The 144,179-nt window shown below is 40.4% G+C and overlaps 4 protein-coding genes, 1 long non-coding RNA gene and 14 other non-coding genes across 19 annotated transcripts in view; 8 read left to right on the forward strand and 11 right to left on the reverse strand.

The window, feature by feature from the left end:
• Positions 1 to 18,306: 18,306 nt before the first annotated feature.
• Positions 18,307 to 19,689, reverse strand: LOC115186637 (zinc finger protein 135-like; the record flags this gene model as incomplete). Its single annotated transcript, XM_029746206.1, has 2 exons — positions 18,307 to 19,436; positions 19,521 to 19,689. Coding segments are annotated over 2 exons (1,299 nt in total), but the record flags the coding sequence as incomplete, so codon positions are not given.
• A 7,799-nt stretch (positions 19,690 to 27,488) lies between these two features.
• On the forward strand, positions 27,489 to 29,634 carry LOC115186646 (uncharacterized). The gene is made up of 2 exons (XR_003875816.1): positions 27,489 to 28,470; positions 28,530 to 29,634. It is a non-coding gene; the product is annotated as an uncharacterized LOC115186646 (long non-coding RNA).
• Positions 29,635 to 36,904: 7,270 nt separating this feature from the next.
• On the reverse strand, positions 36,905 to 36,977 carry trnav-uac (transfer RNA valine (anticodon UAC)). The gene has a single exon. It is a non-coding gene; the product is annotated as a tRNA-Val (tRNA).
• A 3,308-nt stretch (positions 36,978 to 40,285) lies between these two features.
• On the reverse strand, positions 40,286 to 40,358 carry trnai-aau (transfer RNA isoleucine (anticodon AAU)). The gene has a single exon. It is a non-coding gene; the product is annotated as a tRNA-Ile (tRNA).
• A 2,239-nt stretch (positions 40,359 to 42,597) lies between these two features.
• On the reverse strand, positions 42,598 to 42,670 carry trnav-aac (transfer RNA valine (anticodon AAC)). The gene has a single exon. It is a non-coding gene; the product is annotated as a tRNA-Val (tRNA).
• A 544-nt stretch (positions 42,671 to 43,214) lies between these two features.
• Positions 43,215 to 43,287, reverse strand: trnai-uau (transfer RNA isoleucine (anticodon UAU)). Its single transcript has one exon. It is a non-coding gene; the product is annotated as a tRNA-Ile (tRNA).
• An 8,415-nt stretch (positions 43,288 to 51,702) lies between these two features.
• Positions 51,703 to 51,775, reverse strand: trnav-aac (transfer RNA valine (anticodon AAC)). Its single transcript has one exon. It is a non-coding gene; the product is annotated as a tRNA-Val (tRNA).
• A 2,842-nt stretch (positions 51,776 to 54,617) lies between these two features.
• Positions 54,618 to 54,690, reverse strand: trnav-uac (transfer RNA valine (anticodon UAC)). Its single transcript has one exon. It is a non-coding gene; the product is annotated as a tRNA-Val (tRNA).
• Positions 54,691 to 56,044: 1,354 nt separating this feature from the next.
• Positions 56,045 to 56,117, reverse strand: trnav-cac (transfer RNA valine (anticodon CAC)). The gene has a single exon. It is a non-coding gene; the product is annotated as a tRNA-Val (tRNA).
• A 2,397-nt stretch (positions 56,118 to 58,514) lies between these two features.
• Positions 58,515 to 58,587, reverse strand: trnav-aac (transfer RNA valine (anticodon AAC)). Its single transcript has one exon. It is a non-coding gene; the product is annotated as a tRNA-Val (tRNA).
• Positions 58,588 to 64,845: 6,258 nt separating this feature from the next.
• On the forward strand, positions 64,846 to 64,918 carry trnav-uac (transfer RNA valine (anticodon UAC)). Its single transcript has one exon. It is a non-coding gene; the product is annotated as a tRNA-Val (tRNA).
• Positions 64,919 to 65,886: 968 nt separating this feature from the next.
• On the forward strand, positions 65,887 to 65,959 carry trnav-uac (transfer RNA valine (anticodon UAC)). The gene has a single exon. It is a non-coding gene; the product is annotated as a tRNA-Val (tRNA).
• A 2,013-nt stretch (positions 65,960 to 67,972) lies between these two features.
• trnav-uac (transfer RNA valine (anticodon UAC)) lies at positions 67,973 to 68,045 on the forward strand. Its single transcript has one exon. It is a non-coding gene; the product is annotated as a tRNA-Val (tRNA).
• Positions 68,046 to 68,788: 743 nt separating this feature from the next.
• On the forward strand, positions 68,789 to 68,860 carry trnav-aac (transfer RNA valine (anticodon AAC)). The gene has a single exon. It is a non-coding gene; the product is annotated as a tRNA-Val (tRNA).
• Positions 68,861 to 69,001: 141 nt separating this feature from the next.
• trnal-uag (transfer RNA leucine (anticodon UAG)) lies at positions 69,002 to 69,074 on the forward strand. Its single transcript has one exon. It is a non-coding gene; the product is annotated as a tRNA-Leu (tRNA).
• Positions 69,075 to 70,657: 1,583 nt separating this feature from the next.
• trnav-uac (transfer RNA valine (anticodon UAC)) lies at positions 70,658 to 70,730 on the forward strand. The gene has a single exon. It is a non-coding gene; the product is annotated as a tRNA-Val (tRNA).
• Positions 70,731 to 77,657: 6,927 nt separating this feature from the next.
• LOC115186496 (zinc finger protein 2-like) lies at positions 77,658 to 81,022 on the reverse strand (the record flags this gene model as incomplete). The annotated part of the gene is made up of 2 exons (XM_029746118.1): positions 81,011 to 81,022; positions 77,658 to 78,149 (listed from the first exon to the last, which is right to left on the reverse strand). Coding segments are annotated over exons 1-2 (504 nt in total), but the record flags the coding sequence as incomplete, so codon positions are not given.
• Positions 81,023 to 84,350: 3,328 nt separating this feature from the next.
• On the forward strand, positions 84,351 to 97,641 carry LOC115186497 (zinc finger protein 2 homolog). The gene is made up of 3 exons (XM_029746119.1): positions 84,351 to 84,362; positions 96,275 to 96,923; positions 97,634 to 97,641. Exons 1-3 carry the CDS (start codon positions 84,351 to 84,353, stop codon positions 97,639 to 97,641), a joined length of 669 nt encoding a protein of 222 aa, XP_029601979.1.
• A 6,621-nt stretch (positions 97,642 to 104,262) lies between these two features.
• The window catches only part of LOC115186498 (zinc finger protein 431-like), a gene marked incomplete at its 5' end in the record, with an annotated part of 134,846 nt that continues 94,929 nt past the window's right edge, over positions 104,263 to 144,179 (reverse strand). Inside the window, 2 exons of the mRNA XM_029746120.1 lie at positions 104,263 to 104,306; positions 108,308 to 109,407. Of these exons, the coding sequence (XP_029601980.1) occupies positions 104,263 to 104,306; positions 108,308 to 109,407 (1,144 nt within the window). The remainder of the gene's footprint in view (positions 104,307 to 108,307; positions 109,408 to 144,179) is intronic.

Raw genomic sequence — 144,179 nt, forward strand, 5'->3', positions numbered from 1 at the left:
CAAGATGACATTGAATGTTCCTGAGTGGCCTAGTTACAGTTTGGACTTAAATCATCTTGAAAGTCAATAACAAGACTTGAAAATGGCTTTCTAGCAATGATCAACAACCAACTTGACAGAACATGAATGATTTTAAATAGAATAATGAATATTCACATGAAGATCAGTCTCCTATTGGATGACATCACGACTTCCCATCAAGCCAACTCCTTGGAGGCCTTACTATGACATCACTCACTCCTTCTAGTTTGCAGTTGTTAAAAAAACACTATTTTGCTCAAAATATTTATTTGTTTCCCTTCAGTGTGTTTATACTTTACTGTATTTATATATCACTTTTCAACAGGAAAAGTTTTTTTTTAAATCCCTGGAGGACGTCATGAACAATTCCGACAGTACAAAAACATATTCAAGTGTAGAATGTCCTTTTAAAAATCACACATTAGTTCAACAACTGCAGAGATTGTGTCCCTGTTTTATAAGATAGTACTCACTGTATTTACTGGTGTTAATCAGATCAATGTCCCTGTTTTATTAGATAGTACTCACTGTATTTACTGGTGTTAATCAGATCAATGTCCCTGTTTTATTAGATAGTACTCACTGTATTTACTGGTGTTAATCAGATCAATGTCCCTGTTTTATAAGATAGTACTCACTATATTTACTGGTGTTAATCAGATCTCCAGTCTTCTCTTCTTCGTCCTCCTCTAATGTGACAGTAATCTCCCCCTCTTCATCCTTCATTCCAAAAACGTCCTCCTCTTCTTTAACTGTAACGTCTTTCTCTTCTTCATTCACTGTAACAGCCTCACCCTCTACTTGTTTTTGTATTGTAACATCTTTCTCTTCCTCCTCCTCTTTCACCAGAGCTTCTTTCTCTGTCCAGCAGGCCTCCTCTTTAACAGGAGGAGAGTAGTTTAGTGAACTCATGGTCGGGGATAATAGCTAGCTAGCATTAGCGACTAGACTAGTGCTAACTTAACCAGCCAGCTAGTTGACTTACAACGTAAATATTAAATTTAATGGGGTAGCTAGTTGTTTCCACATAACTATGTTTAAAGCAAAGTGGTAAATAAACCACAAAATTGTCTAAAGAGCTTGAATGTTCCGACTTTGTTGCCTAGCGAGCTACCGAGGTGGCTGCAGTTGTTGAAGAAGCGTTCCGTCCACTAGATTATACGTCACACTAGAAACATCGCCTGAAAGACACATCTCGCCATCTGCTGTCTGGAGGGAGGAAACGCAGTTGAGGAGGGAAAACTATTTTTATTCTTCATTGAATTATAATATTATAAAGCAGTTTAGGGAAACGTTTTTTCCTCTCCATTAAATATGAATATTATATCAACACGTATAAAGAGCAACAAGTGTTGTTTGATTAGTTCAGATTTTTTATGAGAATTTAAAACAAACTCTACATCTACTCCACATCTGTATTTCTGATTCAGTCAAATGACTATATATCAAAATAGGCACCTAGTTATTGATACCCTTGATAAAGATGAGAAAAAATGACTGTATAAAATAATTAAATAAACTTTACCCACTACCAGGATATTTTAGCCCAAAACCTGGTTACCTCTCTGCTAGGAGGCTGAAACTTGGCCATAAGTGGATCTTCCAGCAAGACACATCAACATCCACAAAGAAATGGTTAATTGGGTACAAAATCAACATTTTCAATGGCCATCTCAGTCTTCAGACTTGAACTCCATTGAAAACCTGTGGTTTGAATTGAACAGGGCAGTCCATAAGAACAGACTAAATGAAATAAGGACCTGGAGAGATTCTGTATGGAGGAATGGTCTAAGATCCCACCCAATGTGTTCTCTAATCTCATTAAACATTTCAGTGTCGTTATCCTCCCAAGGGGAGGGTGCTGGAGTATTGAAAACATTGGTGGCAATAATTCAGACCCCTACCTTTTGAGAATTACATGTTAAACTAAATATTTCTCTCTGAGCAATTGTATTAGTATAAAATAATATAATTTCCCTTTATTTTGGTGTAACAATACATCATATAGATGTATTTAATGAACAGACTAGGTCTATACTGCTCCTACATGGTGTAACAATACATCATGTAGATGTATATAATGAACAGACTAGGTCTATACTGCTCCTACATGGTTTAACAATACATAATGTAGATGTATATAATGAACAGACTAGGTTCTATCCTATTCTACTGTATCTTAGTCTATGCATTACTCATCTCATATGTATATACTGTATTCTATCCTATTCTACTGTATCTATCTATGTATTACTCATCTCATATGTATATACTGTATTCTATTCTACTGTATCTGTCTATGTATTACTCATCTCATATGTATATACTGTATTCTATACTATTCTACTGTATCTGTCTATGTATTACTCATCTCATATATATATACTGTATTCTATCCTACTGTATCTTAGTCTATGTATTACTCATCTCATATGTATATACTGTATTATATCCTATTCTACTGTATCTGTCTATGTATTACTCATCTCATATGTATATCCTGTATTCTATCCTATTCTACTGTATCTTAGTCTATGTATTACTCATCTCATATGTATATACTGTATTCTATACTATTCTACTGTATCTGTCTATGTATTACTCATCTCATATGTATATGCTGTATTCTATACTATTCTACTGTATCTGTCTATGTATTACTCATCTCATATGTATATACTGTATTCTATACTACTGTATCTGTCTATGTATTACTCATCTCATATGTATATACTGTATTCTATACTATTCTACTGTATCTTAGTCTATGTATTACTCATCTCATATGTATATACTGTATTCTATCCTATTCTACTGTATCTGTCTATGTATTACTCATCTCATATGTATATACTGTATTCTATCCTATTCTACTGTATCTGTCTATGTATTACTCATCTCATATGTATATACTGTATTCTATACTATTCTACTGTATCTGTCTATGCATTACTCATCTCATATGTATATACTGTATTCTATACTATTCTACTGTATCTGTCTATGTATTACTCATCTCATATGTATATACTGTATTCTATCCTATTCTACTGTATCTTAGTCTATGTATTACTCATCTCATATGTATATACTGTATTATATTCTACTGTATCTGTCTATGTATTACTCATCTCATATGTATATACTGTATTCTATCCTATTCTACTGTATCTTAGTCTATGTATTACTCATCTCATATGTATATACTGTATTATATTCTACTGTATCTGTCTATGTATTACTCATCTCATATGTATATTCTGTATTCTATTCTACTGTATCTTAGTCTATGCCGCTCTGAAATCACTCATCCAAATATTTATATATTCTTAATTTCATTCCTTTAGATTGTGTGTATTGTTAGATATTACTTGTTAGATATTACTGGACTGTTGGAGCTAGAAACACAAGCATTTTGCTACACCCGCAATAACATCTGCTAAACAAGTGTATGTGACAAATAAAATGTGATTTGATTTATATAGGTCTGGTGTTGGAGATCATTCCACACTCTGTGTTCTACTACCCAGGTCTGGTGTTCGACATCATTCTACACTCTGTGTTCTACTACCCAGGTCTGGTGTTGGAGGTCATTCTACACTCTGTGTTCTACTACCCAGGTCTGGTGTCGGAGGTCATTCTACACTCTGTGTTCTACTACCCAGGTCTGGTGTCGGAGGTCATTCTACACTCTGTGTTCTACTACCCAGGTCTGGTGTTGGAGATCATTCTACACTCTGTGTTCTACTACCCAGGTCTGGTGTTGGAGATCATTCTACACTCTGTGTTCTACTACCCAGGTCTGGTGTTGGAGATCATTCTACACTCTGTGTTCTACTACCCAGGTCTGGTGTTGGAGATCATTCTACACTCTGTGTTCTACTACCCAGGTCTGGTGTTGGAGATCATTCTACACTCTGCGTTCTACTACCCAGGTCTGGTGTTGGAGATCATTCTACACTCTGTGTTCTACTACCCAGGTCTGGTGTTGGAAATCATTCTACACTCTGTGGATCTCCTGCATGTATTTTATGATGTTTAATCAGACCATTTGAATGAGAGTATCTCTTGTCACATTGATCACAGCTATAAGGTTTCTCTCCTGTGTGTGTTCTCTGGTGTGATTTCAGGCTGTTTGACTGAGTAAAACTCTTCCCACACTGATTACAGCTATAAGGTTTCTCTCCTGTGTGTACTCGCTGGTGTACTACCAGCTGGCTTGATGTAGTAAAACTATCCGCACATACATCACAGCTATATGGCTGATGTCCTGTGTGTGTTCTCTGGTGTGATACCAGGTTGGTTGACAGAGTAAAACCCTTGCCACACTGATCACAGCTATATGGCTGCTCTCCTGTGTGTGTTCTCTGGTGTGATACCAGGCTACTTGACTGAGTAAAACTCTTGCCACACTGATCACAGCTATAAGGCTTCTCTCCTGTGTGTGTTCTCTGGTGTGATACCAGGTGGCTTGACTGAGTAAAACTCTTCCCACATTGATTACAGCTATAAGGTTTCTCTCCTGTGTGTACTCGCTGGTGTTTTTTCAATTCTGATGAAGACTTGAAACGTTTCCCACAGTCAGAGCAGCAGTGAGGTTTCTTTCCTGTGGGTCTCTGGTGTTTCTTGAGGTGTTCTGATCTGGAGAGACTCTTCTCTGACTTGTCAGCTTCATGATGTTGTTGAGGCTCCCCAGAGGATCCTTGATAGTCCCGTCTCTCTCCTGTATGAACGTCAATGTCAGATAGTCAATGTAGTGAATATTTAAATGTTTTTACAAACTTTGACAAATGTCTTGTTTTAGTTTGATTTTGGTCCACCAGCCACTGTAACAGGCAGATGATAGAATATACCAGCCACTGTAGCAGGCAGATGATAGAATATACCAGCCACTGTAGCAGGCAGATGATAGAATATACCAGCCACTGTAACAGGCAGACGATAGAATATACCAGCCACTGTAGCAGGCAGACGATAGAATATACCAGCCACTGTAACAGGCAGATGATAGAATATACCAGCCACTGTAGCAGGCAGATGATAGAATATACCAGCCACTGTAGCAGGCAGATGATAGAATATACCAGCCACTGTAGCAGGCAGATGATAGAATATACCAGCCACTGTAGCAGGCAGATGATAGAATATACCAGCCACTGTAGCAGGCAGATGATAGAATATACCAGCCACTGTAACAGGCAGATGATAGAATATACCAGCCAATGTAGCAGGCAGATGATAGAATATACCAGCCACTGTAGCAGGCAGATGATAGAATATACCAGCCACTGTAACAGGCAGACGATAGAATATACCAGCCACTGTAGCAGGCAGACGATAGAATATACCAGCCACTGTAACAGGCAGGTGATAGAATATACCAGCCACTGTAGCAGGCAGATGACAGAATATACCAGCCACTGTAGCAGGCAGATGATAGAATATACCAGCCACTGATTTTTTACCAGCCCAAATATTTTTTGCCATGACTGATCACACCAAAAATCCCAACAACAAGAAACGAATGAGCAGCTTGGCAATGTTTGTTAAACAAGAAATGTAAGTAAGAAGTAATGTGGTATATTGCTCCATGTAATTACATTTTTGTGACAAGAGTCTTTTAACCAATGTGTTAAAATAATTCATTTAGATACAATAGTAATGATGAACATGAAGAATCACCAAAGTGCCTCCATAACACATCACTACACACCACACTGTCCTGCCAGATAAACTGCTGATCACTACACACCACACTGTCCTGCCAGATAAACTGCTGATCACTACACACCACACTGTCCTGCCAGATAAACTGCTGATCACTACACACCACACTGTCCTGCCAGATGAACTGCTGATCACTACACACCACACTGTCCTGCCAGATAAACTGCTGATCACTACACACCACACTGTCCTGACAGATAAACTGCTGATCACTACACACCACACTGTCCTGCCAGATAAACTGCTGATCACTACACACCACACTGTCCTGACAGATAAACTGCTGATCACTACACACCACACTGTCCTGCCAGATAAACTGCTGATCACTACACACCACACTGTCCTGCCAGATAAACTGCTGATCACTACACACCACACTGTCCTGCCAGACAAACTGCTGATCACTACACACCACACTGTCCTGCCAGACAAACTGCTGATCACTACACACCACACTGTCCTGCCAGACAAACTGCTGATCACTACACACCACACTGTCCTGCCAGAAACTGCTGATCACTACACACCACACTGTCCTGCCAGAAACTGCTGATCACTACACACCACACTGTCCTGAGAGATAAACTGCTGCCTTATTATTATAGTTCAGCGCTCTACGCTGACATGTGTTCCTCAGTTTATATACTGAACAAAAATATAAACGCAACATGGAAAGTGTTGGTCCCATGTTTCATGCGGGATCGTCTGAGGGAAGGGGGGGGGGGGGTGCGGAGGAGTATTTCTGTCTGTAATGAAGCCCTTTGGTGTGGAAAACTCATTCTGTTTGGCTGGGTCTTGTGCCCCAATTGACTTTTATGAACTGTAACTCAGTAAAATCTTTGAAATTGTTGAATGTTAAAATGTATGCAAAACAAAAACCACATGTGTGTTCATCAGTTCAACAGGATTTGTGACCCGTTATTAAATGTTAGTATTTACTGGTGTTAATCTGACCTTTTGTCTCCTCCTCCTCTTTCACTCCATAAACTGCATCCTCCTCTTCCTCCTCCTCTTCTTTTACTGTAACATCCTCCTCCTCTTTCACTCTGAACACGTCTTCCTCCTCTTTCACTCTGAACGCGTCTTTCTCTTCTACTTTCACTGTAACATCCTCACCATCTACTTCTTGTTTTACTGTAACATCCTCCTCTTCCTTCTCCTCTTTCACGACAATGTTCAGCCCCAGAGCTTCTTTCTCCGTCCAGCAGACCTCCTCTTCTTTAACAGGAGGGGAGTAGTTTAGGGAGCTCATGTTCGGGGATGTTAGCTAGCTAGCTATCATTAGCGACTAGGCTAATGCTAACTTAACCAGCCAGCTACTATAGCTGACTAATAAAAAATAACGTAATATTAAATTAAATAGGTTAACAAGTAGATACGACAGAAGTGTGTCTAAAACACAGTAGCTAATACAGACCGAAAGCGTATAAATAGCTTGAATCTTTCGGCTATGTTGGCTAGCAAGCTACCGAGGTGGTTGACGAGCTGTTTATGAAGAACCGTCCACTAGATTATACGTCACGCTGCAGCATCGCCTGAAAGACGCACATCGCCGTCTGCTGACTGGAGGGAAACGCAGTTGAGGATCAGATTTTATTTTCAGACAAAGATTATTTTACATGGATTTAATTAAATAATACTATTACATTGAGACATACAAAGACAGGAATGTGTTGATTGATTAGTGAGAATAAAACATGTTTACTACAGCACATTTAAGGCAGTTTCATTCAGTCAAACAACATCTAAATAAGTAGCCAGCTACTGTAGGTCTATACTGCTCCTACATGGTGTAACAATACATCATGTAGATGTATATAATGAACAGACTAGGTCTATACTGCTCCTACATGGTGTAACAATACATCATGTGGGACTTTAAGGTAATGCTGTTGGTGTGACGTATAATCTAGTGGACGGAACGCTTCTTTCAACAGCAGCAACAATTATTCAGCCACCTCGGTAGCTTGCTAGACAAAATAGCCGAACCAATAAAGCTCTTTAGATGCTTTAGTGTATATTAGCCACTGTGTTTTAAACCCACTTCTGTCGTCTAGTTAGTTATCCGATTTAATTTCATATTTACGGTGTTGTTGTTATTATTCAGCTAGCGGGCTGGTTAAGTTAGCATTAGCCTAGCTAGCTAACATCTCCGACCATGAGGTCACTAAGCTACTCTCCTCCTGCTTAAGAAGAGATCTGCTGGACAGAGAAAGAGGGTATAATATTCATATGTGTAAACATACTGAATTATAATTGGATGCATTTTACCATCTATCATACTGTGCTATGATTGGTTAAGACCACACAGATGGTTAGGTCATGGTCAGTTTATCATGGTTGGAGATAGGTGAACATGCCATTTGTAGCTAGCTAACAAAGAGCTACGTTAAGAAATATCCTGTAGTTCTGCATTTTATTATTTTGTACAAAGCATCCAAAACAAGACACTACCCACAATGCACTATGTGCTACCGAGTTTGTATACTAGCTCGGTATCTAGCTCAAACTTGCAAAAGTTAGCCACACCTCATGCTTTCATATACTGTGTGGTTGTGTTATCTAGTGGGAACGCATTAGCACGGTAGGCTCTGCTGCCTTGTTGTCAGTAGGGATGTTACTTTTGATACCGGAGCAACGAGGCCTGCTTCCAAATCGCTAAGCAGTAAACTTCAAAGCAGTGTATCGATGCCTTTATCACTTTATCAGCAGCACGTCATCAATGGCGTCTGAAGCTTCATTTAATCGAACAACCACCTGATTGGTTTGGTATTGGGCTTGTTCGACACTGCAGGCGACTGCAGACTGACTGATCTACAAATCACCTTACATCATAAAATACTACTCATTATTATTCATAAATCAGTCACCATTTACCCACAATGCAGCATGGATTTGATTCTCTTGAACACGACCAGTGGTTTAGTAGATGACATAAAGGCTATGCTGCTACGGTGTGGGATGTCATCTATAATAATGACATAAAGGCTATGCTGCTACGGTGTGTGGGATGTCATCTATAATAATGACATAAAGGCTATGCTGCTACGGTGTGGGATGTCATCTATAATAATGACATAAAGGCTACGCTGCTACGGTGTGGGACGTCATCTATAATAATGACATAAAGGCTATGCTGCTACGGTGTGGGACGTCATCTATAATAATGACATAAAGGCTATGCTGCAACGGTGTGGGATGTCATCTATAATAATGACATAAAGGCTATGCTGCTACGGTGTGGGATGTCATCTATAATAATGACATAAAGGCTATGCTGCTACGGTGTGGGATGTCATCTATAATAATAACATAAAGGCTATGCTGCTACGGTGTGGGATGTCATCTATAATAATGACATAAAGGCTATGCTGCTACGGTGTGGGATGTCATCTATAATAATGACATAAAGGCTATGCTGCTACGGTGTGGGATGTCATCTATAATAATGACATAAAGGCTATGCTGCTACGGTGTGGGACGTCATCTATAATAATGACATAAAGGCTATGCTGCTACGGTGTGGGATGTCATCTATAATAATGACATAAAGGCTATGCTGCTACGGTTGTGGGACGTCATCTATAATAATGACATAAAGGCTATGCTGCTACTGTGTGGGACGTCATCTATAATAATGACATAAAGGCTATGCTGCTACGGTGTGGGATGTCATCTATAATAATGACATAAAGGCTATGCTGCTACGGTGTGGGGTGTCATCTATAATAATGACAAAAAGGCTATGCTGCTACGGTGTGGGATGTCATCTATAATAATGACATAAAGGCTATGCTGCTACGGTGTGGGACGTCATCTATAATAATGACATAAAGGCTATGCTGCTACGGTGTGGGATGTCATCTATAATAATGACATAAAGGCTATGCTGCTACGCTGTGGGACGTCATCTATAATAATGACATAAAGGCTACGCTGCTACGGTGTGGGATGTCATCTATAATAATGACATAAAGGCTATGCTGCTACGGTGTGGGACGTCATCTATAATAATGACATAAAGGCTATGCTGCTACGGTGTGGGACGTCATGTATAATAATGACATGAAGGCTATGCTGCTACGGTGTGGGACGTCATCTATAATAATGACATAAAGGCTATGCTGCTACGGTGTGGGATGTCATCTACAATAATGACATAAAGGCTATGCTGCTACGGTGTGGGACGTCATCTATAATAATGACATAAAGGCTATGCTGCTACGGTGTGGGACGTCATCTATAATAATGACATAAAGGCTATGCTGCTACGGTGTGGGACGTCATCTATAATAATGACATAAAGGCTATGCTGCTACGGTGTTGGACGTCATCTATAATAATGACATAAAGGCTATGCTGCTACGGTGTGGGATGTATTCTATAATAATGACATAAAGGCTATGCTGCTACGGTGTGGGACGTCATCTATAATAATGACATAAAGGCTATGCTGCTACGGTGTGGGATGTCATCTACAATAATGACATAAAGGCTATGCTGCTACGGTGTGGGACGTCATCTACAATAATGACATAAAGGCTATGCTGCTACGGTGTGGGACGTCATCTATAATAATGACATAAAGGCTACGCTGCTACGGTGTGGGACGTCATCTATAATAATGACATAAAGGCTATGCTGCTACGGTGTGGGATGTCATCTATAATAATGACATAAAGGCTATGCTGCTACGGTGTGGGATGTCATCTATAATAATGACATAAAGGCTGTGCTGCTACGGTGTGGGATGTCATCTATAATAATGACATAAAGGCTATGCTGCTACGGTGTGGGATGTCATCTACAATAATGACATAAAGGCTATGCTGCTATGGTGTGGGATGTCATCTATAATAATGACATAAAGGCTATGCAGCTACGGTGTGGGATGTCATCTATAATAATGACATAAAGGCTATGCTGCTACGGTGTGGGACGTCATCTATAATAATGACATAAAGGCTATGCTGCTACGGTGTGGGGTGTCATCTATAATAATGACATAAAGGCTATGCTGCTACGGTGTGGGACGTCATCTATAATAATGACATAAAGGCTATGCTGCTACAGTGTGGGATGTCATCTATAATAATGACATAAAGGCTATGCTGCTACGGTGTGGGACGTCATCTATAATAATGACATAAAGGCTATGCTGCTACTTTGTGGGATGTCATCTGTAATAATGACATAAAGGCTATGCTGCTACGGTGTGGGATGTCATCTATAATAATGACATAAAGGCTATGCTGCTACGGTGTCAGACGTCATCTATAATAATGACATAAAAGCTATGCTGCTACGGTGTGTGATGTCATCTATAATAATGACATAAAGGCTATGCTGCTACGGTGTGGGACGTCATCTATAATAATGACATAAAGGCTATGCTGCTACGGTGTGGGATACCATCTATAATAATGACATAAAGGCTATGCTGCTACGGTGTGGGACGTCATCTATAATAATGACATAAAGGCTATGCTGCTACGGTGTGGGACGTCATCTATAATAATGACATAAAGGCTATGCTGCTACGGTGTGGGACGTCATCTATAATAATGACATAAAGGCTATGCTGCTACGGTGTGGGAGTCATCTATAATAATGACATAAAGGCTATGCTGCTACGGTGTGGGATGTCATCTATAATAATGACATAAAGGCTGTGCTGCTACGGTGTGGGACGTCATCTATAATAATGACATAAAGGCTATGCTGCTACGGTGTGGGACGTCATCTATAATAATGACATAAAGGCTATGCTGCTACGGTGTGGGACGTCATCTATAATAATGACATAAAGGCTACGCTGCTACGGTGTGGGACGTCATCTATAATAATGACATAAAGGCTACGCTGCTACGGTGTGGGACGTCATCTATAATAATGACATAAAGGCTACGCTGCTACGGTGTGGGACGTCATCTATAATAATGACATAAAGGCTATGCTGCTACGGTGTGGGATGTCATCTTCAATAATGACATAAAGGCTATGCTGCTACGGTGTGGGACGTCATCTACAATAATGACATAAAGGCTATGCTGCTACGGTGTGGGACGTCATCTATAATAATGACATAAAGGCTACGCTGCTACGGTGTGGGACGTCATCTATAATAATGACATAAAGGCTATGCTGCTACGGTGTGGGATGTCATCTATAATAATGACATAAAGGCTATGCTGCTACGGTGTGGGATGTCATCTATAATAATGACATAAAGGCTATGCTGCTACGGTGTGGGATGTCATCTATAATAATGACATAAAGGCTATGCTGCTACGGTGTGGGATGTCATCTACAATAATGACATAAAGGCTATGCTGCTATCGTGTGGGATGTCATCTATAATAATGACATAAAGGCTATGCAGCTACGGTGTGGGATGTCATCTATAATAATAACATAAAGGCTATGCTGCTACGGTGTGGGACGTCATCTATAATAATGACATAAAGGCTATGCTGCTACGGTGTGGGGTGTCATCTATAATAATGACATAAAGGCTATGCTGCTACGGTGTGGGACGTCATCTATAATAATGACATAAAGGCTATGCTGCTACAGTGTGGGATGTCATCTATAATAATGACATAAAGGCTATGCTGCTACTGTGTGGGACGTCATCTATAATAATGACATAAAGGCTATGCTGCTACTTTGTGGGATGTCATCTATAATAATGACATAAAGGCTATGCTGCTACGGTGTGGGATGTCATCTATAATAATGACATAAAGGCTATGCTGCTACGGTGTCAGACGTCATCTATAATAATGACATAAAAGCTATGCTGCTACGGTGTGTGATGTCATCTATAATAATGACATAAAGGCTATGCTGCTACGGTGTGGGACGTCATCTATAATAATGACATAAAGGCTATGCTGCTACGGTGTGGGATACCATCTATAATAATGACATAAAGGCTATGCTGCTAAGGGTGTGGGACGTCATCTATAATAATGACATAAAGGCTATGCTGCTACGGTGTGGGACGTCATCTATAATAATGACATAAAGGCTATGCTGCTACGGTGTGGGACGTCATCTATAATAATGACATAAAGGCTATGCTGCTACGGTGTGGGACGTCATCTATAATAATGACATAAAGGCTATGCTGCTACGGTGTGGGACGTCATCTATAATAATGACATAAAGGCTATGCTGCTACGGTGTGGGATGTCATCTATAATAATGACATAAAGGCTATGCTGCTACGGTGTCAGACGTCATCTATAATAATGACATAAAAGCTATGCTGCTACGGTGTGTGATGTCATCTATAATAATGACATAAAGGCTATGCTGCTACGGTGTGGGACGTCATCTATAATAATGACATAAAGGCTATGCTGCTACGGTGTGGGATACCATCTATAATAATGACATAAAGGCTATGCTGCTACGGTGTGGGACGTCATCTATAATAATGACATAAAGGCTATGCTGCTACGGTGTGGGACGTCATCTATAATAATGACATAAAGGCTATGCTGCTACGGTGTGGGATGTCATCTATAATAATGACATAAAGGCTATGCTGCTACGGTGTGGGACGTCATCTATAATAATGACATAAAGGCTATGCTGCTACGGTGTGGGATGTCATCTATAATAATGACATAAAGGCTATGCTGCTACGGTGTGGGACGTCATCTATAATAATGACATAAAGGCTATGCTGCTACGGTGTGGGACGTCATCTATAATAATGACATAAAGACTATGCCGCTACGGTGTGGGACGTCATCTATAATAATGACATAAAGGCTATGCTGCTACGGTGTGGATGTCATCTATAATAATGACATAAAGGCTATGCTGCTACGGTGTGGGACGTCATCTATAATAATTTGGCTGTTCTAAATTCTGTGTTGCTCAAAGCCTTGAGTAATGAACCTATTTTTGAGACAATCAGCTGGAAAGCGTCGATGCTTCAGGAAGCTTTGTTTCCCCATCATGGAATCTATCTATTTTTGATGCTGTGATTTTCCCTGCCATCATTCTGTATGTCTCTTCTGATCTGCATTCATGTTTTAGTTGGGTTTTAGTTTGGTTCTAACTGGTCTCCATTAGTTAGGCTCCAGCTCGCTGACCATAGCTCGTTGGCCAAATAGGTAATGTTAGCTGGCTGGCTAAGATAACTGCATATAGCTAACATTCTTTGATTAGATGGCGTTATGTATTTCCAAAACGTTGGTTTACTTTAGTCACTCAAGTCATGAGTGGAAACGATTGGTTTAATTTGAAGTTCTACATTTGAAGTTCTTTCTGTTGTTGTTTACATCACAGGGAATAGACCGGTCTTGCATATTACATAACACCTGCCTTTATCATTCTTCTGAATTCTTATTGGTTTTATGTAATAACTCCAAAAATAGAACAGTGAGGTGTAACTTTGCATTGGGACTTAAAACAATTTTTTGGGAAAAATATTTTATTTGATCTTTTATAAACTTTACCATAACCTAACCATTTTATTTATCTTCGTCACCCACTTTACATGTGTAGATAATAAAGCATTTGACCTTTCCACTGCGTTAACAATGGAGGATTGGTTGATTTCCAGTTTAAGTATTTAAGATGATTAACGAGAAAAGTATTGTGCAACCATCGGGTAACTTGTTTCATGCTCATCAAAGGTGAGGGTGAATTTAAGATGTTCACTGCTTGTATTGATGAAGGAGTGGAATCGATGAAGTTCCTCTGCTGTCCCCTGGAATAGATGGAACACGTCATCAATGAAGACATTTACAGAGCCTGATGAGGTGCTAGAATGGATTGTTAGGGCTGACAATCACATTCTTCTCTAACAACCCCACGTACAGATTGGCATAATTAGATGCTATTTTAAACTACAATGACCATAATGCACTGCGTGCCTACTTGTCTTGTCTGTGTTTATTTTACACCTGCTATGTAAAAGAGACAGAATAATACACGATGGTCAATGCAATCTGGAATCCTTGGGACATCCCTACCCTAAACCCTAACCTTAACCCCTAACCTTAACCATTTTAAATGTCAACTTCAACGGGCTAGGGACGTCCCAAGGATGTATCTCTACCTGAAAATACATGATCTAAGTGATTGATAGTTGGTATTCAGCAGTCATAAAGCCTTATTTACTCTAATGAACTACTAAAATAGTGAATTTGTCAGAAAGCATAGACAGCAGCTCTACACTTTATTGACTGACTGATTCTTTCATCCTTCCATCCCTCCTCAGCCTTCCTCTCCTCTGAAGACCCAGTGAGGGTGGAGCTCAGTCAGAGAGCTGTTGAGGGACTGGTTAGGAAGAACACTTATACAGCCAGAGAGGTGAGAGGTCACACATGGTTTAGATGGTAAATATTTATGTCCCCTTAGTGGTTCATCATGTCAGCAAAAGGGAATATGTTCCATCATCTATGTTTATTTACATTAGTGCAAATTGTCCACTGATATTGGTGTAATTTCTCACCCCTTTTGGCTGTATGAAAGTTAATTTCCCCTCAGACACACACATTTGTTCTTTGATATAATGAAGGTAATTTGTGTCAAATGTACTTGTCCCCACTCATTCACCCCATCTCTTTACATTGCTTATGCATATTCAGTGGCCTGACTGCATCCAGAATATGTCCAAGGCCCATCCTGGTAGAGCTGAACCTTATGCAGCTTGGAGTGATCATATGACAGAAGTCACATTTAGGTGCCAGGTGTAACTGAGGCCATAGATGCTCCATATCCATTACTTTGAGTGTTTTATATAATAAGACTAAATGTGTTTCTGTGTTGCAGGGACAGTCAAGAAATGGAACAGCAAGGCCACAGAACATGACATAAGCAGAGCTGTGGGAGACCACCTCAAGCCCCTGGTAGAGCCGGGGGTGGTGTTTACCACTCCACCACGCCTTCAGCAGGCTGGAAAAGTGATACCGTTTTTCATACTAGGGAATTGATCTGTTTGATCCATTTGTTAGTTTCAGTTTTCAGTAGTTGAATCCTTTGACATATTGTTGATTTCAACAAATGAACTGGGTTGGTTGAAAAGTGATACTAAACTTAAATATCATTTGCACTATTTTGACAGTGGAAGATATACTGAATTTATACTCTATTTCATACTAAGATTGACATAAGATAAGTTGATTTTGCACATATTTGTTCATTGGTTTAGCAAGAGTGTAGATTGGTCAGTCATTGGGTTCATTTGTTTTACAATATGTTCAAATCAAGCTTTATTTATACAGCACATTTCAGACATGGATGCAACGCAATGGCTTCACAGGAAAAAACAAATATTTACCCCAACAAACATAAGATTAACAACTGAATGACTAGTGATCATTCTAAGAAAATTCCATTGATTAAAATATTAACAATTGGATACAATATCCAAACCAAAATATAAGCTTGTTTTACCACATTGTTTGTTGTTATGTTCCCCAGCAAAAAAAAACCCAGTAATGTCACTTAAATAGAAGAGGGAACTAACAAAGAGTCACTGACAACAACCACAACTAAACAGGTGGGGTTTTAGGAGGGGTTCTGATAGACACTATGGGGGTGTTTACTGAAAGTTGACTAGTAACAACAACTGGGACCTAAAAGACACCCACCATGAGACCCACTAAATCTGCCCAAGAAGAGGAAAACAAAAGAAAAACCCACACCAAACTTAAAGACAGGAAGCAAACAAAAAAGGTGGAGCAACTAAAGGTGTTGACTCTCCACATGTATCAAGAAAACTGGAGCACTGGGCCAGACACTCTTAAATAGAACCTGGACCAGCTCAGGAGAAACACCTTCCCACTAACGAGATGGACAAGCCAGCACAGGTGTAACACATACTGACTAACGAGCTAGACGTGCTAACGAGCTAGACGTGCTAACGAGCTAGACGTGCTAACGAGCTAGACGTGCTAACGAGCTAGACGTGCTAACGAGCTAGACGTGCTAACGAGTATAACGAATATAAACATGGTGTCTACTGGCGATCTACTGGCTATCAACAATTAAAAACAAGAAAAACACATTTCTAAACAATAATATACAATCGTTTTATTTTCTCTCATTTTTCTTTCTATAGAATCATAAAACTCACTAGCTTCTAGAACTCTCGTCTTCCTAAAACTCACTAGCTTCTAGAACTCTCATCTTCCTAAAACTCACTAGCTTCTAGAACTCTCATCTTCCTAAAACTCACTAGCTTCTAGAACTCTCATCTTCCTAAAACTCACTAGCATCTAGAACTCTCATCCCCTTGGAACGAGCCCAAACAAAACTCATCTCCAATAGGTAAAAACATGTAGTCAAAATAAATTGTGATCCATGGCAACGCACTGGCTAAACGCAAAACAGAAATCTTTTTGACTGCCCACCCTTGAGACAATCAGCAACCATGTTGTCCTTACCACAAACATGTCTGATTTCAAGAGGAAACTCCTGCAATATCCGTAGTAACTTTCCACCTCACTGCAGAGCTTCTCTCTCTTTTCAGGGTTCACTAGATAGGCATGTTGTTGGATCGGGGCCCAGTCCCCAATGTCATGCTCTAGTACATTTAGGTTGGCACATGTGAGAATAAACCCTGATATTCATAAAAACACGGCAACAATGTGAATACAATTGTACCAAAAAAATTGTCAGTTGGTTGCATAAATAATTATCATTACCAAATGTTACATGAATTGTAAATATTAAATATTTGATTGCATAGTCTTATTTTCGACGTCTTTTCAATGACATTTTGCTTGGTGGGATATCCCCAATGTCAAAGCACAGTTTTAACATGTACAAATCAATAACCAATATGCAGAAACAGTTTGTGATAAATTGAAAACCTAAACATAACATGTGCTATGTACACAAACATCAGCCAGTCAGGTTGTACATGCTGTTGAAACTAACACAACTAAAAAACACATGGAAATGGGAGATATATTTTACCTCACAGGTTAGAGGACAACCTGCAGAAGACAGTCAGCTACATTTTGGAGTGATGCATTTAAATGTAGGGGTCGCTAAACAAAGGAACACAACACTTATTCATCGATATCATGCTAAAATCATTTGTGTGACAGGAGGGAGATGAAGTTGCACGTCCTGTTAAAACGAACAGCTCAAAAAACACATGGAATCTGGGAATAATGTGTACATCCCTGGTTAGAGGACAATTTGTAGAAAGCAGCTAGATACATTTTGAAGTGTTGCATTTTGATTCCAGTGGGTCACCAACGTGGTAAGTGTAACACAACTCTTTTTTTGTTAGTCACTTTTTGTTAAATCTCATGAATAGTACTCTTTCAATTCAGAGCCTGGATTTTCCCGCTGAGGCTAATATTCATATCATGTTGAAATCAATAGAACAGGGGACAAATGTTTATGGTTGTACATTGTGACATCATTAAAATACTCCAACTACAATGTTAAAACATTCTACATTGTGACATTATTTCATTGATATCATGAAACAACTCCATGTATTTTCTGATGTTTAATCAGAGATCTTTTATCAGAGTATCTCTTCCCACATTGATCACAGCTAGGAGGTTTCTCTCCTGTGTGTGTTCTCTGATGTGATACTAGGCTGGTTAGCCAAGCAAATCTTGTCCCACATTGACTACAGCTATATTGTTTCTCTCCAGTGTGTGTTCTCTGGTGTATAGTGAGATAGCTAGACGTAGAAAAACTCTTCCCACATTGAGTACAGCTATATGGTTTCTCTCCTGTATGAGTTCTCTGGTGTTTAGTGAGAACTCTAGATGTAGAAAAACTATTCCCACATTGGTTACAGCTATAAGATTTCTCTCCTGTGTGTGTTCTCTGGTGTAATTTTAGGCTGTCTGGCCGAGTAAAACTCTTCCCACATTGAGCACAGTTAAAAGATTTCTCTCCTGTGTGTGTTCTCTGGTGTATAGTCAGCTGGCTAGATGTAGTAAAACTCTTCCCACATTGATCACAGTTATAAGGTTTCTCTCCTGTGTGTGTTCTCTGGTGTAGAGCCAGAGAGCCAGATGCAGCAAAACTCTTCCCACATTGATCACAGCTATAAGGTTTCTCTCCTGTGTGTGTTCTTTGGTGTACAGTCAGATTGCTAGATGCAGTAAAACTCTTCCCACATTCATCACAGCTATAAGGTTTCTCTCCTGTGTGTCTTCTCTGGTGTACAGTCAGAGAGCCAGATGCAGTAAAACTCTTCCCACATTGATCACAGCTATAAGATTTCTCTCCTGTGTGTGTTCTCTGGTGTAGAGCCAGAGAGCCAGATGCAGCAAAACTCTTCCCACATTGACCACAGCTATAAGGTTTCTCACCTGTGTGTATTCTCTGGTGTAGAGTCAGAGAGCCAGATGCAGCAAAACTCTTCCCACATTGACCACAGCTATAAGGTTTCTCACCTGTGTGTATTCTCTGGTGTAGAGTCAGAGAGCCAGATGCAGCAAAACTCTTCCCACATTGACCACAGCTATAAGGTTTCTCTCCTGTGTGTCTTCTCTGGTGTAGAGTCAGAGAGCCAGATGTAGTAAAACTCATCCCACATTGACCACAGTTATAAGGTTTCTCTCCTGTGTGTGTTCTCTGGTGTAGAGCCAGAGAGCCAGATGTAGTAAAACTCTTCCCACATTGATCACAGCTATAAGATTTCTCTCCTGTGTGTGTTCTTTGGTGTAATATCAGGCTGCCTGACTGAGTAAAACTCTTCCCACATTTATCACAGCTATAAGATTTCTCTCCTGTGTGTGTTCTTTGGTGTGATATCAGGCCGCCTGACTGAGTAAAACTCTTCCCACATTGACCACAGCTATAAGGTTTCTCTCCTGTGTGTATTCTCTGGTGTAGAGTCAGAGAGCCAGATGCAGCAAAACTCTTCCCACATTGACCACAGCTATAAGGTTTCTCTCCTGTGTGTATTCTCTGGTGTAGAGTCAGAGAGCCAGATGTAGTAAAACTCTTCCCACATTGATCACAGCTATAAGATTTCTCTCCAGTGTGTGTTCTCTGGTGTAGTGTCAGCTGTCCAGATCGACAAAAACGCTTCCCACATTGATCACAGCTATAAGATTTCTCTCCTGTCTTGATTCTCTGATGAATTTTAATGCCTGATGAGGTGAATCTCTTCCCACAGTCAGAGCAGCAGTGAGTTCTCTTCCCTGTGGGTCTCTGCAGGTGTTTCTTGAGGTGTTCTAATGTGGAGGGACTCTTCTCTGCCTCTTCAGCATCATGAGGTTGTTGAGGCTCCTCAGAGGATCCACGATAGTCCCGTATCTCTCCTGTGTGAACAACAAAGTCAGACAGATGATTAAAATCCCACAACAGCGGTAATCCACTGTAAAGGGTGATGCCAACAGCGTAGCCATGATGTTGTACAACAATTGACGTCTGTAATGAATGTTAAAATTATTTGACATTTGCCTTAAAATGAGCAAGAATAGTCATATTTTGTCTTGTTTTCACATTAGTAGTAACATCGATGATTGTAGGCTAGAAATAAGTTATTCATGTTGTTGAAACTCTAAGCAGTGTGCCAGACGACTTTTGGTCTCCAATATAGGCCCCTTTCTGTGTTTGCTAAAATTGTGGCACGAGGGCAATTTCATTGCAGAAACTCCTCCCTGCTAATGAGGAAACCACTAGTTATGGATGTAGTATATCTGGTAATGAGGAAACCACTAGTTATGGATGTAGTATATCTGGTAATGAGGAAACCACTAGTTATGGATGTAGTATATCTGGTAATGAGGAAACCACTAGTTATGGATGTAGTATATCTGCTAATGAGGAAACCACTAATTATGGATGTAGCATATCTGGTAATGAGGAAACCACTAGTTATGGATGTAGTATATCTGGTAATGAGGAAACCACTAGTTATGGATGTAATATATCTGGTAATGAGGAAACCACTAGTTATGGATGTAGTATATCTGGTAATGAGGAAACCACTAGTTATGGATGTAGTATATCTGGTAATGAGGAAACCACTAGTTATGGATGTAGTATATCTGGTAATGAGGAAACCACTAGTTATGGATGTAGTATATCTGCTAATGAGGAAACCACTAGTTATGGATGTAGTATATCTGGTAATGAGGAAACCGATAGTTATGGATGTAGTATATCTGCCTGGAGCAAAAATGGTGAGGAAAGATTTTAGATTTTCACAATGTATTCTGAAAGTGAATGGGGGAAAACTCAGGGGAGTAACCTCCATTTCCAGGTTGATGATGAGTTCATTTCACACTACTTTGGATTATAATTGTAAGACTCATTTGAATGTCCTGTTTATTATAATGTTTGCTACAGCATTAACCTCTCTAGGGTAGGGGGCAGTATTTTCACGGCCGGATAAAAAACGTACCCGATTTAAACTGGTTACTACTCTTTTCCAGAAACTAAAATATGCATATAATTATTTGATTTGGATGGAAAACACCCTAAAGTTTCTAAAACTGTTTGAATGGTGTCTGTGAGTATAACAGAACTCATATGGCAGGCAAAAACCTGAGAAGATTCCATACATGAAGTGCCCTCTCTGACTATTTCTTGGCCTTCTATAGCCTCTTTATGGAAAATAGAGGATCTCTGCTGTAACGTGATAATTTCTTAGGCTCCCATAGGCTCTCTGAAGGCGCCAGAAAATGGAATGAGATCTCTGCTGTCTCTGGGCTAGGTACAGGAGCGCTGTTTGTGTGAGGGGTCAGGCTGGTGGCTCAGAGACAGGAGATGCGCAGCCACGAGAGTACTCCATGTTTTTCTTCACCAGTTTGAATGAATACAATATCGAGAAGTGGCCATGTTTTTCTTTCAGCCTTTGAATGAAAACAACTTTGCCCGGTTGGAATATTATCGCTATTTTACGAGAAAAATAGCATAATAATTGATTTTAAACAGCGTTTGACATGCTTCGAAGTACGGTAATGGAATATTTCAAAAAAAAATTGTCACGACATGCGTCCTCGCGTCACCGTTTGGATAGGGACCTGAACGCACTGACAAAACAGAGGATATTTAAACATAACTATGGATTATTTTGAACCAAAACAACATTTGGTGTTGTAGTAGAAGTCCTGGGAGTGCATTCTGACGAAGAACAGCAAAGGTAATCCAATTTTTCTTATAGTAATTCTGAGTTTAGTGAACGCCAAACTTGGTGGGTGTCAAATTAGCTAGACCGTGAGGGCGAGCTATCTACTCAGAATATTGCAAAATGTGCTTTTGCCGAAAAGCTATTTTAAAATCGGACACCGCGATTGCATAAAGGAGTTCTGTATCTATAATTCTTAAAATAATTGTTATGTTTTTTGTGAACGTTTATCGTGAGTAATTTAGTAAATTCACCGGAAGTTTTCGGTATGTTTGCTAGTTCTGAACGTCTCATGCTAATGAAAAAAACTGTTTTTTGATATAAATATGAACTTGATTGAACAAAACATGCATGTATTGTATAACAATATGTCCTAGGAGTGTCATCTGATGAAGATCATCAAAGGTTAGTGCTGCATTTAGCTGTGGTTTTGGTTTTTGTGACATTATATGCTAGCTTGAAAAATGGGTGTCTGATTATTTCTGGCTGGGTACTCTGCTGACATAATCTAATGTTTTGCTTTCGTTGTAAAGCCTTTTTGAAATCGGACAATGTGGTTGGATTAACGAGAGTCTTATCTTTAAAATGGTGTAAAATAGTCATATGTTTGAGAAATTGAAGTTATAGCATTTTTAAGGTTTTTGAATATCGTCAGGTCACCGCATGTGTGGGAGGTGGGACAAAAGAGCTGTCTGAGCCATGTTGAGTAGGACTAGGGGCTCTGCAGTAAAATAAAACAATGATAACTACCCTAAACAACAGTATACAAGGCATATTGACATTAGAGAGACATAAAGCGAGGCATAAAGCAATCACAGGTGTTGATTGGGAGAGCTAGCTAAGACAACAACAGGTAAGACAACAGTTAATCAGCTAAGACAACAACAACAGGTAAAATGGTGATGAATGGGCAGAGAGGGTCAGTTAAATACATACAGGGCCTGAATTCTAGGCTGGGGCCGACAGATAAACAAAACAAACAAAATGGAGTACCGTGATTAATGAACAGTCCAGCAGGCATCAGCTATGTAGCCAAGTGATCATAGGGTCCAGTGAACAGCAATATATGAAACAGGGAAGCCGTTAGGTAGTCGTTACTACGCTAGCCGGGAGATGCGCCTGGCTCGGGGCTAACTGGTGCTAGCTTAGAGACAAGTGCGTCACCGACGTCCGGCAAAGGCCGGTTGAGTGCACACCGGACGGAATTACGTCGGCAGACCAGTCGTGATGGATCAGCGGGGCTCCGTGTCGGCAAAGGGTCCAGGCCAATTGGCAAAAGAGGTATTGTAGCTGGAGTAATTTTGTTTGCTAGCCGGGAGATGCACCTGGCTCGAGGCTAACTGGTGCTACCCAAACGTTTTGGGTAGCCTCCCACAAGCATCCCACAATAAGTTGGGTGAATTTTGGCCCATTCCTCCTGACAGAGTTGGTGTAACTGAGTCAGGTTTGTAGGTCTCCTTGCTCGTACACGCTTTTTCAGATCTGCCCACAAATGTTCTATAGGATTGAGGTCAGGGCTTTGTGATGGCCATTCCAATACATTGTTGTCCTTCAGCCATTTTGCCACAACTTTGGAAGTATGCTTGGGGTCATTGTCCATATGGAAGACTCACTTGCAACCAAGCTTTAACTTCCTGACGGATGTCTTGAGATATTGCTTCAATATATCGACATACTTTTCCTTCCTCATGATGCCATCTATTTTGTGAACTGCACTAGTCCCTATTGCAGCAAAGCACCCCCACAATATGATGCTGCCACCCCTGTGCTTCACAGTTGGGATGGTGTTCTTCGGCTTGCAAGCCTCCCCTTTTTCCCTCCAAACATAACGATGGTCATTATGGCCAAACAGTTCTATTTTTGTGTAATCAGACCAGATGAAATTATTTCAAAATGTACGATCTTTGTCCCCATGTGCAGTTGCAAACCATTGTCTGGCTTTTTTTATGGCAGTTTTGGAGCAGTGGCTTCTTCCTTGGTGAGCGGCCTTTCAGATATATGACTCGTTTTACTTTGGATATAGATACTTTTGTACCTGTTTCCTCCAGTATCTTCACAAGGTCCTTTGCTGTTGAACGTGGTACCTTCAGGCGTTTGGAAATTGCTCCCAAGGATGAACCAGACTGAGGTCTTGGCTGATTTCTTTTTGATATTCCCATGATGTCAAGCAAAGAGGCACTGAGTTTGAAGGTAGGCCTTGAAACACATCCACAGGTACACCTCCAATTGACTCAAACGTTGTCAATTAGCCTATCAGAAGCTTCTAAAGCCATGGCATAATTCTCTGGAATTCTCCAAGCTGTTTAAAGGCACAGTCAACTTAGTGTATGTAAACTTCAAACCCACTGGAATTGTGATTCAGTGAATTATAAGTGAAATAATCTGTCTGTAAACAACTGTTGAAAAAATTACTTGTGTCATGCACAAAGTAGATGTCCTAACCGACTTGCCAAAATTACAGTTAGTTAACAAGAAATGTGTGGAGTGGTTGAAAAACGAGTTTTAATGACGCCAACATAAGTGTATGTAAACTTCCAATTTGACAACAATTTGACCCCCACAGCAAATCTTAACTGCCAATTATAGAATATACTATATAGCCTTGAAATCAGGTTAAAACTATAATTTTGACCTCATGGGTGGCCAGTCCTTGTATTTATAGTGTAGTCAATTCAGGCGGTAGCCCTGAGCTGGACTCAAACCTGGGTCCAGCAACTGTCAAGCCAACACCTGTTACACCAAGATGTCTGAACTTCTTGAAGAGGTCGCTAGGTTTTGGATTAAGGTTGATACAATAGCTTCCTCTATGAATGTGAGAGTGGTTACATTTCTCCAGCCCCCATCCCTCAGATGTTTACCAAACCAAGGCTCTGGACAACCATTTTGTTTCTGTTTAAAACCTAGGTTACCCCTTTAAACAAGCCACACAACAATCAATCAATCTGCAATTGAAACAATAACAAAGTTGTAATTCCATCACTGTCTTGGTAATAAGATGATGATGGGGTTGGAGAAATGTAACTACTCTCAAATTCATAGACAGACCTATGGATGCAAGGACTGACCATCCATGATATCAACATTATAGTTTTAACCATGTTGAGGCTATACAGTGTTGATTTACATTGTTTCTAAACATTGGAGTAAAAAAAGCTTATTTGGGGTTCTGATGGGGTACAACAGCTGAACTAAGCTCACGAAGCATGTGTTATATTCTTCAAGAATCAATGGCTATAAATAAATAATTTAAAGTCCAAATATGGATGTAGCTATTGCATATTTCCCCTTTAACACCACACATCAGTTCAACAACTGCAGAGTTTGTGCCTCTGTTTTTAAGACAGTACTTACTAGTGTTAATCAGGGAACGGTTTCTCAAAACCATCTTATGGCTGAGTTCACCGTTAGAACCATTGGACGCCTTAAGATGCGTTTGGGAAACCGGGCCCAGATGTCCAGTTACCTCCTCTTCTTCCTCCTCCTTTATCAATGTAACAGTCATCTCCCCCTCTTCCTCTTTCACTCCATAAACTGCATCCTCCTCCTCTTTTACTGTAACATCCTCCTCCTCTTTTACTGTAACATCCTCATCCTCTTTCACTCTGAACGCGTCTTTTTCTTCTTTCACAGTAACGGCCTCACCCTCTACTTCTTGTTTTACTGTGATGTTCTCTTCTTTAGCAGGAGAGTAGCTCAGTAACCGCATGGTCGGGGATGTTAGCTAGCTAGGCTAATGCTAACTTAACCAGCCCGCTAGCTGACCAATAACAACAACACCGTAAATATGAAATTAAATCTGATAACTAACTGGACGACAGAAGTGGGTTTAAAACACTGTGGTTAATATACACTAACGCGTCTAAAGAGCTTTATTGGTTCGGCTGTTTTGTCTAGCAAGCTACCGAGGTGGCTGACGAACTGTTGCTACTGTTGAAAGAAGAGTTCCGTCCACTAGATTATACGTCACACCAACAGCATCGCCTTAAATTCCCAGACCGCCATCTGCTGACTGGAGTGGGTAACGCAGTTGAGTAAAAATGTTTATTTTTTTATTTTCAGACAAAAAGTTAAAGGGTAGGAATCATTGACGCCGCTAAGCCTAAAATATTCATTAGCCCCCCCTAAATAAATCAATATCAGTCAATATATTTTTTCTGTGATTTATTTCTTTCGTCAACCGTTCCATCGCATCTTAAACTTCTTACCGGGCAGCACCAGGACCAGGGGAGGCTGCTGCTGCACTAGTGACTGTGAGACTTTCTTCAGAAATACTAGGAGAGAGGGGTACCCCTACACAGAACTGAACTGGATCAAAGATGGCAGACAGAAATACTAGGAGAGAGGGGTACCCCTACACAGAACTGAACTAGATCAAAGATGGCAGACAGAAATACTAGGAGAGAGGGGTACCCCTACACAGAACTGAACTGGATCAAAGATGGCGGACAGAAATATTAGGAAAGAGGGGTACCCCTACACAGAACTGAACTGGATCAAAGATGGAGGACAGAAATACTAGGAGAGAGGGGTACCCCTACACAGAACTGAACTGGATCAAAGATGGCGGACAGAAATACTAGGAGAGAGGGGTACCCCTACACAGAACTGAACTGGGTCAAAGATGGTGGACAGAAATACTAGGAGAGAGGGGTACCCCTACACAGAACTGAACTAGATCAAAGATGGAGGACAGAAACACTAGGAGAGAGGGGTACCCCTACACAGAACTGAACTGGAGCAAAGACGGCGGACAGAAATACTAGGAGAGAGGGGTACCCCTACACAGAACTGATCTGGATCAAAGATGGCGGACAGAAATACTAGGAGAGAGGGGTACCCCTACACAGAACTGAACTGGAGCAAAGATGGCGGACAGAAATACAAGGAGAGAGGGGTACCCCTACACAGAACTGAACTGGATCAAAGATGGCGGACAGAAACACTAGGAGAGAGGGGTACCCCTACACAGAACTGAACTGGAGCAAAGATGGCGGACAGAAACACTAGGAGAGAGGGGTACCCCTACACAGAACTGAACTGGATCAAAGATGGCGGACAGAAATACTAGGAGAGAGGGGTACCCCTACACAGAACTGAACTGGATCAAAGATGGAGGACAGAAATACTAGGAGAGAGGGGTACCCCTACACAGAACTGAACTGGGTCAAAGATGGCAGACAGAAATACTAGGAGAGAGGGGTACCCCTACACAGAACTGAACTGGATCAAAGATGGAGGACAGAAACACTAGGAGAGAGGGGTACCCCTACACAGAACTGAACTGGATCAAAGATGGCGGACAAAAATACTAGGAGAGAGGGGTACCCCTACACAGAACTGAACTGGATCAAAGATGGAGGACAGAAATACTAGGAGAGAGGGGTACCCCTACACAGAACTGAACTGGATCAAAGATGGCGGACAGAAATACTAGGAGAGAGGGGTACCCCTACACAGAACTGAACTGGATCAAAGATGGCGGACAGAAATACTAGGAGAGAGGGGTACCCCTACACAGAACTGAACTGGATCAAAGATGGAGGACAGAAATACTAGGAGAGAGGGGTACCCCTACACAGAACTGAACTGGATCAAAGATGGCGGACAGAAATACTAGGATGGAAGCAAATGTAAGGGATTATAACGAATCATGCAAAAACATGTACAGTTGACAGGAATGTTAGTTAATGTAGAGACAAACGATTATGCATTTTTTATCATGAAGTTGATTTACGAAAATTGCGATTTAGCAAGCTAGCTGACAGGCTAACATTAGCCAACTAGCTGACTAGTGTTAGGGTTGAACTGGCTATTTGTATGCATAACCTTTATAATATACTGGGGAAGCTATGTTACAATGCTAAGGACATAAACTACTGGTAAATCAACTGTTGAAGACAAGAACTACAACCGGCAACAGGAAGTGCGTCACGACGCTGGGATTAGCCTACACGCCGACGACAGGAGGAGCAAGTTTAAACCACGCTCCTCCTCCCTCGGACAGGCCAGCATTGAGCAGGAACTAACTCTGTTAGAGTATAAAAGAGAGAACAATCGGATGAGTCGTTCTCTTCTTCTGTTTTGACCTGCGAGGTGTCACAGAGAGACCGTATACGATCGACACATATACCACACACGTGTTTGCATTAATTAAAGTACAGCTAAATCAGAAGTTACCATGTACTGACTATTTTGTTCTGTTACCAGAAACGAACTGTTGCAACATTAACATGGTGACCCCCGACGGTCTGGTATATAGGACGTCTTCGCTGAGCATTTAATCAGCCAATTGGACTTCGCTTTCGGGAAACGGTCTGCTTTACAAATTGTCCGGGCTACTAAAAACAGGTAAGCAGACACCTATTGTTATAATAACTAAAGATCTGCATATTGGCTTTAACCAAATTAATTTTGTGAAGCACCTGTTCGATGTAAGTGAACAAATGTATGAATTATTATGAGTAGATAAGAAATTTGATAAAGTCACTGTTGTGACATGCAAACCTGTGGTAAATGTGTGGTTATTAAAAAGGTACCCTGGAGTATTGTTCATCTGGCGAGATCCGTAAAATAGGAAATATACGGTTAGGTTCAGGGAAAATACTGAAATATCGGCGAGATTCGTAAGGGAGGTTACGATTAGGTTCGATGATATAGAAGTTTAATGGTATCGGCGAGATTCGTAAGGGAGGTTACGATTAGGTTCGATAAAATAGGGAATAATTTGGTTTGTAATTGGTATCGGCAATGATTCGTTAAATATAGCACTGCGGTTAGGTTCGAGGAATTACCACGACAGAGATCGTGAAATTTTAGATAAGAATACTGGATGACCGGCAAGATCCGTTCATATACAGGTGCGGTTGGGTTCGGTAGAGTAATTCTTGGGAAAGAAGGTGAGGTTATAAGGCGAAGTAACAGGAATACTGAATTGAGGATTTAAAGATAAGAGAATGATGGTATAATGAAAGGATTGGAAATAAAATAATATGTTACATTTAGGCGTGGAATAATAGGGAATAGTTTACTGTTTGAAATTATTAACGAAAAGGCAATAAAAGGACTGGAGGAATGTCTTAGATAGGACGATAATTGTGGCAATTTGCAAGGAATGTACTGCGGGCGTGCCGAGGAATGCAACGTATATGTTTTGAATGGTGTGGTAATGTTGATGCTAACGGAGAGATAATACTGATTTTGAGATGCTAAGGGTGTGGTTATGGTTGTAGAGTATATGTTTTCATTGATGGGTAAGCGTGGGCACTCCTAGGGATTTATCAATTTATTTGGTGTTTTAAATGTTCTATGGGTGACGGTGCATGAGCACCACGTTTGAATAAGGGGGGCTAGAACGGGTTGGTTTATCAATTCATTTGCTGTTTTAATGTTTAAATGTTAAACGGTGAAGAACGGCTTGATTTTTCAATTTATTTGATATTTGTTGTTTGTCTAGTGTACGAACACCAAGTTTAGATAGGTGGGCTAGTAGCGGGTTGATTTATCAATTAATTTTGTGTTTAGTGATTGACACGGTATAACACCGAGATTAATTAATAGGGATGTAATAACTTGGATTGTTGATTGAATTTGATGTTTTATTGATGGACACTGTATAACACTGAGTTTAAATAATTTGATGTTTATTGAGGAACGCTATAAGATGTGAGTTTAAATAATTAGGTTGAAATAAGCATCGATTTTAACGGAATAAAGTGGAGCGAGTGGGTTTAAATAAATAGGTTAACATACTTCACATAACGGACTGATTATTCAATTGGTCGTAAAATAAATACGGGGAAAATACAGTAAAACTACAATATGACTATCAGTGAAGAAGCGGAGAGACTATTACAGGCTCTAAAATCCACGCTCGAAATCAATGGAGGGAAGGAATAGAAGAGACGAGGAGAGAAACTCTATATGGATAGAGGATGGATGGGTACTGTCTCCTGATGGAGTTCCCACAGAAGGTGAGCCAGGTAGAATACTGGGAGCGATGAAGCGGTAAATTCAGAAAGCAGAGGGGAAATGGAAGAAAGCGGGAGAACCCAGAGAAGGTAAATTTATGGAAGCAATGGAGAAAGCCAGACAGAAGGAGAGAATAGGACTGATAATGATAGAGAAGCTTAAGAAAATGGGGAAAGAAAAACAAAGTAACGAGGAGGAACAGGGAAAGACAGAGAGGAATCCCACGGCTCACACAGAGACAACATCTAAACCCATATTATACCCCTCCCTGGCTCACCAGGGGTGGTGGGAGGAGGAACAGGGAAAGACAGAGAGGAATCCCACGGCTCACACAGAGACAACATCTAAACCCATATTATACCCCTCCCTGGCTCACCAGGGGTGGTGGGAGGAGGAACAGGAAAAGACAGAGAGGAATCCCACGGCTCACACAGAGACAACATCTAAACCCATATTATACCCCTCCCTGGCTGACCAGGGGTGGTGGGAGGAGGAACAGGGAAAGACAGAGAGGACTCCCACGGCTCACACAGAGACAACATCTAAACCCATATTATACCCCTCCCTGGCTGACCAGGGGTGGTGGGAGGAGGAACAGGGAAAGACAGAGAGGACTCCCACGGCTCACACAGAGACAACATCTAAACCCATATTATACCCCTCCCTGGCTGACCAGGGGTGGTGGGAGGAGGAACAGGGAAAGACAGAGAGGACTCCCACGGCTCACACAGAGACAACATCTAAACCCATATTATACCCCTCCCTGGCTGACCAGGGGTGGTGGGAGGAGGAACAGGGAAAGACAGAGAGGAATCCCACGGCTCACACAGAGACAACATCTAAACCCATATTATACCCCTCCCTGGCTGACCAGGGGTGGTGGGAGGAGGAACAGGAAAAGACAGAGAGGAATCCCACGGCTCACACAGAGACAACATCTAAACCCATATTATACCCCTCCCTGGCTGACCAGGGGTGGTGGGAGGAGGAACAGGGAAAGACAGAGAGGACTCCCACGGCTCACACAGAGACAACATCTAAACCCATATTATACCCCTCCCTGGCTGACCAGGGGTGGTGGGAGGAGGAACAGGGAAAGACAGAGAGGACTCCCACGGCTCACACAGAGACAACATCTAAACCCATATTATACCCCTCCCTGGCTCACCAGGGGTGGTGGGAGGAGGAACAGGGAAAGACAGAGAGGAATCCCACGGCTCACACAGAGACAACATCTAAACCCATATTATACCCCTCCCTGGCTCACCAGGGGTGGTGGGAGGAGGAACAGGGAAAGACAGAGAGGAATCCCACGGCTCACACAGAGATAACATCTAAACCCATATTATACCCCTCCCTGGCTCACCAGGGGTGGTGGGAGGAGGAACAGGGAAAGACAGAGAGGACTCCCACGGCTCACACAGAGACAACATCTAAACCCATATTATACCCCTCCCTGGCTGACCAGGGGTGGTGGGAGGAGGAACAGGGAAAGACAGAGAGGACTCCCACGGCTCACACAGAGACAACATCTAAACCCATATTATACCCCTCCCTGGCTGACCAGGGGTGGTGGGAGGAGGAACAGGGAAAGACAGAGAGGACTCCCACGGCTCACACAGAGACAACATCTAAACCCATATTATACCCCTCCCTGGCTGACCAGGGGTGGCGGGAGGAGGAACAGGGAAAGACAGAGAGGAATCCCACGGCTCACACAGAGACAACATCTAAACCCATATTATACCCCTCCCTGGCTGACCAGGGGTGGTGGGAGGAGGAACAGGGAAAGACAGAGAGGACTCCCACGGCTCACACAGAGACAACATCTAAACCCATATTATACCCCTCCCTGGCTGACCAGGGGTGGTGGGAGGAGGAACAGGGAAAGACAGAGAGGACTCCCACGGCTCACACAGAGACAACATCTAAACCCATATTATACCCCTCCCTGGCTCACCAGGGGTGGCGGGAGAACCCAGATAACGAGGTGGTGGTAGTGGGACCGAGGCAACAATATCAAGTGCCGCCTGTAACGTTACCCCCTCCCCGATATGCTGGTCCTCAGGGAGCCGAGGGAGGTAGAGAGGAAGAGATACAGGGAGGAAGACAGGATGTAGCCACTTTATTAAAAGAGTGGATAGAAACAAAGGGAGATATAATGATGAGAACGTGGGGTCGAGAGTGTGTTACACCACCCAGAGCCCCCAGTAGACTCGTTTACCATAACCAAAGTCCGGATAGGAATAGACAAAAGAAAGGGGGAGATGGATGCTTTAACTGTAACAAACCGGGTCATTTTGCTAGAGAATGTGAGGTTCTGTGTAAACACTGCAATAAAATAGGTCGAAACTGCAAAAAGAGTGAATCGGTTGAGAGAGAGCAACTAACAGTGACTGTCAGGGCAACAGAGTACCTGATAACAAACCTAGGTGAAATAGCGGGGAGAAGCGGAGACTCCGTAGACAGAAAGGGAAAAACAAGGAGATACGCTGACAAAGACGGAGTGAAGCGGTGTTTTAACTGCGATAGGACGGGACATCTCGCCAGAAACTGTAATACACCATGTAAACATTGTGACGGAGTTGGACATAACCACCGAAATTGCAGCTCTAAGCAAGATTCAGTGGTAGAATTCTCGCCTGCCACGCGGGAGGCCCGGGTTCGGATCCCAGCCTATGAACTAATGGACTAAAATGTAAGAAGATATGTTTTGCCTGGAGAGATACGGTTGCTAGCGTTTGTTTAAGATATAAATGTAACGTTTTGATAGCTTGATTAGTTTAAATTGAAAGGCTAACTAATTAGAAAATAATAGCGAGGGAATTTTGATATAATACGTTGTCTGTTGCTGGATCTGACATACAGAGAAAGAGTTGAATGAAGTTATTTTTATAAGTATGGCGTTTTACAAGTTATTTTTAAAGTTTGGATATTTCATAAATGTGAAGCTGAAAGGGAAGAGGAAGTTGTGAAGTTTGGTTTTAATCTTACTATAGAGGTAAGGCAGAATGTTGGTTGAGTAGTGGGTTATATTTTTGCTTACGGGTAAAACAAAATATGAGAAGAGAATTGGTTGTGTGCGCTGAAGCTATGCTTGGGCTATGTTTGGCTGGAAGGAAACATTTGGTGATGTGAAGCTGGTTATTGATTCGTGGTATTGATTGTTTAGTAACACCAGTGAATTGAACATTGCATGGAAATATATCAAGTCATTAAAGTGAATTACAGGTGGAGTTAATTTTATATTTACAGGGATGGTGCACATTAAACACAGTTGTGTATAATGGCAGGGTATTCTTAGCAAACAGAATGGGCCGGTTTGCAGACAAACTGAAAGGGTTTTAAGGTTTTAAGCAATCTTGGGTCAAATTAGTCAAATAGTACGTTAAAATATGGGGTTTCATAGATTGAAGTACAGTATTGTATCCAAGGGTAGCGCATGTTCAATTAAGTTTAAAACTAATGATTGGGGGGAGTACAATGGAACTATAAGCATTTTTAGGTTTTGTTTGTAGTTAACTTTTGGGTTTCTGAATCGGTGTAGTAGGATGAAATGCTGACCAAGTGGTTATTTTATGGAAAAAGGAGCTCTTTGGGGAAAAGTTCCTAGGATATCTTAAAGGGCTATACACACATGGCATTTTGACGTTTTGTTTTCTGAGTTTTAATTAAACACGTGGAATTCTTTTGATAGGGAATGTTCTGGGAACTTGAGATACAGAATGTAGATAAGGTTATTAGCTTTCATTTGTCTAATGTAGTAAGAAGAAAAAAAACAGTTCTGAAAAGGGGGTATGACTTTTTGACCCCACTGATGACTTTTCCTTTTGTGGTCTGATCAGCCGCAATGAAAAGCCATTTGGATGGTGATTTTAAGGTCATTTGGGATACTGACTTTAAGGAAATTTGGAGAACTGATAATTATGATGGAGTTAAAGTTCTTAGACACAATTGATCATTTGAACCAATGAGAAGACAAAATGACGAAAAGGGTACAATAATTTTTCTCTGGGGAGTAGTTCCGATTAGTCATTTTGATCTGATTATGTTACGTGAATATCGTTTGATAAGTAGGAGTACTTTTTACATTATCTAGATAAGTTTATTTTCCCTTAGGAAGTCAGCTGTGGTTGTATTTAGTGGAAGAGATTTAACACAACAAGACTGGAATTAATATAATAGTAATATTATATTTTGTTGTTAAATAAGTTTTAAATGGTAGACTTATGTCAACAGGACAGGAATATATGACATCTGTAGGTGATCCAGGATCATTGAGGGTATCGAGATAAATTTAAGTAGCTATGGAATAAGACAATGAGACCTCTAGTACTCCCCTGCACTGCTGAGACCTTGATGGGTTGGAAGTAGGAGGAGAGCATAAGCAAGGAAGAGAAGATAAAAGGGACACAGAAGAATTAGATAACAGTTAGTGAGTGGAGACCAGCATAGTTAAATTATAAACAGGTGAGGACAGAAATAACACTGGGAGAGACAGAAAAGACATAAGAATAGAAGATTACAGGATCATTTAGTTAGGATATTAATACATGGAGAGACTATCGGCTCCATAGGCATGTATTATAGTTTTGATTTTAAGGTTATGTTTGGTAAAATTCGCTAGGAAAAGATATGATAATTTAGTTGAAAGTAGTTGTTAAATCTTAAAGAAGATAAGACACTTGATAGAGAAATGCACAGGGTAGCTAAGGATGAATGCCCCAGGGAGAATTGGACATGTGGTAAATGGAAGGGGGCAATCCTAAAAGAGAAGGGCTGACATAAGGATAATTTACTGATCTTACCAAAGACATTGTTAAGAAATGCAGCAGAATTGATACATGGCTTGAGCCATGTATAAAAAGGGGGAGTATAGTAGAGCAGGCGATAGAACAGGATAGGATGCTACTAGAACAAAAACATTTTTTGTAGAATGTCCATTCCAACATTTGGAAATGGACTTATTGAACTATTCCGAATTGAGGGGAAGAAGGGGTGTTTAACAAGAATAGATAAGTATAGCAAATGGGTAGAAGCGTTCACAACTTACTTGGTGGACATGATTATGGTAGCTAGAATATTAGGACAAGAGATCCCAGTATCAACACTAGGGATTATATCTCTTTAAATGATGGATGACAGTTTAGCTAATCAGGTAGAGCCTATAGAATGCCAGAGTTAGAGAGACCAGAACAGGTAGACATATAAGTTAAAGATATACTAGCAGAGCACATGAGAAGACTGTTAACCAAACCCGTATGTCCAAGATTTTGTGTCCAACAGGTGAATTACAGGAGAAGGTGATTCACTCAATCCAACTAGGAGACTGGGTGTGGATCCAGTCCCTGAGGAAACTGGAAGCAGTCCCGTTGGGAAGGCCCATACCAGGTTCTGTTAAACCACTGCCTTTGCCATTAGAAAAGCTGAGAGAGTCACATGGGTCCACGTTACCCACTGCAAGAAGGTATGTACACATATGAGCACTGATGATCACACACAGAGTTAGGAGAAGAACCGAGAACCAATAAGGTCCGGGGGTTACCTCCTTAACGAAGATTTCCTATCCCGACCGTTCATCACTGTGTGTGCTCCTAGAGGTGTGAGTATGGGGTGGTACCTAGCAGATCGACTAAGGGCAGGAGAGGGTTGACGGTTTTTGGGAAGAGTAGAGGCTCTGAGCTGCATCATAATCTAATCTTTCTGATACATTCAGATCCAACACATTCGGGTACTAATCATACGATACCGTTGTCATTGAGAAGAAGTAGAAGATAAACTATATAATACACTGATGAGTGACGTACAGAATAAGGAATCAAAGAAGATCAAGATGTAGAATTTTAGGTGAGCATTAAACAATTCCTTGGGGAAGCAGACAACTGTACAGGAATTGGGGTTGGCCAGATTGAAGTACTCAGCCAACCCACCTCGGTTCACCTGGATTCCTGATGAGCACCAGTGTTATAGATACAAGAATGGCACCGAGAATTGAGATGATTTTAACGGCTGGAAAGGTGATCGTTAATGTGACTGACTTAGATTTGAAAGCACAGGAGAAAATGTGTAACCTCATAGCACCTATGGCTGATGAAGGGTGGGCTAGTACCAGCAAAGGACGCATACGACAAGAATTACCACAAAGGGTGGTTAGGAACTTGCGCCCTGGGGTTATTGGTCCAACCAGTTTGAATTAGTGATAAGAGACCAGTTATAGGAGGCTAAAGTAGGTACAGGAGGAGTTTTGATAAGGATGGGAATGGCTTTGTCTAGATGGATGCTATTGGCATCCTCAGGGAGGTTCCAGATGAATACAAAGTTATGAATCAAATATGTGAAGGCTTTAACACTACATTATGTTGGTAGTTGACAATAAATAATAATGTGGATTGAATTAATGACATCATTTAATCAACAGAGATTCATGAATGAAACAGGGGATGCAGTAAAGAGGTTCTCTGACCAATTATCCGCCACCTCCCTCATGACCTGGTAAAATAGACTAACTCTCGATAGGCATTTGCACAACATGCTTCACAACAGCACACAACAAAATTCCAGAGACATATAGAGCAACCAACTAACACCAATCACGACCACACCCAGAGACAGATGGCTGACTTAAGCACTCACACAAAAATGTCAAGACATGAAAGCGCCCTAGCCACACGAACTGACCACTGGTGTAAAAAACAACATTCCATGAATATCGTAACCAACCAGACACGAATTAGCAGAAAAACACACTTAGGGGTGTTGGACTCCGAGGACAAAGGACACTGCCCAGGGCCAATGGGAAGTCGACACCACCTGGAGAATGGACCGTCCCTCCACTCATCGACCAGTCAGGAGAGCGGACCTACTAGACTCAACCTACGTCAACACACTGTTATTTCATTGTGTAAATTGGATGCACACCATGTTTCGGCGCTCTCTTCCGCTAGTTCCCTATGAGCTAAACGAAGGAGTCCGTGCACGCTTTGCCAAATATCTTTGTCTCATAATAAAATGCCTTACTATAATTGAATCCACCCTGTCCAGCGTCCTGACTTGGTCTACTTCTCAAGTAACTGATCATCAACACGTGTCAAAGAGCACTGTTTCCACCCGGTTTCGAACCGAGGACCTTTCGCGTGTAAAGCTAACGTGATAACCACTACACTACAGAAACCGCTGCTCGATCTTTCTGCAAGTGGTAAACCGAATTTTACCGATATTCATGGCACGTATTCGAATTTCCAAAATAAGGCATTAATGAATTTCTCTGTTACCACTATGATACTTCTTGAATGTGTAAATGAGCGTTGTCCCCGCCCGGCTTCGAACCGTGGACTTTTCGCGTGTGAAGCAAACGTGATAACCACTACACTACAGAAACTGCTGCTACATTTAGCTACAAGGAGTAAACCGAATTTTACAGATATTCATGGCACGTATTCGAATTTCCAAAATTAGGGATTTATGAAAATAATTATTCTCTGTTAAAAGTACAGTACCTACTGCACATGTCAAAGAGCACTGTTTCCGCCCGGTTTTGAAACAAAGACCTTTCGCGTGTAAAGCGAACGTGATAACCACTACACTACAGAAACCGCTGCTCGATCGTTTTGCAAGGAGTAAACCGAATTTTACCGATATTCATGGCACGTATTCGAATTTCCAAAATAAGTGATTAATGCATTTCTCTGTTATCACTATGATACTTCTTGAACGTGTCAATGAGCGTTGTTTCCACTGGTTTCGAACCAGGGACCTTTCGTGTGTGAAGCGAACGTGATAAATACTACACCACAGAAACTACTGCTACAATTAGCTGCAAGGAGTAAACCAAATTTTAAAGATTGTCATGGAACGTATTCGAATTTCCAAAAGAAGGCATTTATGAAAATAATTATTCTCTGTTTAAAGTACAGTACCTAATGCATGTGTCAAAGAGCACTGTTTCTGCCCGGTTTCAAACCAAGGACCCTTCGCGTGTTAAGCAAACGTGATAACCACTACACTACAGAAACTGCTGCTACATTTTGCTACAAGGAGTAAACCGAATTTTACCGAAACTCATGGCACGTATTCTAATTTCCAAAATTAGGCATTAACGAATTTCTCTGTTACCACTATGATACTTCTTGAATGTGTCATTGAGCGTTGTTTCCGACCAGTTTCGAACCGAGGACCTTTCGTGTGTTAAGCGAACGTCATAACCACTACACTACAGAAACTGCTGCTACAGTTAGCTACGAGGAGGAAACCGAATTTTACTGATATTCATGACACGTATTGGAATTTCCAAAATACAGAATTTATGAAAATAACTTTTTTCTGTTAAAAGTATAGTGCCTACTGCACGTGTCAAAGAGCACAGCTTCCGCCCGGTTTCGAACCAAGGACTTTTCGCGTGTTAAGCGAACGTGATAACCACTACACTACAGAAACTGCTGCTACATTTAGCTACGAGGAGGAAACCGAATTTTACTGATATTCATGGCACGTATTGGAATTTCCAAAATACAGAATTTATGAAAATAACTTTTCTCTGTTAAGAGTATAGTGCCTACTGCATGTGTCAAAGAGCACAGTTTCCGCCCGATTTCGAACCAAGGACTTTTCGCGTGTTAAGCCAACGTGATAACCACTACACTACAGAAACTGCTGCTACATTTAGCTACGAGGAGGAAACCGAATTTTACAGATATTCATGGCACGTATGCAAATTTCCAAATAAGGCATTAATGAAAATCTCTGTTACCGCTATAGTAATTCTGGAATGTGTCAATGAGCATCGTTTCCGCCCGGTTTCGAACCATGGTCCTTTCGCATGTGAAGCAAACGTGATAACCACTACACTACAGAAACTGCTGCTACAATTATCTGCAAGGAGTAAACCGAATTTTACAGATATTCATGGCATGTATTCGAATTTCCAAAATACAGAATTTATGAAAATAACTATTCTCTGTCAAAAGTACAGTACCTACTGCACGTGTCAAAGAGCACTATTTCCACCCGTTTTGATTCGAGGACCTTTCGCGTGTAAAGCGAACGTGATAACCACTACACTACAGAAACTGCTGCTACAATTAGCTGCAAGGAGTAAAGCGAATTTTACAGATAGTCATGGCACGTATTTGAATTTCCAAAATATAGAATTTATGAAAATAACTTTTCTCTGTTAAAAGTACAGTACCTACTGCACGTGACAAAGAGCACTGTTTCTTCCCGGTTTCAAACCAAGGACCTTTCGCGTGTTGAGCAAACGTGATTACCTCTACACTACAGAAACTGCTGCTACAATTATCTTGCAAGGAGTAAACCGAATTTTACTGATATACATGGCACGTGATCAAATTTCCAAAATTAGGTATTTATGAAAATAACTATTCTCTGTTAAAAGTAAAGCACCTACTGCACGTGTTAAAGATCCCTGTTTCCACCCGGTTTCGAACCGAGGACATTTCGCGTGTAAAGCAAACGTGATAACCACTAGACTACAGAAACTGCTGCTTGATTTTTCTGCAAAAAGTAAACCGAATTTTACAGATATTCATGGCACGTATTCGAATTTCCAAAATAAGGCATTTATGAAAATAATTATTCTCTGTGTAAAGTACAGTACCTACTGTATATGTCAAAGAGCACTGTTTCTGCCCGGTTTCAATCCGAGGACCTTTTCGCGTGTAAAGCGAATGTGATAACCACTACAGTACAGAAACTGCTGGTACAATTAGCTGCAAGGAGTAAACCAAATTTTAAAGATATTCATGGCAGGTATTCGAATTTCCAAAATAAGGAACTAATGAAATTCTCTGTTACCACTACGGTACTTCTTGAATTTGTCAATGAGCGTTGTTTCCGCCTGGTTTCGAACCAGGGACCTTTCGCGTGTTAAGCTAACTTGATAACCACTACACTACAAAAACTGCTGCTACAGTTTGCTTCAAGGAGTAAACCGAATTTTACAGATATTCATGGCACGTATTCGAATTTCCAAAATACAGAATTTATGAAAATAACTATTCTCTGTTAAAAGTACAGTGCCTACTGCACGTGACAAAGAGCACTGTTTCCACCCGGTTTCGAACCGAGGACCTTTCGCGTGTTAAGCAAACGTGATTACCACTACACTACAGAAACTGCTGCTACATTTTGCTACAAGGAGTAAACCGAATTTTACAGATATTCATGGCACATATTCGAATTTCCAAAATAAGGCATTAATGAAATTCTCTGTTACCGCTATAGTACTTCTTGAATGTGTCAATGAGCATTGTTTCCGCCCGGTTTCGAACCAGGGACCTTTCGCGTGTGAATCAAACGTGATAACCACTACACTACAGAAACTGCTGCTACAATTATCTGCAAGGAGTAAGCCGAATTTTACAGATATTCATGGCACGTATTCGAATTTCCAAAATACAGAATTTCTGAAAATAACTTTTCTCTGTTAAAAGTACAGTACCGACTGCACGTGTCAAATAGCACTGTTTCCACCCGGTTTCGAACCGAGGACTTTTCGCGTATTAAGCGAACATGATAACCACGACACTACAGAAACTGCTGCTACTTTTAGCTACGAGGAGGAAACCGAATTTTACTGATATTCATGGCACGTATTGGAATTTCCAAAATACAGAATTTATGAAAATAACTTTTCTCTGTTAAAATAACAGTAACTACTGAACGTGTCAAAGAGCACTGTTTCCACCCGGTTTCGAAACGAGGACCTTTCGCGTGTTAAGCAAACGTGATAACCACTACACTACAGAAACTGCTGCTACAGTTTGCTACAAGGAGTAAACCGAATTTTACTGATATTCATGGCATGTGTTCAAATTTCCAAAATTAGGTATTTATGAAAATAATTATTCTCTGTTAAAAGTATAGTACCTACTGTACGTGTTAAAGAGCACTGTTTCCACCCGTTTTTCGAACCGAGGACGTTTCGCGTGTAAAGCGATTGTGATAACCACTAGACTACAGTAACTGCTGCTTGATTTTTCTGCAAGAAGTAAACCGAATTTTACAGATATTCATGGCACGTATTCGAATTTCCAAAATAAGGCATTTATGAAAATAATTATTCTCTGTTTAAAGTACAGTACCTACTGCATGTGTCAAAGAGCACTGTTTCTGCACGGTTTCAAACCAAGGACCTTTCGCGTGTTAAGCGAACGTGATAACCACTACACTACAGAAACTGCTTCTGCAATTAGCTGCAAGGAGTAAACCGAATTTTACCGATATTCATGGCACGTATTCGAATTTCCAAAATAAGGCATGAACGAATTTCTCTGTTACCACTATGATACTTCTTGAATGTGTCATTGAGCGTTGTTTCCGACCGGTTTCGAACCAAAGACTTTTCGCTTGTGAAGCAAACGTGATAACCACTACACTACAGAAACTGCTGCTACATTTATCTACAAGGAGTAAACCGAATTTTACTGATATTCATGGCACGTGTTCAAATTTCCAAAATTAGGTATTTATGAAAATAACTATTCTCTGTTAAAAGTATAGTACCTACTGCACGTGTTAAAGATCCCTGTTTCCACCCGGTTTCGAACCGAGGACATTTCGCGTGTAAAGCGAGCGTGATAACCACTAGACTACAGAAACTGCTGCTTGATTTTTCTGCAAAAAGTAAACCGAATTTTACAGATATTCATGGCACGTATTCGAATTTCCAAAATAAGGCATTAACGAATTTCTCTGTTAACACTATGATACTTCTTGAATGTGTCATTGAGCGTTGTTTCCGACCGGTTTCGAACCAAGGACTTTTCGCATGTGAAGCAAACGTAATAACCACTACACTACAGAAACTGCTGCTACATTTATATACAAGGAGAAAAAACGAATTTTACAGATATTCATGGCACGTATTCGAATTTCCAAAAATACAGAATTTATGAAAATAACTTTTCTCTGTTAAAAGTACAGTACCTACTGCACGTGTCAAATAGCACTGTTTACACCCGGTTTCGAACCGAGGACCTTTCGCTTGTACAGCGAATGTGATAACCGCTACACTACAGAAACTGCTGCTACAATTATCTTGCAAGGAGTAAACCGAATTTTACTGATATTCATGGCACGTATTCGAATTTCCAAAATAAGGCATTAACGAATTTCTCTGTTACCGCTATAGTACTTCTTGAATGTGTCAATTAGCATTGTTTCCGCTGGTTTCGAACCAGGGACCTTTCGTGTGAAGCGAACGTGATAAACACTAAACCACAGAAACTGTTGCTACAATTATCTGCAAGGAGTAAACCGAATTTTAAAGATATTCGTGGAACGTATTCGAATTTCCAAAATAAGGGATTCATCAAATTCTATGTGGTACTAATTGAATGTGTCAATGAGCGTTGTTTCCGCCCGGTTTCGAACCAGGGACCTTTCGCGTGTGAAGCAAACGTGATAACCACTACACTACAGAAATTGCTGCTTGATTTTTCTTCAAGGAGTAAACCGAATTTTACAGATATTCATGGCACGTATTCGAATTTCCAAAATAAGTCATTAAAAAAATTCTCTGTTACCGCTATAGTACTTCTTGAATATGTCAATGAGCGTTGTTTGAGCCCGGTTTCGAACCAGGGACCTTTCACGTGTGAAGCAAACATGCTAACCACTACACTACAGAAACTGCTGCTACAATTATTTTGCAAGGAGTAAACCGAATTTTACTGATATACATGGCACGTGTTCAAATTTCCAAAATTAGGTATTTATGAAAATAACTATTCTCTGTTAAAAGTAAAGTATCTACGGCAAGGGATAAAGAGCACCGTTTCCGCCCGGTTTCGATCCAAGGACCTTTCGCGTGTTAAGCGAACGTGATAACCACTACACTACAGAAACTGCTTCTACAATTAGCTGCAAGGAGTAAACCGAATTTTACCGATATTCATGGGACGTATTCGAATTTCCAAAATAAGGCATTAACAAATTTCTCTGTTACTTCTTGAATGTGTCATTGAGCGTTGTTTCCGACCGGTTTCGAACCAAAGACTTTTCGCATGTGACGCAAACGTGATAACCACTACACTACAGAAACTGCTTCTACATTTATCTACAAGGAGTAAACCGAATTTTACAGATATTCATGGCACGTATTCGAATTTCCAAAATAAGGCATTAACGAAATTCTCTGTTACCGCTATAGTACTTCTTGAATGTGTCAATGAGCATTGTTGCCGCCCGGTTTCGAACCAGGGACCTTTCGCGTGTTAAGCGAACATTATAACCACTACACTACAGAAACTGCTGCTACAATTATCTGCAAGGAGTAAACCGAATTTTACAGATATTCATGGTACGTATTCGAATTTCAAAAATACAGAATTTATGAAAATAACTTTTCTCTGTTAAAAGTACAGTACCTACCGCACGTGTCAAATAGCGCTGTTTCCACTTAGTTTCGAACCAAGGACCTTTCGCGTATAAAGCGAACGTGATAACCACTACACTACAGAAACTGCTGCTTGATTTTTCTGCAAGGAGTAAACCGAATTTTACAGATATTCATGGCACGTATTCGAATTTCCAAAATACAGAATTTATGAAAATAACTTTTCTCTGTTAAAAGTGCAATACATACTGCACGTGTCAAAGAGCACTGTTTCCACCCGGTTTCGAACCGAGGACCTTTCACGCGTTAAGTGAACGTGATAACCACTACACTACAGAAACTGCTGCCACAATTAGCTGCAAGGAGTAAACTGAATTTTACTGATATTCATGGCACGTATTCGAATTTCCAAAATAAGTCATTAATGAAATTCTCTGTTATCACTATGATACTTCTTGAATGTGTCAATTAGCATTGTTTCCGCCTGGTTTCGAACCAGGGACCTTTCGCGTGTGAAGCAAACATGATAACCCCTACACTACAGAAACTGCTGCTACAATTATCTGCAATGAGTAAACCGAATTTTACAGATATTCATGGCACGTATTCAAATTTCCAAAATACAGAATTTATGAAAATAACTTTTCTCTGTTAAAAGTGCAGTACCTACTGCACGTGTCAAAGAGCACTGTTTCCACCCGGTTTCGAACCGAGGACCTTTCACGTGTTAAGCGAACGTGATAACCACTACACTACAGAAACTGCTTCTGCAATTAGCTGCAAGGAGTAAACCGAATTTTACCGATATATATGGCACGTATTCGAATTTCCAAAATACAGAATTTATGAAAATAACTATTCTCTGTTAAAAGTACAGTACCTACTGCACGTGACAAAGAGCACTGTTTCCGCCCGGTTTCGAACCGAGGACCTTTCGCTTGTTAAGCGAATGTGATTTTATTTTTTTTATTTTATTTTTTATTTTTTATTTTTATTATTATTATCAAAAATGTTTGTTTACAATATTTACAGTACAATCTACTGTTTACAGTACAATCCACAGAGAACAATACAGAAGACACTAGACTAACAGAAGCTGGTGAACAATTCACCCCCTATCAAATTCAAGGGACCCAATGAAAAACAAAGTAAATATCAAAACAGTGCTTTCAAAAATTATAAGTGATACCTCCACTCTCCTCTCGTGAAATTAACCCACTCCCTTCAACAAAAGATTCATCAAAATGTTCCATCCCATAATTAAACAACATATCTATGTGTTTACTGAACAGTGCTATAAAGATACTCCACACCTGAACCCTCTTTCTGTCAAAAGAAACATGATTCCTCCTACAAAAAATAGCATACCTCACAAAACTCAAAACCATATTCAACAAACACACATTAACACCCTCACATTTACCAGACACTCCAAATAACAAAAGTTCCTCCCACGCATACTTTTTCACGAAATCTCCCCCCCAGTTTCTACATAACATTTCCTTAACTTTACAAAAAAAATATTTTAAATCCTCACATTCTATAAACAAATGCATTAGAGTTTCCGGGAAACGTCCACATACATCGCATTCCCTTTCTATCTCACCATTAATTTGCTTTAACACCACCTTTGTAAATATTCTATTATGTCTTAATTTGAAATCATTATTTTCACACTCCTTACTATTATATTTTACATTTAAATTTTCCCATATCTTTTTTTCATCTAATTCCGGAAAAACTACTTTCCAAAATTTCTCAGCAGCCGGCCTTCTACACACTTTTCCTACCATTATTCTATACAATCTTTTCACTGGTATACTAGATAAATGTACTTTCTTCTTACTGCTGCCAATGAACAAATTAGGAAATACAAATAAATCTTCTCTTTCAACTTCACTATTTATTAAATCAACCCATTCTCTTGGTATACTATTCTTTATCTTGTTATACATATTATTCACTGTTCCCCTTCCCACCTCTTCATCCCATTCATTGATTATGTCAAAAATAGCTTCCCCAGGTAAAAACCCTGGAATTACCTCATATGTTTAATCTTTTATTTGCCGTAGACCTGCACTCATAAATACTTTATTATACAAAACTTTTTCTTTGTTCTTGATTTTCTCATTCAGAAATATAGGTTGATTCATAATCAGGTCAATATGTCCACATTCATAATATACATTAGGCAACAACTCTGCCCATGCATTTAGCACCTCTTTATAAAAATCTGGTACCTTTTCAAACATTGCCCTTTTAAGCCCCATCAATAAACCATTATCCTCACAACCACCACTCTCCTCTAAGTAGACTTTAAAGAAGTGTTTCCAGCCATAATCTTCACTGTCATACAAATATTTCTTTACTGTTTTTATCCTAATAGCTTTTCTTTTGACATCTAAATCTACAAGTTTTAAACCTCCATCCACATAGTCAGCAATCAATGTTTTCTGAGCTATTCTCACTCCTTTACCATCCCATATAACATTTGACACCACATTATTCAATTCATTTAGGACCCACTCCGGCATGTCCAGGACTCCCAAAACATACACAAATTTGGATAATACCAAAGCATTTGCAACAATTACTTTCCCTTGTAACTTAAGTTTTCTATTTTTCCAGAAATTCAACGTTAGCTTGACTTTATTAAGGATCCCAGTCCAAGTTATATCTTTTGCCTCTTTCTCCTTTACACCAATGTTTACTCCCAGCACTTTAATAAAATCCTTTGCGCTCTTGAATGGAATCTCACACCCTTTTACATTGATATCCCCAACAAACATTATTTCAGTCTTCTCTATATTAACTTTAGCACCCGATGCCTTGCCATATATATCTATGATTTCCATAATGCTTCCAATACTTTCTATGTCCTTCACAGTACAAGTAGTGTCATCAGCGTACTGATGTACAACACTGACACCACCACCTGGGATTCCAACACCCCTTACTTCTTTATTACTATTTATCAATGTAGCTAACGGTTCTGTAGAAACACTGTACAGCAGAGCTGACAAAGGACAGCCCTGCCTTACTGACCTCTCCACAGGGAAAGTATCTGTTAACACTCCGTTACATTTCACACAACTTTTAGCCCCACTATACAACAGGTTGATCCAAGATACAAACTTTGGCCCAAACCCAAACCTCTCCATAGTTTGTAATAAAAAGCTGTGCTCCACTCTATCAAAAGCTTTGTTAAAATCCAAACTTAAAACTATACCACCTTCATTTTTCATTTGATTAACAACATCCCTAATTGTACAAATTACATCTGCAATATCTCTTCCAGGTATGCCGTAGGCTTGTGTTGATTCAATAATACTCCCAATCACCTTTTTCATCCTATTCGCTAACACTTTAGTCAGTATCTTATAGTCCGAATTTAGAAGGCTAATAGGCCTATAATTTTCTAACTTTAATCTACTGCCCCTATTTTTGAATAAGATCGTTAACATTCCAGTTGACATAGACTCAGGGATTTCCTTATTCTCTTCCATATAATGAAACACCCTCACTAAAATGGGTGCCAAAATATCTACAAAGACTTTATAGAACTCATTTGTTAAACCGTCCAAACCCGGACTTTTATTACCTTGCGTGCTAACAATCGCTTCCTTGATTTCCATAATCGAAATCTCTTCATCACACATCATTCTCTCTGCCTGCGATACTTTGGCACTAATTGTATCCAACACTTTTACAACACACACTTTATCTACATCATTCTTTTTGTAAAGATTTCTGTAAAAGTTTTCAACTGTCTCTAAGATCCCAACAAAATCGTTTACCTTTACACCTCTTTCATCTTCCAACTCTACAATGTAACTCTTAGTTTGTTTTCTTTTTTCCAGACCCCAAAAAAAGGATGTACATTTCTCTCCCTCCAAAGCGTACTGTGCCCTGCTCCTAACAATAGCACCCAAACATTTCTTTTTTTCATAACTACCCAGCTCTGCATGGATTTTCAAATAATTCACAACATCATAGTCTGGATCCGTATCAGCCTTTTCAAGTTCATGCAACATCCTATTCCTAAGCATTATTTCTTTCTGCTTATCTAACCGGTTATGATTTTTTGCGTACCTAATACTCCTATTTTTTACTTTTACTTTCACTTCCTCCCACCATAAACACACATTCTCTTTTAACAGTACATTAGACATTTCATCATTAATACATTCAACAATTTCATTTCTATATCCTTCCTCCTTTAACAGACTGGCATTTAAACACCATACACCTCCCCCTCTCCTCTCCACACCAAAACCCATTTCAAATGACATTACTGCATGATCACTATATGCTGTAAAGGTATATGACACCTTGTATATGTATATGAAACAATTCTTGTTTTGCTAGACATAAATCAATTCTGCTTTGTTTTAATTCCTTTAGAACCACCTGCCTTCTAGAGAATACTCTTCTGTTTGGATTTTCAGCCCTCCATATATCTACTAGATTCTCCTCATTCATAAGTTTCCATAATGCATTTCTAGAAGAGTCATATCTGAATTTAGCACAACTAGAGGCATCCATTCTACTACACCTCACATTAAAATCTCCTATCAGTATACAGTTTTCTGAGCACAGTGTTTTTAATTTGTGAAACATTTCTCTCCTTTCAGATTCAATATTTGAAGCATAAACATTAATTAAACGAAAAACTACATTTTGAACTTCAAATTCATTTACAATAAGTCTACCATCATTGTCAGCATATATTTGTTTTACATTCTGCACCACATAATTTTTTATCAAAATAGCCACACCACATGTTTTATCTCCTCCATGACTACAAAAAATTAAATCAGACCATTTACTCTTAATCTCCTGCATTTTGGATTCTGTCCAATTGGTCTCTTGAAAACACAACATGTCTGCCTTAACAGACACTAATACCTGCTCAAATTTTCTCATGTTTCTCAAACTGTTACCGTTTAGGGATGCGACTGTAATCATTATTAATGTTTGCAGAAGTATAATCAGAGTCAAACAAGTCCTTTCAAATCCTACTTTTTATTTTTTCCAAATCCCATCATCTCCCTGGTTTTCGACAATGACCTCTTATTTTTTACAAACAACTGAAGATCCTCACCATCTATTTCATCATCCGTCTCTTTATTTGGATTTTTTGGGGGGAGCGGCTGTGAAGCCTTTTGAAAAGTGCGCTTTAACAGTGCCCGTGACTTCAGTGGACCCAACCCACTCTTTGGTGTAATTCTCACACAGGCTTAAAGCTGGCTCAGGCACCTGAGAAGCACCTTGCACCATCTCCACCTGTGTATGTATTTCACCCATCATGTGCTGCTGTTCCACCTTGTCAGCAGCAGAGACTAAAACCCCGTCTCGTGCTTTGCCATAAGACATTACAGGCTCTTCAAGCTTATCTGCCATTGTCTCTGGAGTCACACTCTCCATGTCACTCTCATCCTCTCTCTCCATCGGCACACTCCCCTCCCCTTCCTCAGACGTGAGGTCCATTGTTTGCAAAAGTAAGTGATCTTCTCCCTTATTACAGCTACATCTAACTTTGGGTCTGTCACACATTTTGCACACATTTCCTATGTTCCGACATTCTCTGGCATAATGCCCTTGTTCACTACATTTGTGGCATGTGAATTCCGGACATTCCTTTAGTATGTGCCCCGGCTGAATACATAATCTACATACCTTCACTTGATTGTCGTGGATTACACGAAAATATTCAAATCCCTCGACAGTGTTAAATTTAGTAGAATATGACAAGGATTGCACATTGTCTGTAAACTTTACCTTGCAAAATCTCGTCCCATCTACAATGTCCGTTCCTGGCCACATCCTCCTCTTGATTGGCGTGGTCGCCTTCACATTCCAGCCTTTTAGTTTCTCTTCTATCTCCTCATCCGTAATGTATGCGGGCAAGTTCAAAAAGGACACCACCAGCTCATCGTTCCCTAATTCTTTAGCCATGATTTGACAGTTCTTTATCTTTAGCCCGTCTATTAGTCTTTCTTTTCCATTTACATGAGACATTGTTATTTCATACTTATTTCCGTCTTTCATTCGACATCCCAGTATTGCTCCGCAAACTTCCTTTATTCCTCTCAGCAATTCCATCGTTGTTATTTTCCCTTCTCCACTTATTTCCACGTTCACCGTCAGTTCCTTCTCATATGTTCTTTTTTTCAGTTCTTCGTTTAACATTCTGATTTCACTGTTGTCCTTTCTCGTCGTCGTTTGTATTCTTGATGTCGAAGCCATGTTGTCCGTCCGGTTATTTTAAGCAATATCCCCCAAACAGCTCACGCTGATGGGGGACAATAGCAAAAAAGTTTCACAGAAACTTCACTACAGTCACTCACAAACTTTCAAACTTATAAAGCAAATAGACCTCCAAAAACAACGATATTCTCTCTCAAGCACTCAGACACCTGCTTCTCTTCCACTTCTGAAACTCCAAAAAGGGGCGTGTGAAGCGAACGTGATAACCACTACACTACAGAAACTGCTGCTACAATTATCTACAAGGAGTAAACCGAATTTTACAGATATTCATGGCACGTATTCGAATTTCCAAAATAAGGCATCAATGAAATTCTCTGTTACCGCTATAGTACTTCTTGAATGTGTCAATGAGCATTGTTTCCGACCGGTTTTGAACCAAAGACTTTTCGCATGTGAAGCAAACGTGATAACCACTACACTACAGAAACTGCTGCTACATTTATTTACAAGGAGTAAACCGAATTTTACAGATATTCATGACACGTATTCAAATGTCCAAAATACAGAATTTATGAAAATAACTTTTCTCTTTTAAAAGTACAGTACCTACTGCACGTGTCAAAGAGCACTGTTTCCACCCGGTTTCGAACCAGGGACCTTTTGCGTGTGAAGGTAACGTGATAACCACTACACGACAGAAACTGCTGCAACACTTATCTGCAAAAAGTAAACCGAATTTTACAGATATTCATGGCACGCGTTCAAATTTCCAAAATTAGGTATTTATGAAAATAACTATTCTCTGTTAAAAGTATAATATCTACTGCACATGTCAAAGAGCACTGTTTCCACCCGGTTTCGAACCGAGGACCTTTCGCGTCCTCTGTTCGACGTGATAACCACTAGATTACAGAAACTGCTGCTACAATTAGCTTCAAGGAGTAAACCGAATTTTACCGATATTCATGGCACGTATTCGAATTTCCAAAATAAGTCATTAATGAATTTCTCTGTTATCACTATGATACTTCTTGAACGTGTCAATTAGCGTTGTTTCCGCCTGGTTTCGAACCAGGGACCTTTCGCGTGTGAAGCAAACTTGATAACCACTACACTACAGAAACTGCTGCTACATTTAGCTACAAGGAGTAAACCGAATTTTACTGCTATTCATGGCACGTATTCGAACTTCCAAAATATGGCATTAATGAAATTCTCTTTTACCGCGAAAGTACTTCTTGAATGTATCAATGAGCGTTGTTTTCGCCTGGCTTCAAACCAGGGACCTTTTGCGTGTGTAGCGACCGTGATAACCACTACACCACAGAAACTAGTACTACAATTATCTGCAAGGAGTAAACCGAATTTTACAGATATTCATGGCACGTATTCGAATTTCCAAAATACAGAATTTATGAAAATAACTATTCTCTGTTAAAATTACAGTACCTACTGCACGTGTCAAAGAGCACTATTTCCACCCGGTTTTGATTCGAGGACCTTTCGCGTGTAAAGCGAACGTGATAACCACTTCACTATAGAAACTGCTGCTACAATTAGCTGCAAGGAGTAAACCGAATTTTACAGATATTCATGGCACGTATTCGAATTTCCAAAATACAGAATTTATGAAAATACCTATTCTCTGTTAAAAGTACAGTACCTACTGCACGTGTCAAATAGCACTGTTTCCACCCGGTTTCGAACCGAGGACTTTTCACGTGTTAAGCGAACATGATAACCACGACACTACAGAAACTGCTGCTACTTTTAGCTACGAGGAGGAAACCGAATTTTACTGATATTCATGGCACGTATTGGAATTTCCAAAATACAGAATTTATGAAAATAACTTTTCTCTGTTAAAAGAACAGTACCTACTGCACGTGTCAAAGAGCACTGTTTCCACCCGGTTTCGAACCGAGGACCTTTCGCGTGTTAAGCAAACGTGATAACCACTACACTACAGAAACTGCTGCTGCAGGTTGCTACAAGAAGTAAACCGAATTTTACTGATATTCATGGCATGTGTTCAAATTTCCAAAATTAGGTATTTATGAAAATAATTATTCTCTGTTAAAAGTATAGTACCTACTGCACGTGTTAAAGAGCACTGTTTCCTTCCGTTTTTCGAACCGAGGACATTTCGCGTGTAAAGCGATTGTGATAACCACTAGACTACAGTAACTGCTGCTTGATTTTTCTGCAAGAAGTAAACCGAATTTTACAGATATTCATGGCACGTATTCGAATTTCCAAAATAAGGCATGTATGAAAATAATTATTCTCTGTTTAAAGTACAGTACCTACTGCATGTGTCAAAGAGCACTGTTTCTGCCCGGTTTCAAACCAAGGACCTTTCGCGTGTTAAGCGAACGTGATAACCACTACACTACAGAAACTGCTTCTGCAATTAGCTGCAAGGAGTAAACCGAATTTTACCGATATTCATGGCACGTATTCGAATTTCCAAAATAAGGCATGAAAGAATTTCTCTGTTACCACTATGATACTTCTTGACTGTGTCATTGAGCGTTGTTTCCGACCGGTTTCGAACCAAAGACTTTTCGCTTGTGAAGCAAACGTGATAACCACTACACTACAGAAACTGCTGCTACATTTATCTACAAGGAGTAAACCGAATTTTACAGATATTTATGGCACATATTCGAATTTCCAAAATAAGGCATCAATGAAATTCTCTGTTACCGTTATAGTACTTCTTGAATTTGTCAATGAGCGTTGTTTCCGCCCAGTTTCGAACCAGGGACCTTTCGCGTGTGAAGCAAACGAGATAACCACTACACTACAGAAACTGCTGGTGCAATTATCTTGCAAGGAGTAAACCGAATTTTACTGATATACATGGCACGTGTTCAAATTTCCAAAATTAGGTATTTATGAAAATAACTATTCTCTGTTAAAAGTAAAGTACCTACTGCACGTGTTAAAGAGCACTGTTTCCGCACGGTTTCGGTCCGAGGACCTTTCGCGTGTTAAGCGAACGTGATAACCACTACACTACAGAAACTGCTTCTACAATTAGCTGCAAGGAGTAAACCGAATTTTACCGATATTCATGGCATGTATTCTAATTTCCAAAATAAGGCATGAACGAATTTCTCTGTTACCACTATGATACTTCGTGAATGTGTCATTGAGCGTTGTTTCCGACCGGTTTCGAACCAAAGACATTTCGCTTGTGAAGCAAACGTGATAACCACTACACTACAGAAACTGCTGCTAAATTTATCTACAAGGAGTAAACCGAATTTTACAGATATTCATGGCACGTACTCGAATTTCCAAAATACAGAATTTATGAAAATAACTATTCTCTGTTAAAAGTATAGTGCCTACTGCACGTGTCAAAGAGCACTGTTTCCACCCGGTTTCGAACCGAGGACCTTTCGCATGTTAAGCAAACGTGATAACCACTACACTACAGAAACTGCTGCTACAGTTTGCTACAAGGAGTAAACCGAATTTTACAGATATTCATGGCACGTATTCGAATTTCCAAAATTAGGTATTTATGAAAATAACTATTCTCTGATAAAAGTAAAGTACCTACTGCACGTGTCAAAGAGCACTGTTTCCGCCTGGTTTCGATCCGAGGACCTTTTGCGTGTTAAGCAAACGTGATAACCACTACACTTCAGAAACTGCTTCTACAATTAGCTGCAAGGAGTAAACCGAATTTTACCGATATTCATGGCACGTATTCAAATTTCCAAAATAAGGCATTAACGGATTTCTCTGTTACCACAATGATACTTCTTGAATGTGTCAATGAGCGTTGTTTCCGCCCGGTTTCGAACCAAGGACTTTTCGGATGTGAAGCAAACGTGATAACAACTACACTACAGAAACTGCTGCTACATTTAGCTACAAGGAGTAATCCGAAATTTACAGATATTCACAGCACGTATTCAAATTTCCAAAATACAGAATTTATGAAAATAACTATTCTCTGTTAAAAGTAAAGTACCTTATTGGACGTGTCAAAGAGCACTGTTTCCACCCGGTTTCGAACCGAGGACCTTTCGCGTGTTAAGCAAACATGATAACCACTACACTACAGAAACTGCTGCTTGATTTTTACGCAAGGAGTAAAGCGAATTTTACAGATATTCATGGCACGTATTCGAATTTCCAAAATAAGGCATTAATGAAATTCTCTGTTACCCCTATAGTACTTCTTGAATGTGTCAATGAGCATTGTTTCCGCTGGTATCGAACCAGGGACCTTTCGTGTGTGAAGCGAACGTGATAAACACTACACCACAGAAACTACTGCTACAATTAGCTGCAAGGAGTAAACCGAATTTTAAAGATATTCATGGAACGTATTCGAATTTCCAAAGTAAGGGATTCATGAACTTCTCTGTGGTACTAATTGAATGTGTCAATGAGCATTGTTTCCACCTGGTTTCGAACCGGGGACCTTTCGCGTGTGAAGCGAACGTGATAACCACTACACTACAGAAACTGCTGCTTGATTTTTATGCAAGGAGTAAACCGAATTTTACAGATATTCATGGCACGTATTCGAATTTCCAAAATAAGGCATTAATGAATTTCTCTGTTACCACTATGATACTTCTTGAATGTGTCAATGAGCATTGTTTCCGCTGGTTTCGAACCAGGGACATTTCGTGTGTGAAGCGAACGTGATAAACACTACACCACAGAAACTACTGCTACATTTAGCTGCAAGGAGTAAACCGAATTTTAAAGATATTCATGGAACTTATTCGAATTTCCAAAATAAGGGATTCATGAAATTCTATGTGGTACTAATTGAATATGTCAATTAGCGTTGTTTCCGCCTGGTTTCGAACCAGGAACCTTTCACGTGTGAAGCAAACGTGATAACCACTACACTACAGAAACTGCTGCTTCATTTTTCTGCAAGGAGTAAACCGAATTTTACAGATATTCATGGCACGTATTCGAATTTCCAAATTAAGGCATTAATGAAATTCTCTGTTACCGCTATAGTACTTCTTGAATGTGTCAATGAGCATTGTTTCCACCCGGTTTCGAACCAGGGACCTTTCGCGTGTTAAGCGAACATGATAACCACTACACTACATAAACTGCTGCTACAGTTATCTGCAAGGAGTAAACCGAATTTTACAGATATTCATGGCACGTATTCGAATTTCAAAAATACAGAATTTATGAAAATAACTTTTCTCTGTTAAAAGTACAGTACCTAACGCACGTGTCAAATAGCGCTGTTTCCACCCGGTTTCGAACCGAGGACCTTTCGCGTGTAAAGCGAACGTGATAACCACTACACTACAGAAACTGCTGCTTGATTTTTCTGCAAGGAGTAAACCGAATTTTACAGATATTCATGGCACGTATTCGAATTTCCAAAAAAAGGCATTAATGAAATTCTCTGTTACCGCTAAAGTACTTCTTGAATGTGTCAATGAGCATTGATTCCGCTGGTTTCGAACCAGGGACCTTTCGTGTGTGAAGCGAACGTTATAAACACTACACCACAGAAACTACTGCTACAATTAGCTGCAAGGAGTAAACCGAATTTTAAAGATATTCATGGAACGTATTCGAATTTCCAAAGTAAGGGATTCATGAACTTCTCTGTGGTACTAATTGAATGTGTCAATGAGCATTGTTTCCGCCTGGTTTCGAACCGGGGACCTTTCACGTGTTAAGCGAACATGATAAACACTACACTACAGAAACTGCTGCTTGATTTATCTGCAAGGAGTAAACCGAATTTTACAGATATTCATGGCACGTGTTCGAATTTCCAAAATATGGCATTAATGAAATTCTCTTTTACCGCAAAAGTACTTCTTGAATGTATCAATGAGCGTTGTTTTCGCCTGGCTTCGAGCCAGGGACCTTTTGTGTGTGTAGCGACCGTGATAACCACTACACCACAGACACTAGTACTGCAATTAGCTGCAAGGAGAAAACCGAATTTTAAAGATATTCATGGCACGTGTTCGAATTTCCGAATTAAGGGATTAATGAAATTCTCTGTTACCACTATGGTTCTTCTTCATTGTGTCAATGAGCGTTGTTTCCGCCTGTTTTCGAATCAGGGACCTATCGCGTGTGAAGCAAACGTGATAACCACTACACTACAGAAACTGCTGCTACAATTTTTGCAAGGAGTAAAACGAATTTTACTGATATTCATGGCACGTGTTCAAATTTCCAAAATTAGGTATTTATGAAAATAACTATTCTCTGTTAAAAGTAAAGTACCTACTGCACGTTTTAAAGAGCACAGTTTCCGCCCGGTTTCGATCCGAAGACCTTTTGCGTGTTAAGCAAATGTGATTACCACTACACTACAGAAACTGCTTCTACAATTAGCTGCAAGGAGTAAAACGAATTTTACAGATATTCATGGCACGTATTCGAATTTCCAAAATAAGGGATTCATGAAATTCTCTGCGGTACTAATTGAATGTGTTAATGAGCGTTGTTTCCGCCTGGTTTCGAACCGGGGACCGTTCGCGTGTGAAGCGAACGTGAAAAACACTACACCACAGAAACTACTGCTACAATTAGCTGCAAGGAGTAAACCGAATTTTAAAGATATTCATGGAACGTATTCGAATTTCCAAAATAAGGGATTCATGAAATTCTCTGTGGTACTAATTGAATGTGTTAATGAGCGTTGTTTCCGCCTGGTTTCAAACCAGGGACCTTTCGCGTGTGAAGCGAACGTGATAACCACTACACTACAGAAACTGCTGCTTGATTTTTATGCAAGGAGTAAACCGAATTTTACAGATATTCATGGCACGTATTCAAATTTCCAAAATAAGGCATTAATGAAATTCTCTGTTACCGCTACAGTACTTCTTGAACGTGTCAATGAGTGTTGTTTTCTCCAGGTTTCGAACCAGGGACCTTTCGCGTGTGAAGCAAACATGATAACCACTACACTACAGAAACTGCTGCTGCAATTATCTTGCAAGGAGTAAACCGAATTTTACTGATATACATGGCACGTGTTCAAATTTCCAAAATTAGGTATTTATGAAAATAACTATTCTCTGTTAAAAGTAAAGTACCTACTGCACGTGTTAAAGAGCACAGTTTCCGCCCAGTTTCGATCCGAAGACCTTTTGCGTGTTAAGCAAATGTGATTACCACTACACTACAGAAACTGCTTCTACAATTAGCTGCAAGGAGTAAACCGAATTTTACAGATATTCATGGCACGTATTCGAATTTCCAAATAAGGGATTCATGAAATTCTCTGTGGTACTAATTGAATGTGTTAATGAGCGTTGTTTCCGCCTGGTTTCGAACCGGGGACCTTTCGCGTGTGAAGCAAACGTGATAAACACTACACCACAGAAACTACTGCTACAATTAGCTGCAAGGAGTAAACAGAATTTTAAAGATATTCATTGAACGTATTAGAATTTCCAAAATAAGGGATTGATGAAATTCTCTGTGGTACTAATTGAATGTGTTAATGAGCGTTGTTTCCACCTGGTTTCGAACCAGGGACCTTTCGCGTGTGAAGCAAACGTGATAACCACTACACTACAGAAACTGCTGCTTGATTTTTATGCAAGGAGTAAACCGAATTTTAAAGATATTCATGGAACGTATTCGAATTTCCAAAATAAGGGATTCATGAAATTCTCTGTGGTACTAATTGAATGTGTTAATGAGCATTGTTTCCGCCTGGTTTCGAACCAGGGACCTTTCGCGTGTGAAGCAAACGTGATAACTACTACACTACAGAAACTGCTGCTTGATTTTTATGCAAGGAGTAAACCGAATTTTACAGATATTCATGGCACGTATTCAAATTTCCAAAATAAGGCATTAATGAAATTCTCTGTTACCGCTACAGTACTTCTTGAACGTGTCAATGAGTGTTGTTTACGCCAGGTTTCGAACCAGGGACCTTTCACGTGTGAAGCAAACATGATAACCACTACACCACAGAAACTAGTACTACAATTAGCTGCAAGGAGTAAACCGAATTTTAAAGATATTCATGGCACGTATTCGAATTTCCAAAATAAGGGATTAATGAAATTCTCTGTTACCACTGTGGTACTTCTTCAATGTGTCAATGAGCGTTGTTTCAGCCTGGTTTCGAACCAGGGACCTTTCGCGTGTGAAGCAAACATGATAACCACTACACTACAGAAACTGCTGCTACAATTATCTTGCAAGGAGTAAACCGAATTTTACTGATATACATGGCACGTGTTCAAATTTCCAAAATTAGGTATTTATGAAAATAACTATTCTCTGTTAAAAGTAAAGTACCTACTGCACGTGTTAAAGAGCACAGTTTCCGCCCAGTTTCGATCCGAAGACCTTTTGCGTGTTAAGCAAATGTGATTACCACTACACTACAGAAACTGCTTCTACAATTAGCTGCAAGGAGTAAACCGAATTTTACAGATATTCATGGCACGTATTCGAATTTCCAAAATAAGGGATTCATGAAATTCTCTGTGGTACTAATTGAATGTGTTAATGAGCGTTGTTTCCGCCTGGTTTCGAACCGGGGACCTTTCGCGTGTGAAGCGAACGTGATAAACACTACACCACAGAAACTACTGCTACAATTAGCTGCAAGGAGTAAACCGAATTTTAAAGATATTCATTGAACGTATTCGAATTTCCAAAATAAGGGATTCATGAAATTCTCTGTTACCGCTACAGTACTTCTTGAACGTGTCAATGAGTGTTGTTTTCGCCAGGTTTCGAACCAGGGACCTTTCACGTGTGAAGCAAACATGATAACCACTACACCACAGAAACTAGTACTACAATTAGCTGCAAGGAGTAAACCGAATTTTAAAGATATTCATGGCACGTATTCGAATTTCCAAAATAAGGGATTAATGAAATTCTCTGTTACCACTGTGGTACTTCTTCAATGTGTCAATGAGCGTTGTTTCCGCCTGGTTTCGAACCAGGGACTTTCGCGTGTGAAGCAAACATGATAACCACTACACTACAGAAACTGCTGCTACAATTATCTTGCAAGGAGTAAACCGAATTTTACTGATATACATGGCACGTGTTCAAATTTCCAAAATTAGGTATTTATGAAAATAACTATTCTCTGTTAAAAGTAAAGTACCTACTGCACGTGTTAAAGAGCACTGTTTCCGCCCGGTTTCGATCCGAGGACCTTTCGCGTGTTAAGCGAACGTGATAACCACTACACTACAGAAACTGCTTCTACAATTAGCTGCAAGGAGTAAACCGAATTTTACCGATATTCATGGCATATATTCGAATTTCCAAAATAAGGCATGAACGAATTTCTCTGTTACCACTATGATACTTCTTGAATGTGTCATTGAGCGTTGTTTCCGCCCGGTTTCGAACCAAAGACTTTTCGCATGTGAATCAAACGTGATAACCACTACACTACAGAAACTGCTGCTACATTTATCTACAAGGAGTAAACCGAATTTTACAGATATTCATGGCACGTATTCGAATTTCCAAAATACAGAATTTATGAAAATAACTATTCTCTGTTAAAAGTATAGTGCCTACTGCACGTGTCAAAGGGCACCGTTTCTGCCCGGTTTCGAACCGAGGACCTTTCGCGAGGTAAAGTTTACAGACAATGTGCAATCCTTGCCATATTCTACTAAATTTAACACTGTCGAGGGATTTGAATATTTTCGTGTAATCCACGACAATCAAGTGAAGGTATGTAGATTATGTATTCAGCCGGGGCACATACTAAAGGAATGTCCGGAATTCACATGCCACAAATGTAGTGAACAAGGGCATTATGCCAGAGAATGTCGGAACATAGGAAATGTGTGCAAAATGTGTGACAGACCCAAAGATAGATGTAGCTGTAATAAGGGAGAAGATCACTTACTTTTGCAAACAATGGACCTCACGTCTGAGGAAGGGGAGGGGAGTGTGCCGATGGAGAGAGAGGATGAGAGTGACATGGAGAGTGTGACTCCAGAGACAATGGCAGATAAGCTTGAAGAGCCTGTAATGTCTTATGGCAAAGCACGAGACGGGGTTTTAGTCTCTGCTGCTGACAAGGTAGAACAGCAGCACATGATGGGTGAAATACATACACAGGTGGAGATGGTGCAAGGTGCTTCTCAGGTGCCTGAGCCAGCTTTAAGCCTGTGTGAGAATTACACCAAAGAGTGGGTTGGGTCCACTGAAGTCACGGGCACTGTTAAAGCGCACTTTTCAAAAGGCTTCACAGCCGCTCCCCCCAAAAAATCCAAATAAAGAGACGGATGATGAAATAGATGGTGAGGATCTTCAGTTGTTTGTAAAAAATAAGAGGTCATTGTCGAAAACCAGGGAGATGATGGGATTTGGAAAAAAGAAAAAGTAGGATTTGAAAGGACTTGTTTGACTCTGATTATACTTCTGCAAACATTAATAATGATTACAGTCGCATCCCTAAACGGTAACAGTTTGAGAAACATGAGAAAATTTGAGCAGGTATTAGTGTCTGTTAAGGCAGACATGTTGTGTTTTCAAGAGACCAATTGGACAGAATCCAAAATGCAGGAGATTAAGAGTAAATGGTCTGATTTAATTTTTTGTAGTCATGGAGGAGATAAAACATGTGGTGTGGCTATTTTGATAAAAAATGATGTGGTGCAGAATGTAAAACAAATATATGCTGACAATGATGGTAGACTTATTGTAATTGAATTTGAAGTTCAAAATGTAGTTTTTCGTTTAATTAATGTTTATGCTTCAAATATTGAATCTGAAAGGAGAGAAATGTTTCACAAATTAAAAACACTGTGCTCAGAAAACTGTATACTGATAGGAGATTTTAATGTGAGGTGTAGTAGAATGGATGCCTCTAGTTGTGCTAAATTCAGATATGACTCTTCTAGAAATGCATTATGGAAACTTATGAATGAGGAGAATCTAGTAGATATATGGAGGGCTGAAAATCCAAACAGAAGAGTATTCTCTAGAAGGCAGGTGGTTCTAAAGGAATTAAAACAAAGCAGAATTGATTTATGTCTAGCAAAACAAGAATTGGTGCAGAATGTTAAGAAGGTGTCATATACCTTTACAGCATATAGTGATCATGCAGTAATGTCATTTGAAATGGGTTTTGGTGTGGAGAGGAGAGGGGGAGGTGTATGGTGTTTAAATGCCAGTCTGTTAAAGGAGGAAGGATATAGAAATGAAATTGTTGAATGTATTAATGATGAAATGTCTAATGTACTGTTAAAAGAGAATGTGTGTTTATGGTGGGAGGAAGTGAAAATAAAAGTAAAAAATAGGAGTATTAGGTACGCAAAAAATCCTAACCGGTTAGATAAGCAGAAAGAAATAATGCTTAGGAATAGGATGTTGCATGAACTTGAAAAGGCTGATACGGATCCAGACTATGATGTTGTGAATTATTTGAAAATCCATGCAGAGCTGGGTAGTTATGAAAAAAAGAAATGTTTGGGTGCTATTGTTAGGAGCAGGGCACAGTACGCTTTGGAGGGAGAGAAATGTACATCCTTTTTTTTGGGTCTGGAAAAAAGAAAACAAACTAAGAGTTACATTGTAGAGTTGGAAGATGAAAGAGGTGTAAAGGTAAACGATTTTGTTGGGATCTTAGAGACAGTTGAAAACTTTTACAGAAATCTTTACAAAAAGAATGATGTAGATAAAGTGTGTGTTGTAAAAGTGTTGGATACAATTAGTGCCAAAGTATCGCAGGCAGAGAGAATGATGTGTGATGAAGAGATTTCGATTATGGAAATCAAGGAAGCAATTGTTAGCACGCAAGGTAATAAAAGTCCGGGTTTGGACGGTTTAACAAATGAGTTCTATAAAGTCTTTGTAGATATTTTGGCACCCATTTTAGTGAGGGTGTTTCATTATATGGAAGAGAATAAGGAAATCCCTGAGTCTATGTCAACTGGAATGTTAACGATCTTATTCAAAAATAGGGGCAGTAGATTAAAGTTAGAAAATTATAGGCCTATTAGCCTTCTAAATTCGGACTATAAGATACTGACTAAAGTGTTAGCGAATAGGATGAAAAAGGTGATTGGGAGTATTATTGAATCAACACAAGCCTACGGCATACCTGGAAGAGATATTGCAGATGTAATTTGTACAATTAGGGATGTTGTTAATCAAATGAAAAATGAAGGTGGTATAGTTTTAAGTTTGGATTTTAACAAAGCTTTTGATAGAGTGGAGCACAGCTTTTTATTACAAACTATGGAGAGGTTTGGGTTTGGGCCAAAGTTTGTATCTTGGATCAACATGTTGTATAGTGGGGCTAAAAGTTGTGTGAAATGTAACGGAGTGTTAACAGATACTTTCCCTGTGGAGAGGTCAGTAAGGCAGGGCTGTCCTTTGTCAGCTCTGCTGTACAGTGTTTCTACAGAACCGTTAGCTACATTGATAAATAGTAATAAAGAAGTAAGGGGTGTTGGAATCCCAGGTGGTGGTGTCAGTGTTGTACATCAGTACGCTGATGACACTACTTGTACTGTGAAGGATATAGAAAGTATTGGAAGCATTATGGAAATCATAGATATATATGGCAAGGCATTGGGTGCTAAAGTTAATATAGAGAAGACTGAAATAATGTTTGTTGGGGATATCAATGTAAAAGGGTGTGAGATTCCATTCAAGAGCGCAAAGGATTTTATTAAAGTGCTGGGAGTAAACATTGGTGTAAAGGAGAAAGAGGCAAAAGATATAACTTGGACTGGGATCCTTAATAAAGTCAAGCTAACGTTGAATTTCTGGAAAAATAGAAAACTTAAGTTACAAGGGAAAGTAATTGTTGCAAATGCTTTGGTATTATCCAAATTTGTGTATGTTTTGGGAGTCCTGGACATGCCGGAGTGGGTCCTAAATGAATTGAATAATGTGGTGTCAAATTTTATATGGGATGGTAAAGGAGTGAGAATAGCTCAGAAAACATTGATTGCTGACTATGTGGATGGAGGTTTAAAACTTGTAGATTTAGATGTCAAAAGAAAAGCTATTAGGATAAAAACAGTAAAGAAATATTTGTATGACAGTGAAGATTATGGCTGGAAACACTTCTTTAAAGTCTACTTAGAGGAGAGTGGTGGTTGTGAGGATAATGGTTTATTGATGGGGCTTAAAAGGGCAATGTTTGAAAAGGTACCAGATTTTTATAAAGAGGTGCTAAATGCATGGGCAGAGTTGTTGCCTAATGTATATTATGAATGTGGACATATTGACCTGATTATGAATCAACCTATATTTCTGAATGAGAAAATCAAGAACAAAGAAAAAGTTTTGTTTAATAAAGTATTTATGAGTGCAGGTCTACGGCAAATAAAAGATTATACATATGAGGTAATTCCAGGGTTTTTACCTGGGGAAGCTATTTTTGACATAATCAATGAATGGGATGAAGAGGTGGGAAGGGGAACAGTGAATAATATGTATAACAAGATAAAGAATAGTATACAAAGGCCGGCTGCTGAGAAATTTTGGAATGTAGTTTTTCCGGAATTAGATGAAAAAAAGATATGGGAAAATTTAAATGTAAAATAGTAAGGAGTGTGAAAATAATGATTTCAAATTAAGACATAATAGAATATTTACAAAGGTGGTGTTAAAGCAAATTAATGGTGAGATAGAAAGGGAATGCGATGTATGTGGACGTTTCCCAGAAACTCTTATGCATTTGTTTATAGAATGTGAGGATTTAAAATATTTTTTTTGTAAAGTTAAGGAAATTTTATGTAGAAACTGGGGGGTAGATTTCGTGAAAAAGTATGCGTGGGAGGAACTTTTGTTATTTGGAGTGTCTGGCAAATGTGAGGGTGTTAATGTGTGTTTGTTGAATATGGTTTTGAGTTTTGTGAGGTATGCTATTTTTTGTAGGAGGAATTATGTTTCTTTTGACAGAAAGAGGGTTCAGGTGTGGAGTATCTTTATAGCACTGTTCAGTAAACACATAGATATGTTGTTTAATTATGGGATGGAACATTTTGATGAATCTTTTGGTGAATGGGAGTGGGTTAATTTCACGAGAGGAGAGTGGAGGTATCACTTATAATTTTTGAAAGCACTGTTTTGATATTTACTTTGTTTTTCATTGGGTCCCTTGAATTTGATAGGGGGTGAATTGTTCACCAGCTTCTGTTAGTCTAGTGTCTTCTGTATTGTTCTCTGTGGATTGTACTGTAAACAGTAGATTGTACTGTAAATATTGTAAACAAACATTTTTGATAATAAAAAAATAAAAAAATAAAAAAATAAAAAATCACGTTTGCTTAACACGCAAAAGGTACTCGGATCGAAACCGGGCGGAAACAGTGCTCTTTGACACGTGCAGTAGTTACTTTACTTATAACAGAGAATAGTTATTTTCATAAATACCTAATTTTGGAAATTTGAACACGTGCCATGAATATCAGTAAAATTCAGTTTACTCCTTGCAGCTAATTGTAGCAGCAGTTTCTGTAGTGTAGTGGTTATCACGTTAGCTTCACACGCGAAAGGTCCCCGGTTCGAAACCAGGCGGAAACAATGCTCATTGACACATTCAATTAGTACCACAGAGAAGTTCATGAATCCCTTACTTTGGAAATTCGAATACGTGCCATGAATATCTGTAAAATTCGGTTTACTCCTTGCAGATAATTGTAGCAGCAGTTTCTGTAGTGTAGTGGTTATCACGTTTGCTTCACACGTGAAAAGTCCCTGGTTCGAAACCCGGCGGAAACAACGCTAATTGACACATTCAAGAAGTATCATAGTGATAACAGAGAAATTCATTAATTACTTATTTTGGAAATTCGAATACGTGCTATGAATATCGGTAAAATTCGGTTTACTCCTTGCAGCTAATTGTAGCAGCAGTTTCTGTAGTCTAGTGGTTATCACGTTTGCTTAACACGAAAAGGTCCTCGGTTCGAAACCGGGTGGAAACAACGCTCATTGACACATTTAAGAAGTACTATAACGGTAACAGAGAATTTCATTAATGCCTTATTTTGGAAATTCGAATACCTGCCATGAATATCTGTAAAATTCGGTTTACTCCTTGCAGATAATTGTAGCAGCAGTTTCTGTAGTGTAGTGGTTATCATGTTTGCTTCACACGCGAAAGGTCCCTGGTTCGAAACCGTGCGGAAACAACGCTCATTGACACATTCAAGAAGTACTATAACGGTAACAGAGAATTTCATTAATGCCTTATTTTGGAAATTCGAATACGTGCCATGAATATCTGTAAAATTCGGTTTACTCCTTGTAGCAAAATGTAAAAGCAGTTTCTGTAGTGTAGTAATTATCAAGTTTGCTTCACACGCGAAAGGTCCCTGGTTCGAAACCAGGCGGAAACAACGCTCATTGACAAATTCAAGAAGTACCGTAGTGGTAACAGAGAATTTCATTACTGCTGTATTTTGGAAATTCGAATTCGTGCCATGAATATCTGTAAAATTCGGTTTACTCCTTGCAGAAAAATCAAGCAGCAGTTTCTGTAGTGTAGTGGTTATCACGTTCGCTTTACATGCGAAAGGTCCTCGGTTCGAAACCGGGTGGAAACAGTGCTATTTGACACGTGCAGTAGGTACTGTACTTTTAACAGAGAATAGTTATTTTCATAAATGCCTAATTTTGGAAATTTGAACGCGTGCCATGAATATCTGTAAAATTCGGTTTACTCCTTGTAGATAAATGTAGCAGCAGTTTCTGTAGTGTAGTGGTTATCACGTTTGCTTCACACGTGAAAAGTCCCTGGTTCGAAACCCGGCGGAAACAACGCTAATTGACACATTCAAGAAGTATCATAGTGATAACAGAGAAATTCATTAATTACTTATTTTGGAAATTCGAATACGTGCTATGAATATCGGTAAAATTCGGTTTACTCCTTGCAGCTAATTGTAGCAGCAGTTTCTGTAGTCTAGTGGTTATCACGTTTGCTTAACACGAAAAGGTCCTCGGTTCGAAACCGGGTGGAAACAACGCTCATTGACACATTTAAGAAGTACTATAACGGTAACAGAGAATTTCATTAATGCCTAATTTTGGAAATTGGAATACGTGCCATGAATATCTGTAAAATTCGGTTTACTTCTTGCAGTTTATTGCAGCAGCAGTTTCTGTAGTGTAGTGGTTATCATGTTTGCTTCACACGCGAAAGGTCCATGGTTCGAAACCGGGCGGAAACAACGCTCATTGACACATTCAAGAAGTACTATAGCGGTAACAGAGAATTTCATTAATGCCTTATTTTGGAAATTCGAATACGTGCCATGAATATCTGTAAAATTCGGTTTACTCCTTGTAGCAAAATGTAAAAGCAGTTTCTGTAGTGTAGTAATTATCAAGTTTGCTTCACACGCGAAAGGTCCCTGGTTCGAAACCAGGCGGAAACAACGCTCATTGACAAATTCAAGAAGTACCGTAGTGGTAACAGAGAATTTCATTACTGCTGTATTTTGGAAATTCGAATTCGTGCCATGAATATCTGTAAAATTCGGTTTACTCCTTGCAGAAAAATCAAGCAGCAGTTTCTGTAGTGTAGTGGTTATCACGTTCGCTTTACATGCGAAAGGTCCTCGGTTCGAAACCGGGTGGAAACAGTGCTATTTGACACGTGCAGTAGGTACTGTACTTTTAACAGAGAATAGTTATTTTCATAAATGCCTAATTTTGGAAATTTGAACGCGTGCCATGAATATCTGTAAAATTCGGTTTACTCCTTGTAGATAAATGTAGCAGCAGTTTCTGTAGTGTAGTGGTTATCACGTTTGCTTCACACGTGAAAAGTCCCTGGTTCGAAACCCGGCGGAAACAACGCTAATTGACACATTCAAGAAGTATCATAGTGATAACAGAGAAATTCATTAATTACTTATTTTGGAAATTCGAATACGTGCTATGAATATCGGTAAAATTCGGTTTACTCCTTGCAGCTAATTGTAGCAGCAGTTTCTGTAGTCTAGTGGTTATCACGTTTGCTTAACACGAAAAGGTCCTCGGTTCGAAACCGGGTGGAAACAACGCTCATTGACACATTCAAGAAGTACTATAACGGTAACAGAGAATTTCATTAATGCCTTATTTTGGAAATTCGAATACCTGCCATGAATATCTGTAAAATTCGGTTTACTCATTGCAGATAATTGTAGCAGCAGTTTCTGTAGTGTAGTGGTTATCATGTTTGCTTCACACGCGAAAGGTCCCTGGTTCGAAACCGTGCGGAAACAACGCTCATTGACACATTCAAGAAGTACTATAACGGTAACAGAGAATTTCATTAATGCCTTATTTTGGAAATTCGAATACGTGCCATGAATATCTGTAAAATTCGGGTTACTCCTTGTAGCAAAATGCAACAGCAGTTTCTGTACTGTAGTAATTATCACGTTTGCTTCACACGCGAAAGGTCCCTGGTTCGAAACCAGGCGGAAACAACGCTCATTGACAAATTCAAGAAGTATCATAGTGGAAACAGAGAATTTCATTAGTGCTGTATTTTGGAAATTCGAATACCTGCCATGAATATCTTTAAAATTCGGTTTACTCCTTGTAGCTAAATGTAGCAGAGGTTTCTGTAGTCTAGTGTTTATCACGTCGAACCGAGGACCTTTCGAAACCGGGTGGAAACAGTGCTCTTTGACATGTGCAGTAGGTACTATACTTTTAACAGAGAATAGTTATTTTCATAAATACCTAATTTTGGAAATTTGAACGCGTGCCATGAATATCTGTAAAATTCGGTTTACTCCTTGTAGCAAAATGTAACAGCAGTTTCTGTAGTGTAGAAATTATCACGTTTGCTTCACACGCGAAAGGTCCCTGGTTCGAAACCAGGCGGAAACAACGCTCATTGACAAATTCAAGAAGTACCTTAGTGGAAACAGAGAATTTCATTAGTGCCTTATTTTGGAAATTCGAATACCTGCCATGAATATCTTTAAAATTCGGTTTACTCCTTGTAGCTAAATGTAGCAGAGGTTTCTGTAGTCTAGTGTTTATCACGTCGAACCGAGGACGCGAAAGGTCCTCGGTTCGAAACCTGGTGGAAACAGTGCTCTTTGTCATGTGCAGTAGGTACTGTACTTTTAACAGAGAAAAGTTATTTTCATAAATTCTCTATTTTGGAAATTTGAACACGTGCCATGAATATCAGTAAAATTCGGTTTACTCCTTGCAGAAAAATCAAGCAGCAGTTTCTGTAGTGTAGTGGTTATCACGTTTGCTTAACCCGCTAAAGGTCCTCGGTTCGAAACCGGGTGGAAACAGTGCTCTTTGACACGTGCAGTAGGTACTGTACTTTTAACAGAGAAAAGTTATTTTCATAAATTCTGTATTTTGGAAATTTGAACACGTGCCATGAATATCAGTAAATTTCTTTTAACTACTTGCAGATAAGTGTTGCAGCAGTTTCTGTCGTGTAGTGGTTATCACGTTAGCTTCACACGCGAAAGGTCCCTGGTTCGAAACCGGGTAGAAAAAACGCTCATTGACAAATTCAAGAAGTACAGTAGCGGTAACAGAGAATTTCATTACTGCCTTATTTTTGAAATTCGAATACGTGCCATGAATGTCTGTAAAATTCGGTTTACTCCTTGCAAAAAAATCAAGCAGCAGTTTCTGTAGTGTAGTGGTTATCACGTTCGCTTTACACGCGAAAGGTCCTCGGTTCGAAACCGGGTGGAAACAGTGCTATTTGACACGTGCAGTAGGTACTGTACTTTTAACAGAGAATAGTTATTTTCATAAATGCCTAATTTTGGAAATTTGAACGCGTGCCATGAATATCTGTAAAATTCGGTTTACTCCTTGTAGATAAATGTAGCAGCAGTTTCTGTAGTGTAGTGGTTATCACGTTTGCTTCACACGTGAAAAGTCCCTGGTTTGAAACCTGGCGGAAACAACGCTCATTAACACATTCAGTTAGTACCACAGAGAATTTCATGAATCCCTTATTTTGGAAATTCGAATACGTTCCATGAATATCTGTAAAATTCGGTTTACTCCTTGCAGAAAAATCAAGCAGCAGTTTCAGTATTGTAGTGGTTATCACATTCGCTTCACACGCGAAAGGTCCCTGGTTCGAAACCAGGCGGAAACAACGCTCATTAACACATTCAGTTAGTACCACAGAGAATTTCATGAATCCCTTATTTTGGAAATTCGAATACGTTCCATGAATATCTTTAAAATTCGGTTTACTCCTTGCAGCTAATTGTAGCAGTAGTTTCTGTGGTGTAGTGTTTATCACGTTCGCTTCACACACGAAAGGTCCCTGGTTCGAAACCAGCGGAAACAATGCTCATTGACACATTCAAAAAGTATCATAGTGGTAACAGAGAAATTCATTAATGCCTTATTTTGGAAATTTGAATACGTGCCATGAATATCTGTAAAATTCGGTTTACTCCTTGCAGAAAAACCAAGCAGCAGTTTCTGTAGTGTAGTGGTATCACGTTCGCTTAACACGCAAAAGGTCCTCGGTTCGAAACCGGGCGGAAACAGTGCTCTTTGACACGTGCAGTAGGTACTGTTCTTTTAATAGAGAATAGTTATTTTCAAAAATGCCTAATTTTGGAAATTTGAACACGTGCCATGAATATCAGTAAAATTCGGTTTACTTCCTCCAGATAAGTGTTGCAGCAGTTTCTGTAGTGTAGTGGTTATCACGTTTGCTTTAGAAGGATAAGGTCCTCGGTTCGAAACCGGGTGGAAACAGTGCTATTTGACATGTGCAGTAGGTACTATACTTTTAACAGAGAATAGTTATTTTCATAAATGCCTAAGTTTGGAAATTTGAACGCGTGCCATGAATATCTGTAAAATTCGGTTTACTCCTTGTAGCAAAATGTAACAGCAGTTTCTGTACTGTAGTAATTATCACGTTTGCTTCACACGCGAAAGGTCCCTGGTTCGAAACCAGGCGGAAACAACGCTCATTGACAAATTCAAGAAGTACCGTAGTGGTAACAGAGAATTTCATTAGTGCCTTATTTTGGAAATATGAATATCTTTAAAATTCGGTTTACTCCTTGCAGCTAATTGTACCAGCAGTTTCTGTACTGTAGTGGTTATCACATTCGCTTTACACACGAAAGGTCCTTGGTTTGAAACCGGGCAGAAACAGTGCTCTTTGACACATGCAGTAGGTACTGTACTTTAAACAGAGAATAATTATTTTCATAAATGCCTTATTTTGGAAATTCGAATACGTGCCATGAATATCTGTAAAATTCGGTTTACTTCTTGCAGAAAAATCAAGCAGCAGGTTCTGTAGTCTAGTGGTTATCACGTTCGCTTTACACGCGAAATGTCCTTGGTTCGAAAAACGGGTGGAAACAGTGCTCTTTAACACGTGCAGTAGGTACTATATTTTTAACAGAGAATAATTATTTTCATAAATACCTTATTTTGGAAATTCGAATACGTGCCATGAATATCTGTAAAATTCGGTTTACTCCTTGCAGATAATTGTAGCAGCAGTTTCTGTAGTGTAGTGGTTATCACGTTTGCTTCACACGCGAAAGGTCCCTGTTTCGAAACGGGCGGAAACAAACCTCATTGACACATTCAAGAAGTACTTTAGTGCTAACAGAGAATTTCATTAATGCCTTATTTTGGAAATTCGAATACGTGCCATGTATATCTGTAAAATTCGGTTTACTCCTTGTAGCAAAATGTAGCAGTAGTTTCTGTAGTGTAGTGGTAATCAAGTTTGCTTAACAAGCGAAAGGTCCTCGGTTCGAAACCGGGTGGAAACAGTGCTCTTTGACACGTGCAGTAGGCACTATACATTTAACAGAGAATAGTTATTTTCATAAATTCTGTATTTTGGAAATTCGAATACGTGCCATGAATATCTGTAAAATTCGGTTTACTCCTTGTAGCTAAATGTAGAAGCAGTTTCTGTAGTGTAGTTGTTATCGCGTTTGCTTCACATCCGAAAAGTCCTTGGTTCGAAACCGGGCGGAAACAACGCTCATTGACACATTCAAGAAGTATCTTAATGCCTTATTTTGGAAATTCGAATACGTGCCATGAATATCGGTAAAATTCGGTTTACTCCTTGTAGCTAATTGTAGAAGCAGTTTCTGTAGTGTAGTGGTTATCACGTTTGCTTAACACGCGAAAGGTCCTCGGATCAAAACTGGGTGGAAACAGTGCTCTTTGACACGTGCAGTAGGTTCTGTGCTTTTTACAGAGAATAGTTATTTTCATAAATTCTGTATTTTGGAAATTCAAATACGTGCCATGAATATCTGTTAATTTCAGTTTACTCCTTGTAGCAAACTGTAGCAGCAGTTTCTGTAGTGTAGTGGTTATCACGTTCGCTTTACACGCGAAAGGTCCTTGGTTTGAAACCGGGCAGAAACAGTGCTCTTTGACACATGCAGTAGGTACTGTACTTTAAACAGAGAATAATTATTTTCATAAATGCCTTATTTTGGTAATTCGAATACGTGCCATGAATATCTGTAAAATTTGGTTTACTTCTTGCAGAAAAATCAAGCAGCAGTTTCTGTAGTCTAGTGGTTATCACGTTCGATTTACACGCGAAATGTCCTCAGTTCGAAAAACGGGTGGAAACAGTGCTCTTTAACACGTGCAGTAGGTACTATACTTTTAACAGAGAATAGTTATTTTCATAAATTCTGTATTTTGGAAATTCGAATATGTGCCATGAATATCTGTAAAATTCGGTTTACTCCTTGTAGATAAATGTAGCAGCAGTTTCTGTAGTGTAGTGGTTATAACGTTTGCTTCACATGCGAAAAGTATTTGGTTCTAAACCGGTCGGAAACAACGCTCAATGACACATTCAAGAAGTATCAAAGTGGTAACAGAGAAATTTGTTAATTCCTTATTTTGGAAATTCGAATACGTGCCATGAATATCGGTAAAATTCGGTTTACTCCTTGCAGCTAATTGCAGAAGCAGTTTCTGTAGTGTAGTGGTTATCACGGTCGCTTTACACGCGAAAGGTCCTCTGTTCGAAACCGGGTGGAAACAGTGCTCTTTGACACGTGTTGATGATCAGTTACTTGAGAAGGAGACCAAGTCAGGACGCTGGACCGGGTGGATTCAATTATAGTAAGGCATTTTATTATGAGACAAAGATATTTGGCAAAGCGTGCACGGACTCCTTCGTTTAGCTCATAGGGAACTAGCGGAAGAGAGCGCCGAAACATGGTGTGCATCCAATTTATACAATGAAATAACAGTGTGTTGACGTAGGTTAAGTCTAGTAGGTCCGCTCTCCTGACTGGTCGATGAGTGGAGGGACGGTCCATTCTCCAGGTGGTGTCGACTTCCCATTGGCCCTGGGCAGTGTCCTTTGTCCTCGGAGTCCAACACCCCTAAGTGTGTTTTTCTGCTAATTCGTGTCTGGTTGGTTATGATATTCATGGAATGTTGTTTTTTACACCAGTGGTCAGTTCGTGTGGCTAGGGCGCTTTCATGTCTTGACATTTTTGTGTGAGTGCTTAAGTCAGCCATCTGTCTCTGGGTGTGGTCGTGATTGGTATCAGTTGGTTGCTCAATATGTCTCTGGAATTTTGTTGTGTGCTGTTGTGAAGCATGTTGTGCAAATGCCCTCCTTATATATCATTAGGTAAAATGTTAGATTATCTTTATTACAAATCCCCCTCTTCACGTCTGCAAGACGTGACAAAGAAAAAGGGGAACAGGCTTGCTCGGCGGTAGGTACTTGTCGTCTCATTGATCTGAACTTTCACTCGGTCCGTAGCTCACCATCTGCTCCGTTATCATCTCTCTAAAGTTCTGGTTATTAAACCTCTTGCACACGGGACCAAACAACAACCACACAACCCAAACACACTCATACAGGTTAAAGCAGCCCATAATACAGTTCTTGCAACACTTTTCCATTTCCCAAACATGAGCTGTGTTATCAAAAATGTACGTACAGCAATGAACCTAATCATTCTACCTACACCATCCTCTTTGCCCGTAACCTATCGAGAGTCAGTCTATTTTACCAGGTCATGAGGGAGGTGGCGGATAATTGGTCAGAGAACCTCTTTACTGCATCCCCTGTTTCATTCATGAATCTCTGTTGATTAAATGATGTCATTAATTCAATCCACATTATTATTTATTGTCAACTACCAACATAATGTAGTGTTAAAGCCTTCACATATTTGATTCATAACTTTGTATTCATCTGGAACCTCCCTGAGGATGCCAATAGCATCCATCTAGACAAAGCCATTCCCATCCTTATCAAAACTCCTCCTGTACCTACTTTAGCCTCCTATAACTGGTCTCTTATCACTAATTCAAACTGGTTGGACCAATAACCCCAGGGCGCAAGTTCCTAACCACCCTTTGTGGTAATTCTTGTCGTATGCGTCCTTTGCTGGTACTAGCCCACCCTTCATCAGTTATAGGTGCTATGAGGTTACACATTTTCTCCTGTGCTTTCAAACCTAAGTCAGTCACATTAACGATTACCTTTCCAGCCGTTAAAATCATCTCAATTCTCGGTGCCATTCTTGTATCTATAACACTGGTGCTCATCAGGAATCCAGGTGAACCGAGGTGGGTTGGCTGAGTACTTCAATCTGGCCAACCCCAATTCCTGTACAGTTGTCTGCTTCCCCAGGAAATTGTTTAATGTTTACCTAAAAATCTACATCTTGATCTTCTTTGATTCCTTATTCTGTAAGTCACTCATCAGTGTATTATATAGTTTATCTTTTCATTCTTATAAATGACAACGGTATCGTATGATTAGTGCCAGAAGGTGGTGGATCAATGTATCAGTCAGATTAGACTATGATGCAGCTCAGAGTCTCTACTCTTCTTAAAAACCGCCAACCCTCTCCTGCCCTTAGTCTCTCTGCTAGGTACCACCCCATACTCACACCTCTAGGAGCACACACAGTGATGAACGGTCGGGATAGGAAATCTTCGTTAAGGAGGTAACCCCCGCACCCTATTGGTACTCGGTTCTTCTCCTAACTCTGTGTGTGATCATCAGTGCTCATATGTGTACATACCTCCTTGCAGTGGGTAACGTGGACCCAAGTGACTCTCTCAGCTTTTCTAATGGCAAAGGCAGTGGTTTAACAGAACCTGGTATGGGCCTTCCCAACGGGACTGCTTCCAGTTTCCTCAGGGACTGGATCCACACCCAGTCTCCTAGTTGGATTGAGTGAATCACCTTCTCCTGTAATTCACCTGTTGGACACAAAATCTTGGACATATGGGTTTGGTTAACAAACAGTCTTCTCATGTGCTCTGCTAGTATTTCTTCAACTTCTATGTCTACCAGTTCTGGTATTTTGAACTCTGTCATTCTATAGGCTCTACCTGATTAGCTAAACTGTCATCCATCATTTAAAGAGATGGCTCCTAGTAAACCAACTCTAGGGATAATATCTTGACTTAATATTTTCTCTACCATAATCATGTCCACCAAGTAAGTTGGGAACGCTTCTACCCATTTGCTATACTTATCTATTCTTGTTAAACACCCCTTCTTCCCCTCCTTTCGGAATATTTCAATAAGTCCAATTCCAAATGTTGGAATGGAGCTTCTTACAAAAAATGTTTGTTTAAGTAATTATCCTCTAGGCCAACACTCTTTCCTAACTACTCTACTATACTCCCTTCCCCTTGATACATTGCTTAGCCTATGTATCAATATTGCTGCGTATCCATACAATTTCTTTGGTAGGATAAGTAAATTATCCTTATGTCAGATCTTCTCTTGTAGGATGCCCCCTTTCATTTTCTACATGTCCAATTCTCCCTGGGGCCTTCATCCTCGGCTATTCTGTAAAAATTCTCTGTCTAGTTTCTTATCGTCTTTAAGATTTATCTATGCTGCTTTGTATGGTTTTAAATGTCTATGTGCTTGTCTGTGTAAATAGTAACTATAGACCTGCTGCTTTCTAAAATATCATCCCTCTTATTATCCACATTTCAATCATCTGATTAAGCATATTTGTATGTGTTACTATCCAAACGACAGATTAAGACTCATTTCCACAGTCAAACAACTCTCATATCACAGTCACACAACTCTCATATCACAGTCACACAACTCTCATATCACAGTCACACAACTCTCATATCACAGTCACACAACTCTCATATCACAGTCACACAACTCTCATATCACAGTCACAACTCTCATATCAGTCAGACAACTCTCATATCACAGTCACAACTCTCATATCACAGTCACACAACTCTCATTTCACAGTCACACAACTCTCATACCACAGTCACACAACTCTCATATCACAGTCACAACTCTCATATCACAGTCACAACTCTCATATCACAGTCACACAACTCTCATATCACAGTCACACAACTCTCATATCACAGTCACACAACTCTCATATCACAGTCACACAACTCTCATATCACAGTCACACAATGCTATTCTCAAACATACCTAATCAATTAGTTGTTTTCAACAATATTTTAACCTGCAGAAATATTTTCACATTTCTATGTCATGGTTAGTTCCTAGGATAATGTAACTCATACATTTACATCTTTCAATACTTCTAAAATGGGGTCCAGGTTTAAAACAATTACAGGGGCACCTTACTATCTTATACTATATCATAAATGGTCTTAACTAGTAAACACAGATTCTAGTTTTCATCCAGTTCATAGATAGCTGACTCAGCCTCAGAGCCTCCTGACTGGGCCCTGTTTACACCTCCACACAGGAATACACACTCAGAGCCTACTGACTGGGCCCTGTTTACACCTCCACACAGGAATACACACTCAGAGCCTTTATAAAAACTCTTCGTCAGGAGCGGTCACCAAGTGAAGATTCACATCCCCATCGCCAAATGTGGTGGTTAATTTCTTTAATATCAATTGAGGAGAGACAAACTTATCACAAGTCAGAGTTATTCTTAAACTAAATCTTTATTCACTTATAAGGGAGCAGGTCAATACAACGTACACATATAAAGTGAATCAACTGAGTGGACAAAAGTACCAAGGTCTTTTATAGCCCATTCAACCTACATGACAAACAGATTTATAGAATGGGTCACAAGGTTAAGATTTGTATGAAAGATAGTTATAATTCTCAGCAGACAGTATCTGCTGTAAAAACAGTACTCTTTGTGTAGAGACCAGGGTCTGGCCCTGGGGTCATCTCTCCCTGGTACCATATAGAACAGAAACATTAACTCATGCTCTGGAATGCAGTCTCTTTAGGTTTTATCACCCAAAAGACATTGTAAATCTCCTGTCAGTGTTGTTTTATACCAGAGGCCCATCCTCAGTAGAACACAGACACTATAGTTATAAGAACCCTCTATTCTGTTGCATAAAACAACCATTTGATGCAATAAAAGTATTATAACATAATCATGCAGTTTTGTTCTCAGTGTCCACTGAAAGTTGACTAGTAACAACAACTGGGACCTAAAAGACACCCACCATGAGACCCACTATATCTGCCCAAGAAGAGGCAAAAAAAGAAAACCCCACACCAAACTTAAAGACAGGAAGTAAACCAAAATGGTGGAGCAACTAAAGGTGTTGACTCTCCACATCTATCAAGACAACTGGAGCACTGGGCCAGACACTCTTAAATAGAACCTGGACCGGCTCAGGTGAAACACCTTCCCACTAACGAGATGGACAAGCCAGCACAGGTGTAACACATACTGACTAACGAGGTGACACCAATCAGTGCGTCCTACGTGCTAACGAGCTAGACGTGCTAACGAGCTAGACGTGCTAACAAGCTAGACGGGCTAACGAGCTAGACGTGCTAACGGGCTAGACGTGCTAACGAGCTAGACGTGCTAACGGGCTAGACGTGCTAACGAGCTAGACGTGCTAACGGGCTAGACGTGCTAACGAGCTAGACGGGCTAGACGGGCTAGACGTGCTAACGAGCTAGACGTGCTAACCTCAAAACATAAATGGAAAAACCAAAGACTGTAACACCTTAAGAGAATGCTTACCACTAACAGAAAACAACTTCCAACTTCCATTTCACATTATAATCAACTACAATACTTCACCTTCACCAATATAAACATGGTGTCCACTGGCTGTCAACAATTCAAGACAATATATATATTCTAGAACTCTAGTCTTCCTAAAACTCACTAGTTTCTAGAACTCTCGTCTCCTTGGAACGAGCCCAAACAAAACTCATCTCCAATACGGAAAAACGTGCAGTCAAAATAAGATCCATGGCAACTCACTGGCTAAACACAAAACACAAATATTTTTGACTGCCCACCCTTGAGACAATCAGAAACTAAATTGTCCTCACCATGGACACAAGCACCAGAAACGCTGTTGTTTTGACAAGTAGCAATAAATCACTGATATCGATTAGGGGGAAATCAGGATGTTGAAACTAACACAACTAAAAAAAACATATGGAAATGGGAGATATATTTTACCTCACTGATTAGAGGACAACCTGCAGAAGACAGTCAGCTACATTTTGGACTGATGCATTTAAATTTAGGGGTCGCTAAACAAAGGAACACAACACTTATTTGTCATCACTCATCGATATCATGTTGAAATCAATTGTGTGGCAGAAGGGAGATGAGGTTGCACGTCCTGTTAAAACGAACAGCTAAAAACCACACGGAATCTGGAATAATGTGTACATCCCTGGTTAGAAGACAATTTGTAGAAAACAGCTAGCTACATTTTGAAGTGTTGCATTTTGATTCCAGTGGGTCACCAACATGGTAAGTGTAACAGCTCTTTTTGTGTTAGTCACTTTTTTGTTAAATCACATAAATAGTAACTCTTCCATTTCAGAGCCTGGATTTTCCCCCTGAGGCTAATATCCATATCATGTTGAAATCAATAGAACAGGGGACAAACGTTTAGGTTTCTACATTGTGACATCATTAAAATACTCCTACTACAATGTTAAAACATTCTACATTTTATTTAATTCAGAGCCTGGATCCTCTGAGGCTAATAATCCTTCTACAATGTTAAAACATTCTACATTGTGACATTATTTCATTGATATCATGAAACAACTCCTTCATGTATTTTCTGATGTTTAATCAGAGATCTTTTATCAAAGTATCTCTTCCCACATTGAGCACAGCTATAAGGTTTCTCTCCTTTGTGTGTTCTCTGGTGTAAAGTCAGATATCTAGATGTAGTAAAACTCTTCCCACATTAATCACAGCTATAAGGCTTCTCTCCTGTGTGTCTCCGCTGGTGTACAGTCAGACATCTAGATGTAGTAAAACTCTTCCTACATTGATCACAGCTATAAGGTTTCTCTCCTGTGTGTGTTCTCTGGTGTATAGTCAGAGAGCCAGATGTAGTAAAACTCTTCCCACATTGATCACAGCTATAAGGTTTCTCTCCTGTGTGTGTTCTCTGGTGTAGAGTCAGCGAGCCAGATGTAGTAAAACTCTTCCCACATTGATCACAGCTCTCTCCTGTGTGTGTTCTCTGGTGTAGAGTAAGCGAGCCAGATGTAGTAAAACTCTTCCCACATTGATCACAGCTATAAGGTTTCTCTCCTGTGTGTGTTCTCTGGTGTTGAGTCAGATTTCTAGATGAAGCAAAACTCTTCCCACATTGACCACAGCTATAAGATTTCTCTCCTGTGTGTGTTCTCTGGTGTGATACTAGATGGCCAGATTGACCAAAACTCTTCCCACATTGATCACAGCTATAAGGTTTCTCTCCTGTGTGTGTTCTCTGGTGTAGAGTCAGCGAGCCAGATGTAGTAAAACTCTTCCCACATTGATCACAGCTATAACATTTATCTCCTGTGTGTGTTCTCTGGTGTGATAGGAGATGGCCAGATTGACCAAAACTCTTCCCACATTGAACACAGCCATAAGGTTTCTCTCCTGTGTGTGTTCTCTGATGAATTTTAATGCCTGATGAGTTGAATCTCTTCCCACAGTCAGAGCAGCAGTGAGTTCTCTTCCCTGTGGGTCTCTGCTGGTGTTTCTTGAGGAGTTCTGATCTGGAGAGACTCTTCTCTGCCTCGTCAGCATCATGAGGTTGTTGAGGCTCCCCAGAGGATCCACGATAGTCACGTCTCTCTCCTGTGTGAACAACAAGGTCAGACAGATGGTTAAAGGCCCACAACAGCGGAAATCCACTGTAAAAGGTGATGCAAACAGCGTAGCCATGATGTTGTAAACAATTTAAGTCAGTAATGAATGTTACAATTATTTGACAATTGTCCTAAAATGAGCAAGAATAGTCATATTTTTTTGTCTTGTTTTCACATTAGTAGTAACATCGATGTTTGTAGGCTAGAAATAAGTTATTAAAGTTGTTGAAATCCTAAGCAGTGTGCCAGACGACTTTTGGTCTCAAATTTTGGCCCCTTTCTGTGTTTGCTAAAATTGCGGCACGAGGGCGATGCACATGCAAAAACACTTGCAGAAACACCTCCCTGGTAATGAGGAAACCGATAGTTATGGATGTAGTATATCTGGTAATGAGGAAACCACTAGTTATGGATGTAGTATATCTGGTAATGAGGAAACCACTAGTTATGGATGTAGTATATCTGGTAATGAGGAACCCACTAGTTATGGATGTAGTATATCTGGTAATGAGGAACCCACTAGTTATGGATGTAGTATATCTGGTAATGAGGAAACCACTAGTTATGGATGTAGTATATCTGGTAATGAGGAAACCACTAGTTATGGATGTAGTATATCTGGTAATGAGGAAACCACTAGTTATGGATGTAGTATATCTGGTAATGAGGAAACCACTAGTTATGGATGTAGTATATCTGCTAATGAGGAAACCACTAGTTATGGATGTAGTATATCTGGTAATGAGGAAACCACTAGTTATGGATGTAGTATATCTGGTCATGAGGAAACCACTAGTTATGGATGTAGTATATCTGCTAATGAGGAAACCACTAGTTATGGATGTAGTATATCTGGTAATGAGGAAACCACTAGTTATGGATGTAGTATATCTGGTAATGAGGAAACCACTAGTTATGGATGTAGTATATCTGGTAATGAGGAAAACACTAGTTATGGATGTAGTATATCTGGTAATGAGGAAACCACTAGTTATGGATGTAGTATATCTGGTAATGAGGAAACCACTAGTTATGGATGTAGTATATCTGGTAATGAGGAAACCACTAGTTATGGATGTAGTATATCTGGTAATGAGGAAACCACTAGTTATGGATGTAGTATATCTGGTAATGAGGAAACCACTAGTTATGGATGTAGTTTTTTCTCTCTGCCTGGAGAAAAAATGGTGAGCGACGATTTTAGTTTTTCACAAGGCATTCTGAATATTACAGCACTATCAGGAGTGCTACTGAAGGAAACTCACATTAAGCTCTGTGTCTACTCACTAATTCACCAACGTGGGGGAAAACTCAGGGGAGTTCTCATAGGATGACTGCAAAAATAGCCTCCATTTACAGGTTGTTTATGAGTGCATTTCACATTACTTTGGATTATAACTGTAATGCTTGTTTGAATCTCCTGCTTAATATATTTGTGTTATTGTCGCAAATCAACTGCTTTATACATAAACACTTAAACCTGTAAAATGCTCTTTGGCTAGCTTTGCCATCAGCCTGACAGAGGGTTTTACACTAAGTATTTGCCAAATTTGCCCATAACATCACCTAACAATAACATAGACCTACTGTAGGACCCATAACTTCACCTAACAACAACATAGACCTACTGTAGGACCCATAAGTTCACCTAACAATAACATACACCTACTGTAGGACCCATAACTTCACCTAACAATAACATAGACCTAGGACTATATATTTAATATTTCAGGTGAAACATGGAAACAAAATGTCTTTGTCATGACATTTCATAACCTGATCACCAGATAATTTTGTGAATAATCCCACTAGGCTACTCTGTAATGTGTTGTCATTCTAAATGTCCTGAATAAAGGAAAATAGCTCTGTGTGTTGTACAATAGCCTATCCATCAAGGAACAGTTCTCTACACATTATGAGCAAAGTATCTCTGTGTCCAAACAGACTAACGAGACCCTACTGTAAATCAAGCAGACAATAACACATTATAAACATCAATTTGTTAGGGATGATGGATTCAACGTGGAGCACGGCATAACTGTCTTTACCAGAGTAATGAATGAAGAAGCACTTTGGTTGTTGTTGCATGTTGTGATGTTTGTCATGTGACTGTCATTCAGAAAATGATTTCCTGGATCAGCTGATGATAGTTGAACATGTGACTGTAACTAAACAGCTACAGTATTAAGTATTATGCGTAATTATTTAAGAACCGCATTAATGACAGTATCCATTTGGGTGTTGTCAATAAAGTTAAGGTGACTCTCGGTTAGAACCACTGGATTTAGCAAACTCTGAAATGATTTAAGATTTCTGTGCCCATGAAAACTGTTTTCCCAGCGTAACATAAGGAGACACTAAATGTTACGTAGGTAGAGAGCATTTCAGAGATCTGAATACAAAAAAACTGTCCTAACAGGACAATAACCTAAACCACAAGGCCAAATCTACACTGGAGGAGCTTACCAAGATGACATTGAATGTTCCTGAGTGACCTAGTTACAGTTTGGACTTAAATCGTCTTGAAAGTCTATGGCAAGACTTGAAAATGGCTTTCTAGCAATAATCAAAAACCAACTTGACGGAACATGAATGATTTTAAAAAGAATAATGAATATTCACATGAAGATCAGTCTCCTATTGGATGACATCACGACTTCCTATCAAGCCAACTCCTTGAAGGCCTTACTATGACATCACTCACTCCTTCTAGTTTGCAGTTGTCTAAAAAAAACACTATTTTGCTCAAAACATTTATTTGTTTCCTTTTAGTGTGTTTATACTTTACGATATTTATATCACTTTTCAACAGGAAAAGGTTTTTTTTTAGGACTTCATGGACAATTCCGACAGTACAAAAACATATTCAAGTGTAGTAGGCCTTCCCTTTTAAAAATCACACATTAGTTCAACAACTGCAGAGTTTGTGCCCCTGTTATTACTCACTGTATTTACTGGTGTTAATCAGCTCTCCAGTCTTCTCTTCTTCGTCCTCTAATGTGACAGTAATCTCCCCCTCTTTATCCTTCACTCCAAAAACTGCATCCTCCTCTTCCTCTTCTTCTTTTACAGTAACATCCTCCTCCTCTTTCACTCTGAACGCGTCTTCCTCTTCTTTCACTGTAACATCCTCCTCCTCCTTCACTCTGAACACGTCTTCCTCTTGTTTAACTGAAACGTCTTTCTCTTCTTCTTTCACTGTAACATCATCCTCGTCTTTCACTCTGAACGAGTCTTCCTCTTCTTTCACTGAAACGTCGTCCTCTTCTTCTTTCACTGTAACAGCCTCACCCTCTACTTCTTGTTTAACTGTAACATCCTCCTCTTCCTTCTCCTCTTTCACGACAATGTTCAGCCCCAGATCCTCTTTCTCCGTCCAACAGACCTCTTCTTTAGCAGGAGGAGAGTAGCTTAGTGAACTCATGGTCGGGGATGTTAGCTAGCTAGGCTAGTGCTAACTTAACCAGCCAGATAGTTGACTTACAACGTAAATATTATATTTAATGGGGTAGCTAGTTGTTTACACATAAGTATGTTTAAATCACAGTTACAATTAAACCAGGACAGTGTCTAAAGAACTTGAATGTTCCGACTTTGTCGGCTAACGAGCTACCGAGGTGGCTGCAGCTGTTGAAGAAGCGTTCCGTCCACTAGATTATACGTCACACTAGAAACATCGCCTGAAAGACACATATCGCCATCTGCTGTCTGGAGGGAGGAAACGCAGTTGAGGAGGGAAAACTATTTTTATTCTTCATTGAATTATAATATTATAAAGCAGTTTAGGGAAACGTTTTTTTCCTCTCCATTAAATATTAATATTATATCAACACGTACAAAGAGCAACAAGTGTTGTTTGATTAGTTCAGATTTTTTTATGAGAATTTAAAACAAACTCTACATCTACTCCACATCTGTATTTCTGATTCAGTCAAATAACTAGATATCAAAATAAGCACCTAGTTATTGATACCCTTGATAAATATGAGCAAAAATGACTGTATAAAATAAATAAATAAATAAACTTTACCCATTACCAGGATATTTTAGCCCAAAACCTGGTTACATCTCTGCTAGGAGGCTGAAACTTGGCCATAAGTGGATCTTCCAGCAAGACACATCAATATCCACAAAGAAATGGTTAATTAGGCACAAAATCAACATTTTCAATGGCCATCTCTGTCTTCGGACTCATAAAACATTTCAGTGTCATTATCCTCCCAAGGGGAGGGTGCTGGAGTATTGAAAACATGGGTGGCAATAATTCAGACCCCTACCTTTTGAGAATTACATGTTAAATTAAATCTCTTTTTCTGAGCAATTGTATTAGTATAAAATAATATAGGACTAGGTATAGGACTAGGTCTATACTGCTCCTACATGGTGTAACAATACATCATGTAGATGTATATAATGAACAGACTAGGTCTATACTGCTCCTACATGGTGTAACAATACATCATGTAGATGTATATAATGAACAGACTAGGTCTATACTGCTCCTACATGGTGTAACAATACATCATGTAGATGTATATAATGAACAGACTAGGTCTATACTGCTCCTACATGGTGTAACAATACATCATTCAAAAGTTTGGGGTCACTTAGAAATGTCCTTGTTTTTGAAAGAAAAACATTTTTTTTGTAAACAGTGTGCTGGCTTTCTTGTTCTTTAATAACAAAGCTTTTGTAAACAGTGTTTTTTGCATGCAGCAATTCAACCATGAAGGCCTTATTCATGCAGTCTCTGAACAGTTGATGTTGAGATGTGTCTGTTACTTGAACTCTATGAAGTATTTATTTGGGCTGCAATCTGAGGTGCAGTTAACGCTAATGAACGTATCTTCTGCAGCAGAGGTAACTCTGGGTCTTCCTTTCCTGTGGCAATCCTCATGAGAGCCACCCATACCTTGTCACAACACAACTGATTGGCTCAAATGCATTAAGAAGGAAAGAAATTCCACAAATTAACATTTAATTGAAATTAATTCCAGGTGACTACCTCATGAAGCTGGTTGAGAGCATGCCAAGAGTGTGCAAAGCTGTCATCAAAGCAAAGGGTGACTGCTTTAAAATATCTCAAATATAAAATACATTTTGATTTGTTTAACCCTTTTTTGCTTACTACATGATTCCATATGTGTTATTTCATAGTTTTGATGTCTTCATTATTATTCTACAATGTAGAAAATAGTAAAAATAAAACCCTTGAATGAGGAGGTGTGTCCAAACCCTTGAATGGTACTGTGATATTTCAGTTGTTGTTTTTGTTACATTTGAAACATTTATAAAAACCTGTTTTTGCTTTGTCATTATGGGGTATTGTGATGTCATTCTGGGGTATTGTGATGTAATTCTGGGGTATTGTGATGTCATTATGGGCTATTGTGATGTCATTATGGGGTATTGTGATGTCATTATGGGATATTGTGTGTAGATTGAGGGTAAAATATTGATTTAATTCATTTTTGAATAACAGAGCAAAATGTGGAAAAAGTGAAGGGGTCTGAAAACTTTCCAAATGCACTGTATATATAGGGGCAGTACTTAGTGACATCACTTCCTGAAACAGGAGGTACAAATATATAACATAGGTTCACAATATCAACATTCAATGTATCAAAATATATGACCAAGCTGGAAGTGTAAACGCCAGCCCAGCCACAATCCTAGAGGTTCACGGATGATCAACCTCCTCCTTCACATCTGACTCCTGATGATCAACCTCCTCCTTCACATCTGACTCCTGATGATCAACCTCCTCCTTCACATCTGACTACAGTGATCAATCCAGAGCATCTTCTTTTTTGGGGGAATCCTGATCGATGGAGGACGTCATCCAATAGGCCGTCATCACCACCACCGCCTACAAGTTAATTGTCATTCAGGTTATCAATGGGAAGAGCATTAGCAATATGTCCTGTCTGGTAACTTGTCTCGTTCAATGGATTTACATTGGCAGGTGCACAGGGAGAAACCCCATTAAAACACTTCTGGAAGTCTGTGGCCTGTGATGTTGGGACAGATGATAGTCCCTTATTATACAAGAGACAAAATCCCCTAATTCTACAGCACAACGGCAGAGTCATGTCTTCAGTGTAAAACTAACAATGACTCAATAATCCTTCTGGGAATGTTATGACGTCATAAAGTTATGGGAGGAGTTAGAAAGTTGGCTGTCAGAAGTACAGTATTATAATGTAAATGTACTTTTAATCCGTCTGTCTGCATATTTCAAGACATGGCATTTGAGGGTGCAGTGAGATACCCCCAGAGTTGGACGATACTTTTCTCGTCAATCATCTTAAATATTATACTTAATTAAAACCTGGAAATCAACCAATCCTCTGTTGTTAATTCATTAGAAAGGTGAAATGCTTTATTATCTAAAAGTTGAAAGTGACGGAGAGAAACAAAATGGTGCTGATGCGGGCGCTGGAGATGGGGGTGTGTTCTAGTGGACAGGTGTGATGTAGTTAATGGAGATGGAGGTGTGTTCTAGTGGGTCTGGACAGGTGTGATGTAGTTAATGGAGATGGAGGTGTGTTCTAGTGGATCTGGACAGGTGTGATGTAGTTAATGGAGATGGAGGTGTGTTCTAGAGGGTCTGGACAGGTGTGATGTAGTTAATGGAGATGGAGGTGTGTTCTAGTGGGTCTGGACAGGTGTGATGTAGTTAATGGAGATGGAGGTGTGTTCTAGTGGACAGGTGTGATGTAGTTAATGGAGATGGAGGTGTGTTCTAATGGGTCTGGGCAGGTGTGATTTAGTTAATGGAGATGGAGGTGTGTTCTAGTGGGTCTGGGCAGGTGTGATGTAGTTAATGGAGATGGAGGTGTGTTCTAGTGGGTTTGGGCAGGTGTGATGTAGTTAATGGAGATGGAGGTGTGTTCTAGTGGGTCTGGACAGGTGTGATGTAGTTAATGGAGATGGTGGTGTGTTCTAGTGGGTCTGGGCAGGTGTGATGTAGTTAATGGAGATGGAGGTGTGTTCTAGTGAGTCTGGACAGGTGTGATGTAGTTAATGGAGATGGAGGTGTGTTCTAGTGGGTCTGGGCAGGTGTGATGTAGTTAATGGAGATGGAGGTGTGTTCTAGTGGACAGGTGTGATGTAGTTAATGGAGATGGAGGTGTGTTCTAGTGGGTCTGGGCAGGTGTGATGTAGTTAATGGAGATGGGGGTGTGTTCTAGTGGGTCTGGGCAGGTGTGATGAAGTTAATGGAGATGGAGGTGTGTTCTAGTGGACAGGTGTGATGTAGTTAATGGAGATGGAGGTGTGTTCTAGTGGGTCTGGACAGGTGTGATGTAGTTAATGGAGATGGAGGTGTGTTCTAGTGGGTCTGGGCAGGTGTGATGTAGTTAATGGAGATGGAGGTGTGTTCTAGAGGGTCTGGACAGGTGTGATGTAGTTAATGGAGATGGAGGTGTGTTCTAGTGGGTCTGGACAGGTGTGATGTAGTTAATGGAGATGGAGGTGTGTTCTAGTGGACAGGTGTGATGTAGTTAATGGAGATGGAGGTGTGTTCTAATGGGTCTGGGCAGGTGTGATTTAGTTAATGGAGATGGAGGTGTGTTCTAGTGGGTCTGGGCAGGTGTGATGTAGTTAATGGAGATGGAGGTGTGTTCTAGTGGGTTTGGGCAGGTGTGATGTAGTTAATGGAGATGGAGGTGTGTTCTAGTGGGTCTGGACAGGTGTGATGTAGTTAATGGAGATGGTGGTGTGTTCTAGTGGGTCTGGGCAGGTGTGATGTAGTTAATGGAGATGGAGGTGTGTTCTAGTGAGTCTGGACAGGTGTGATGTAGTTAATGGAGATGGAGGTGTGTTCTAGTGGGTCTGGGCAGGTGTGATGTAGTTAATGGAGATGGAGGTGTGTTCTAGTGGACAGGTGTGATGTAGTTAATGGAGATGGAGGTGTGTTCTAGTGGGTCTGGGCAGGTGTGATGTAGTTAATGGAGATGGGGGTGTGTTCTAGTGGGTCTGGGCAGGTGTGATGAAGTTAATGGAGATGGAGGTGTGTTCTAGTGGACAGGTGTGATGTAGTTAATGGAGATGGAGGTGTGTTCTAGTGGGTCTGGACAGGTGTGATGTAGTTAATGGAGATGGAGGTGTGTTCTAGTGGGTCTGGGCAGGTGTGATGTAGTTAATGGAGATGGAGGTGTGTTCTAGTGGGTCTGGACAGGTGTGATGTAGTTAATGGAGATGGAGGTGTGTTCTAGTGGGTCTGGGCAGGTGTGATGTAGTTAATGGAGATGGAGGTGTGTTCTAGTGAACAGGTGTGATGTAGTTAATGGAGATGGAGGTGTGTTCTAGTGGACAGGTGTGATGTAGTTAATGGAGATGGGGGTGTGTTCTAGTGGGTCTGGACAGGTGTATTGTAGTTAATGGAGATGGAGGTGTGTTCTAGTGAACAGGTGTGATGTAGTTAATGGAGATGGAGGTGTGTTCTAGTGGACAGGTGTGATGTAGTTAATGGAGATGGAGGTGTGTTCTAGTGGGTCTGGGCAGGTGTGATGTAGTTAATGGAGATGGAGGTGTGTTCTAGTGGGTCTGGACAGGTGTGATGTAGTTAATGGAGATGGAGGTGTGTTCTAGTGGACAGGTGTGATGTAGTTAATGGAGATGGGGGTGTGTTCTAGTGGGTCTGGGCAGGTGTGATGTAGTTAATGGAGATGGAGGTGTGTTCTAGTGGGCAGGTGTGATGTAGTTAATAGAGATGGAGGTGTGTTTTAGTGGGTCTGGGCAGGTGTGATGTAGTTAATGGAGATGGAGGTGTGTTCTAGTGGACAGGTGTGATGTAGTTAATGGAGATGGAGGTGTGTTCTAGTGGGACTGGGCAGGTGTGATGTAGTTAATGGAGATGGAGGTGTGTTCTAGTGGACAGGTGTGATGTAGTTAATGGAGATGGGGGTGTGTTCTAGTGGACAGGTGTGATGTAGTTAATGGAGATGGAGGTGTGTTCTAGTGGGTCTGGACAGGTGTGATGTAGTTAATGGAGATGGAGGTGTGTTCTAGTGGGTCTGGGCAGGTGTGATGTAGTTAATGGAGATAGAGGTGTGTTCTAGTGGACAGGTGTGATGTAGTTAATGGAGATGGGGGTGTGTTCTAGTGGGCAGGTGTGATGTAGTTAATGGAGATGGAGGTGTGTTCTAGTGGGTCTGGACAGGTGTGATGTAGTTAATGGAGATGGAGGTGTGTTCTAGTGGACAGGTGTCATGTAGTTAATGGAGATGGAGGTGTGTTCTAGTGGACAGGTAAGATGTAGTTAATGGAGATGGGGGTGTGTTCTAGTGGGTCTGGACAGGTGTGATGTAGTTAATGGAGATGGAGGTGTGTTCTAGTGGACAGGTGTCATGTAGTTAATGGAGATGGAGGTGTGTTCTAGTGGACAGGTAAGATGTAGTTAATGGAGATGGAGGTGTGTTCTAGTGGACAGGTGTGATGTAGTTAATGGAGATGGAGGTGTGTTCTAGTGGGTCTGGGCAGGTGTGATGTAGTTAATGGAGATGGAGGTGTGTTCTAGTGGACAGGTGTGATGTAGTTAATGGAGATGGAGGTGTGTTCTAGTGGACAGGTGTGATGTAGTTAATGGAGATGGAGGTGTGTTCTAGTGGGTCTGGGCAGGTGTGATGTAGTTAATGGAGATGGAGGTGTGTTCTAGTGAACAGGTGTGATGTAGTTAATGGAGATGGAGGTGTGTTCTAGTGGACAGGTGTTATGTAGTTAATGGAGATGGAGGTGTGTTCTAGTGGACAGGTGTAATGTAGTTAATGGAGATGGAGGTGTGTTCTAGTGGGTCTGAGCAGGTGTGATGTAGTTAATGGAGATGGAGGTGTGTTCTAGTGGGTCTGGGCAGGTGTGATGTAGTTAATGGAGATGGAGGTGTGTTCTAGTGGGTCTGAGCAGGTGTGATGTAGTTAATGGAGATGGAGGTGTGTTCTAGTGGGTCTGGGCAGGTGTGATGTAGTTAATGGAGATGGAGGTGTGTTCTAGTGGGTCTGGACAGGTGTGATGTAGTTAATGGAGATGGAGGTGTGTTCTAGTGGACAGGTGTGATGTAGTTAATGGAGATGGGGGTGTGTTCTAGTGGGTCTGGGCAGTTGTGATGTAGTTAATGGAGATGGAGGTGTGTTCTAGTGGACAGGTGTGATGTAGTTAATAGAGATGGAGGTGTGTTTTAGTGGGTCTGGGCAGGTGTGATGTAGTTAATGGAGATGGAGGTGTGTTCAATTGGACAGGTGTGATGTAGTTAATGGAGATGGAGGTGTGTTCTAGTGGGACTGGGCAGGTGTGATGTAGTTAATGGAGATGGAGGTGTGTTCTAGTGGACAGGTGTGATGTAGTTAATGGAGATGGGGGTGTGTTCTAGTGGACAGGTGTGATGTAGTTAATGGAGATGGAGGTGTGTTCTAGTGGATCTGGACAGGTGTGATGTAGTTAATGGAGATGGAGGTGTGTTCTAGTGGGTCTGGGCAGGTGTGATGTAGTTAATGGAGATGGAGGTGTGTTCTAGTGGACAGGTGTGATGTAGTTAATGGAGATGGGGGTGTGTTCTAGTGGGCAGGTGTGATGTAGTTAATGGAGATGGAGGTGTGTTCTAGTGGGTCTGGACAGGTGTGATGTAGTTAATGGAGATGGAGGTGTGTTCTAGTGGGTCTGGGCAGGTGTGATGTAGTTAATGGAGATGGAGGTGTGTTCTAGTGGACATGTGTGATGTAGTTAATGGAGATGGAGGTGTGTTCTAGTGGGTCTGGACAGGTGTGATGTAGTTAATGGAGATGGAGGTGTGTTCTAGTGGGTCTGGACAGGTGTGATGTAGTTAATGGAGATGGAGGTGTGTTCTACTGGGTCTGGACAGGTGTGATGTAGTTAATGGAGATGGAGGTGTGTTCTAGTGGACAGGTGTGATGTAGTTGATGGAGATGGAGGTGTGTTCTAGTGGGTCTGGACAGGTGTGATGTAGTTAATGGAGATGTAGGTGTGTTCTAGTGAACAGGTGTGATGTAGTTAATGGAGATGGAGGTGTGTTCTAGTGGGTCTGGACAGGTGTGATGTAGTTAATGGAGATGGAGGTGTGTTCTACTGGGTCTGGACAGGTGTGATGTAGTTAATGGAGATGTAGGTGTGTTCTAGTGGGTCTGGAAAGGTGTGTTTAACGTTTTCAAGCTTGAGCTAGATATCAACCTAGTGTGACCTTCCTGGTCCCTCAAGTCAGTGAGTCAACACAGGAAGGAGCAATGAATGGACAGTTCATTTATTTCCAAAGCTGCAATGATGGGACACACACAGTATGGATGAATGATCAGTAGTGATGGGATATAAACAGCACTCCCATAGCAATTCTCCATAAATCTGCCCTATAATATACTAACAAAAAACAATCAAGATGTCTGTCAAAGTTATTATGATCATAAAGTGGATTTAACAGTTCCTAATAATTCCTAATTTACTATAATAAAATAAATACATAGTTTCCATGTGTAATCTCATATTCACAACATCAGAATAAACTGTCATCCATTTTAGTATCAAAATATATCAAATTAACCTGAAATATTACTCAATGTTCCCCTCTGGTGGTGAAGAAGTATAATACACCTAAACTAACAGAACCGGGCTGATAAACTGGCTGGTGTTCATGAGTTTATAAAACACATACTTTATACATGTCATAAATTACCTGCATTGATGAGACACACAGTGTGGATGAATGATCAGGATATAAATAGCACTCCTATAGAAGATGCAGTGAGGATGAATGATCAGGATATAAATAGCACTCCTATAGAAGATGCAGTGTGGATGAATGATCAGGATATAAATAGCACTCCTATAGAAGATGCAGTGTGGATGAATGATCAGGATATAAATAGCACTCCTATAGAAGATGCAGTGTGGATGAATGATCAGGATATAAATAGCACTCCTATAGAAGATGCAGTGTGGATGAATGATCAGGATATAAATCGCACTCCTATAGAAGATGCAGTGAGGATGAATGATCAGGATATAAATAGCACTCCTATAGAAGATGCAGTGTGGATGAATGATCAGGATATAAATAGCACTCCTATAGAAGATGCAGTGTGGATGAATGATCAGGATATAAATAGCACTCCTATAGAAGATGCAGTGTGGATGAATGATCAGGATATAAATAGCACTCCTATAGAAGATGCAGTGTGGATGAATGATCAGGATATAAATAGCTCTCCTAAAGAAGATGCAGTGAGGATGAATGATCAGGATATAAATAGCACTCCTAAAGAAGATGCATTTTCCAGTTTGCTACCAACTAGTGAACTTCAGCATAAAACCCACATGGAAAACTGAGATTCGGCAAATAACATATAAAGAGGGGCTTATTTGACGCCAAACCAACAACATAAGTTACTAAAACAGTAATTGCTAATGTATGATTTAAAAGGTGGATTTTATGATGTAATGTCTACTTTATACATTTCTATCCCAGGACCACTCAATTTTCAAATTCTGCTGTGGATTACCCAGAATCCCATACCTTTATCACTGAGTATAATGTAAACACACGAGCAGCAGTCTAAGGTACTGCATCTCAGTGCTAGAGGCGTCACTACAGACCCTGGTTCAAAACTAGGCTGTATCATAACAGGCCCTGATTGGGAGTCCCATAGGGCAACGCACAGTGGCCCAGCATCGTCTGGGTTAGGGTTTGGCAGGGGTTTGGCCGTCATTGTAAATAAGAATTTGTCCTTAGCTGGCTTGCCTGGTTAAATAAAGGTTAAATACATTTTTTTAAATGTAACTTCATTACACCGTTACACTGGCATACAAACTCGGTAGCATAGAGTTGATAATACATATGACGTTGGGAAATAGTGCATTGTGGGTAGTTTAGAAGATTTCCCGAAATAAGTTAATAAATATGTAATAACGCAAAAAAATAACTGTTTGTACTTATAGGTAACCATAAAGTGACTACAACTAAGTTACTAAGTCTTTAACCACACTGTGGTGTTACACTGGTGAGTAGAAACTAACGCTTCCTACACTTTAACTTGTTGTCTGAAAATAAAATAAACATTTTACTCAACTGCGTTACCCACTCCAGTCAGCAGATGGCGGTCTGGGAATTTAAGGTAATGATGTTGGTGTGACGTATAATGACGTATAATGTAGTGGACGGAACGCTTCTTTCAACAGCAACAACAGTTATTCACCCACCTCGGTAGCTTGCTAGACAAAATAGCCGAACCAATAAAGCTCTTTAGACGCGTTAGTGTATATTAACCACAGTGTTTTAAACCCACTTCTGTCATCTAGTTAGTTATCAGATTTAATTTCATATTTACGGTGTTGTTGTTATTAGTCAGCTAGCGGGCTGGTTAAGTTAGCATTAGCCTAGCTAGCTAACATCTCCGACCATGCGGTTACTGAGCTACTCTCCTCCTGCTAAAGAAGAAGAGGACATCACAGTAAAACAAGATGTAGAGGGTGAGGCCATTACTGTGAAAGAAGAAAAAGACGCGTTCAGAGTGAAAGAGGAGGAGGATGTCACAGTAAAACAAGAAGTAGAGGGTGAGGCCGTTACTGTGAAAGAAGAAAAAGATGCGTTCAGAGTGAAAGAGGAGGATGATGTTACAGTTAAAGAGGAGGAGGATGCAGTTTATGGAGTGAAAGAGGAGGAGGGGGAGATGACTGTTACATTGATAAAGGAGGAGGAAGAAGAGGAGGAAACTGGACATCTGGGCCCGGTTTCCCAAACGCATCTTAAGGCATCCAATGGTTCTAACGGTGAACTTAGCAATAAGATGGGTTTGAGAAACCGTTCCCTGATTAACACTAGTAAGTACTGTCTTAAATACAGAGGCACAAACTCTGCAGTTGTTTAACTGATGTGTGGTGTTAAAGGGGAAATCTGCAATAGCTACATCCATATTGTGACTTTTAAATTATTTATTTATAGCCATTGATTCTTGAAGAATATAACACATGCTTCATGAGCTTAGTTCAACTGTTGTACCCCATCAGAACCACAAATAAGCTTTTTTTTACTCCAATGTTTAGAAACAATGTAAATCAACACTGTATAGCCTCAACATAGTTAAAACTATAATGTTGATATCATGGATGGTCAGTCCTTGCATCCATAGGTCTGTCTATGAATTTGAAAGTAGTTACATTTCTCCAACCCCATAATCATCTTATAACCAAAACAGTGGTGGAATGACAGATTTGTTATTGTATGAACTGCAGATTGCTGGGTTGTGTGGGTTTTTTAAACAGTAACAAAATGGCTGCCCAGAGGCTTGGTTTGGTAAACAGCTGAGGGATGGGGGAAGGAGGAGTGTAACCACTCAAATGTATTCATCCAGGATGTCATAATGATAGTTTAACCAGGTTTCTAGGATATATAGTATATTCTAGAATTCATCCATGAGGTCTTAATGATAGTTTAACCAGGTTTCTAGGATATATAGTATATTCTAGAATTCATCCATGATGTCATAATGATAGTTTAACCAGGTTTCTAGGCTAAATAGTATATTGTAGAATTCATCCATGATGTCATAATGATAGTTTAACCAGGTTTCTAGGATATATAGTATATTCTAGAATTCATCCATGATGTCATAATGATAGTTTAACCAGGTTTCTAGACTATATAGTATATTCTAGAATTCATCAATGATGTCATAATGATAGTTTAACCAGGTTTCTAGGATATATAGTATATTCTAGAATTCATCCATGATGTCATAATGATAGTTTAACCAGGTTTCTAGGCTATATAGTATATTCTAGAATTCATCCCTGATGTCATAATGATAGTTTAACCAGGTTTCTAGGCTATATAGTATATTCTAGAATTCATCCATGATGTCATAATGATAGTTTAACCAGGTTTCAGGCTATATAGTATATTCTAGAATTCATCCATGATGTCATAATGATAGTTTAACCAGGTTTCTAGGCTATATAGTATATTCTAGAATTCATCCATGATGTCATAATGATAGTTTAACCAGGTTTCTAGGCTATATAGTATATTATAGAATTTCCAGTGTAGATTTCCTGTGGAGGCAAATTATTAGAGCTGTTGATAAGTCATTGTATAATATTCAGCCAATTGTTTTTCATGCCATTACATTAAAGGCAAGACATACCTAGATTCAATTACATTCATGAATTGGTTTGAAACCTTTGTTTTAAACCCTTCTCAAAATTGGTGCCTTGCCGGATTTGTAAAAAATGGATTGTCACGAAACTCAATTTTTTAAATGTATTTAAATGTAACCTTTATTTAACTAGGCAAGTCGGTTAAGAACAAATTCTTATTTACAATGACTGCCTACCCCGGACAACGCTGGGCCAATTGTGCGCCGCCCTATGGGACTCCAAATCACGGCCGGTTGTGATACAGCCTGGATTTGAACCAGGGTGTCTGTAGTGAAGCCTCAAGCACTGAGATGCAGTGACCGCTGCGCCACTCGGGAGCCCCAAAATCATGTTCTAGTGCTGTCCCCAACTAAAATACATCTTGGTCAACCAAGAGTCATCTGTTCTTTCTACCATTCGCCCCATGTGTTTTTATAAAATCTATATGTACTGAACTTGTCTGATGCTTTAAGCATGCTATTTGATTAAATAATTAAAACACACAAATGACTGGAGGGAGCCAGTCGTCAACGTGACCTGACCGGAGGGAGCCAGTCGTCAACATGACCTGACCGGAGGGAGCCAGTCGTCAACATGACCTGACCGGAGGGAGCCAGTCGTCAACATGACCTGACCGGAGGGAGCCAGTCGTCACTATAACCTGACCGGAGGGAGCCAGTCATCAATATAACCTGACTAGAGGGAGCCAGTCGTCAACGTGACCTGACCGGAGGGAGCCAGTCGTCAACTTGACCTGACCGGAGGGAGCCAGTCGTCAACGTGACCTGACCGGAGGGAGCCAGTCGTCAACATGACCTGACTAGAGGGAGCCAGTCGTCAACATAACCTGACCGGAGAGAGCCAGTCGTCAACATGACCTGACCGGAGGGAGCCAGTCGTCAACATGACCTGACCGGAGGGAGCCAGTCGTCAACATGACCTGACCGGAGGGAGGGAGCCAGTCGTCAACATAACCTGACCAGAGGGAGGGAGCCAGTCGTCAACATGACCTGACTAGAGGGAGGGAGCCAGTCGTCAACATGACCTGACCAGAGGGAGGGAGCCAGTCGTCAACATGACCTGACCAGAGGGAGGGAGCCAGTCGTCAACATGACCTGACTAGAGGGAGGGAGCCGACCAGTTCTGAAAGCCTTTAGCCGTACCCTCATCCTACTCCTCTGGTGATGTAGAGGTTATCCCAGGCCCTGTGTGTCCCCAGGCGCTGTCATTTGTTGACGTCTGTAACCGTAAAAGCCTTGGTTTCATGCATGTTAACATCAGAAGCCTCCTCCCTAAGTTTGTTTTACTCACTGCTTTAGCACACTCCGCCAACCTTGATGTCCTTGATGTGTCTGAATCAGGAGGAGCAATCTACTGCAGAGATTAAAGTTCTATCATACTTTCCAGGTCTAAGCCCAAACAGTTCGAGCTTCTAATTTTAAAAATGAATCTCTCCAGAAATAAGTCTCTCACTGTTGCCGCCTGTTACAGACCCCCCCTCAGCTCCCAGCTGCCCTGGACACCATATGTGAATTGATTTCCCCCCATCTATCTTCAGAGTTCGTTCTGTTAGGTGACCTAAACTGGGATGCCTGGTTGTTGTTTAAAAGTAATTTCCTCACCACCTTATATAAGCATGCCCCTTTCAAAAAATGTAGAACTAAGAACAGATATAGCCCTTGGTTCACTCCAGACCTGACTGCCCTCGACCAGCTCAAAAACATCCTGTGGCGTACTGCACTAACATCGAATAGTCCCCGCGATATGCAACTTTTCAGAGAAGTCAGGAACCAATACACACAGTCAGATAGGAAAGCAAAAGCTAGATTTTTCAAACAGAAATGTACATTTGCATAGCTCTAACTCCCAAACGTTTTGGGACACTGTAAGGTCCATGGAGAATAAGAGCACCTCTTCCCAGCTGCCCACTGCTCTGAGGATAGGAAACACTGTCACCACAGATAACTCCACGATAATCGAGAATTTCAATAAGCATTTCTCCACGGCTGGCCATGCTTTCCTCCTGGCTACCCCAACCCCGGCAAACAGCTCCCCACCCACCGCAGCTACTTGCCCGAGCCTCCCCAGCTTCTCCTTCATCCAGATCCAGATAGCTGATATTCTGAAAGTGTTGCAAAACCTGGACCCGTACAAATCAGCTGGGCTAGACAATCTGGACCCTCTCTTTCTCAAATTATCCGCAGCCATTGTCAAATAATTTTAACATTCATTACAGACGTCAATTGTTGTCCAACATTATGGCGCCGCTGTTGGCATCACCTTTTACAGTGGATTACTGCTGTTGTGGGCCTTTAATCATCTGTCTGACTTTGTTGTTCACACAGGAGAGAGATGGGACTATCGTGGATCCTCTGGGGAGCCTCAACAACCTCATGATGCTGACGAGGCAGAGAAGAGTCTCTGCAGATCAGAACACCTCAAGAAACACCTGCAGAGATCCACAGGGAAGAGAACTCACTGCTGCTCTGACTGTGGGAAAAGATTCACCTCATTAGAAAAAATTAAAATACATCAAAGAATTCACACTGAAGAGAAACCTTTTGGCTGTTCTCAATGTGGGAAGAGTTTTAGTCAATCTAGCTATCTGACTACACACCAACGAGAACACACAGGAGAGAAATCTTATAGCTGTAATCAATGTGGGAAGAGTTTTGTTTCATCTAGCGGTCTGACAGTACACCAGAAAACACACACAGGAGAGAAACCTTATAGCTGTGGTCAGTGTGGGAAGAGTTTTGGTCAATCTTGCTATCTGACTGTACACCAGAGAATACACACAGGAGAGAAACCTTGTAGCTGTGGTCAGTGTGGGAAGAGTTTTGGTCAATCTTGCTATCTGACTGTACACCAGAGAATACACACAGGAGAGAAACCTTATAGCTGTAATCAATGTGGGAAGAGTTTTGTTTCATCTAGCAGTCTGACAGTACACAAGAGAATACACACAGGAGAGAAATCTTATAGCTGTGGTCAGTGTGGGAAGAGTTTTGGTCAATCTCACCATCTGGTATCACACCAGAGAACACACACAGGAGAGAAACCTTATAGCTGTGGTCAATGTGGGAAGAGGTTTGCTGCATCTAGCACTCTGACTCTACACCAGAGAACACACACAGGAGAGAAACCTTATAGCTGTGGTCAATGTGGGAAGAGTTTTAGTCAATCTGGACACCTGACAGTGCACCAGAGAATACACACAGGAGAAAAACCTTATAGCTGTGGTCAATGTGGGAAGAATTTTGTTACATCTTGCTACCTGACTTCACACCAGAGAACGCACACAGGAGAGAAACCGTATAGCTGTAATCAATGTGGGAAGAGTTTTACCACATCTGGCTCTCTGACTTCACACCAGAGAACGCACACAGGAGAGAAATCTTATATCTGTGGGAAGAGTTTTAGTCAATCTAGCTATCTGACAATGCAAGAGAGAACACACACAGGAGAGAAACCTTATAGCTGTGACAAGAGATAATCTGATAAAAGACCTCTGATCAAACATCAGAAAATACATACATGAAGGAGTTGTTTCATGATATCAATGAAATAATGTCACAATGTAGAATGTTTTAACATTGTAGTAGGAGTATTTTAATGATGTCACAATGTAGAACCCTAAACGTTTGTCCCCTGTTCTATTGATTTTAGTTTCAGGGGGAAAATCCAGGCTCAGAAATGGAAGAGTTACTATTTATGAGATTTAATAAAAAGTGACTAACAAAAAAAGAGCTGTGTTACACTTACCACGTTGGTGACCCACTGGAATCAAAATGCAACACTTCAAAATGTAGCTAGCTGTTTTCTACAAATTGTCCTCTAACCAGGGATGTACACATTATTCCCAGATTCCGTGTGGTTTTTGAGCTGTTAGTTTTAACAGGATGTGCAACCTCATCTCCCTTCTGTCACACAAATGATTTTAGCATGATATCGATGAGTTATGACAAATAAGTGTTGTGTTACTTTGTTTAGCGACACCTAAATTTAAATGCATCACTCCAAAATGTAGCTGACTGTCTTCTGCAGGTTGTCCTCTAACCAGTGAGGTGAAAGATATCTCCATTTCTATGTGTTTTTTGTTTTGTTGTGTTAGTTTCAAGAGCAGATTCAACCTGATTTCCCCCCAAATGGATATAAGATTTGTGTTTTGCGTTTAGCCAGTTATTTATTTTGACTGCACGTTTTTCCGTATTGGAGATGAGTTTTGTTTGGGCTCGTTCCAAGGAGACGAGAGTTCTAGAAGCTAGTGCGATTTAGAAAGAGGAGAGTTCTAGAATCTAGTGAGTTTTAGGAAGACGAGAGTTCTAGAATCTAGTGGGATTTAGAAAGAGGAGAGTTCTAGAATCTAGTGAGTTTTAGGAAGACGAGTGTTCTAGAAGCTAGTGGGATTTAGGATTCTATAGAAAGAAAAAGGAGAAACAAATAATACTATTGTATATTATTATTTAGAAATACGTGTTTTTTTCTTGTTTTTAATTGTTGTCAGCCAGTAGACATCATGTTTATATTGGTGAAGGTGAATCATTGTAGTTGATTATAATGTGAAATGGAAGTTGTTTTCTGTTGGTGGTGAGCAAACTTGTCCAACAAAAATACAGGATATATTTGTTGTCTTAAGGTGTTACAGGCTTTGGTTTTTCCATTTATGTTTTGAGGTTGGACTTTAGCACGTCTAGCTCGTTAGCACGTCTAGCTCGTTAGCACGTAGGACGCACTGATTGGTGTCACCTCGTTAGTCAGTATGTGTTACACCTGTGCTGGCTTGTCCATCTCATTAGTGGGAAGGTGTTTCACCTGAGCTGGTCCAGGTTCTATTTAAGAGTGTCTGGCCCAGTGCTCCAGTTGTCTTGATACATGTGGAGAGTCAACACCTTTAGTTGCTCCACCTTTTTGGTTTGCTTCCTGTCTTTAAGTTCGATGTGGATATGTCTTTAGTTTACCTTTTCTTGGGCAGATTTAGTGGGGTCTCATGGTGGGTGTCTTTTATGTCCCAGTTGTTGTTACTAGTCAACTTTCAGTGGACACCCCCATAGTGTCTATCAGAACCCCTCCTAAAAAACAAGCTTATATTTTGGGTTGGATGTTGCATCCAATTAATATTTTAATCAATGGATTTTCCTTAGAATGCTAATTCGTCTTTCAGTTGTTCATCTTATGTTTGTTGTGGTAAATATTTCTGTTTATTTTCATTGTTTTATTTTTTTTCCTGTGAAGCATCCATGTCTGAAATGTGCTGTATAAATAAAGCTTGTTTTGATTTGAACATATTGCAAAAGAAATTAACCCAAAGACTGACAATCAACAGACTCTTGCAAAACCAATACGTATCTTGGTACATCTTATTATGAAAACAGTATAAATTCAGTATATCTCCCACTATGTCAAAATAGTGCTGGTATGTACGTTTAGTATCACTTTTCAACCAACCCAGTGCATTTGTTGAAGATAAATGTTTAATTCAACAATACGTCAAAGGATTCAACTACTGCAAACCGAAACAAACAAATGGATCAACCAGATCAATCCCACTTTTCCAGCCTGCTGAAGGCGTGGTGGAGTGGTAAACACCACCCCCGGCTCTACCAGGGGCTTGAGGTGGTCTCCCACAGCTCTGCTTATGTCATGTTCTGTGGCCTTGCTGTTCCATTTATTGACTGTCCCTGCAACACAGAAACACATTTAGTCATATTATATATAACACTCAAAGTAATGGATATGGAGCATCTATGGCCTCAGTTACACCTGGCACCTAAATGTGACTTCTGTCATCTGATCACTCTAAATTGCATTAGGTTCAGATCTACCAGGATGGGCCTTTGACATCGTCTGGATGCAGCCAGGCCACCAAATATGCATCAGCAATGTAAAGAGATGGGGTGAATAAGTGGGGAAAGGTACATTTGACACAAATGACCTTCATAATATCAAAGAACAAATGTGTGTGTCTGAGGGGAAATTAACTTTCATTCAGCCAAAAGGGGTGAGAAATTACACCAATATCAGTGGACAATTTGCACTAATGTAAATAAACATCGATGATGGAACATATTCCCTTTAGCTGACGTGATGAACCGCTAAGGGGACATAAATATTTACCATCTAAACCATGTGTGACCTCTCACCTCTCTGGCTGTAGAAGTGTTCTTCCTAACCAGTCCCTCAACAGCTCTCTGACTGAGCTCCACCCTCACTGGGTCTTCAGAGGAGAGGAAGGCTGAGGAGGGATGGAAGGATGAATGGATCAATCAGTCAATAAAGTGTAGAGCTGCTGTCTGACAAAAACACTATTTTAGTAGTTCATTCAAGTAAATAAGGCTTTATGACTGCTGAATACCAACTATCAATCACTTAGATCATGTATTTTCAGGTAGAGATACATCCTTGGGACGTCCCTAGCCCGTTGAAGTTGACATTTAAAATGGTTAAGGTAGGGGTTAAGGTTAGGGTTTAGGGTAGGGATGTCCCAAGGATCCCGGATAGCATTGACCATCGTGCATTATTCTGTCTCTTTTACATAGCAGGTGATGGGTTCTGACTTCTGAACTTGAAAATATGAAATATCCTTATTTATGTGAAATTGAATGAAACAATAATGTATGTTGATACTAATATGATGTACAATATTCCATGATGTTTCTATATGATAACAATAATGTAATATATTTAATATGATGTACAATATTCCATGATGTTTCTATATGATAACAATAGAGTAATATATTTAATATGATGTACAATATTCCATGATGTTTCTATATGATAACAATAGAGTAATATATTTAATATGATGTACAATATTCCATGATGTTTCTATATGATAACAATACAGTAATATATTTAATATGATGTACAATATTCCATGATGTTTCTATATGATAACAATAGAGTAATATATTTAATATGATGTACAATATTCCATGATGTTTCTATATGATAAAAATACAGTAATATATTTAATATGATGTACAATATTCCATGATGTTTCTATATGATAACAATAGAGTAATATATTTAATATGACATATACTATTTAACTATTCAACATCAACAACTGACTGCCCAGTTCAACATCAGTTCACCATCTCACCTCATACTGTATTGGAGCAGCAGCAGCTGACTGCCCAGTTCAACATCAGTTCACCATCTCACCTCATACTGTATTGGAGCAGCAGCAGCTGACTGCCCAGTTCAACATCAGTTCACCGTCTCACCTCATACTGTATTGGAGCAGCAGCAGGTGACTGCCCGGTTCAACATCAGTTCAACATCAGTTCACCGTCTCACCTCATACTGTATTGGAGCAGCAGCAGCTGACTGCCCAGTTCAACATCAGTTCACCGTCTCACCTCATACTGTATTGGAGCAGCAGCAGCTGACTGCTCAGTTCAACATCAGTTCACCGTCTCACCTCATACTGTATTGGAGCAGCAGCAGCTGACTGCCCGGTTCAACGTCAGTTCACCGTCTCACCTCATACTGTATTATAACAATATAACATACTAATAATGAATAACGAAGACAATGATGGTTTTCTGTGAATATCTTCCATAACGTTACTATAGTTAATGAACGTAAATATTAGAAAGCCGGGTTTGACCGTCGGCGTTGTATGAGCTACAGTACAGTACCGTTAGCTAGCTAGCTAACGTTATGTCCTAACTAGGCACAACTAGGTTTGGATTATTTCCTCAACTATATTCTTTCCCATATATTGTATATCGTTTCCATAAAGCCAACAACAGCTCTTATTCCTTCCCTTTCTCTAATGTATTTTGTAATGAAATTAGCAAGTGTAGTAAGATCATTGCTTTACTTTACTAGGACTGGAGACCACAGCAGCGATTCTGCTCTTGCCCTACCTCTTCAATGAGGACCCGAGTGGCCTTTATGTCCATGACAAGGTATGCCTATACACCAATCATCTGTTTCTTTATTAACATAGGTGTGCATGCTTATATAAAACTACAGCTGAACATTTGTTATGTGCTTTGTTAATTGTATGTGTATTAATCTTTTCTTCCTTTTGTTGACACAGATTTCACCGCTCTTCACTCCTTTACTGCACATCGGTGGAAATCCATTTCACCATGAGAGTGAAATCCCGCTGGCCTTTGATGGGGAGAACATCCAGGCCCCCGAGGACGTCCCCATGGGACTTGGGGCTCTGCTACGACTGGATTTTTATTTTCCCTTCAATTTCCCCAAAATGTCAGAAAAACAGTTATGTTGTTAAGTTACTGTGTTCTGGGGATCAGAGAAGTTGGGGTGAAGTTACCAGGGCCGGTCATAAAGATGGCAAACTTCCTAACATGACTAAGTGGATACGATATACACACTAAAGCTGAAAATTCTGTATTTAGCATCAAGTCTACAATATTGTTAGTTTACCTATGTGATTCATTTTTAATGTTGTTTTTATTGTTTTTATTGTACATCATTATTTGTATTTTTGTAAATGTCATGAAAAGCACTATACAAAGTAAATTTATTATTTATTATGGTCTGACATGTCTGCAGAAATGTTGCAATTTTGTAATGTGTTTTGTTTGGTAAATTGTTTTGTAAATATTAATTCACATTTGTGGTGACACAAAATAAACAATTAATTATTTAAACCAATATTGTTATTATTAGGGGTTAGGGGTTCTTCAAATAACTTATAGGGGTTCCCCCACAGTCTCAATTTGAAGAACCCATAAAGGATACTCCAGGAACCTTTACTTTTTAGAGTGTATATTGATAAAAGTCACCTTGTCCGAGAGACATTTACATAGTTACCTTGGCTTTTTCTAACTTTATGGAAAAAAGTTTATTCAATAAATCGACCTTAAGGGCAGTTTTATTTCAAATGTAGTACCCGGATGGAGAAAGTCCAATAAGCGTTTTATAGTTTCATCCAACTGCCCAGACTTTGTAGACTGTTTAATAATGCTTAAACCTCATCTTTATCAAATGATCCATTAAAGATACCAACTCAAAACCTACATTTGTCTACATATGGGTTGTTTAAATTGTATCTAATTATATTCCCAGTATTACTTCATCAAATCTCTAGTAATCGATTGTACACACATACAATTCATCATATTTTCATATATTCACAGAATCCATATAAAGCGTAAGAAATTCTCAGGTAGTCACGACAACCATTCCATTTGCTTTTTCAAGGACTCTCCACAGCTACGAAGCAGCTCTCCAAAAATACTCCCAGCAGAACAAAAAATAAACTTTTGTTTCCCGGACAATGACCATGGGATCCTCAACGGTTCTCTAACCTCCCAGAGACCACGGCAAAATCAAGCCTCCCAGGAACTATAGACCTTCCGCTGCTTTCTAAAATATCATCCCTCTTATTATCCACATTTCAATCATCTGATTAAGCATATTTCTATGTTACTATCCAGACAACAGATTAAGACTCATTTCCACAGTCACACAACTCTCATATCACAGTCGCACAACTCTCATATCACAGTCACACAACTCTCATATCACAGTGTCGTGGACGAATCAGAATTAGTTGGGTAACATAGATAATTAAGATGTTTTATTAATATAATATGCTTATTTGAGGTACTTGTCATTAGAAAGTGTCCATTGGACTCTGGTGTCTTTTCAGTTGCACGTCTACCTTAGCTGGGGCTCAGACACTTGGGGCCCAGAGAGGGGAGAGGTCAGACTTGTCGTCATGGGAATGTGTCTTTACCTATTTCTTAAACCATGTGAAGGGATGCGTGATTAATGGGGAACCAATTACTTGTCTCCACAATGTCTGTGAGTAAGTCACTCCCTCGTTTTCTTTAATAAGGGGAGGATTATGGCAGTAAATGGACCCTTGTATGTCCTCTCTTAGATCTCGCACTTATCCTGTGATAATATATGGCCTAGAGGCTCACTCCCCAGTGAGCCTGTCCAGGAGTGGGGTCAAGAGGGGGTTTGCTTGAGATGGGAGTATCTAGAGTTGACAATTGATATATGCCATTGGATGAAATTGTGTTTTTGTTCAATACCATAACAGGGAGGGACAGTTCTACGGGGACCAGATACTGGTCTATATAATGAACCCTGTTGACATAGCAGTTACTGTCTGATGTGTTTTATTGATATCTGTCATACAAAACTTAACCTTTGTGAACTGTTACTAAGTATCTGTGGTTTGTCAATGTACGTTGAAGGGGGTGTATCGTTGCTATAAAAGATCCCTGTAGCCATTCTGTAATCACCTTCCTGGTTCATTCGAGAGAGTATATTATTGAAGGTCAAGAACTTTTGCAAAAGTATCTTAAGTATTAAAGATGTAGTTTAACTCGGACTGGTGTGTTTGTAACTCCTCATTTGGTAATGCGGAAATTAGCCACCACAACAGTCACACAACTCTCATATCAGTCACACAACTCTCATATCAGTCACACAATGCTATTCCCAAACATACCTAATCAATTAGTTGTTTTTCAACAATATTTTAACCTGCAGGAATATTTTCACATTTCTATCTCATAGTTAGTTCCTAGGATAATGCAACTCATACATGTACATCTTTCAATACTTCTAAAATGGGGTACAGGTTTAAAATAATTACAGGTTTAAAACAGTACGGTGCACCTGTAATTATCTTATACTATATCATAAATGGTCTTAACTAGTAAACACAGATTCTAGTTTTCATCCAGTTCACAAAGATAGCTGACTCAGCCTCAGAGCCTCCTGTCTGGGCCCTGTTTACACCTCCACACAGGAATAGACACCCAGATTCTACTGACTGGGCCCTGTTTACACCTCCACACAGGAATAGACACCCAGATTCTGACTGGGCCCTGTTTACACCTCCACACAGGAATAGACACCCAGATTCTACTGACTGGGCCCTGTTTACACCTCCACACAGGAATACACACTCAGAGCCTACGAGGCTTTTCTAAAAACTCCACTTTGCGTGTTTCGCTCACCTCCTTCTTTTTTTTAAACTAGGTTTGAGATGTGGTATCCACTCAGCTCGCTGCCTCTCAGATCAAAGGTGGGTCCATTTGCTCCGTTTCCGACGTGCTGTCTCCCTGAGATCCCAAGTTTGAGGGATCCCTCGTGCACCATTTACCCAGGTCATCAGGAGCCAGGTAATTTACCCAGGTCGTCAGTCACCAAGTGAAGATTCACATCCCCATCGCCAAATGTGGTGGTTCATTTCTTTAACGCTTGCGTCCCACCCTAGTCAACAGCCAGTGGAATCGCATTGCGCGAAATACAAATATATGCTATAACTTCAATTTCTCAAACATATGACTATTTTACACCATTTTATAGATACACCTCTCCTGAATCGAACCACATTTCAGAAAGGCTTTACAGCAAAAGCAAAACATTAGATTATGTTAGGAGAGTACCCTGCCAAAAAAAATCACACTGCCATTTTCAAAGCAACTAGCATGCATCACAAATACCCAAAACACAGCTAAATGCAGCACTAACCTTTGACAATCTTCATCAGATGACACTCCTAGAACATCATGTTACACAATACATGCATTTTTTGTTCGATAAAGTTCATATTTATATATAAAAACAGCATTTTACATCGGTGCGTGACGTTCAGAAAATATTTTCCCTCAAATGCTTCCGGTGAATGAGAGCTACAATTTACAAAATTACTATTTGAAAACATTGTTAAAATGTAATATTGTCATTCAAAGAATTATAGATTAACATCTCGTGAATGCAACCGCATTGCCAGATTTAAAAATAATTTTACTGGGAAATCACACTGCAATAAACGACGTGGTATGCTCAGAAAAATAGGCTAGGCGATACATGTTAGCGCCATCTTGGAGCCATCTAAAATCAAATATACTATTGTAAATATTCCCTTACCTTTGATTATCTTCATCAGAAGGCACTTCCAGGAATCCCAGGTCCACAACAAATGTAGTTTTGTTCGAAAAAGTTAATCATTTATATCCCAATAGTTCCTTCTTGTTAGCGCATTCCGAAGGCTACTCATAATGTACTGAAGCGCGCGGGACTTGTCGTCATGAATGTGCAAAAAATATATATTTACGTTCGTTCAAACATGTCAAACGTTGTATAACATAAATCTTTAGGGCCTTTTTCAACCAGAGCTTCAATAATATTCAAGGCGGACGATTGCATTGTCTTACTAAACGTTTCGGAACAAAAGGGTTCCCATGGGCGCCCGCGTCATAGTAGTAATGGACCAACTTCCCAAGCCTCTCTTTGGGTCAGTTTCTACCATAGAAGACTCAAACCACTTTGTAAAGACTGTTGACATCTAGTGGAAGCCTTAGGAAGTGCAAAATGATTAATAAGTCCCTGTGTGTTTCAATGGCAAAGGCTTGAAAGTGATTCCACACATCAGATTTCCACTTCCTGTTCCACACCATTCAAACAGTTTTAGAAACTTTTGAGTGTTTTCTATCCAAATCTACTAATTATATGCATATTCTAGCTACTGTGCAGGAGTATTAACCAGATTATATCGGGTACGTTTTTTATCCGGCCGTGCAAATACTGCCCCCTATCCCCAACAGGTTTTAATATCAATTGAGGAGACAAACTTATCATCACACAAGTCAGAGTTATTCTTAAACTAAATCTTTATTCACTTATAAGGGAGCAGGTCAATACAACGTACACATATAAAGTGAATCAATTGAGTGGACAAAAGTACAAAGGTCTTTTACAGCCAAGATACACCCCTTTCAACCTACATGACCAACAACAGATGTATAGAACGGGTCACAAGGTTAAGATTTGTATGAAAGATACTTATTATTCTCAGCAGACAGTATCTGCTGTAAAAACAGTACTCTGTGTAGAGACCAGGGTCTGGCCCTGGGGTCATCTCTCCCTGGTGCCATATAGAACAAAAACATTAACTCATGCCCTGGAATGCGGTCTCTTTAGGTTTTATCACCCAAAATACATTGTAAATCTCCTGTCAGTGTTTTCTCCCAGAGGCCCTTCCTCAGTAGAACACAAAGACACAATAGTTCTAAGAACCCTCTATTCTGTTGCATAAAACAACCATTTGATGCAATAAAAGTATTATAACATAATCTTGCAGTTTTGCTCTCAGTGTCCACTGAAAGCCAGTGGAATCTAACAACAACTGGGACCTAAAAGACACCCACCATGAGACCCACTAAATCTGCCCAAGAAGAGGAAAACAAAAGAAAAACCCACACCAAACTTAAAGACAGGAAGCAAACCAAAAAGGTGGAGCAACTAAAGGTGTTGACTCTCCACATGTATCAAGACAACTGGAGCACTGGGCCAGACACTCTTAAATAGAACCTGGACCAGCTCAGGTGAAACACCTTCCCACTAACGAGATGGACAAGCCAGCACAGGTGTAACACATACTGACTAACGAGGTGACACCAATCAGTGCGTCCTAACGGAGCTAGACGGGCTAACGAGCTAGACGGGCTAACGAGCTAGACGGGCTAACGAGCTAGACGGGCTAACGAGCTAGATGCGCTAAAGTCCAACCTTAAAACATAAATGGAAACACCAAAGCCTGTAACACCTTCCCACTTAAGACAACAAATATATCCTATATTTTTGTTGGACAAGTTTGCTTACCACCAACAGAAAACAACTTCCATTTCACATTATAATCAACTACAATGCTTCACCTTCACCAATATAAACATGGTGTCTACTGGCTAACAACAATTAAAAAATAGAAAAAAATATAAATTTATAAAATGACCTTCTGACTGTCGTCCTAAAACTCACTAGCTTCTAGAACTCTGGTCCCCTTGGAACGAGCCCAAACAAAACTCATCTCCAAATCGGAAAAACATGCAGTCAAAATAAGATCCATAGCAACTCACTGGCTAAATGCAAAACACAATTTTCTTTGACTGCCCACCTTGAGACAATCAGAAACCAAGTTGTCCTCACCATGGACACAAGCACCAAAAACGCTGTTGTTTTTACAAGTAGCAATAAACTACTGATATCGATTAGGGTGGAAATCAGGTTGTACGTGCTGTTGAAACTTCACAACAACAAAAAAAACACATGGAAATGGGAGATATATTTTACCTCACTGGTTAGAGGACAACCTGCAGAATACAGTCAGCTACATTTTGGAGTGATGCATTTAAATTTAGGGGTCGCTGAACAAAGGAACACAACACTTATTTGTCATAACTCATCGATATAATGCTAAAATCATTTGTGTGAGAGGAGGGAGAGAGGAGGGAGATGAGGTTGCACGTCCTGTTAAAACAAACACCTCAAAAACCACATGGAATCTGGGAATAATGTGTACATCAGTGGTTAGAAGACAATTTGTAGAAAACAGCTAGCTACATTTTGAAGTGTTGCATTTTGATTCAAGAGGGTCACCAACGTGGTAAGTGTAACACAGCTATTTTTTTGTTAGTCACTTTTTGTTAAATCACATAAATAGTAACTCTTTCAATTGAGAGCCTGGATTTTCCCCCATGAGGCTAATATCCATATCATGTTGAAATCAATAGAACAGGGGACAAACGTTTATTGTACATTGTGACATCATTAAAATACTCCTACAATGTTAAAACATTCTACATTGTGACATTAATTCATTGATATCATGAAATAACTCCTTCATGTATTTTCTAATATTTGATCAGCGATCTTTTATCAGATTATCTCTGGTCACAGCTATAAGGTTTCTCTCCTCTGTGTGTTCTCTGGTGCACTGTCAGACCGCTAGATGAAACATAACTCTTCCCACATTGATCACAGCTATAAGGTTTCTCTCCTGTGTGTGTTCTCCGGTGTAATGTCAGATGGCCAGATTGAACAAAACTCTTCCCACATTGATCACAGATATAGGGTTTCTCTCCTGTGTGTGTTCTCTGGTGTACTCTCAGATCTCTAGATTTTACAAAACTCTTCCCACACTGACCACAGCGAAAAGGTTTCTCTCCTGTGTGTGTTCTCCGGTGAATCTTCAAATTCTGTGAAGTTGAGAATCTTTTCCCACAATCTGAACAGTGGAATGGTTTCTCTCCTGTGTGAACTCGCTGGTGTCTAGTTAGATCGACAGATGCAGCAAAACTCTTTCCACATTGATCACAGCTACAAGATTTCTCTCCTGTGTGTATTCTCTGGTGTCGAGTCAGATTGCCAGATTCAGCAAAACTCTTTCCACATTGACAACAGCTATAAGATTTCTCTCCTGTGTGTGTTCTCTGGTGTCGAGTCAGATGTGTATATTTAACATAACTCTTCCCACATTGACCACAGCTATAAGATTTTTCTCCTGTGTGTATTCTCTGGTGTTTAGTCAGACTGCTAGAGTTAGTAAAACTCTTCCCACATTGATCACAGTTATACGGTTTCTCTCGTGTGTGTATTCTCTGGTGTCGAGTCAGCTGGCCAGATTGAACAAAACTCTTCCCACATTGACCACAGCTATAAGGTTTTTCTCCTGTGTGTATTCTCTGGTGTAGAGTCAGACTGCTAGAGTTAGTAAAACTCTTCCCACATTGAGTACAGCTATAAGGTTTCTCTCCTGTGTGTCTTTTCTGGTGCACTGTCAGATGGCTAGATTGACCAAAACTTTTCTCACATTGACTACAGCTATAAGGTTTCTCTCCTGTGTGTATTCTCTGGTGTTTAGTCAGACTGCTCGAGTCAGTAAAACTCTTCCCACATTGATCACAGCTATACCGTTTCTCTCCTGTGTGTATTCTCTGGTGTGATAAGAGGCTGGTTGACTGAGTAAAACTCACCCCACATTGAGTACAGCTAAAAGATTTCTCTCCTGTGTGGATTCTCTGATGAATTTTAATGCCTGATGAGGTGAATCTTTTCCCACAGTCAGAGCAGCAGTGAGTTCTCTTCTCTGTGGATCTCTGCTGGTGTTTCTTGAGGTGTTCTGATCTGGAGAGACTCTTCTCTGCCTCGTCAGCATCATGATGTTCTTGAGGCTCCCCAGAGGATCCACGACTGTCCCGTCTCTCTCCTGTGTGAACAACAAAGTCAGACAGACGGTTAAAGGCCCACAACAGCAGAAATCCATTGTTTATTTGAGGTAAAAGGTGATGCCCAGCTCATACCCATGAACTTGTACAACAATTGACTTGTGTTAAATTATTTGACCATTAAGACAGTCAACATAGACAGAAAACTCAGGGGAGTTCTCATAGGCTGACAGGAAAAATAGCCTCCATTTCCAGGTTGCTTATGAGTGCATTTCACATTACTTTTGGATTATAATTGTAAGGCTCATTTGAATGTCCAGGTTAATAAAATGTTTGTTTTATTGTTGCAAATCAACTGCTTTATACTTAAAAAATACTTCAACCAGTAATATGCTATTTAGCTAGCTTTATCATCAGCCTGAAACTGAGGGTTTGTACATTAAGTGTTTAACAAAATTGGCCCATAACTTCACCTAACAACAACATAGACCTACTGTAGGACCCATAACTTCACCTAACAATAACATAGACCTACTATATGACCCATAACTTCACCTAAAAATAACATAGACCTACTGTAGGACCCATAACTTCACCGAACCTGTAACAGCTGTCGTCTGAAGAAGTGGACCAAGGTGCAGCGGAGTTAGTGTTCATTATTAGAATTTAATATAAACAACGTGAACACTATACAAAACAAGAAAAGAGTAAACCGACAGCAAACAGTCCTGTCTGGTACAAAACACTGACAGAAACAATTACCCACAAAACCCAAAGGAAAAACATGCTCCTTATGTGTGACTCCCAATCAGCAGCAACGAGCTTCAGCTGTGCCTGATTGGGAGCCACACACACACACACGGCCCAAAACAAAGAAATACCAAAACATAGAAAAAGGAACATAGAACGCCCACCCAATGTAACACCCTGGCCTAACCAAAATAAAGAACAAAAACCCCTCTCTATGGCCAGGGCGTTACAGAACCACAATAACTACAGACATACTGGAGCACGTGTGTGTTGTACAATACAATAGAGGCAGGATACTTGTCCACATGATTAATGCAGCAAAAATGACTAACTCATTTTTTAACAAATTAGCAGTTACTGCCTTTTTGCTTGGTAGGGCAGTACTGTAGGACCCATAACTTCACCTAGCAACAACATAGACCTACTGTAGGACCCATAACTTCACCTAGCAACAACATAGACCTACTGTAGGACCCATAACTTCACCTAGCAACAACATAGACCTACTGTAGAACCCATAACTTCACCTAACAACATAGACCTAGAACTATATATAATTTAATATTTCAGGTAAAACATGGAAACTAAAATGGCTTTGTCATGACATTTCATGACCAGATAATTTTGTGAATAATCCCACTAGACTACTCTGTAATGTGTTGTCATTCTAAATGTCCTGAATAAAGAAAATAGCTCTGTGTGTTGTACAATAGCCTATCCATCAAGGAACATTTCTCTACACATTATGAGCTAAGTATCTCTGTGTCCAAGCAGACTAACGAGACCCTACAGTAAATCAAGCAGACAATAACACATTATAAACATCAATTTGTTAGGGATGTTGGATCCAACGTGGAGCACGGCATAACTGTCTTTACCAGAGTAATGAATGAAGAAGCACATTTGACAGGCATGCGGAAAATATTTCCTGGATCATCTGATGATAGTTGAACATGTGACTAACTAAACAGCTACAGTATTAAGTAGAGGTCGACCGATTAATCGGAATGGCCGATTAATTAGGGCCGATTTCAAGTTTTCATAACAATCGGAAATCGGTATTTTTGGACGACGATTAGGCCAATTTAAAAAAAAAAAAAATTTTTTGACGTTTTTTTTTTAGACTTTTATTCAACTAGGCAAGTCAGTTAAGAACACATTCTCATTTTCAATGACGGCCTAGGAACGGTGGGTTAACTGCCTTGTTCAGGGGCAGAACGACAGATTTTTACCTTGTCAGCTAAAGTGCCTATAAGAACATCCAATAGTCAAAGGTATATGAAATACAAATCGTATAGAGAGAAATAGTCCTATAATTCCTATAATAACTACAACCTAAAACATCTTACCTGGGAATATTGGAGACTCATGTTAAAAGGAACCACCAGCTTTCATATGTTCTGTTCATGTTATAAGCAAGGAACTTAAACGTTAGCATTTTTACATGGCACATATTGCACTTTTACTTTCTTCTCCAACACTTTGTTTTTGCATTATTTAAATCGAATTGAAAATGTTTCCTTATTTATTTGAGACTAAATTGATTTTATTGATGTATTATATTAAGTTAAAATAAGTGTTCATTCAGTATTGTTGTAATTGTCATAATTACAAATAAATACACTTTTTTTAATTTATTTTTTAAATTTGTTTAATTTTATTATTATTATTATTATTTTTTTTTTTAAATTTTTATTTTTAAATCGGCCGATTAATTGGCACCGGCTTTTTTGGCTCTCCAATAATCGGTATCGGCGTTGAAAAATCATAATCGGTCGACCTCTAGTATTAAGTATTACGTGTAATTATTGAAGAACCACATTAATGACAGTATCCATTTGGGTGTCAATAAAGTTAAGGTGACTCTCGGTTAGAACCATTGGATTTAGTAAACTGAAATGATTTAGGATTTCTGTGCCCATGAAAACTGTTTTCCCAGCGTAACATAAGGAGACAATAAATGTTACATAGTTAGAGAGCATTTCAGAGATCTGAATACAAAAAAACTGTCCGACAGCAAGATCCAGTATTTAAGTTTATCATATGACAAGCTTAACGTTATGACTACAACTAATGTTCCCTGAAGGAGGGAAACTAGGTACAACATACTATTAAATCCACACAAACTAGGTACAACATACTATTAAATCCTGTGACGTAGAAGTCCGTCACTGGCCGCGGGCAGCATTTGGTACTTTAACGCACACACATTCATTACTCCTCCCTGCTCCATTATCAGACAAGTTAACAATGTGGGTCGACACACAAGTTAACTTCTCTATCTTAGTACATACATTTCACACTTACGTCAGTAACCGGTTATGGTATAAAGAAATAAACAGACCAGTGTTCATATTTAATATAAGCAATATTTATTATACTTAGATGTTATGGATGAGCGCTTTGTTCTGTTCCTCTCTCTCTCCATCTCTGTAGCTTCCGGCTATGCTGGATAAGGACCCGAGCTAAGGGAATTGGGCTTACTTTGTAGTGCCTGTCCGGAATGGCTCATTAATGTAAATGGGCATGTTGGTTGACACTGTCAGTAGTGATGTACTTTTGTAAATGTTATATTGTGATGTTTCATAAACGTGTTGCAATGTATATATTTTGGTATGTTTAGATAAATGGAAACTGTAGGTTGAATAGGTAATTGCTTAATTAATTAGTGTTAATTGTTCTGAGGGGAGGGGCTACCCCTACAAAAGGAGCCTCTCTTTCAGTTCCTGGAGAGGCATTTTGGATTGAGCTGTAGGTGGGGCAGCATTGTTTTTAGCTGACCCATAAGGTTTGATGGCAGTACTGTTGTTTTTGTTCCGGAATCACTATGTAAATAAACACCTTTGCACAGAAGAACTTTTGCGGCTCCGCCATCTTTTTATTTTTTATGGAGGTTAGGTTTTCCAGTTTAGCCTTCTGGCCTACTCTACGTGACATATGGTGGCAGCAGTGGGATGGCGCACCGCAAATCAGTGAATTCCAACAAGAGAGGTAAAGGAATGCGTACAGGATTGCGTTCTCAGCAGCAGCATCAACTGTCAGAAAAGGTAATTGAAGTTGAAACGGGGTGGAATACCATGGAATCTTCTGGTGAAGAGGTTAATTATGAGAAACTAGGAGCCCGACCAAGGAACCAAACACAACCAGAACTGTTTGAGCTACTGGTTGAACCAGCAGATACAGCCATAAGAGACCAGCTGACTGGAGGAGCAGTTGGGGGACCAGAACCATACCCAACCATGGTAGCCCTTTTCCAGCAACTTTTCACCTGCCTTGAGAAGAGGGACGAAGACCTCAAGCAGGAGTTTCGGGGCCTACGCCAATCTATCCTCACAGCTCCTCACCAAGCGGAACTCGTCAGTGAGAGCCCAAGATTGGGTCTGCCAACACCAGGACGACAAAGGCTTGACGCAGCAGGGACTTCAACTCCACAGCAGGATCCCCAAGCAGTAATGAGGCCAGCCCCAGCACCAGGAGACCAGTCCAGCAGTGTTAACGTTCATCTTCCAGCATTCCTGAGGAAGGAGCCAAAGATGCCCTCATACCAGCAGGGGGAGGACATTGAAAACTACTTGCTGAGGTTTGAGCGAATGGCCAAGACGTGGCAGTGGCCGGAGGCAGAGTGGGCTTGCAGGCTTGTCCCATTGCTCACGGGCAAGGCCTTAGAGGCTTACACGGCAATGGATGAGGGGCTGTCCAACGTCTACAAGGGCTTGAAGGAAGCACTGCTGGTGAAGTTTGACATCTCCCCGGAGACCTACCGTCAACGCTTTAGAGCTGCATTGACGCCATCAGGTGAGTCGCCGACAGAGACGTACCACCGCCTCAAGGGTCTCTACCGACGATGGGTTCGACCAGAGGAGAAGACACAGGACGAGATCGGTGAGGTCATCATCCTCGAGCAACTTCTACAAGTTCTACCACACGACATTCAAACCTGGGTCCGAGAGCACGAGCCCAAGGACGGGCTTATGGCGGCCAAGCTTGCGCTGCAGTACCTTAATGCACGTAAAGGGGGCCCACCACGACCTGCAGCACCCGCTCCAAGGAGTCTCCGAGACACAAGGGACATCAGAGATACCCGAGATGGTGGAGGTAACTCTGGGGGTTATGTGTCTGGGAGGAGGGAGGTAAGGGATCATGCAGTTCGCTCTGATGGGAGGGGTCTGACCTGTTTTTACTGCCGACAGCAGGGGCACAAGGCTTCAATGTGTCCGCTACGTAAATCCAAGCTCTCAGGTTACTGTTATGTGCCCAGAGAGGGGGATGGTGTTCAGAATAGACAGACTGGGGAAGGGTCAGTCTTGGTACCTGTAAAAGTGAATGGTAAAAGTCTTACTGCAATGATTGACACCGGCAGTTCCCTGTCGTTGATCAGAAAATGTAATGTACCTGTTAATGACATTGATTACGGTCACCAGACACTGATCCAATGTGTCCATGGTGACCAGTCACAGCAGCCCACAGCTGAACTCACAGTGGAGATTCAGGGTCAGAAATACCTCCTCAAAGTTGGGGTAATGGAGAAGCTACCTTTTGAGATGATTTTGGGGAGGGATGTGCCTGTTCTCTCTGATCTGTTGGGAAGTGTGGGGGGTCAGCTATATGAGCAGTCAGTTTGCCAGTCTGATGTTCAGGTGTCATGTTCAGTTGTCACTCGTGCCCAGGTCTAAGCTGGTTTACAACCTCTGCCTGACTTATGTGATAGTCTGTGTGAGGGGGGAACCAAAGGGCCCAGAAAGTCACGTCGCCAGCGGCGTCTTGAGAAGTATGTGGGAACCCCTGTACCTGTTGCTGATGTGTCTGGGTTAGAAGTGCAATGGGAAGTTCCACAAAATTTTGCTACACTGCAGAAGTCTGATGCAACCTTGAAAGGTTTATTTGATAAGGCCTTAGCTGGGGACAGCCAATCTTCATGTGGGGGAATATACACAGTAGACAACCACATACTCTACCTTGGGTCAGAAGCAGATAGCAGGAAGTTAGTGGTGCCATCTACATGTAGACCACTTGTTCTCAACCTTGCACATACAGTTCCATGGGCAGGCCATCTAGGGCAACATAAGACCTATCTTAGGCTAGGCTCCCGTTTCTTTTGGCCCTCCATGTATACTGATGTACAAACATACTGCAAAACATGCCCCACGTGCCAGAAAACCAGTGCTGTCCGTAGGTCTGACCGGGCTCCTCTATGTTCACTGCCAGTTATCTCTACCCCATTCAAGAGAATTGCAATGGACATTGTTGGACCCTTGGAGAAGAGTAGTGCAGGTTACCAGTATATATTGGTGATCTGTGACTATGCCACCCGGTTCCCAGAAGCCTTCCCACTCCGTTCCATAACCACTCCAAAAATAATCAGTGCTCTTGTTCAGCTCTTCTCTCGTGTAGGAATCCCTGATGAAATCCTGACGGACCAAGGCACAAACTTCACTTCACGACTGATGGTTCAACTCCACCGACAGCTGGGCATTAAAGGCTTGAGGACCACTCCCTACCACCCCCAAACGGATGGGCTCGTAGAGAGATTCAATCAAACGCTCAAGAACATGCTGAGGAAGTTTGTGGCTGACACTGGTAAAGACTGGGATAAGTGGTTACCCTTTCTGCTTTTTGCTTACAGGGAGGTGCCTCAGGCATCGACAGGTTTCTCGCCATTCGAACTCCTCTATGGATGGCCAGTGCAGGGACCACTAGACCTGCTGAAGAAGTGCTGGGAAGGTTCCCCAGTAGCTACCTCAGGACAGGGGATTGTCCAGTACGTTCTCCAGATGCGAGGTTATGACCAGCACGCTCGCCACAGAGAGTTTAAGCCAGGACAGAAAGTCCTGCTCCTCCTTCCCTCGTCTACCAGCAAGCTCCTTGCGCAGTGGCAAGGGCCGTACTTAATCGGGAGGAAGATGGGTCCGGTGACCTACGAGGTGCTGCACCCGGACAAGGGTAAGGAGAAGCAAACCTACCATGTGAACCTCCTCAAGGCCTGGGAGGAGAAAGAGGAACTCTCCAAGGTAAAATCCTTTCTGGTCCGCGGAGTCGAAGAAGAGGATGAGTCAGATGGGGTCACAGAGGCATGGAAAGGACGAGCAGAGGTCATACTGGCTCACCTAGAAGAAGACAAGCAAGATGAGCTGAAGCAGCTGTTTGGCAAGTATCCGGCCCTCTTCAGTCAGAGGCCAGGAAGAACCAAAGTCCTGGAACACGTCATTCGTTTGAAGCCTGGCCAGAACCCTGTCTGCCAGCATCCTTACCGTGTGCCTGAGAGGCTGGTGGTAGCCCTCAAAGAAGAGGTCCACACCATGATAGAGATGGATGTTGTCGAGCCATCGTCAAGTGAATGGAGCAGCCCTATTGTCATTGTTCCAAAGAAGGATGGCTCTTTGCGTGTCTGCATGGACTTCCGTAAGGTGAATGCCATCTCCCAGTTTGATGCCTACCCCATGCCCCGCATTGACGACTTACTGGAGAGAATCGGTAGAGCTCATTACATCACCACATTGGATCTCTGCAAAGGGTACTGGCAGGTGCCCCTGGACGAACAATCCAAGGCCTACACTGCGTTCCGAACACCGATGGGCCTGTTCCAGTTCAAGGTCATGCCGTTTGGCCTTCATGGGGCCCCTGCGACTTTCCAGAGGCTGATGGACAAGGTCCTCCAGGACTGTGATGATTACTGTGCTGCTTACTTGGATGACGTGGTGATCTACAGCCACTCCTGGGAGGAGCACATACAGCATCTTAGCAGAGTCCTGGGGAAGATCCATGATGCAGGCCTCACGCTTAACCTCCTGAAGTGTGAGTGGGCAAAACAGGAGACAAAGTACCTGGGTTACCAGCTGGGTAAGGGTGAAGTTCGACCTCAGGTGGACAAAGTGGAGTCCATCAGGAACAGCCCTCAACCCAGAACCAAGACACAGGTGAAGTCCTTTCTAGGTCTGGCAGGATGGTACCGGAGATTCATTCCGCAGTTTTCGACCATCGCTGTCCCTCTGACCAATCTCACTTCAAAGGTGGCCAGCAACCCTGTGAAGTGGACTGATGAGTGTGAGGAAGCCTTCAGGATACTGAAAAAACGACTGTGCTCATTCCCTGTTCTCCAGACCCCTGATTTTCAGAAGAGGTTTCTCGTGCAGGTGGACGCTTCGGCTGTGGGAATTGGAGCTGTACTGGCCCAAGGGGAGCCAGGAGAAGAGCTTCCTGTACTGTACCTGAGTCAGAAGCTGTTGCCGAGGGAAACCAGGTATTCGACAATCGAGAAGGAGTGCCTGGCTATAAAGTGGGCCCTAGATAGCCTCCGTTACTACCTTCTTGGGAGGGAATTTGACCTGCACACAGACCACAGAGCACTGACCTGGATCCAGACCATGAAGGACCGGAATTCTCGTGTGACCAGGTGGTATCTGGAGCTCCAGCCCTTCAGGTTCTGTGTCCGTCATAAGGCAGGAAAAGAAAATGTCACGGCAGACTACCTATCCAGGCTCCCGAACCTGGTCGCTTCAGGAGAGGAGGAAGGTAATGTGACGTAGAAGTCCGTCACTGGCCGCGGGCAGCATTTGGTACTTTAACGCACACACATTCATTACTCCTCCCTGCTCCATTATCAGACAAGTTAACAATGTGGGTCGACACACAAGTTAACTTCTCTATCTTAGTACATACATTTCACACTTACGTCAGTAACCGGTTATGGTATAAAGAAATAAACAGACCAGTGTTCATATTTAATATAAGCAATATTTATTATACTTAGATGTTATGGATGAGCGCTTTGTTCTGTTCCTCTCTCTCTCCATCTCTGTAGCTTCCGGCTATGCTGGATAAGGACCCGAGCTAAGGGAATTGGGCTTACTTTGTAGTGCCTGTCCGGAATGGCTCATTAATGTAAATGGGCATGTTGGTTGACACTGTCAGTAGTGATGTACTTTTGTAAATGTTATATTGTGATGTTTCATAAACGTGTTGCAATGTATATATTTTGGTATGTTTAGATAAATGGAAACTGTAGGTTGAATAGGTAATTGCTTAATTAATTAGTGTTAATTGTTCTGAGGGGAGGGGCTACCCCTACAAAAGGAGCCTCTCTTTCAGTTCCTGGAGAGGCATTTTGGATTGAGCTGTAGGTGGGGCAGCATTGTTTTTAGCTGACCCATAAGGTTTGATGGCAGTACTGTTGTTTTTGTTCCGGAATCACTATGTAAATAAACACCTTTGCACAGAAGAACTTTTGCGGCTCCGCCATCTTTTTATTTTTTATGGAGGTTAGGTTTTCCAGTTTAGCCTTCTGGCCTACTCTACGTGACAAATCCACACGTTATGACTATAACTACTATTCCCTGAAGGAGGTAAACTAGGTACAACATGCTATTAAATCCACACCTCACTGGAAGCCCCGCGTTCAACACAGGTGATGAGCGTGAGGCTTGGATTTATTCGTTAAATGTAATACCTCACTTCACTGACCCAGGAAGTGGAGGAGCCAAACAGGTGTTGTAACTCGTTCATAACTGGCATCGGTAGAAATGGTCAGATAAATTGGCACTTCAAACGGAAATGGAAAAAGTTTGCCTATTTTACCGGAAACTTCAGGAGCATAACGTCAGAATTAACGAAGGCCAGCAGCAGGTGGGGAATTGGTTATTTTCTTCTGGTTATATTGACCTCTGGCTTCCCCAAGTCATTTGTGTGTGTTAATTATTTAATCAAACGCTTGAAGCATCAGTTCAAGTTCTGCACATACAGTTGATTTTATTAAACACACGGGGTGTGTCTATATGGAAAAATATTTTTTGTACAAATTTGCCCTAGAACATACAACATACATGCATTCAGACCCCTTCCCTTTTTACACATTTGGTTATTATAAAATTGATTATTTTTTTTCAATTATCAATTTTCAGACAATACCTCATAAAGACATCACAATACCCCATAAAAGTGAGAAAAAAAGTTTAGAAATGCTTGTATGTATGTATGTATGTATGTCTAGGGCATGCCAGTAGACTACAGTAGGTTGTAACTCTCTAGGTCATGCCAGTAGGTTACAGTAGGTTGTAACTCTCTAGGTCATGCCAGTAGGTTACAGTAAGTTGTATCTCTCTAGGTCATGCCAGTAGACTACAGTAGGTTGTATCTCTCTAGGTCATGCCAGTAGGTTACAGTAGGTTGTAACTCTCTAGGTCATGCCAGTAGATTACAGTAGGTTGTATCTCTCTAGGTCATGCCAGTAGGCTACAACTCTCTAGGTCATGCCAGTAGGTTACAGTAGGTTTTATCTCTCTAGGTCATGCCAGTAGGCTGTATCTCTCTAGATCATGCCAGTAGGCTACAGTAGGTTGTGTCTCTAGGTCATGCCAGTAGGTTACAGTAGGTTGTAACTCTAGGTCATGCCAGTAGGCTACAGTAGGTTGTATCTCTCTAGGTCATGCCAGTAGGTTACAGTAGGTTGTAACTCTAGGTCATGCCAGTAGACTACAGTAGGTTGTATCTCTCTAGGTCATGCCAGTAGGTTACAGTAGGTTGTAATTCTCTAGGTCATGCCAGTAGATTACAGTAGGTTGTATCTCTCTAGGTCATGCCAGTAGGCTACAACTCTCTAGGTCATGCCAGTAGGTTACAGTAGGTTGTAGCTCTCTAGGTCATGCCAGTAGGTTACAGTAGGTTGTAGCTCTCTAGGTCATGCCAGTAGGTTACAGTAGGTTGTAACTCTAGGTCATGCCAGTAGGCTACAGTAGGTTGTATCTCTCTAGGTCATGCCAGTAGGTTACAGTAGGTTGTAGCTCTCTAGGTCATGCCAGTAGGTTGTATCTCTCTAGGTCATGCCAGTAGGTTACAGTAGGTTGTAACTCTCTAGGTCATGCCAGTAGGTTACAGTAGGTTGTAACTCTCTAGGTCATGCCAGTAGGTTACAGCAGGTTGTAACTCTAGGTCATGCCAGTAGGTTACAGTAGGTTGTAATGCTCTAGGTAATGCCAGTAGGCTATATCTCTCTAGGTCATGCCAGTAGGTTACAGTAGGTTGTATCTCTCTAGGTCATGCCAGTAGGTCATGCCAGTAGGTTACAGTAGGTTGTAATTCTCTAGGTCATGCCAGTAGATTACAGTAGGTTGTATCTCTCTAGGTCATGCCAGTAGGCTACAACTCTCTAGGTCATGCCAGTAGGTTACAGTAGGTTTTATCTCTCTAGGTCATGCCAGTAGGCTGTATCTCTCTAGATCATGCCAGTAGGCTACAGTAGGTTGTGTCTCTAGGTCATGCCAGTAGGTTACAGTAGGTTGTAACTCTAGGTCATGCCAGTAGGCTACAGTAGGTTGTAGCTCTAGGTCATGCCAGTAGGTAACAGTAGGTTGTAGCTCTCTAGGTCATGCCAGTAGGTTACAGTAGGTTGTAACTCTAGGTCATGCCAGTAGGCTACAGTAGGTTGTATCTCTCTAGGTCATGCCAGTAGGTTACAGTAGGTTGTATCTCTCTAGGTCATGCCAGTAGGTTACAGTAGGTTGTATCTCTCTAGGTCATGCCAGTAGGTTACAGTAGGTTGTATCTCTCTAGGTCATGCCAGTAGGTTACAGTAGGTTGTAGCTCTCTAGGTCATGCCAGTAGGTTGTATCTCTCTAGGTCATGCCAGTAGGTTACAGCAGGTTGTAACTCTCTAGGTCATGCCAGTAGGTTACAGTAGGTTGTAACTCTCTAGGTCATGCCAGTAGGTTACAGTAGGTTGTAACTCTCTAGGTCATGCCAGTAGCTTACAGCAGGTTGTAACTCTAGGTCATGCCAGTAGGTTACAGTAGGTTGTAATGCTCTAGGTAATGCCAGTAGGCTATATCTCTCTAGGTCATGCCAGTAGGTTACAGTAGGTTGTATCTCTCTAGGTCATGCCAGTAGGTTACAGTAGGTTATAACTCTCTAGGTCATGCCAGTAGGTTACAGTAGGTTGTAACTCTCTAGGTCATGCCAGTAGGTTACAGTAGGTTGTAACTCTCTAGGTCATGCCAGTAGGTTACAGTAGGTTGTATCTCTCTAGGTCATGCCAGTAGGCTACAGTAGGCTGTAACTCTCTAGGTCATGCCAGTAGGTTACAGTAGGTTGTATCTCTCTAGGTCATGCCAGTAGGTTACAGTAGGTTGTATCTCTCTAGGTCATGCCAGTAGGTTACAGTAGGTTGTAACGCTCTAGGTCATGCCAGTAGGCTACATCTCTCTAGGTCATGCCAGTAGGTTACAGTAGGTTGTATATAGGTCATGCCAGTAGGTTACAGTAGGTTGTATCTCTCTAGGTCATGCCAGTAGGTTACAGTAGGTTATAACTCTCTAGGTCATGCCAGTAGGTTACAGTAGGTTGTAACTCTCTAGGTCATGCCAGTAGGTTGTATCTCTCTAGGTCATGCCAGTAGGTTACAGTAGGTTGTAACTCTCTAGGTCATGCCAGTAGGCTACAGTAGGTTGTAACTCTCTAGGTCATGCCAGTAGGCTACAGTAGGTTGTAACTCTCTAGGTCATGCCAGTAGGCTACAGTAGGTTGTATCTCTCTAGGTCATGCCAGTAGGCTACAGTAGGTTGTAACTCTCTAGGTCATGCCAGTAGGTTACAGTAGGTTGTAACTCTCTAGGTCATGCCAGTAGGTTACAGTAGGTTGTAACTCTCTAGGTCATGCCAGTAGGTTACAGTAGGTTGTAACTCTCTAGGTCATGCCAGTAGGTTACAGTAGGTTGTAACTCTCTAGGTCATGCCAGTAGGTTACAGTAGGTTGTAACTCTAGGTCATGCCAGTAGGTTACAGTAGGTTGTATCTCTCTAGGTCATGCCAGTAGGCTACAGTAGGTTGTAACTCTCTAGGTCATGCCAGTAGGCTACAGTAGGTTGTAACTCTCAAGGTCATGCCAGTAGGCTACAGTAGATTGTAACTCTCTAGGTCATGCCAGTAGGTTACAGTAGGTTGTAACTCTAGGTCATGCCAGTAGGTTACAGTAGGTTGTATCTCTCTAGGTCATGCCAGTAGGCTACAGTAGGTTGTATCTCTCTAGGTCATGCCAGTAGGTTACAGTTGGTTGTATCCAAGTGGAAACAATTATCAACCCAATGTGGAAAGTGTTGAATTTGGTCAACAACAAAATGAATGGCTTATTTGCTCCGTGAGGTTTACTTGATCTAACAGAAGTTTCGTAATGATTAAGTTGTTTTGTGGACACTTGACATACTGACAACTTTGATAAAAACACTATAGGATTTGTCTCCAGATCGCTATGCATATTCATGCTAGTAGCTTAGCATCTCTCTTCATTGAATACGGGCGGTTGACGTCAACAACCCTCATAGAATATAAACAATAGATTACAATAATAAGATGTATCCACCAATCCAAAGACAGGATAGGTGGGAGATAGACAACCCACAGTGCAGCTTTGTGGACAACGACTCCCCTTGTTATGACGGAGAGACATCTTGTCAGTATATCCATAATCTTTGGTGTAGCCAACCCAACTCTCATATGGCTCTATTGGGGGTCACGGTGTGTAGTAAAACATCACTACATTAAAATCACTACATGCCGTGACCCCCAGTCTGCGGTCAGCAGATAGACCCTCCTCAAATATATATGTTAAGTCACTTTTTGGAAACGGAACGGAGAAAACAAGGGGTAGCTTGTTCTCTACGTCGTCTGATTCTAGACATATCAGTCATCATCCCAGGACCCTCCGTTGAAGAGGTATTGACGAGCCAACTCCGAATATCCAAAGTTAAAAACTAATTGAAGGCGGTACTTACTGGTGTTAATCAGATCTCCTATCTCCTCCTCTTCATCTTTCAATGTGACAGTAATCTCCCTTTCCTTCTTCACTCCAAACACTACATCCTCCTCTTCTTCCTCTTGTTTAACTGAAACGTCTTTCTCTTCTTCTTTCACTGTAACAGCCTCACCCTCTACTTCTTGTTTTACTGTAACATCCTCCTCTTCCTTCTCCTCTTTCACGACAATGTTCAGCCCCAGAGCTTCTCTCTCCGTCCAGCAGACCTCCTCTTCTTTAACAGGAGGGGAGTAGTTTAGGGAGCTCATGTTCGGGGATGTTAGCTAGCTAGCTATCATTAGCGACCAGGCTAATGCTAACTTAACCAGCCAGCTACTATAGCTGACTAATAAACAATAACGTAATATTAAATTAAATAGGTTAACAAGTAGATACGACAGAAGTGTGTCTAAAACACAGCAGATAATATAGACCGAAAGCGTATAAATAGCTTGAATCTTTCGGCTATGTTGGCTAGCAAGCTACCGAGGTGGTTGACGAGCTGTTTATGAAGAACCGTCCACTAGATTATACGTCACGCTGCAGCATCGCCTGAAAGACGCACATCGCCGTCTGCTGACTGGAGGGAAACGCAGTTGAGGATCACATTTTATATTCAGACAAAGATTATTTTACATGGATTTAATTAACTTTTTTTTAAACTTTAATTTACAGCGCATTCGGAAAGTATTCAGACCCCTTGACTTTTTCCACATTTTGTAACGTTACAGCGTTATTCTAAAATGTATTAAATAGAAAATGTTGCTCATCAATCTACACACGATACCCCATAATGACAAAGCGAAAGCAGGTTTTTAGAAATTATCGGAAATTTATTTTCAGACAAAGAGTATTTTACATGGATTTAATTAAATAATACTATTATATTGAGACATACAAAGACAGGAATGTGTTGATTGATTAGTGCGAATTTGTTTTTTTATTTTTTACTTAGGACATTTAAGGCAGTTTCATTCAGTCAAACTAAATCTAAATAAGTAGCCAGCTGCTGTAGGTCTATACTGCTCCTACATGGTGTAAAAATACATCATGTAGATGTATATAATGAACAGAGTAGGTCTTTACTGCTCCTACATGTTGTACCAATACATCATGTAGATGTATATAATGAACAGACTAGGTCTATACTGCTCCTACATGGTGTAACAATACATCATGTAGATTTATACCACTGTTAAAAAGTTTGGGGTCACTTAGAAATGTCCTTGTTTTTGAAAGAAAAGCACATTATTGTAGACAGTGTGCTGGCTTTCTTGTTCTTTAACAAAGCTTTTGTAAACAGTGTTTTTGCAATGCAGCAATTCAACCATGAAGGCCTGATTCATGCAGTCTCTGAACAGTTGATGTTGAGATGTGTCTGTTACTTGAACTCTGGGAAGCATATATGTGGGCTGCAATCTGAGGTGCAGTTAACTCTAATGAACTTATCCTCTGCAGCAGAGGGAACTCTGGGTCTTCATTTCCTGTGGCAATCCTCATGAGAGCCACCCATACCTTGTCACAACACAACTGATAGGCTCAAATGCATTAAGAAGCAAAGAAATTCCAAAAATTTACATTTAATTGAAATTAATTCCAGGTGACTACCTCATGAAGCTGGTTGAGAGAATGCCAAGAGTGTGCAAAGCTGTCATCAAGGCAAAGGGTGACTGCTTTGAAGAATCTCAATTATAAAATATATTTTGATTTGTTTAACACTTTTTTGGTTACTACGTGATTCCATATGTGTTATTTCATAGTTTTGATGTCTTAACTATTACTCTACAATGTACAGAATAGTAAAAATAAAGGAAAAACCCTTGAATGAGTAGGTGTGTCCAAAAGTTTGACTGGTACTGTATGTAAATGTGATATTTCAGTTGTTGTTTTTGTTACATTTGAAACATTTATAGAAAACTGTTTTTGCTTTGTCACTATGGGGTAATGTGATGTCACTATGGGGTATTGTGTGTAGATTGAAGGGAAAATATTGATTTAATCTATTTTAGAATAACGTAACCTCATGAAGCTGGTTGAGAGAATGCCAAGAGTGTGCAAAGCTGTCATCAAGGCAAAGGGTGACTGCTTTGAAGAATATTTCAGTTGTTGTTGTTTTTTACATTTGAAACCTTTATAAAAACCTGTTTTCACTTTTCCATTATGGGGTATTGTGATGTCATTATGGGGTATTGTGTGTAGATGTAGTGATGAGAATTTTTTACATTTTTTTATCAATTTTAGAATAAGGCTGTAACGTAACAAAATGTGGAAAAAGTGAAGGGGTCTGAATACTTTCCGAATGCACTGTATATATAAGGGCAGTACTTAGTGACATCACTTCCTGAAACAGGAGGTACAAATATATAACATAGGTTCACAATATCAACATTCAAGGTATCAAAATATATGACCAAGCTGGAAGTGTAAATGCCAGCCCAACCACAATCCTAGAGGTTCACTGATGATCAACCTCCTCCTTCACATCTGACTCCTGATGATCAACCTCCTCCTTCACATCTGACTCCTGATGATCAACCTCCTCCTTCACATCTGACTCCTGATGATTAACCTCCTCCTTCACATCTGACCAGCTATCTATTTATCACTGTAAAAAACAAACTCCAAATGTAGAACAGCCATGGAGGAGGGTGAAAGGATAGCAGCCCCAACTGTCAGTGAGAGAGGAGGCTATTCTGGATAGGGCAGGTACTTTTGTGTAGTTCCTGTCCCTAGAAGTGAGGACGGAGATAATAGTAACATAATATTCAGTGTGGTGTAATTTGACTATAATGAAGTCTGTTTCTTGTGAGGTTTTCTGTCCTCAGATAAAGAGCTCTATGAAAGCCAGTCTACATATGAAGAGGTCCCAATGAAGAGCAGTGGTTCTCAGTCCTGGGGACTCAGAGGGGCACATTGTTGTTTTTGCCTTCACACTGCACAGCTGATTCAAATGATCAACTCATTATCAAGCTTCAAGTGGTATTTATGTATTCATTTGTGATGCCATCCTTGATATGATCCTGTTATTGTCACATGCTACACATGTACATATGTGTGCTCATACATTTATCAATCCAATGTTATCATGATTTGTTATCAGGGATATTATACTTTAGTAATCCACAATGACCTGGTGATGTAACAGTCTAATAATTACATTGTCTTCCATATTCCTACAGAGACCTTGTAACTGGAGATTCCTTCATAACGGTTGCCTACAGTTACCGTGTAGGACACTGCAAGGTTGGGTGACCAGGGTCATCTAGGACTGTCTCCTGGAGGAATTCAGGTGTGTGAAGGCTACCTGTGTCCTGCGTAACTTCATGAGGATGGACACGAGGACCAGGAGGGCATCTGCAGCTCGCTGCCGTGTGCCAGAGGAGGAGTCTGCTGCTCTGCAGGATGTTTCAACGATGGGGTCCAACAACGCAGCAAGAGAGGCAATCCGTGTGCAGGAGATCTTCACCTCCTACTTCTTCAAAGAGGGTGCTGTTCCCTGGCAACACCATAGACTACACTATGCACAACCAAAGGCTCTTTTAAGAGCCATTCACATTGCAATAAGAGTATTCTTCCATTTACTGAGCTATGTCAACTGCAGTTATTCAATTCAGTTTCTCTCCCTTTGATTTCTACTTCTCAGGTGAGGGTGCTGTTTAGGTAAGGGTGTGATGTCTGTGCAAAAACAAAACAGGCTATTTTAAATCCCCCATATTGAATAAATGTAGAACAATTAGACACCCTATGACCCACACCTTCACACTCATGAATCAATCTGATTGATGGATTGTGTTGTGCAGTAAACAGGTTCAGGTGTATAACTGTGGCTCCTTCCACCTTTAAAGAATAGGCAAGAGGGCCAACCATGGAGAATAGTAAGACACTTCATTATTTCTATAACTACGCTGTATTGTTTGTCCTTGTTGGTCCGTTCATGTTTTTCAGCATAAAGTACTCTGCAGCCACTTAGTGTGGTGTGGACACCAGGTGAGGCCACACACAGATTCCTGTTGAACACTGTCTCTTTAACTACCTTATTTTCTCAATAACAGTCTCTCTCCTTCACTTCATCCCTCTCTCCCCTTCTCCCTAAATCCTCTAGGTTATATCAGCTGTGTCTGTGAACCCCTCCTGCATCTGAACTGGCTACGTAGAGGGCACAGCATGATCAGAGGTGAGAGGTCACTTGGTCAGGTCAACAGGAAGTATTATTAAAGAGATGCTTTACATTGAAATACAGATAGAGATGCAGTAGTCCCAGAGTTAATGATCCAAGGTCAGTTTATATTATACAGGAAGTATTATTAAAGAGATGCTTTACATTGAAATACAGATAGAGATGCAGTAGTCCCAGAGTTAATGATCCAAGGTGTTTATATTATACAGGAAGTATTATTAAAGAGATGCTTTACATTGAAATACAGATAGAGATGCAGTAGTCCCAGAGTTAATGATGCAAGGTCAGTTTTGCATTTCACCTCCTGATTGATGACTAACAATGTCAGAATAAAAAATAAAAACACAAGGTTTAAACATGCTCTCTCTCTCTCCATCTGCCTCTCGTCTGCAGATATGTTTTGATGTGAGATGATGCCAACCCCCAGTCCCATCATCGCCACCTCACCTGCTTTTAAGAACCTTTGGGCCGACTAGAGACATTATTATGTAATTGTGATGAACTGAGAGAATATTTATGTAGCACTGTGATTCATTAATGATGTGCTGCCTTCCCTGCTCCTATGTGCTTACTCTCTTTCCCTTTCTGTCTTTTACACCTCTCTCACCACCTCCTCTTTCTTCCTCTGTTTTTATAATGCACAACAGATGTGCATTGAAGTACAGATTAAACTTGTATTTATAACACGTGGATAATGAGCTTTTCAATAAAGCGTTTCACATTCGCTACTGGTTGAAATGAAGTGTAATGTGATGAAATACTCCACCTATCCTGTGTTTATCAGATCAATGCAGATGAAGGACATTAGATATTGAGATGAACCAGTGTTAGAGTATTTACATGATGCATAGGAAGTGTAGTGTTCTGTTTTTTAACATTATATTTCTGTATATATGAATTAACTAGTTAAATCCTGTTTCTAGTCAATTAGTTACAATGTGTAACCATTGATGTCCCAGGACCAAGATTGGTAAACACTGTCGAAGTGTATAATTGTAATCCATACATGCAGACACAGCGTCATTCAAAGACTGGAATTTGATACTCCTGGTATTGGATATGACTGAAAAATAATCTCGAAGACATTCATACCTAAACTGCACCTTTATTTGCCAAGGTAGAGTACATGATCAGTGAATATATTAAATGTACAGGCTACAATGTGGGGATCTCATGCATGGTAATAACTACATGTATATACGACTTGCATCCTTGGCACAACATGATATTATATTCTTCTCAATCCATAGGCTTCATTAATGTCATTCAGTTTGTTTTGAAGTTGATACAACTGGCTATGATAGCTGAGGTTCATAGCTAGATTCTGAACTAATATGTATACCAAACGTTTGGGTCTATACACAGATCGGCTAGATAGCTAGCTACACATCCATAGGCATACAGGTATTTTAATCATCCACTGCACAATAAGCAAGAACATAGCTAGCTATGTTATTTCATCTATCTGCATGGCAAATATCATCAAGGCAAGCTTACACAATTGTACATTCAATTTGCAGTAAATTCTTCAGCTAACTAGATTCTATACATTCACTGTTTCACAAAACGACAGCCTGGTTTGCTGGTTGTTTCAGGAGTCCCTAAAACAACCAGAATGACAATTTCATACTCATGTCACAACACCCATAAAGCTAGTCAGCAAGCTGGCTAATGTTAGCTAGTCAGCTAGCTGGCTAATGTTAGCTAGTCAGCTAGCTGGCTAATGTTAGCTAGCTGGCTATTGTTAGCTAGTCAGCTAGCTGGATAATGTTAGCTAGTCAGCTAGCTGGTTAATGTTAGCTAGTCAGCTAGCTGGTTAATGTTAGCTAGCTGGCTATTGTTAGCTAGTCAGCTAGCTGGATAATGTTAGCTAGTCAGCTAGCTGGTTAATGTTAGCTAGTCAGCTAGCTGGTTAATGTTAGCTAGCTGGCTATTGTTAGCTAGTCAGCTAGCTGGATAATGTTAGCTAGCTGGCTATTGTTAGCTAGTCAGCTAGCTGGATAATGTTAGCTAGTCAGCTAGCTGGATAATGTTAGCTAGCTGGCTATTGTTAGCTAGTCAGCTAGCTGGATAATGTTAGCTAGTCAGCTAGCTGGATAATGTTAGCTAGTCAGCTAGTTGGTTAATGTTAGCTAGTCAGTTAGCTGGCTAATGTTAGCTAGTCAGCTAGTTGGTTAATGTTAGCTAGTCAGCCAGCTGGTTAATGTTAGCTAGTCAGCTAGCTTGCTAAATCGCGGTTGTCTCTACATTAACTAACATTCCTGTCAACTGTACATGTTTCTGCATGATTCGTTATGACGTTATAATCCCTTACATTAGCTTCATCCTAGTATTTCTGTCCGCCATCTTTGTTCCAGTTCAGTTCTGTGTAGGGGTACCCCTCTCTCCTAGTGTTTCTGTCCTCCATCTTTGATCCAGTTCAGTTCTGTGTAGTAGGGGTACCCCTCTCTCCTAGTATTTCTGTCCTCCATCTTTGATCCAGTTCAGTTCTGTGTAGGGGTACCCCGCTCTCCTAGTATTTCTGTCCTCCATCTTTGATCCAGTTCAGTTCTGTGTAGGGGTACCCCTCTCTCCTAGTATTTCTGTCCGCCATCTTTGATCCAGATCAGTTCTGTGTAGGGGTACCCCTCTCTCCTAGTGTTTCTGTCCGCCATCTTTGATCCAGTTCAGTTCTGTGTAGGGGTACCCCTCTCTCCTAGTATTTCTGTCCGCCATCTTTGATCCAGTTCAGTTCTGTGTAGGGGTACCCCTCTCTCCTAGTATTTCTGTCCGCCATCTTTACTGAAGAAAGTCTTACAGTCACTAGTGCAGCAGCAGCCTCCCCTGGTCCTAGTGCAGCCCGTTAAAAGTTTAAGATGCGATGTAACTGTTCACGAAAAAAATAAATCACAGAAAAAATATATTGACTGATATTGATTTATTTAAGGGGGGCTAATGAATATTTAGGCTAATGAATATTTAGGCTAATGAATATTTTAGGACCAACGATGCCCCTTATTCCTACCCTTTAACTTTTTGTCTGACAAAATAAACATTTTACTCAACTGCGTTACCCACTCCAGTCAGCAGATGGCGGTCTGGGAATTTAAGGCGATGCTGTTAGTGTGACGTATAATGTAGTGGACGGAACTCTTCTTTCAACAGCAGCAACAGTTCGTCAGACACCTCGGTAGCTTGCTAGACAAAATAGCCGAACCGATAAAGCTCTTTAGACGCGTTAGTGTATATTAGCCTCTGTGTTTTAAACCCACTTTTGTCGTCTAGTTAGTTATCAGATTTAATTTCATATTTACGGTGTTGTTGTTATTATTCAGCTAGCGGGCTGGTTAAGTTAGCATTAGCCTAGCTAGCTAACATCTCCGACCATGCGGCCACTGAGCTACTCTCCTGCTAAAGAAGAGAACATCACAGTAAAACAAGAAGTAGAGGGTGAGGCCGTTACTGTGAAAGAAGAAAAAGACGCGTTCAGAGTGAAAGAGGAGGAGGATGTTACAGTAAAAGGAGAGGAGGATGCAGTTTATGGAGTGAAAGAGGAAGAGGGGGAGATGACTGTTACATCGAAAAAGGAGGTGGAAGAAGAGGAGGAAACTGGATATCTGGGCCCGGTTTCCCAAACGCATCTTAAGGCATCCAATGGTTCTAAAAATGAACTTAGCCATAAGATGGTTTTGAGAAACCGTTCCCTGATTAACACTAGTAAGTACTGTCTTAAAAACAGAGGCACAAACGTTGCAGTTGTTGAACTGATGTTTGGTGTTAAAGGGGAAATCTGCAATTGCTACATCATTTGTGTACTTTTAAATTATTTATATATAGCCATTGATTCTTGAAGAATATAACACATGCCTCATGAGCTTAGTTCAACTGTTGTACCCCATCAGAACCCCAAATAAGCTTTTTTTACTCCAATGTTTAGAAACAATGTAAATCAACACTGTATAGCCTCAACATGGTTAAAACTATAATGTTGATATCATGGATGGCCAGTCCTTGCATCCATAGGTCTGTCTATGAATTTGAAATTAGTTACATTTCTCCAACCCCCTCATCTTATTACCAAAACAGTGATGGAATTACAACTTTGTTATTGTTTGATCTGCAGATTGATTGGTTGATTGTGTGGCTTATTTAAAGGTGTAACCTAGGTTTTAAACAGAAACAAAATGGCTGTCCAGAGACTTGGTTTGGTAAACATCTGAGGGATGGGGGCTGGAGAAATGTAACCACTCTCACATTCATAGAGGAAGCTATTGTATCAACCTTAATCCAAAACCTAGGGACCTTGTCAAGAAGTTCAGACATCTTGGTGTAACAGTTATAAGATGTTGGCTTGACAGTTGCTGGACCCAGGTTTGAGTCCAGCTCAGGGCTACCGCCTGAATTGACTACACTATAAATACAAGGACTGGCCACCCATGAGGTCAAAATTATAGTTTTAACCTGATTTCAAGGCTTTATAGTATATTCTATAATTGGCAGTTAAGATTTGCTGTGGGGGTCAAATTGTTGTCAAATTGGAAGTTTACATACACTTATGTTGGCGTCATTAAAACTCGTTTTTCAACCACTCCACACATTTCTTGTTAACTAACTGTAATTTTGGCAAGTCGGTTAGGACATCTACTTTGTGCATGACACAAGTAATTTTTTCAACAGTTGTTTACAGACAGATTATTTCACTTATAATTCACTGTATCACAATTCCAGTGGGTTTGAAGTTTACATACACTAAGTTGACTGTGCCTTTAAACAGCTTGGAGAATTCCAGAGAATTATGCCATGGCTTTAGAAGCTTCTGATAGGCTAATTGACATCATTTGAGTCAATTGGAGGTTTACCTGTGGATGTGTTTCAAGGCATACCTTCAAACTCGGTGCCTCTTTGCTTGACATCATGGGAATATCAAAAGAAATCAGCCAAGACCTCAGTCTGGTTCATCCTTGGGAGCAATTTCCAAACGCCTGAAGGTACCACGTTCATCTGTACAAACAATAGTACGCAAGTATAAACACCATGGGACCACGCAGCTGTCATACCGCTCAGGATAGAGACGCGTTTTGTCTCCTAGAGATTAACGTACTTTGGTGCGAAAAGAGCAAATCAATCCCAGAACAACAGCAAAGGACCTTGTGAAGATGCTGGAGGAAACAGGTACAAAAGTATCTATATCCAAAGTAAAACGAGTCCTGTATCTGAAAGGCCGCTCACCAAGGAAGAAGCCACTGCTCCAAAACTGCCATAAAAAAAACAGACTACGGTTTGCAACTGCACATGGGGACAAAGATCGTACATTTTGAAAAAATGTCATCTGGTCTGATTATACAAAAATAGAACTGTTTGGCCATAATGACCATCGTTATGTTTGGAGGGAAAAGGGGGAGTCTTGCAAGCCGAAGAACACCATCCCAACTGTGAAGCACAGGGGTGGCAGCATCATATTGTGGGGGTGCTTTGCTGCAATAGGGACTAGTGCAGTTCACAAAATAGATGGCATCATGAGGATGGAAATGTATGTCGATATATTGAAGCAATATCTCAAGACATCCGTCAGGAAGTTAAAGCTTGGTTGCAAGTGAGTCTTCCATATGGACAATGACCCCAAGCATACTTCCAAAGTTGTGGCAAAATGGCTGAAGGACAACAATGTATTGGAATGGCCATCACAAAGCCCTGACCTCAATCCTATAGAACATTTGTGGGCAGATCTGAAAAAGCGTGTACGAGCAAGGAGACCTACAAACCTGACTCAGTTACACCAACTCTGTCAGGAGGAATGGGCCAAAATTCACCCAACTTATTGTGGGATGCTTGTGGGAGGCTACCCAAAACGTTTGACCCAAGTTAAACAATTTAAAGGCAATACTACCAAATGCTAATTGAGTGTATGTAAACTTCTGACCCACTGGGAATGTGATGAACGAAAATAAAAGCTAAAATAAATCATTCTCTACTATTATTCTGACATTTCACAATCTTAAAATAAAGTGGTGATCCTACTTGACCTAAGACAGGGAAGAATTTCCACTCGGATTAAATGTTAGGAATTGTGAGAAACTGAGTTTAAATGTATTTGGCTAATGTGTATGTAAACTTCCTACTTCAACTGTATACCTAGATTCAATTACATTAAGGGTGAAACATACCTAGATTCAATAACATTTATATGATTCAATAACATTCATGAATTGGTTTGAAACCTTTGTTTTAGAACCTTCTCAAAGTTGTTGCCTTGACGGTTTCTCACTCGTACCCTGACTTTTTAAAAGGGATTTTGGGACAATTAGCTTAGTTTATAACGTGTATTTTAGGAACTGCGTGTCACAGCATGACAATGTGAACATGATTGGTCGACAGTCTCTTAAACATTTGAATAAAGCTGTAATTTAACAAAATGTGGAAAAGGGGAAGGGGTCTGAACTTTCTGAATGCTCTATGTTTTATTACATTTTTCAAATGTAACCTTTATTTAACTAGACAAGTCAGTTAAGAACAAATTCTTTTTTTACAATGACGGACGACGCTTGGCCAATTGTGCGTCTCCCAATGGGACTCCCAATCACGGCCGGTTGGGATACAGCCAGGATTCGAACCAGGGTCTGTAGTGACGCCTCAAGCACTGAGATGCAGTGCCTTAGACCGCTGCACCACTCGGGAGCCCCAAAATCATCTTCTAGTGCTGTCCCCAACTAAAATAAATCTTGGCCAACCAAGAGTCTAATTTTGTTTCTACCAATCGATTGGTTGAAAATTTCTAATGTGTATTTTTCCATATATAAACATCACCCACGTGTATTAATAAAATTACAATTATTCTCGACCAGGTTGAAATACTATCAGACATCTCCAAATGGGCACATTTATAGGCCTACATTTGTGTACAGGCCAGGTAGATTAATCCTACTTCTATATGTGTAATCAGGTGCCCGTCCTTACTAAACATTGACAGGAGTTTCAAACAAAAGACAATGAATAAATTGACAAAACTGCGGGGTAAAGTCTGGGTGGTCTGCCAGGGGTCGTTTCATTTAGTATCCGATTGGGTTGGCATGGGGAATGATTGTATTTTCCCATAGTATGTTGTACCGAAGTTGACCGACTAAAAGGGAGTGTAACTTTGATTATAATTACACTTCCATGAAGGAGGGAAACGAGGTACAACACCTGTTTGGTCCCGCCCCTTCCTGGGTCGGTGAAGAGAGGTATTAAATTTAAGGAATAAATCCGAGCCTCACGGTCATCACCTGTGGAAGGCGGGGCTTCCAGAGAGGCACGGATTTAATAGTATGTTGTACCTAGTTTCCCTCCTTCAGGGAACAGTAGTTGTAGTCATAACATGAGGATTTAATAGTATGTTGTACCTAGTTTCCCTCCTTCAGGGAACAGTAGTTATAGTCATAACGTTAAGCTTGTCATATGATGAACTTTAACTTAAATACTGGATCTTGCTGTCGGACAGTTTTTTTGTATTCAGATCTCTGAAATGCTCTCTAACTATGTAACATTTAGTGTCTCCTTATGTTACGCTGGGAAAACAGTTTTCATGGGCACAGAAATCCTAAATCATTTCAGAGTTTGCTAAATCCAGTGGTTCTATCCGAGAGTCATCTTAACTTTATTGACAACACCCAAATGGATACTGTCATTAACGCAGTTCTTCAATAATAACACATAATTCTTAATACTGTAGCTGTTTAGTTCCAGTCACATGTTCAACTATCATCAGCTGATCCAGGAAATCATTTTCTGAATGACAGTCACATGACAAACATCAGGACATGCAACAACAACCAAAGTGCTTCTTCATTCATTACTCTGGTAAAGACAGTTATGCCGTGCTCCATGTTGGATCCAACATCCCTAACAAATTGATGTTTATAGTGTTATTGTCTGCTTGATTTACAGTGGGGTCTTGTTAGTCTGTTTGGACACAGAGATACTTAGTCTTATCTTTCAAATGGTGTAAAATAGTCATATGTTTGAGAAATTGAAGTTATAGCATTTTTAAGGTTTTTGTATTTCGCGCCACGCTCTACCGTTGGATATTGGTGAGGCGTTCCGCTAGCGGAACGTCTCGATGCAAATGTACAAACCCTCAGTTTCAGGCTGATGGCAAAGCTAGCTAAAGAGTGTTTTACTGGTTGAAGTGTTTTTTAAGTATAAATTAGTTGATTTGCGACAATAACACAAACATATTAAGCAGGAGATTCAAACGAGCCTTACATTTATAATCCAAAAGTAGTGTGAAATGCACTCATAAGCAACCTGTAAATGGAGGCTATTTTTGCTGTCATCCTATGAGAACTCCCCTGAGTTTTCCCCCACGGAGGTGAATTAGTGAATAGACACAGAGCTTAATGTGAGTTTCCTTGAGTAGCACTCCTGATCTTGCACTGTAATATTCAGAATACATTGTGAAAAACTAAAATCTTAGCTCACCATTTTTGCTCCAGGCAGATATACTACATCCATAACTAGTGGTTTCCTCATTAGCAGGGAGGAGTTTCTACAACCAGATTGTGTGTGCATCGCCCTCGTGCTGCAATTTTAGCAAACACAGAAAGGGGCCTATATTGGAGACCAAAAGTCGTCTGGTACACTGCTTAGAGTTTCAACAACTTTAATAACTTATTTCTAGTTACTACTAATGTGAAAACAAGACAAAATATGATTGTTGCTAAGTTGACTGTCTTAATTGTCAAATAATTGAACAGACATCAATTGTTGTACAACTTCATGGGTACGACCTTTTACCTCAAATAAACAATGGATTTCTGCTGTTGTGGGCCTTTAACCATCTGTCTGACTTTGCCGTTCACACAGGAGAGAGGTGGGACCGTCGTGGATCCTCTGGGGAGCCTCAACAACATCATGATGCTGACAAGGCAGAGAAGAGTCTCTCCAGATCAGAACTCCTCAAGAAACACCAGCAGAGACCCACAGGGAAGAGAACTCACTGCTGCTCTGACTGTGGGAAGAGATTCACCTCATCAGGCATTAAAATTCATCAGAGAACACACACAGGAGAGAAACCTTATAGCTGTGATCAATGTGGGAAGTGTTTTGTTCAATCTGGCAATCTGACATCACACCAGAGAACACATACAGGAGAGAAACTGTATAGCTGTGATCAGTGTGAGAAGAGTTTTACTGAGTCTGGGGGTCTGACTAAACACCAGAGAACACACACAGGAGAGAAACCTTATAGCTGTGATCAATGTGGGAAGAGTTTTATTACATCTAACATTCTGACTCAACACAAGATAACACACACAGGAGAGAAATCTTATAGCTGTGATCAATGTGGGAAGAGTTTTGTTCAATCTGGCCATCTGACATTACACCAGAGAACACACACAGGAGATAAATCTTATAGCTGTGATCAATGTGGGAAGAGTTTTGGTCGATCTGGAGAACTGACTGTGCACCAGAGAATACACACAGGAGAGAAACCCTATAGCTGTGATCAATGTGGGAAGAGTTTTGCTGCATCAACCAATCTGACTCTACACCAGAGAACACACACAGGAGAGAAACCTTATAGCTGTGGTCAATGTGGGAAGAGTTTTGTTCAATCTGGCCATCTGACATTACACCAGAGAACACACACAGGAGATAAACCTTATAGCTGTGATCAATGTGGAAAGAGTTTTGCTGCATCAACCAATCTGACTCTACACCAGAGAACACACACAGGAGAGAAACCTTATAGCTGTGGTCAATGTGGGAAGAGTTTTGTTCAATCTGGCCATCTGACATTACACCAGAGAACACACACAGGAGATAAACCTTATAGCTGTGATCAATGTGGAAAGAGTTTTACTGAGTCTGGGGGTCTGACTAAACACCAGAGAACACACACAGGAGAGAAACCGAATAGCTGTGATCAGTATGGGAAGAGTTTTTTACTGAGTCTAGTCGTCTGACTAAACACCAGAGAACACACACAGGAGAGAACCCTCATAGCTGTGACCAGAGATAATCGGATAAAAGATCTCAGATCAAATATCAGAAAATACATATATGAAGGAGTTGTTTCATGATTTCAATGAAATAATGTCACAATGTAGAATGTTTTAACATTGTAGTAGGAGTATTTTAATGATGTCCCAATGTAGAACCCTAAACGTTTGTCCCCTGTTCTATTGATTTCAACATGATATGGATATTATCCTCAGGGGGAAAATCCAGGCTCTGAAATGTAAGAGTACTATTTATGTGATTTAACAAAAAGTGACTAACAAAAAAGTTGTTACACTTACCACGTTGGTGACCCACTGGAATCAAAATGCACCACTTCAAAATGTATCTAGCTGTTTTCTACAAATTGTCCTCTAACCAGTGATGTACACATTATTCCCAGATTCCATGTGGTTTTTGAGCTGTTAGTTTTAACAGGACGTGCAACCTCATCTCCCTTCTGTCACACAAATGATTTCAACATGATATCGATGAGTGATGACAAATAAGTGTTGTGTTCCTTTGTTTAGCAACCCCTACATTTAAATGTATCACTCCAAAATGTAGCTGACTGTCTTCTGCAGGTTGTCCTCTAACCAGTGAGGTAAAATATATCTCCCATTTCCATGTGTTTTTTTATTTGTGTTAGTTTCAACAGCATGTACAACCTGATTTCCCCCCTAATCGATATCAGTGATTTATTGCTACTTGTCAAAACAACAGCATTTTTGGTGCTTGTGCAGTTTATAAGGTGCTTGTTTAAAAAATTACAAGTAATATGATTATTGTGGCAGATGTTTGTGTACATAGCACATTTTATGTTTAGGTTTTCAATATATCACAAACTGTTTCTGCATATTGGTTATTGATTTAGACACGTTAAAACTGTGTTTTGACATTGGGGCTATCCCACCTAGCAAAATGTCTTTGAAAAGCTGTTGAAAATAAGACGATGCAACCAAATATTTCATATTTACATTTCATGCAAAATTTAGTAATGATAATTATTTATTTAACCAACTGACAATTTTTTTGTGCAATTATATTGACATTCTTGCCCTGCTTTTAGAATATCAGGGTTTATTCTCACATGGGTAGGCAGTCAAAAAGTGTTGTGTTTTGCGTTTAGCCAGTGCGTTGCCATGGATCACAATTTATTTTGACGGCACGCTTTTCTGTATTGGAGATGAGTTTTGTTTGGGCTCGTTCCAAGGGGACGAGAGTTCTAGAAGCTAGAGAGTTTTAGGGGGAGAGAGTTCTAGAAGCTAGTGGGTTTTAGGAAGACGAGAGTTCTAGAAGCTAGTGGGGAAAAATGTTTTTTTTCTTGTTTTTAATTGTTGACAGCCAGTAGACACCATGTTTATATTGGTGATGGTGAAGCATTGTAGTTGATTATAATGTGAAATGGAAGTTGTTTTCTGTTGACGGTGAGCAAACTTCTAAAGTGTTATTCTTTGGTTTTTCCTTTTTATGTTTTGAGGTTGGACTTTAGCACGTCTAGCTCGTTAGCACGTCTAGCTCGTTAGCACGTCTAGCTCGTTAGCACGTCTAGCTCGTTAGCACGTCTAGCTCGTTAGCACGTCTAGCTCGTTAGCACGTCTAGCTCGTTAGCACGTCTAGCTCGTTAGCACGTCTAGCTCGTTAGCACGTCTAGCTCGTTAGCACGTAGGACGCATTGATTGGTGTCACCTCATTAGTCAGTATGTGTTACACCTGTGCTGGCTTGTCCATCTCGTTAGTGGGAAGGTGTTTCACCTGAGCTGGTCCAAGTTCTATTTAAGAGTGTCTGGCCCAGTGCTCCAGTTGTCTTGATACATGTGGAGAGTCAACACCTTTAGTTGCTCCACCTTTTTGGTTTGCTTCCTGTCTTTAAGTTTGGTGTGGGTTTTTCTTTTGTTTGCCTCTTGGGCAGATTTAGTGGGTCTCATGGTGGGTGTCTTTTAGGTCCCAGTTGTTGTTACTAGTCAACTTTCAGTGTCCTAAACTTATATTTTGGGTTGGATATTGCATCCAATTAACATTTTAATCAATGGCATCTCCATAGGGTGCTCATTAGTTTTTAAGTTTAGTCTTGTTTTTTATCCTCTTATGTTTGTTGTGTACTAAATATTTCTGTTTATTTTCAATGTTTTTTAAAATCTTTTTCCTGTTAAGCCATTTTGTTGCATCCATGTCTGAAATGTGCTGTATGAATCAAGCTTGATTTTATTTGAACATATAATGAACCCAATGACTGAACAATCAACAGACTCTTGGTCCATCTTAGTATGAAAAACAGTATCAATCCCACTTTTCCAGCCTGCTGAAGGCGTGGTGGAGTGGTAAACACCACCCCCGGCTCTACCAGGGACTTGAGGTGGTCTCCCACAGCTCTGCTTATGTCATGTTCTGTGGCCTTGCTGTTCCATTTCTTGACTGTCCCTGCAACACAGAAAAACACATTTAGTCATATTATAACACTCAAAGTAATGGATATGGAGCATCTATGGCCTCAGTTACACCTGGCACCTAAATGTGACTTCTGTCATCCGATCACTCCAAGCTGCATTAGGTTCAGATCTACCAGGATGGGCCTTTGACGTAGTCTGGATGCAGTCAAGCCACCAAATATGCATCAGCAATGTAAAGAGATGGGGTGAATGAGTGGGGAAAAGTACATTTTACACAAATGACCTTCATAATATCAAAGAACAAATGTGTCTGAGGGGAAATTAACTTTCATACAGCCAAAAGGGGTGAGAAATTACACCAATATCAGTGGACAATTTGCACTAATGTAAATAAACATGGATTATGGAACATATTCCCTTTTGCTGACGTGATGAACCGCTAAGGGAACATAAATATTTACCATCTAAACCATGTGTGACCTCTCACCTCTCTGGATGTAGAAGTGTTCTTCCTAACCAGTCCCTCAACAGCTCTCTGACTGAGCTCCACCCTCACTGGGTCTTCAGAGGAGAGGAAGGCTGAGGAGGGATGGAAGGATGAATGGATCAGTCAGTCAATAAAGTGTCTCCTTCAACATGGTCAACATGGTCAGTCTCATTATGAGTCTAATCTGGTCTCCTTCGACATGGTCAGCCTCATTATGAGTCTAATCTGGTCTCCTTCGACATGGTCAGACTCAATATGAGTCTAATCTGGTCTCCTTCGACATGGTGAGCCTCATTATGAGTCTAATCTGGTCTCCTTCGACATGGTCAGCCTCATTATGAGTCTAATCTGGTCTCCTTCGACATGGTGAGCCTCATTATGAGTCTAATCTGGTCTCCTTCAACATGGTGAGCCTCATTATGAGTCTAATCTGGTCTCCTTTAACATGGTGAGCCTCATTATGAGTCTAATCTGGTCTCCTTCAACATGGTGAGCCTCATTATGAATCTGGTCTCCTTCAACATGGTGAGCCTCATCAATTGTCTGATGAAAAAGAAAACCCACACACTGATCAGTATCAATCAGCCTTTTGTTTTCTTTCAAGTTATTAACTAATGATTAACACACACAAGTTCTCAGATGTGTGAGTGCTTTACCTATTTCTAACAGTATCATTTCAAATGGAGAAAACATCTCAGCAAAATGGAAACAATGTGGGAGGACTAGCAAATCCTGTTTCACTATCGAAATTACAAACCACATGCACAAGTGCATTGGACACGCCTATGAGGCCAATACTAATCCCATCATGTCTGCATTGGATACGCCTATGAAGCCAATACTAATCCCATCATGCCTATGAAGCCAATACTAATCCCATCATGCCTATGAAGCCAATACTAATCCCATCATGTCTACATTGGACACGCCTATGAAGCCAATACTAATCCCATCATGTCTGCATTGGACACGCCTATGAAGCCAATACTAATCCCATCATGTCTGCATTGGACACGCCTATGAAGCCAATACTAATCTCATCATGTCTGCATTGGACACGTCTATGGGCCGGCAAGTAGCCTAGTGGTTAGAGCATTGGGCCAGAAACCAAAAGGTTGGTGTATCGAATCCCGAGCTGACAAGGTAAAAATCTGTCATTCTGCCCCTGAACAAGGCAATTAACCCACTGTTCCCCGGTAGGCTGTCATTGTAAATAATAATTTGTTCTTAACCGTCTTGCCTAGTTAAATAAAGCTTAAATAAATGACCAGATTATAAATGTTTAAATGTAGCAGAATTAAATACCCACAACATTCATTCTGGGGGAACTAGATTGACTCAGTTCGCAGACTGTCAGCCAGACAGTGATTGTGCATCAATATCATCAGACTAAATTAGAGTAACAACCAAATAAAACAGACAAACAGGGAATGTTCAATGACCCAAAAAGACACTATAGTTGATTGTGTGAATCCACTTTATTTCCTATCATAAAGAACAGCTGTGGAAATGGGCCGTGGACAGTTAACCCACTGTTCCCTGGTTTATTTATTTCACCTTTATTTAACCAGGTAGGCAAGTTGAGAACAAGTTCTCATTTACAATTGCGACCTGGCCAAGATAAAGCAAAGCAGTTCGACAACATACAAAAACACAGAGTTACACATGGAGTAAACAACATACAGTCAATAATACAGTACAAAAATAAGACTATATACAATGTGAGCAAATGATGTGAGATAAGGGAGGTAAAGGCAAAAAAGGCCATGGTGGCAGAGTAAATACAGTATAGCAAGTAAAACACTGGAATGGTAGATTTGTTATTTGAAAAAAGATCAAAAGTTAAAATATAAATAATATGGTGCAAAGGAGCAAAATAAATAAAATAAATAAATACAGTAGGGGAAGAGGTAGTAGTTTGGGCTAAATTATAGATGGGCTATGTACAGGTGCAGTGATCTGTGAGCTGCTCTGACAGCTGGTGCTTAAAGCTAGTGAGGGAGATAAGTGTTTCCAGTTTCAGAGATTTTTGTAGTTCGTTCCAGTCATTGGCAGCAGAGAACTGGAAGGAGAGACGACCAAAGGAGGAGTTGGCTTTAGGGGTGACCAGAGAGATATACCTGCTGGAGCGCGTGCTACAGGTGGGTGCTGCTATGGTGACCAGTGAGCGGAGATAAGGAGGGACTTTACCTAGCAGGGTCTTGTAGATGACCTGGAGCCAATGTGTTTGGCGACGATTATGAAGTGAAGGCCAGCCAACGAGAGCATACAGGTCGCAGTGGTGGGTTGTATATGGGGCTTTGGTGCAAAACGGATGGCACTGTGATAGACTGCATCCAGCTTGTTGAGTAGGGTATTGGAGGCTGTAAATACATTCATTCACCATTCAGTTGGTATTGGAAAAGAGGAAGGAATTACACAGAACACACAATAATCACACTGGATTGATTGATTCACTGTAAATACATTCATTCACCATTCAGTTGGTATTGGATAGACAAAGAAGTAACACAGAACACACTTCAAATGCTTTAAAGAAGCTAACCTGTTTGTACATCCATAGTGAACTAGGCAAGTCAGTTAAGAACAAATTCTTATTTACAATGACGGTCTACCCCGTCCAAACCCGGACGATGCTGGGACAATTGTGCACCGCCCTTATGGGACTCCCAATCATGACCGGTTGTGATACAGCCTGGAATCGAACCAGGGGTTGTAGTGACGCCTCTTGCACTGAGATGTAGTGCCTTAGGCCACTCGGGAGCCCCCAAAAAGATCAAATGTATTAAAAAAAACACTATAAAGTTATTGGAAGAATCCAAAATGGCGGTTGGACAATGAATATCTAGTATGTATAGAGCACCTCCAGTTGACCGGGGAAGCTCTAGCAGGGCAGATATTTGATAATGAACTGACTGGTTAGAAAGGTGGCATACTATGGACAGGTGCCATGTTGAAACCCACTGAGCTCTTCAGTAAGGCCATTCTACTACCAATGTGTTTGTCTATGGAGATTGCATGGCACTCTGCTCGATTTTACACACATATCATCAACGGATGTGGCTGAAATAGCTGAATCCACTCATTTGAAGGGGTGTCCACATACTTTAGGATATATAGTGCATCACATGTCTCCAAGTTTATTTCCATATGGTGATTATTATATCAATATATGTGCATAAAGTCATTTCCACCCCCTTTTCTGTCATCATTTATTTTACAGAAAGATCCCACGTTGTCTATGGTATTTTGTTTTGTCCACATTTTGTAAAGTTACCCAAAATAACTTTTTGGTGTCTAACCAGGTTTCCATCCAAACTTTTTATGCAAGTTAAGACAGTCCTTCTATCTGAGAAGTCAGAGAGAAGTGAAAAATTCTTCCTTGGTTGTTAATTTTCTCAAAATCGAAAAGGCACAACCTTGGATTCGAGCCGATGTCTTCAGTAGTGGAACATGTTATTAGTCCAACATCGGGACACGTTTAATTTTCGTCGGAGTGCCTTTGTTTTAACGGCGTGCACATGCACAGGTCGGCGCGAGGCAACCATTAGACCCGATTACGTGTTTCTACTCTTGAGCTTAGCTAGCCAACGTCGCCATGACATCACCTGCAAGTGTGATCAGGGATTTCTATTGGAGAAGCAGTCATTCTGTCTATCGTCATACTGTACTGTCTTTAATCATGACCTACTGCAGTCATTCTGTCTATCGTCATACTGTACTGTCTTTAATCATGACCTGCTGCAGTCATTCTGTCTATCGTCATACTGTACTGTCTATAATCATGACCTGCTGCAGTCATTCTGTCTATCGTCATACTGTACTGTCTTTAATCATGACCTGCTGCAGTCATTCTGTCTACCGTCATACTGTACTGTCTTTAATCATGACCTGCTTCAGTCATTCTGTCTATCGTCATACTGTGCTGTCTTTAATCATGACCTGCTGCAGTCATTCTGTCTATCGTCATACTGTACTGTCTTTAATAATTACCTGCTGCAGTCATTCTGTCTATCGTCATACTGTACTGTCTTTAATCATGACCTGCTGCAGTCATTCTGTCTATCGTCATACTGTACTGTCTTTAATCATGACCTGCTGCAGTCATTATGTCT

Source organism: Salmo trutta, unplaced genomic scaffold (genome assembly GCF_901001165.1).
Source record: "Salmo trutta unplaced genomic scaffold, fSalTru1.1, whole genome shotgun sequence".
NCBI classification, from domain to species: Eukaryota; Metazoa; Chordata; class Actinopteri; order Salmoniformes; family Salmonidae; genus Salmo; species Salmo trutta.